The sequence below is a fragment of the Sparus aurata genome, chromosome 9 (genome assembly GCF_900880675.1).
Source record: "Sparus aurata chromosome 9, fSpaAur1.1, whole genome shotgun sequence".
Taxonomy (NCBI): Eukaryota; Metazoa; Chordata; class Actinopteri; order Spariformes; family Sparidae; genus Sparus; species Sparus aurata.
In genome coordinates, this window is record NC_044195.1 from 21265902 (window position 1) to 21410080 (window position 144179).

A 144179-nucleotide genomic window follows, 5' to 3' on the forward strand; every position below is an offset into this window, starting at 1 on the left:
ATAGGGATTATGTAATCAGGATAGAAAAAAAAGGTAAGTACGTCATTGTAGGGTTACAAAGAAAAGATATAATTAGATTACAGATCACTGAGTAAAAGAGAGATTTTTCTTATGGAATACACTTATTATTAACATTCAATATAAGTCATCTTATTGATGTTTACTTTCTCTTATCTTTATTCACATATTTTTGTTATTTAAGTAATGCAGAAGTTACTGACTACATTTTTAAAGAGGTAATTAGTAACTGTATCGGAATATATTTCAAACGTAATTCTCACAACCCTGTTTGTATATCATGTTGCAGAGATATCTATTGCAGTGAACGTGCTAACAAGCTAGCCTTGACTTGTCCTCCCAAAATACCACTTCGAGCTACCAGTACCGACCGTTAGCTGCACGGCTATCTGAGCTAACTAGCTTGTGGCAGTTACAGTTAGAGGCAGTCAGCGGTTACTCTGGTGATATTCTGTCCCTTTTAGACTTCATGCTAGCAACAGTCAAGTTTCTGCTGTGCTTTAAATTTTGTGTACTGTTCTGCTTTGTTAGCATCTTTAATACGTACACAACAGTAATCTTATGCTAGCTGATAGCTTTGGGTCACCCAAGCTGTCATTTTCTTGAACATGTAAATTAAGTCTCCAAACTATTGTTTGTGAAAATGTTGTTATTGATAAGATATGAAAGTATCAAACTTGCATTTAAGATGAATTCGATTATTTAAAAAAGAGTTACGTTAAAGACTAGCCTTAACTTGTCTCTTCTCAAAAAATGACCTTGAGCTCCCAGTCCTGGCATCTAGCTACACAGCTAACTAGCTAGCTTCAGCTACAGTTGGCACCAGTTAGTGGTTAATCTGGTGATATGAGTGGAATCATCGTGAGGTGGTGCTCGCAACAACAGTCACTTCCATCAGAGAACTGGTGATATGAGAAGTTATTACATTTGTTTGTTTCTGTTGTCATTTTAAGTTGTAACGTGTAACGTTAAACCCGTCTGTTCGGCCTTGTCTAACAATTCTGCAGCGCTTATGTCATGTTCACTGCTTTGTTAGCATCTTTAATACATGCTGAGCGGTGAAATCCTATGCTAACTGCTAGCTTTGGGTGACTTAAGCGGTCATTTTCTGTAACAGTGAGTTCATTAGTGAAAGTATTGATAAAAGAACATCAAACCTTCATTTTAGATTAATCAGATGAATGCACTTTGAAATAATATCATGGGAAAACACAGTTAAATTGCATGTGAGCTAATGTGTGATAGAGCGGTTCTCTACTTGTACCGTGAATTAAAGAGGTGGCCATTTTCTTTCATACTGCACCTTCAAACACATGAACGGCAAAATGTTTATTTCACAACACAAGGACAGAATGTGCAAGAATGGCTATTTCAAGGTTTCACTTTCTGTCTTGTTTTTTTTTCCAAACAATTGTACCCTTATAACCAAATACTACTAAATCCTGAATATTAACTGAAATGTTTGTACTACAGGATAATATTTGAGGGGGTTTTATCCCGGCTTGGTTCGGATCCCCCCCCCCCCCTCCTGCATTCACCGGCTCCATGAATCCATATTTCAGTGTCACTCATAAATAAATAAAAGGCAAACTGTGGGGATCAGTGACACTGTTTGGGTCGACAAGTACAGTGACAACGACTTGATTTTCCACACAGTAGCTCTTTTTCACTCCCCACCACCACCACCAGCACCACCACCCTCCCCACCCCCTCATGCAAGCCTGGAGGGACCCAAGGCACGGCCCTTATTATGATTTGATGAAATAACCCCCTCTGCCTCCTTTAAGCCCATCCCTTCGCTGAATGTACCCAGTGATCATCATGCCACTTCCATAGCCTGGTGCACTTTCCACGCTTGGGAGAAAAAAATAAAATAAATCAGGAGTTGAGCCCACATGCACCTCCAAACTGTTTTTTTTTTTTTTTTTTTTTTTTTCTTCTTGTGATTTTTAAGGGAGATTTTATTTAGAGGCGGTGCTTGTTGGCTCCGGAGTAGCGTCGTAACGACACTTTTTCTCCCCAGTCCCTGTTAAAAGAGTTAGACCAGGGCCAGAGTTGGTGCTGGGGGGTCGCTTTATATAGCTTAGTAATTTTCCTTGGGGGGTGTAATCGCTTGCGTTTCTTTTTTTTTTTTTTAATCCCATCTTTTCCTTTTCTGTTTTTCTATTTTATTTTTATTTCTAATTTTTTTCTTACTTTTTTCCTCCTTGAATATCGCCACTCTCTCAACGCACGCTCAAGACCTGAAAGCCCTTCTTCGGAGATTTTTTTTTTTCACCCCCTTCTTCTTTTCAGATCATGAACAAACTATATGTGGGGAATTTAAGTCCTTCGGTCACTGTCGAGGACTTGAAGCAGCTCTTTGGGGAGAGGAAGCTGCCAGTGGCCGACCAGGTCCTACTGAAATCCGGCTATGCTTTTGTGGACTTCCCCGATCAGAACTCGGCCATAAAGGCTATAGAGACTCTTTCTGGTAAGTGTGGATTATTATTCTGTTTTTGTGTGCGGATAAGTGATGCTGCTTGGTGACAGGAGGGGGGAAAAAATCCACAGTGCCGGGGGTCAAACTGCAAGATCAGGGTTTTTTTTTTTTTTTTTTAAAAAGAGAGAATAAAAAGCACAATAGCTCAGCGTGTTCCGAAATGTGACACACTGAAATCATTGCTTGGGTTTTTTTTTTTTTTTTTTTAATTCTATCTGCTTTTCGGGAGAAGTGTCTTGTGTGTGTTTTGTTTTTGTTTTGTTTTTTTGCGATCACATCCGTGTGTGTGCCATCAAGTAGTTTGGATGAAAAACGCTCGGGCGAAATGCACGCTCCGACAAAATCGGATAATTTATCGATCACAGGACACACTCAGGGCTTCAGTGCCCGCTCGCCCTAAAGAACAACACGAGCAAAACGCGATTTTACGCGCACTATAACCTGTATATTTTTGCGTGTGTGGAGGAGATTCCGATAGTGTGGGGCGCTTCTTTTACTTTGCAGATCACCCGCTGGAATGTATGGGATGGTCTGATGGTTCGGGTAGGCATAATTATTTTTCACTTATTTTTTATCTTGATTTTATTGAAGGGAGCAGAGCGACGCGAGCGCGGAAAACTTGTCAGATCCATGTTCCCCTGGTGTCTGGCTATGTTTTTACGAGGTGTCTTGGAGGTGGGTCACGGGGGTCCGGAGGAAAGAGCTAATAAACAGGTAGCTGAGGGGGGACGAGGTGAGACGCTAATTCCGTGCTGCGCCAGGCCACTCTATAATAGTAACGAAAACCCCGTGTTCGAGCCTCGCCGAAAGGAGCGCTGACTGAAACATTTTTTCAAAAAGCCCCACGGCTGGGTCTCAACACGGGAGAATTTAAGAAAACACCTACCTATGATAGAAAGAGTACAAGCCATTCTCCCTTTCAAACCATCTCTTCCTTTTGATGTTTCTTTACAGAGAGCAGGGAAGGAGAGAGAGAGAGAGAGAGAGAGAGAGAAAAAAAACACCCCTCATTGCACTGAGAGAGGGTTGTGGGAGTGGAAAGCATGGCTGCCCATTTCCCCCTTTTACTATAAAAGCTTATCATGCTTCATTTTTTTTTGGCGCCGATTGCCTCAATGTGTGACCCCCCCACTCCAGATTAAAATACAAATTAAAAAAATATGAGGGGAGAAGAAGAACAGTAATAATGCACGTTTTAATCTAAACGTAACACCGGGCTGTCCGCCGCCGTGCGCACAAACGCGTCCCGTGCTGTGGACTTTTTCTTCTTCTTCGTCTTCTTCTTCGTCGTCTTCTTCTTCTTCTTCTTCTCTCTTGTAGCCTGGCTCCGGCTTGTTTGAATGGGGGGGTTGGCTGGGCGCACCTACTTGGAGAAGTGATTCAAAGTGTGTCTCGTGAAGGCCTACCAGCTTGCATTGTTACTTTTTGTTTCTTTCTTTCCAATGGCACGCAGCTAATGTTACACTATCAACTTTCGTCCCTACAGGTAAAGTTGAATTACACGGAAAGGTGATAGAGGTAGACTACTCTGTTCCCAAAAAACTAAGGTAGGCCTACAATCTCTCCCTCACACACAAACACACACACACACACGTCTCTCTCTCTAACACACACACATCCACACACACTCATCCACATCCACACACACACACACACACACACACACATTGTGTCCTACGCCTATACTGTGCCCCATGACAGACTGTGTGACCTGTAGGCTTCCGCTGTGAAATATAGCAAGCACGTTTCCCCTTCTTTCTCTGGGCTTGTGCGTGTGATTTTTGTTGTTGTTGTTGTTGTTGAACCAGGCTGCTGTTGGGTTTGTCCCCCTCGCTGGTGGGACTGTATTTGCATGGCGATTAAAAACAAAAGAGAGAAAAGCGACAAAAGAAACAGTTTTTCAGTCCCAACACCACCCCGCACACACAACACACGGTGGCTGCTGCTGCTGCTGCTGCTGCTCATATCGCGTGATCTGCAGCTAGGGCCTATCCCACTGTGTAACATGGACACACACACACACACACACACCCCAAGTGCATACATGTTAACAACTGCGTAATTGTGCCTCACGTACAGGGCTGCGAGCAGACATGGCGGCATGCGCATGTATGAACTGCCCCCCCTGCCTATATGTAGGCGATATAAAGTTAGCTTTCATTATTGACTGTAACACTGCAATGCACGGCGCGTTGCATACCAATCAACTGCCCTCCTCCCCTGCTTACTATATATGTGTGTGTACGTGTGCGAGGAAAGTCATGAGTGTGTGAGTTGATCTGTAGGCCAAAACTCGAAACTCCACGATCACGAAACCACTGATATTTTGACATTTGTCTGAGTGTGTGTGTCAGTCGTCACCGTATACCCAAGAGCTTTTAATTGAATGGAAAACAACAATTATCAAAAAAGAAAAAGCTTATTTTTTTCTCCGCCGTGTGCGTAATGCGTAATACGCTGATTCGCCTGTGGAGAGTTACTATAGATCCACGCCTTCTCACTACAATGCCTTCAGCTGTAGGGAAAAGACTACCTTGCGTGACAAAAAGGTAAATATTCAAGCCCCTTGTGGAGGAACACGTGACCCATACTTTATGCGCTTCCAGCATACTCCTCCCCCCCCCCCCCCCCCCCCCCCCCCCCACCCTTCAGTGCAGCTACACTTCCCTGCATTACAGCCCCCCCCCTCGCCTCTTTCTTTCTCTTAACGCTGTGCCAACACTGTCAGAGAAAAAACAACATATATCCTGAAAATGTCTATAGATCGAGCTGCCGTGTCATTTCCGTGCTCCGCGACTCGATTTTTCGAGAAAGACTTATTCTGCGAGGCTGCAAGAAAAAGGGAAAAAAGCGCAACATGGTGTTCAAGCCTGCGCCACTCCCCACACTTCATGTGCACGTAGGCCATGGCAATGTTGGGAGAGCCTCATAATGGCTGCCATGATGGGGCCCAGCAGCCACACACTGCGCGGCTATAGGCGGAATCAGATGGAGCGAAGGGGGGAAAAAAAGAAAAAAAAAAGAAAGGAAAATTTCCATACATGTGCCTGCATGTGTCCAATCGGCTCGCGCGTGGAGGTGCAGGTCGTGTGTACGCGTCGACAGCAGCCACAATGTTCGCCATGTCAGTGAGGTCGACACAGGTGTTCATTTTGAAGCACGCGCAGAGTCAGTGGGCGAAATAAGCTCGCGTGGAGGTGTTTTTTATTCGGTTTTCAGAAAAACAAACAGTCCTCCTCGCAGTGGCGATTTAATCTATTGTGAAGCGTTTGTTGGTGAAAACATTTGCATTCATTTAAAAATTTTAATCTCAAAATGCGTATTTCCTTGTACTGAGGAGCACGAACGTATTAGTGGTAATTTATTTACGTCTACTTGATGCGAAAATGTTCAACCACCTTAATGTATAATTTTAATCTATTCGATTTTGATTGAAATTATGATTTATATTTAGTGACACACGTGCAGAGCATAATTTTATTAATTCTAAACATCGTATTTAGATCAAAGTGATAATAATCACAGGTGTTGTGTATTTAATTAATATTCATATATGTGCAGGGTTGGTGTGAGTGGAACATGTCTGAGAAGTGAACTAATCACCAGCTCTTGTCATGTAGGAAGTTGTGTGGCCTGCTGGCTTCACTGAGTTTTGTGAGGCTGCTGTAGTTTCAGCTGTGTGTTCTGTTTGTTGATGTGTTTTTGGTTGTGTGTTGTTGTGTAAGGTCTCCAGTGTGGGAAGAGGCACAGCAGGATGGACAATTAAATTATGTCTATTTTTATGGACGAAAAATAGGTTTGTTTATTATATTGTCTTGTCAGAACAATTTGTTTGCTAATGAGTTTGTTCTGGGCCTTTTTTTTATGATTATTATGATTCAACCAGAAAAGATAGAAGTAATGGATTGTTGTAGTTTTGAAGTCCTGTTTATTATTTAAATCTTCTTTCGCTTGTGTTCATTTTCTATTTTGATATTTTAAAGTTGGTTAAAAAGCTACAACTTTAATATTTTTAGCAGAAGTAAACTTGCATTTTGATTTTATTTGCTGAGCTTATTTGATTTTTAGAAGCTTGTGGAAACTACAGAATAATTTGCGGCACCGTATTTGTCCCATTTCTGTTAGGTTTTTACAAATTATGAGGCTTGTTTTCACTAAAATGATTGATTATATTAGTGTTATAATAATGTAGGTTACCCGATATGAATTCATCCTCCATTTCAGTCCTGACATGACTGTCATTCAAAATTAATCAACCATGTTTTCTTTTAGTGACTAAATCAATTTTCAGTTTTGTGTTATTTAATTATTATCACCACCTGAGCTTGTTATCTACTTGTGGGTTTAGAATATAATCTGTTAAATCATTTGATGATGAACTCATCAACACTTGAACAAAGCAAACAAACACAACTAAATGAAACATTAGAGAAAATAAATAGATTTATGTAGAATGATTATAAATGATTCATAAGGGCTAATTTATAACTAAATTTGATTAAAAGAATGGATTTTAGTTTGATGAGATAATTAAGTTATCGAATATCTTTCTTTCATATTTTTTAACAGCGTCTTATTTTGACACCACAATATTTCCCTCCTCCTTGTTAAGCCTCTTTGTCGAGCAGAGCCTGTGGCTGATTCTCTGAAACTCACGAGGAAACAGAGTGTGACTCGGTGTTAATTGATATTGGGCGCTACATAAATGATATGCAGTGTTGTTTGACTGTCAAATAGGTGGTGAAGGTGTGGACAGAGCGACTATCGTGATCTCTTCATACACATTTTAAAAGCTGTCTTCCTGGAAAAAAAAATAAATAAATGTGTACATGTTTGTTTGCTTTCCTCCATCTAATTATCTCTCTCCGCCGCTGACCTAACCCTGAGTGAAAATGTGCAGGTGATGAATGTGTGATTGAGCGCTCACCCTCCATTAGGCTGTTTCACTATAAACAACTGTTTTGTGCGCTTCATGTGAATCTGAGTTTGCAGTTTGGTAAATGGTTTTTTGAGACCCCCTTTTCCTCATGAAAGGACACAAACCCAAGACATGGGTGTAAACATCTGCATTGCACCACAGTGGTGCACATGCAGATGTGTGTGTTGGGCTGTCGGTGCACACTGAGTCACAACAGTGAAACACTATAGCCATCAGTTGATCCACTCCGAATCCATTAATACTCCCCAGTTGATCCTGGGTGGAGAGGGAAGCTCTCCAATTCAGGCTCTGGTTTTGTCTGGAGTGCCCCCCTGCTAAAGCCACATCCGCTGCACCCTCCTCTTGACTCCTCGTGTCTCTCCTCACCTGTCCGTGAGGAGGGATCGCTCGATGTGATGTGTCGTGGAGTGACTGGAGGAGACCCTCTAGTTTGCTCATTTTCTGTCTTAAAGAGCATTTTCTTGGTGGTCCTACGGTTGGTCTGTCTCAGGCTTTTTACCCATGAAGGGGGAAGAAGAGTTTCATCTCGTAGAACAATTCGGGTATGACTGTAAAAAGGCCGAATGACAGATCTTCATCAGCACCTCTAGAAACAATGACTATTTACGTCAGGCTTTTATTTTGAGTTCCAACGCTGCTAAATCTGTACAGCAACTATTAACTTTTTCATGATGTGCAGTTGTGTATTTTCCTCAGACTCACTAGTGCAACAGAGTCTATCACTTAAGGGAGCAGCAAGATTAAATGTGAGGGCATTGTTAATTCATCGTGTGTCCAACAGAGCTGTAACGTTGCTGTTAAAGCTCCACGAGAGTTGGGATCTCCAGCGCTTGCATGTAGCATCACAGCAGCAGCAACCGTAGAAATTCTCCACTCGGTATAAGCTGCTGTTCACATTCCTCTCCAACCTGTTGCATTACTAATGTGTTGCTGCAGCGTTACGCTCATTACAACCAGGAGTGATCAGCTCGGTGTCTCTCGTGAGCTGCAGTGAGGACGTGTGGAAAGGTGGGGCCGGGATGAGGAGGATTGCATTTCCTTGGTAAATGCTACATCACTGAAATGTACTGTAGATGAGAGAAGTTAAACAGGAGATGGTTTCAGCTGAAGGAAGAGGACCGGAGCGGCGACTCCTGATGTGTTTGGTTCAATAGGAGATGAATGGGGCGCTTCTTCTACCTGTGTTATTATTTATGACCTCAGCATTACACATTACCTCTCACGTATTCCTGCTATTGAATCTTGAGAGTAATGGAGAGACAGGCCGCAGCAGACGTAAAATAAGCCCTCATTGATAGGAGATGAGTGGCACAGAGCCTCCTTGAACTGAGCCACTGATGCCATTTTTCTTCTTCCTCTTCTTTTGCTTGTTGAAGGCAGCTTCTGTTCGTAGGAGATCAAAGTTATATTTCTGCGCACTCTTAAAATTGAATTTCAGAGAAATAAAAAGTCCTTAACAGATTTTAATTTATATCTTTCTAGAACGGCACCTCCGTCAAGGCCCAGCAGTCATGTTTTGAACTCACTCATCTAAACACGCCTGATTTTAAAAAAATTAAAATCTATGCATTATTCTGAAAAAAATGAAAGGAAATGTGAGAAAAGGCACTCAAATTGTTAGAAATAATAAGAAATAAGAACACATTCCTGGATCTGGTTCATTGGATCTATACTGAGACCCATCCTCCATCCAGAGGTAGCAAACCTACACAAACTTTACTCTAGTAGAGGTACAGGTACTTGTGTAAAAAAGACTTGTGTAAAAATAATAAAGTACAAGCTCCGAAATGTATTTAAAGTATAAAAGTAAAAAGTATTCCCCTGAAAGACATTTCTACCGGCCATTTCTGTGCAAAGCTAACTGAAGCTCATGTCATATTAATATAATTCAAAGACTGTTAAACTTAAAGGTAGAATCAGTTGATTTGTCTGAAAAAGGTGATTGTTGAGTTTCATTCTCAGGATGTCAAATAACATTTTGGGTTGGTAAAGCATCCCGAGCAGCAACAGAGAAAACAAGAAAATCTAGGCAGACGGCTGCCGGGCCTCTGCAGATACGAGACACTAACATGTCTTTTCTCCCCAATCCAGTCTGCCTCTCTTTCTTAGGCACTGGTAGGTTGAAACCAATCTTGTGAAGTTGGTAAAAATAATCCATTATGCCCCTGAGACGTATTAAAACTACAGCAACGAGCCTGTTTTGAAAATGTAAGGAGAAGAGAGTACAGAGAAGTAAAAAAAATGTTGAGATCAGAAGCCTGAAAATTCTAGTTAAGTACAGTAACGTAGTATTTTATACTTTGATTCTTCTCCACATCTGCCTTCATCTAAGTTTTGTGGAAGTCGGTTCAGTAGTTTTTGTGTAAACCCTGCTGACAAACCAACAAACACACAACTGGACAAGGGTGAAAACATAACCTCCGTGGCAGGGTAATAAATTCAGTGTGGACAGGGTGCGGGAATTCTACCTTTTCTTTTGCATGATTTAATTTTCCGTCTACCAGGAGTGCATCAGACAGGTCTTAGTTTGTTATTTGCCGCCATCACAGTCCTCTCCAGGATAGACCGACGCTGTTTTGAGCAGATGTTCGAGGATGCTGTTTTTGCTAAGCAGGGTTTGATGAATTGCTGGAATCTTAAATGTGCTGCGTGTGAATATTTAATGAATTATACAGCACGATTATGAGTTGTTGCAGTTTGTACCCGAGTTCTTTTTTAGGGGGAAGTAGTTTGAAGATGTAACAGCTGCTTCATCTCTCCTTCCTGTTCTGTGTCCTGCTGTTGCTCGGCCTGTCTCTTCATGTGTGTGTGTGCAGCGTGTTTGGAGTTGCGCAGCGTATATGCACATGTATGTATGTAAGGACGACGGCAGATGAACAGAAAGGGCTGTGGTTGAATCCCAGCTGAATGCTACGTGCCAGATGTAAACTTAAGTGTTTGTCACCCGTCAGTGTGCCAGCGCTCCCAGCGGGCACCCAAGGGTGTGGTCTCCATGGAAGGTCCGGCAGCTGAGGCGCACAGCAGGTGGCATTTCTCCCTGTCCTTGTCCCATTTCAACACCATATAACCCTGCCGCCCCTGCTGGAACTTTAAAGCTCTGATGGGTCTTGAACAGGTGAAATGAATACGGCGAAAACTCCAAACGGCCAATCAGAGCGTGCTGGGAGGGCTGTAATGCTTACAGGCAGCCAATCCTTCACAAGTGGGTTGAGTGGTAGGGATCGAAGCTCACGAAGAGGCTCTGTGACTAAGCCTCGAGCTGGGAATGCTGTTGGCCTGAAGAGTCAGCCAGGTCAAATGGTCGTGTTAATCTGTTGCATTGGACCTTCACCCCCTCGCACATTTTTCAGTCTCTTACCTTTTAATGTTGCTGGCAGAGGTGCATTGGCACAGGGGTGGCGTGGGCCCTGTACCTGGGTCAGAAGGTGATAGGGAGGTTGCCTATTAGTATAAAAGATGGATTACTGAAAGGGTCTACCGTGTATGGGCCCAGGTCGGTCAACTAGAACCTCTGTGTGACATGACTGTCAATATTTCTTGTTTGAAAGTCAATCAAATGATGGCAAAGAAGAACAACGTACATAAACAACCGCAAATTGACAAAAAAAAAAGGTCACTAAGATACAAAAAGCAACAAGGAAATGCAAAAGACCACAAGGAGCTAAATTGACTACCACAAAGAGACAAAAACAGCCGTATTTAGCTTTTATTTAGTGAGTCCCATTGAGATCACAGATCACAAGGGACACAGGCCAGCAGCATGGCAGCAAAAACACAATACCTTGCTCAGATAAAACATCTGCACACAGATAACATCGACCCAGTGGATTTTACCATAACTTTAAAATTGTTCATTGGTAGAATAATCTGAAGTCTGCACGTTGCTCCAAGCAGTGGGTACCAGAAACCTAGAAATTTGCTTTTCCCCATTTCAGTTCCAAATTTGGGACCAGCAAATCACATCAAGTTTTCACCCGCGTCAGTTTGTTGGTTGGTTTTTCAGCAACAAATTTCCACAAAACTAAGATGGATCTGTGGCCGTCACTGAGCTGCTGACCACATAGAGACAAAAAACAGGGAGAGATAACAAGAGAGCAAAACAACCATAAAGAGATTCAAAGTGACCACAAAGAGATGATAGATAAAAAGAATGACCGTAAAAAGACAAAGAGATGAAAAAACCCACAAGGAGATAAATAAACAACCACAAAGAGACAAACACACACACACAGTATACAAAGAGATGAAAAAAAGACAGAGACAACAGACGACTACAAAGAGACGCAAAGTGACGACAAAGAGACAAAAGCGACAGCAAAGAGACGCAAAATGACCTCAAGGAGACAAAAAAATACACAGAGATGCAGAATAACCATAAAGGGAAGACAGAATACACAAAGATGAAACTAATTGACCAGTGACAAAAAAAGACCACCGAGACAAATAAAAGAGACGGAAAATTACCACATAGAGACAAATAATGATTACGATGAGATGAAAAGAGATTACAAAGAGAAAAAACAAACCACAGAGACAACACTTACAAAAACAAAACAGAAACCAAAAACAACCACAAACAGAAAGAATCGATCAAATGACCTGTGTCTGTGTCAAGGGACACTTCTTTCCATGATCTGTCCATGGTTATGACTGTTGGGCGTTTCATATAGTACTACTAACTGACATTGTTTCATATTAGGGTATTGACTAAGCAGTGTTACCAAATATAATGTACACTTTGTCATGGCCAAGAAGCAGGGTGTCAGATGTGCAGACACAGTGTTCTCATGGCGGGACCCTACTTGTTTGTAACAAAAACTGGTTTTCAGTTCCTGTTTAACGTCAGTAACCCTGTCCAAAGTGAGCAGGGTCTCTACACCCTCTAATGTATATTTTAAAAAATGCAACAGAGAAAGAGCTGCAACTGTAGGAGGCCCACGTCATGTGTGACATGAAGGGTCAGGGGACGTGGAGGAGACTGACTGACAACTGCTCAGTGCAGCGTGGACAGCTGTGTGGAGCTGGAGCTAACCAGCCATGAGCAGCTACTGTCAGACTCTGTGGAAAGACAGTGAGTCTGGTGGAGAAGGAGCACATTTATGTCTCTTTGCGAGCGTCACTGTGGATACCTGTGTTGTCTCTGCAGACAGATTGCATGGATTGTTTTGTCTACATTTCTCTCATGTAGTGGGAATGTCTTCTGACATTTACAGCATCTTGATGTGGGAGCAAGACTCTGCCACTGGTGCTCGACAATACGTGTGTGTGTGTGTGTGTGTGTGTGTGTGTGTGTGTGTGTGTGTGTGTGTGTGTGTGTCCGTGTCCGTGTGTGTTTACAGGTTGTGCTGTATTCACTTCTTACTGTTCCAGGTTAGGTTCTCCAGGTTGCCATGGGAACCAGTTTTGAGTGTTTTGCTTAGTTATAGAAGGAGAGCTTCGAAACGACGGAGGCTTTCAGAAAAATGAAACGAAAGTCCTCCAGTGTGCAGAAACGCCGCGCGAGCTGCACAAAAACAAGAAAAGTTAACAGCATGCGATTCACCCTACAAGTCTTCATTATAATATCTTCTGACATCACTGTCAGGATCCTGTGATTATTGCTTGAATATGTTACGAACTGCTGTCAGTTTGGGGACCCTGTAATTTCCACCCATTTCCCAGGAGAGCGGAGGCTGCCTACTGGTTATAGCTGCGAGCGCTAGTCCGCAGTCCAGCCGTGTGCTGGTGGCTCACGCTATGGGGCGGTGCAGTGGTCAGAGTGCTGATTTTATATGACAGTGTATACATAGTCTAGTAAGGTGCCTCAATAAAAATGCCAGTGTAAAGCTATCACTTTATTGAAACCCTCAAGTGCTCATTTTCTTTCCACAAGAGCGGCAGGAGAATCTGCAGAGTGGGCTGTCCATCTCTGTCACAGCCACAGCCCTTTTGTGACCTTTCCTTATTCATAAACCCACTCAGAGCTGCCATTTCCATCCTTTTCCATATGTAAGCAACCAGCAACGGAAGCAGGGAAACCCCCCCCCCCCCCTTCATCTCCCGACACAGAACAAGTCATCTACAGTGAGGTCGGCTCACAGCTGAGCCTCGGACACAACCTGCAGCACAGTCTGATCATTGTGTTTCCTCTGTCTCACACTGTCTCTGACGGAAGAGGAAGTCGTGGAGAGGACTTCCGAGTCAGACACGTGCATGCCACACACATGATTATAACCGGTGTGTGCGTGTGTGTGGGCAGAAATGAGCACTGCTGATAGAGGGCAGCATTTCTTCCCCCTGAAGCTGGCTGTGTGTGTGTATGTGTGTGTGTGTGTGAGGCTGCTGCTGTCCTGAAGATTAACCCCCTCGCTCAGCAGACAAGTTAGTGACGGAGAGCAAGCATTTTCTCACAACTGCTAATGTCAACCTATCACCTGATTTTATTTCCTCATAGAATTTGTATGCTGCCTCCTGACCACTAGTCTCATGTTGACATAAAACTTACTAACACCTAGAACAGGTTTTGGGGCGCCTGACTCTCCTGTATTTATTTAGCTTTTCCTACCCTATTCTAATATCCAGCATGAAGTGACAAACATCGTTATGATCAAGAGAAACCAAATTTTCGTTCTGGCTCATTTTAAGTCCTGGTTTTAAATTTGTTTTGCACGAGAATGGATGAAATTTCCAGAATTTCTTTTACTGTGAATTCAGAAGTTTAGGTTTTTTTTTTTGTTATTATTAAAAAGTTTAATTGTTTTGTAATTCCATATGATGTTTTGTCTACATCTGACCTTACTTAAGCAAGATACATCCATTTATCCATTTATTAAGATATCCTCTGCATTTTTCTGAGAGGAGCTGGTTTGATCCTAGAGGTCATTTACTGACCATGTAGACGCGTCCAAAAAAAGTTGAGAAACTTGAAAGGTTATCAAAACCTCACAGAGGACAAAAGTGGACCTTTTTCGTATAAATATTTCACCCACTGAACATGAACAACCAAAGTAGAAGCCATTAAGGTAGAAACTGCGTGGGTTCCCTTTATGAATCAATGCTGCAGAACGTGATGACGTAATCATAAAGCCTACGGAGCCCCTGACTGCCAACACAAGACATGTGCGATATGAAAAGCTGGGAAATTCCACTTTACACAAGTTTATTTTACAGCGGTTCAAAAGTTATTGAACATTTTAACACAGTAGCTATTTTTAGCCGCTGGGGGCTGTGTAGGTATTTGAGAGTTTAAGGAAAATCCCAACGTCGAGCGGGAGGAATTTCTAGACTAATAGATAGCGGCTTCAATGTAAAAGACAAGTTTAAATCATCTAAAACAGGAGTCTCAAAGCTCAGTTTACTGTTCTGTCTCAGACATGTTCTGTCTTTGCCTCATACGGCTCTGTAGAATAAAGTGGATTGAGATGAGATGGCATGCAGTCACGTTAAACCCCATCCTGTGTTAAAACCGCCCACCTGGTCAACTTTTAGCTTCAGAGAGACTCATTTTGATGCGGTGTCACATGCACTGTGGTAACTCAGAGGTCCGTTGGTCAAAGTGTGTATGTGAGTGTGTCGTAGGGCTGCACAATTGTTTCTGTAACATCGCAGGACATGTGGGATATCAAGTAAGGCAATTGAATTAAATCAGTTAAGTAACGTTAAGACTTCCTTGTTGCTTGATCTAAAATGAAAACTTGAGTGGTTCTTCTTTTTAATCACTAACCTACAAGAGAAGTCTGTCTAATGGTACGTGATTTAGTCGGACTCAAGAGTTCTTGAGAGTTTGTAGCTTGTGAGCGACATGCACAGCAGCTCATCATTCTTGATTAATTTATCAAACAAATAGTACACAGTAGCAGTAGCAGGTTGTTTTATAAAATACACGCTCCAAGAAAATCACACCAATCATTTCACAATTATGGATTCTTTCAACAGCCTAAATTAATTATCACACAAAAAATAGGACTGAGACAAAACATCTGCATATGAAGAAATGAAAAATATATATATTTGGAGCTTGTATGTAATAAAGAAAAATATATAAAAACACGTGGTACAACCAACAGCTTGTTATCTTAGGTTAGCATAAAGTTAATCCAGAAATATGATTTCTATTCCTTTTTTAAACCTTTGGATACAGACTTGCTCCTTCCTCATGTTTGTAGTCTTTATGCTCAGCTGAAACCACCGGCTGCTGACCCCCGCTCATATTTAACTCAGAAACATGAACGCAGTATTGATCTCCTCAGTTAACTTTTGAACTACTCCTTTTAGTGATTTTGGTTCCTGTTGTCGAGTGGAAAAGAAAAAAACTGTGCTCTCGTCATTGCTTAAATTCTTCGAGCCGTGGCAGCGGTTGCAGGCTGTCCTCCACTTTCATCGGAAGTTTAGTATTTGTGATATGAAGCCTGTTGTTTTACGCAGCTGTGCTTGATCCCGACTATGATTTGCTGAGCTCAGAGATGAGTCGGGTAATGTGGGCCAGGCAGGTGCTGGAGAGAGTCGGACGGCTCCATCTGCCTCGCTGCCAAGTGACCCAGCACATGCCAATACAGCCAGTCAGTCGCAGTGTGAGCGACAGACAGAGCATGTACGTGTGAGAGTGAAAGGACGAAGAAAGAAAGAAAGAAAGAAAGAAAGAAAGAAAGAAAGAAAGAAAGAAAGAAAGGGGAGAGTTGCAGGAGACCCTCTGGGAGTCCCTTTTGATTTTATCGGAATGAACGTCAGGTTGTGGGGAGAGCCGCTGCAGAGAGCTGCGCACATAGACAGGACCCGTGAGCGAATGTGAAAAAAATAATGTAAATGTCTTGCTGACCCTTGTCTAATATTTTCCCAGAGGAGGAGAACATTTTATCTGGAAATGTTCAATCTGAGCATGTCTTACTAAACAGTCAGGGTTCCCCCCGCGGGTGCAGTAGCTTCTGCGGTAGCACGGCTCGACTGTACATGAGGAGCTCACGTGCACACAAAACGACATAACACACGTGCAAGATGCTAGAATACCATCCAGTTGATTGATTCACTGACTGATTGATTGATTGATTGATTGATTGACGGTACATACGTGTCGTGGATGTTTACAAGTCCTGGTCTTCCTCCAAAGCAGCACCCCTCCAAACAACGTGATGACACCGATTGATGAATTGCCCCGTCCATGTCAGGTTAAACGAAGCACGGGCTGACACAGATCCAATTAAAACTGATGCATGCCCCCATAGCAGTGAGAAAAACCTTAAAGGTGCATTATGTAGTTTTGGCAGGGGAATTTAAATCAGAGGAGAAAGATCTTCAAGGATCTGTCCTTTAAAGGAAAACACAAGTTCACACTGTTGGGGTTGATGTTTGCAGGACCCTTTTTAGTAGCCACCTCGCTAGCTTCAAACAGTATTCTGGGGAGATTATTACACTCTGAGGACCCCTCGTTTATTAATTTATGTAAATATTAAACTACATAGTGCCACTTTAAAGACCCCCCATCTTCAGCTTACCAGGATGGTAAATATTTGACGCTGAAGCAGCCATGCATGAGTCTTTGTTGGATGGTTTGCAAAAGTTGACGGGGGTCTTTTTGCCTTGTTAACACCAAAACAACTTATTTTCCCCCTTCATTCTGTGCACGTTCATGCAACGCTCGCTCTCATTAGAGGTGAACTCCTGTCGCCCGACAGCCACACACTCTTTCCTCCTCCCGCCTCGATCGCGTGCATTGTCTCTCCTCTGCTGCTCACAATGCCACTGCTCCCCTGGCACGGCGCAGCAGCGCAGCACGTTAGCATGAGCGGGTGTAAATAGCGTACGACTCCATGTTATGTACTGTAAGCTGAATGCGAGCCGCCCTATCAGATAGTGTAACAGAGACAGGCAGTTTATTCTTAGTAGAGTTGTGGTTACCGCAAGTGGAATTCTTCGACAACAGTAGACGTCTGTGTGTCCGTGTTCTTGCGTGTGTGTGTGTTTGTACAGCGCCTCTGTGTTCCTGCCATTCCCCAAGCGGGAGGCAACAGTTCATTTCAGAGATGGTTGCTAAGATGGTTTTGTTTTAAGTGGTGTGAGGAGTGACTCCAGGCGGCCCGGTTTCCGGTCGCCCGACGTTGCGGGAGGATAAATTAGAGAGATATAGGATGACAGGCTTCAAAGGACCAGTTTGATGTCATAGAGAGAGTGGTGGAGATGTGGAGCCGCCAAATACACTGGAAGAAAAGTCTAATTTAACAGGACGGGGGTGTTTGTTCTCCCATTTGTCAAGTATAACCGTCGCACCCTTTGATGGCCGGCTTGGGTGTGCTTGCGGATCATTTGGAGTTTTGCTGCTTCCTCCCTGTCACCGCACATCATCAAAGCTGGCCGATCCCTCATGATTCACGCAACCCAGGTCCACACACACACACACAGATGGGCTCTGATGTGATCAAACGTCAGCGTAAATAACAGAAATGCCACTGGACCAAACCCAGCTCTCATTTGCTTTTCAATGACGCTGATCATTTGGAGTGAACCGCTGCACACTTTACCCTTTTTCCCTGGATGTGGTCTGATTATGAGGAATCATTCTTGATGCTGTTCTGTGAATTGCTCACTCAGTGCTTCTCCCAGCAGATGTTGAGGCTGTGTTGAAGGTGCACTACGTAGTTTTGGGGGAAGTAGAGAAAGATAATCATTGACTGATTTTTTTGTTTTATCCCTAAACAAACTAAATCAACAAACTCTCTTTGACTCGACTGTTTAAACTGTATAAACAAACTGTCTGTAAAAGACATGCAGTTTCATAATGTCGTACTTTATTTATGTGTGGCGGACCCTGCCACCTCTCTAGCTTCAATCAGTGTTCTGGGGACCTTATTTTCCTCTGAGAACAGCTTGTTTATTCAGTTACAGAAAAGTTAATATTTCTGAGTTTGTGTTATTACCTCATTAATATTTTAAATATGAATTTATTCTCCAAAACTACGTAGTGCCCTTTTAAAGACAGAGCAGCCAGGTTTTTCAGGTCACTCTCTAATAGGCCGTTTAACTTAGACAGGGTGTTTGTTAAAGAGGGGCAACCAGCCTCGTGTGTTTCCTGCCGGGAACGATGAAAGCAGCCGGCCTGTAAACGCTTGCAGATTTGTTTTGGTGGGTTCTTTTATTTTTTTTTTTTGCGGAGGAGAGTCGTAAGCCCCGGGCACGGCTGGAAATAGTTGTTAAATTAGTGGACTGCACCCTGAAACATCCCGTCCAGCAAATCAGAGGTCGTCGTCTCGTTGTTATCGATCTTTTGATTTTGAGCCTCAGGAGGTCCCCAGCAGTGGGCACATGAGAGATCGAGCACTTATTGTTAGTTAGACCTATTATTAGTAATCAAGGAGACGGAAGACCTTTTGAAAAGATATACATTTGCTGTAAAAATAAAAATCTTTGACAGCCAGTGATCGAATGTAACTGATTATATTTTGAGGTACTTTTACTTTACTCACGTGTTTAATTAGTAACATGTCATTCTGCAAAGTAATCAGTAATTTAAGCCAGGAATACATGTAGTTGAGTAAAAGAAGTATGAAAAATAGTTCATTTAGTATGTTTACTCAAGTATATTTAGGTACATGTGCTTTACTTGAGAATTTCCATGTTCTGCTACTTGATGCTTCCACTCTGTTACATTTTGGAGGTAAATATGGCCCTTTTTACTCCACAACATGTATTTGATCAGCAATTGGATAAAAAAAAAAAAGCCAGATTAGTGGTTGAAATGTAAATATATTTGTAGTTTACTTTTACTTGTACTCTGAAATTGAAGTGCATTTAATATCAGATTTTTCAGGATTTTTACTCGAGTGCTATTCATATGGCTGACTTTCAGTTCCACCAAAGTTATATCTTTGCACAGTCTCTTTAATTTTATTCAAGTATAGCTTTTGAATACTTTATATGTTTAGACTGCATAAGTATATACCATGATATAATTTATACAACACTGAGAACTTACTTTGTTTATGTAAGTATTGTTTGGTAATTATACTGTAACATTTTGAGGAATTTGTACTTTTAATATGCATAGACAGGTTCTGCTACTTTATACCTCCACTACACTCCCATTACTTTTTATTCACTACATTTATTTGATAAATTTAGTTATCGAATAAAGTTATTTTGCTGATTGATGGCTTTTTTCTCGTAATGCATACAGGGCTGCAACTAATTATAATTTTTTTATCATTGATTAATGTGCAGATTATTTTCGAGATTAGTAATCTTCAATAATCTGATATAAAATTGTCTCTTGACTTTTGTCCAACTACCAGTCCAAAAACCAAAGACTGTTCATTTACTGTCATAAATGAAAAATGAGAGTAGCAAATTCTTACATTTAAGAAGCTGTAACCTGCAAATGTTTGACATTTTAAACGTGAATGATGAGTGATTATCATAATAGTTGGAAATGTATTTGCTTTCGATTGACTAATCGATTAATCGGCTAATCATTGCAGCTCTACACATGTAACCAATCAGCTAGCATTGTGGGTTGGACATTGAGAGGGACAACAGAGTGGTGACTATGAACAGAGAGGCTGCTGCATCAATTTACTTTATCTACAATCAGACAAAAAAAATCCCCCCACAGATTCCATTAATTGGAAAAATGCTGAATAGGTGATCAGTTGGTTGATTCGAACGTTCAAAGAGAGTAGTTTTTATTTTCTGTTTGTTCCTGAGGGTTTGGTGCTGACAAGGATTTGAGATTTGCTTTTTATTTTCGAACCTCACGCCTGTGTTTGTGTGCTGTTGCATTCACAGACTGTAGGATTCTGTCAGAAAATCAAACCTGGAAGACGAACAATAATCAAACTTAAACCTCTTCGGAGGCTGCAGCTTTAGCGAGTTGAAGAATTGCTCCGGCTTGGCAGACGCTTGGGCTCCACTCACTGCCTTATAGTCACATACATAAGAGGTACCGACAACAAACCTTTTCCCCTCAGGCTTTTCTTTTTTTTCACAATCACCAATAATTCTCTCTCGCCTTCTCTGTCTTGCTTTAAATGCTGCCCACACAGCCCCGCGTTTCCACCCGCTTCCCCTCTGCTGCGGAGCTCAGGCTTCCTAACTTGAGATATCGATGTCAGCTCAGGATATTTACTCAGGTATTTATCGCATATTGATCAGGGCTGACACCCCTGTGAGCGTCTCCGATAATTGAATTAGTCGACATGTTACATTCCCACATTGCGTGCCGGCCTCCTCCAAACCCTGTTCTCATTTTAAACAAAAAACACAAACACACAGCTCTGAATCCAAACCATCACTTCCCCTCAAGCCCCCTGCCTCATTTCAGAGAGTAGGTCAGGATTTGGAGCCATTTTAGCTGCAGGATTAAAGTCGGACAGGGATAATGCCACTTCAGCCACTTGTGAGTCACGTGACACGAGATGATCTAAGGTTTTGGGAGGAGCTGTATTTAATTCATGTATTGGAGGCCCCTTATCCGTTTGACTCCACCTGTTGTGGAGTCGGACGCCCATAAATGTTTAAAACACTGCTCTTTTACAGACGAAAAAAGAAAACAGTCACGGGGATGAGCTCCCATTGTTCATTTTTACACCCCTCTGCACACAGCGACTATAACACAGTCTCATGGTCCCATTGATGTGAACGTAACCTTAAATCTGTATATGATGTTCCCCTGGCCCACACAAGTGCGTCCTATATACAGCGTTGTTAATCTCTGGGTTGTTTATTGGGACGACTAAACTATATTTACTTTAATGTACTTAACTCACTTGTGTCAGATTGCTGTTAGTCTGCAGTTTGTTTTATCTCTATCTCATCATTTTTCCTTGGATTAGGTATTTCTGATGTTTAAGCCTCCAAGTCGGAATCAAAATGACATACTGATAAATAAATAATGTGGATAACAGTTGATCTGTGCTTTTATTCTGAAATGATTCACTTTAAAAAACTCTTATTCCAGTCCTCAGTGACTTTGTGCCACGTTTTTTTTGATTGTGACCAAAGCTGTAAAATATCTGTGGTTTAATATTTCAGTCGACCTTCGGTCTACTCCTATGCACCTGTCGACCCTAAGGTGTGCAAAAGCTCTGTGGTTTAATCTTTAAAACTTTATCAAACAGTTCTGCTCCATCTACGTCCATGGCAGTATCTGCAATAACCAAAGGCGTCAGTTTGTGTTGAAAAGTGTCTAAACAACAAATATAATCAGGATAAATAAGTCGTTTTTTAAATGGTCCTCAACATACGTGATTTTAGGCAATGTAACAACGGAAGGTCAAAGTAGATTTTCACCACTGTTTTGCATACACGATTGCATAAAGCGCATTAGTAGATAATTGTTTGTAAATGAAGCCCATGACAATAACTCCTCCGGATGTTGACTGAAGCAGAGCCTGAGCTGATATTGTTTCTTTTTGCTCACTTCTGGCCAGAAGGCTTATGATAGTGAAGGTTCTCTTCACTTGCAACATATGGACACAGGATTAGGGATGTTATGCACATTTTACAATTAGAGAAGATCTGTTGTTTCAGCAAAGGATCATGTATTTGTCTTTTAAGCTTTTGTGGCAGATATGGACGCTAAAGAATTGTAGTGAAGTACACTGTGCTCTCCTTCTCTGTTAATTCACTTTTATTTGCGACTAGTTTGGCTTTCCTTGTCTGCTCTTGAATGCTGAGCAGTGGATGGGGTTTAATTATTTCATCTGTGTTCGTTTTTTGTTTTTTTTGTGCGTAGTTATAAACATACCTTGTTTAAAAAATATTCGGAACTTGGCATTAAAGGCGCCCTATGTGGTTTTGTTTTTTGTATTTGCAATAATATTTAGGTAATAATGCAAAGAAAAGGAAGCCAGAAAGGGTCTCAACTGAGACAGATCCTATGAATATAAATAGTAAAGTAAAACTGAAACAAAAATGAAATTGCATTCAGCCGTGAAATTCACTTTAAGAATTTTGCTCCTTTGAATAAATATTTCAGGGCTGCAACTCACAATTATTTTCATCACCACTTTAACTACATTTTAAATTCCAGAGTACAAACTGACATCTTCGTGTTCTTTGTTTTGTTGGATCAGTCCAAACTTTAACCAGGGGAAAACAAACAAACAAACAAAATATTCAGTTAAGAGAGACAGAAGACAAAAATAAAATGGCAAATTTTCATATTTGAGAAGCTGGAACCAGCTGTTCTTTGCTTAAAAAATTATTCAAACAATTCAGTTATTAAAATTGTTGGGATTTAATTTTCTTGTCGATTAATTGACTTGGTTAAAATACTTTATAATTACTAAACACTAACTCTATTTAAAAAGATACGTAGATTAATGTTTGATTAAAATCCAGGCTTTGCAACCTCAATTTTAACTTTAAAATATACTTTTACTTTTTCCTTTATTTAACCAGGTAAAAGTGAACAGACTAAGACAATTTTCTAAAATATGATTTTTAAGTAAACATATAAGCCTGAGTGCTTCTTTTCAGCATCTTTTAAAGTGTTTTAGAAGGGGCAGCTTGAATTAAACTTCCTCATGTGGCCCCCAGCTCGGCTCTGGCTCTCGACCCTGTGTTTGAGAAACGCAGCGCGTGTTCTGCTCTTTCCAAAAAACACTTTGCCCTGCCGCTGTCTGGAGAGCGAGGGCTGCTCAGTGACAGCAGCTGTGACTGGCAGGGGTGTCATTTATTTTTTTCTTCTTCTTTTATTCCCCTCTTCTTTAAATACGCTGCTTATTGACTGGGCTCGCCAACAAGGATAAAACTTCACTCGCCTCCTGCTTGTTACTGTATGTGTTTTCACTCCCGGGTAGAAACTTCCCTTGCAGACAGGGGGAGGGGAAAGAGATGAGGTAGTGTGTGGTTCGTGTGTGTGTGTGTGTGTGTGTGTGTGTGTGTGTGTGTGTGTGTGAGCTCTCTCTCGAGGCAGCTGGAGGGAGTAGTGAGACGGGCCGAGGGAGAGAGAGAGAGAGGGTGACGATGAGAGACAGGCTACAGACGAGCCGTAGACAGACAGAGAGGGGAGCGAGGCAAACCGTTTGAGGGGGCTTGCGTAATGTTGAGTGGTGTGCGTGCGGTATTGATCCAGGTTAACCCTGCGGGGACCTCTACCTATGGCAGGCGGGCTCAGCCTTCCAGCTACAGTGTAATACCTTATGGTCGGCAGATTAAGGGATGAGACCTAAGGAACAGGCTGCACAACTCAACATAAAGCAGCAGCAACAGAGGCAGCCATGAGGAGCAGCTAGCAGCGGAGCCGCAGTATGAGCTGGTATCCACCTGTCAGTAGCTCTTAGCGCTGAGGTGTGTGTGAGAGAGAGGAAGACACAGAAAGTACATCAGTGTGTGCATGTGGAGGAGAGAGTATATAGACACACCAGTCGGCTATACATTAGTGTTTGAGCTGCGTGTGTGTGATTGCGTGTCAGCTGCGTCCCTGCAGGCTCGCTGTGTGCCTGTCAGTGACAGTGCTGCTGACTAGGTGCTTTGTGACGGGGGCTCAGAGGAGTCCTCAGTTGGCGGAGCAGCAGTGTGGAGGAGCAGGCGAGTGTTTGATGTGCGCAGGACAGGACAGGACAGGACGGAACAGCGTGGCACATGACTCCGCAAGTCTGCTTTGAATCATCTTTCTGTTTGTTTGTTTGTTTGTTTGTTTGTTTGTTTTTTTGGTTATGTAGTCAGGAGCTTGCGGCTCGGTGGCACTGGGGGGGGGAAGTGGTTTCCTCTGCTGAAAGTAGAAGTGTAAATGGTTGTAATTGCAGCTTGTTGAATGTTTTGCATGATTAGCAGGAACCGGTCTGCACAGGACTGCACATAATGTTTCATGTCCGTCACATTAAGTGGCCTGTTTGAGGTTTTCTGTTCAGTTGTATGTGTTTGAACGTTGCTGGAAGGTCTTATTGGTATGTACACTCACTGGCTGCTTTCTTAGGTGACCTTGTGATCCAGTACAACAGCTCTGCAATGAATTCTGCTTTCACAATGTTCAGTTTCATGAAAGAGGATCAGAGCTCCTGTAAAAAAAAAAAAGAAAGAAAAAGAAAATGGTTTTGACTTTTGCTTTTCACAATTCTGACTTTTTTCTATGACTTTATTTCTGAGTGTAAAGTCAGAACTCTATGTAGGTTTGATTGACACCGTCAGAGAAGTGTTAATTCCACCACATGCCTTATCACAAATCACACTTTATTGTCAGAGTGCATGCACAAGCATGTTTTCTGCTTGTTGTTGCCACGCTGTGCAGAGTTTGGCGATAGGAAGCTGGTTTCACTTTCGTCCGCTTCAGGGGAAAGTGTCTCTCTTCTCACCTTGACTGTGAATCGAACACGTGTAGCGGATTCATGAGAATAATTTTGCGACGTCGCACAATCAATCACGATCCAATGTGCGACTTTCAAGAGTTTTGATGTGGAAACTTGAAACGTCCTGCGCAACACTGACAAGGGGCTTCTGTGTACTCATGTGTCCAGTAGTTAAACTTTAAGATGAAGAAATATTTATTTATTTTCAGTAACTGTTACAAAAGTCGATTAATCTGTTTGAGTAATTTTAAAAGCTGCACTCTGTATGTTTGGGGAAGAAATTTAATCAGTTGAGAAAAATCTTCATTGATTGATTTTTGGGACTGAACAGGGCCTGAAGCTAAATAAACAAACTGTCTAAAGGATAACACTTTGTTTATATTTTGTGGACCCTGCCACCATTCTGGGGACCTTATTCTCCTTTGTGGACAGTCTTGTTTATTTGTAAAAATATATATTTCTGAGTTTGTATGATAACATTATGAATCTGGTAAATATCACATTTTAGAGTTTAAAATGAATGTTCCCAAACAAATGTTCCCTCAAACTTCCTCGAAGGAAGAAAAGTCAAAATTGTCTGACTCCAGCTTCTTAGATGTGAACGTTTTATGGTACTTTTGGAATGTGGGCAAAAGAAGACATTTGAAGACGTCATCTCAGACCAACAAACAACAAATTATTTAATGGAGGAAATAATCCAAAGATGAATCAAGGATGAACATAAATGTCAGTTGCAGCCCAAATTCACATAATCATAAATAAATCTACATTTTAAAATAATAAATGAAAGTTTTTAGTGGGAAATCTACATGAAAAGCAAATTGTTATTTAAAGCAATGTCTTTATATATCTTAAAATGTGTCTGAATGGGATTTTTAAGCTGTTTGAACTTGATGACGATCCGACTGTGATCAAAATGTTCCTTTTAAATGTTAAATAACTATGTGATCGAGTCAGTGTGCAGGTGTCTTTGGAGGCTTTTCCATTCAGAACTCCATTAAGATTTGATGACATTTAATCTTGAAAAGATTGTTTCCTCTGGTAAATAGTAAGGTTTACTGTCCAGGTAGAAGTATCAGACTATCACACTTTGTTCTCCCTCGAGAATATCTAATACAGCTCTGACTTGTTGCTCCATGCTGCAGACTAATACACTGCCTTCTGCCTCTGTAGTCAAACACTGTCTGGAAGAAGCACCAGTAAAACATTTTGGTAAAGAATGTGTTCTGCATCAAAATGTAAAGGCTTGATTTAAAATATGTGAATGCTTATAGCCATACTGAGAGCCTCAGTCGCCATGCTGGAGCAAAGTTTTCGTTTAAATAGAAATGCATTATGACACAGCGATAACAGCAGAACATTTCAAAACACTCATTTCATTGCCTTAGCAGGCATGACGGGAGAACATTTGTTTTGTACCAGCTGGGCACCCCGTGGCATTTTAGCACTGAGTGAAAATTAATTTTGCAGCGATTACACCTGAGAAACAATGAATCATTTTACATCTGCAACAGTATGCAAATAGCTATGGACAATCCCATAGCATGTCTCTATCTTAGTGTGAACTGATTGTTTTCGTACTATGTAACTGCATCTCTTTGAGCTTGAAGTGTAAAACGTAACAAGCTTTACAAATGCCTCTATGGATACACTTCATAACGGCCTTAGACGGTCTGAATCAGTCTCAACATTAACATATCTCAAGCTGCACGCGTGAAACATGAATTACTTTCTTAGCCTGACTCATTGAACATCTTTTGAGTCATTTCTAATTATTCCCGTCATGTGACGCTGAATCATTCCCTGATACAGCCAATAATATACTTCAAATTTCCAGCAGACCTCGACAATAAACTTTACTCCACATTTAATGGATGACGAGACACCGTGCAGTCTTCTCCTTATTTACATCTCGAGTGCGAGCAGCACACAAACGTCAACAGGAAGGCTGTGGCTTCCATTAGAGCTGCGTGCATGTGCCTACCTGCCTGCCTGCCTGCCTGCCTGCTTGCCTTCTCGGCCTGTGCCTCCCCGCCTCGGTGCCACAGTGAAAAACTAATGCACCAAAGAGATTCAGGCAGGCAGGTAAGCCTGCTGAATTCTGATGAGTCTCACCCGCCGAGGGCTGGGAGGGAGAAACAGAGGCAGGCACCTGAGCACGCTACACACTGAGATGAAATGGTTAGCAGCAGCGTGCAGCGGCGGCTTTGTTCACTCTGCAGTATAAGTATGAAAACTATGTGGTTAGGGAGCAATGAGGACGAGCAGGTACAATGCTTGTTTTCTCAGCGAGGATGAAGCGGGGACATATTTTTGATAAATGTAAATGAATGCCTGGAGGAAATAGAAAGGATTTAATGAAAGTGAACGTGAAGAAATCTGTCACCAGACACAGTTATTATCCCTTTGGTGATTTAAGTATAGTAGAGATGTTCTTTCAGATGAGCCATGCGCCTGCTTTTCCTTGTATCTCCACAGTGTAAGGAGACCAGAAACAGAAGGTTTTTCCTTCACCCTCAAAAATCAGCTAATATGACACAGTTTCTAGATTGTCAATTAGCCAATTAGGGTTGTACGAGATCTTTCATGTTATTATAACCATCTCATAAAATAACATTACAATAACAATAACATTTTCACAACGAATGGTATGCGGTCCTACTCACTTATCATGATTATTATTATCAGTCACAATGACTCTTAACAGAATGAAACCAGAATGGTTTCTTGGTTGAACAAACACATTATTATAACTTCAAAAAATATTGTCCCCTGACAGACATGAAACTCGATAGAAACTTGAAATATAATTTTATTTACGCTAATATGGTAGAAATCAATATGAATATACACAATTTGATTCCACAGCATACCTTTAAAACCATATATCACCAGCTGCAGCCTTACACCTAATGTTATAATGATAAGGCTGATTATTAATTCATAGATGAAGCTGCTGTTATCAATAGTTTCAAGGTGGATCAAATGACTGCACGTGTGTGAAAGGTTTCAGTTGTAGTGACGAGCCAGAAGAGAATTTATCATGCAGTTCCCTCTACAGAGCGTTCATTGTTTTACAACCCTGATTCTAAAAAAACACATGATAATAACTATCATTAATAACTGGTATATTTGATATGAACCAAACTGTAAGTAAAAGTTTGTTCACTGTTAAAGGTGCAATATGTAGGAATTGGCCACCTGTTTAATTCAGACTCAAAGCAAATATGAGCAGCAGAGTGACTCACCTGAGTGACTAGCTGTGAAGTGGATTGTTCCTTAATGGTACCTTGTTAGCTCAGTTAGCCTTGCAGCCAGCTGGACAACTGGAGGAGTGTTGGTGTTTATACTGCTAGCACAGGAGCTTTGTACTGATGGGAGAAAGAGGTTTTCAGGCCCATAGCTAACTGGTTAGCATGCTAACTTCAGGATATATTTCTACACCAGGTTTGACAAAACAAACACCACACCTGTTATTTCTTCAAATTCTGTTAGTAATTATAGGTATGTTTTGAATGTTTGAGACGAGAATTCATAAATTTTACACCTTTAACAAACTATGAAATGCTTACAAACCATTTATTAAAGTTTATAAACATCAGTTTTACATTAAATGGTTTATAAAGCATTTTAGTGTTTGTTCTCAAGTTTAATTAACTTTAAAAAGTTCCATTTATTAAGGATGATTATTATGAAGTGTTGGGACGCTGTATTAAATGCAAATACACACACAATGCAATCATTTGCAAACATTCACGTTTACCCACATGGTGGTTTTACAAAGTGCTGAACCTCGCCCCATCCTTGTCTGTGAACGACCAGGTAACCTCCTCACCTGTGGAACATTCCAAACGTGCTTATTGAGCATACAACAACTTTTCTGGTCGTTTGTTGCTCCTGTCCCAACTTGTTTGAAATGTGTTGCTGGCATCAGAATCAGGATATATTTACAAAACTCAAACTAATATATGTTAACGTAAATATGTTAATATGAACTGTTTTAGCACTGTTTCCAGTCGTCAAATAGGACCGGCAGATTATTATTATTATCTGTTTTATTTAAGTTTTACACAGCATCAGGATCTGTGTGTCACTCTTGCTGGTTTTATCATGTCCATCTGAAGTGGATGTTTTCTTCAGTATTTATAAGAAGGAGAAGAGGAATGTACTTGAAAGAAAAGCTTGGTTGAAACCCAATTAGATGTTCATTCATTATTCATTTATGATCAGAAATGTTGCTCTTTGTATACTGCATGTTGAAGTGTTTTAATGAATTCATCTTGAGTGGACAAACTGAACACAGCGTTTCCTACGTAGTTATTTTCAGGAAATTGCATGTGTATGTGAAATAAAACATTATCTATAACAAGTAGATAACTGTGTGTTGGCCTTGTCCAGTCTGCATCTATGGAAATTGTTGGTTGCTGTAAATAATATATATGAAATGCGCCTTTGCATGCAGCCTGAAGAGCTTCTTCAGGGTTTGTTTGTCCTTCTGGAGGACAAATAGCAACAAATCTGCGTGGCTGAAGGACAATAACGATGCATCGACACTTCTCTCATACCAATCCTGTTATCTCTGCTCCACAACAATTGGATGGGCCTTAGAGAAGCTCTTAGCAGCACTGCACTGCACACAAAAAAAAAACGGCCTGAGCTCGCTCTTAATCCAGCGACAGCGAGTGGGACACAGTGGGAGCGCGGCCAGAGTTTTTCAAAGAGGAGCCGAGGGACATCGTCCACACAGTAGGGTCCCCTGAATATTGTTGACTTGTTGCTTCCTCTCTGAGATTTCAGGCGATTAAGAGCTTAAGGGTCAAAGCTAGAAATTGGGTTAATTCAGATTAGGCGAGTCTGCGGTCGACATATAAGGACCACCAGACAATTCAAACCACACAAACTGACCCATATGATATAGTTTCACTTCTGCACTGGCTGTGAGTCAGTTGCAGGAAAAAGGCGAGCACTGACGTATTTGGCAGATTAGAGCTTTACAGTCTTTACAATACTGATGATGTGAGAGCCACGGGAGCTCACGTACATGCACATGTAGCTGTAAATGTAGCCGATTATCAGATGATCACATTATGCTGCACTCAGCACTGAAACGTCTCACTGCTACACATAAAAGAAGCGGACACATTAGTGTTGCCTCAGACAGTCCATATCACTGGATTTGTAATATGATCATGTAATAGGTGCATAATCACACACACGCCTCCAGTGTGATTAATGACCGCACAGGTTTTCATTTCCTATTTTATCCGCATGGTATGGCTGCGACGAAGCCCGGATCATCTTTCATTTTGAGAGTCATCAATTATCTTCGGTGCAATATGAAGTCTTTCACGAGACCGGTTCGGCACTGATGTGGACTTCCTGTGTCTATTGTGTCGTTATGTTTCTTCAGTGGGGACTAAGAGCTTTGTCAGGAGGGAGCGGTGAAGATTTCAGTTTTCCGTTCAGACCTGGACGTGGTCACCATTTTATCACAGGGAGAGAATCATCTCTTTAAGCACTGAAAGGGCACAATGTAGTTTTCGGAGAAGAAATTCAAACTCAGAATTGTAATATTTAGAATATTAATGATGCAATAATACAAACTCAGAAATATTTTTTCTTCCATTAATGAATAAACAAGATGTTCTCAGAGGAAAATAAGAAAGGCGGCAGGGTCAGCCATATATAAACAAACATTATGAATTTGTGTTTGTGAAGCGAAGAGAGTTTGTTTATGTAGTTGTTTAGGCACTAATTTGAACAGTCAATGAAGGTCTTTGTCGCCAAAACTACATTGTGCACCTTTAAACCTGTGCCCATATTGATGTAAAGTCATTCCAGAGCGGTTTATAATCTGAGACTTTTTCACTGAGAATCAGTGGAGGTGTTGACAGCTAAATGGATGCATGAAAAAAAAAAATTATCAGTCAGGAGAATTTTCCATTTAGAAACAATTAGGTGGGAGTGTTTTCAAGTAGAGGTGACTGTTTGTGTTTGTTGTGAGCTCTGTGAAGCAGACTGAAAGGCTATTTGTGATGCCTTTTTATTCGTCCAGAGAGAGAGAGAGAGAGAGAGAGAGAGAGAGCCTCCCCGCTGGGCACAGAGGCGGCCGTGCCCTGTGAGCTGTCGCTGACAGCACAGGCATCAGGGAGGGAAAGGTAAACAAGGCTTTTAAAGGCCTCATTAGACTGAATCCTTGAACGAAGGAGGAAATGTTTAATCATTCACTCCTGTGAGTTTCTGTTTTAGGGTCTGCCCACATTCAAGGAACTCTCAGAGATGTCTGAAAAAGACCCGGTGACTTTGATGTTGGTCAGTTTTTCTAATGGCGTGAGTGACTTTTTGATAACAGCACCGACATCATGACAAATTGAATAACCGTTCTGTCCTCTTCACGCTGACTGAGTGTGAAGAGATTTTTAAAATGTCAGAAATGTAATGCAAAAAGAGAAGTACTCTATTCTTCCTTAGACTTTATATTTTACAGGCTGTACACTTTATTAATCCGTGTGTATGCGTGAACCATATGTTTTGATATGTGTAAAATTATCCATTAACCAACCTTCAAGACCTTTTAATGGCATCTCACGGTCTTTTTCTGTGAATGGAGCTTCACTAGTCGTGGGAAATAGCTAAATGCTCTCACTCTCACCAGAATAATATTTTAATGCCATATCTTTACTTTTATTCAAGTATAACCTTCGGATACTTTATATGAGACTGAGTACAAGTTACTGATAATAACTGTGCTGAAGTATTTCTGTCAATAAGGTATAAAAGTAAAAGAGTAAATAATACATATATTTACATGTACGTATATACTGTTTACTTTGTGTAGTCTGATTATTGTATTAAATATTCATTTTTCTGATGATCAGAATCAGTGATTTTTTTTTTTATTATCCAGTACTTTGGCTCTGATTCAACAAAGTTACTAGTGTCAAAAGAGTAAAAAGTACAATATCTTACAGAGAAAATGTACTTAATTACTTTCCGTCACTGCTCGTGCTTTACTTAGGATTCTTCTGATTCCCTATACTTTCACTCCAGTACATTTACAGGTAGCGTTAGTTATCATAGAAATATGATACCTTGTTAGAGATCAAACTACTCAATACTCTCTAAAGTGATAATAATACTTAACTCCAACTTTACTACATTCAAATGCTGGTGACAACAACAATATTCCAAATATTTAAAATATATATATGATAATGACTGGAGCTGTTTTGCATTCTGAGTACTTCTACTTTAATACCTAAAGCACATTTTGCTCCTTATAATTGTTCCCATTTTGAATGCATGAGTATTTTTTACTAAAAAAGTGTCTAAGTGTCACAACGATAAGTCATATGTTTGCAGTCATATCTCTATATCTGATAGATGATATCTCCCTTTGACTCCCAGTGCTTTGCAACACATCCTGTAATCTAAGATTTAAGATTTTATTTTATTTTAATTTCATCTCTGTCATTTGTGGTGGAATTTTTACCAAGGCCGTCCTCAGCTGTTGATGTCTTGTCCCACCACGTTTCTTTGCCTCCACCAAGGAGGGTTTCATTTCAAAGACTTTTTCCGCTTTTTGTACTGACAGACACATGCTCTTTATTCAATCATCTCCTTCCACATGCCGCCCTGTGACTCATGTGTGGGGGAGCTGATGTGGAATCCATTCAAAAATCCTCTCCTTTATAAGATATAAGAAATGATTCAAAGAAAGTGTACATACATGAACAGGGCATTGCTCCTTACCAAGGCTACAACTAAGGATCATGTTTGCTGTTGATGAATAAGCTGTTAATCATCTCAATTAAGCGATGAATTGTAGAGCCTTAAGTAATGTCATTTGATATCTTGTTTTGTCTGACCAACAATTCAAACCCAAACACATTCATTTGCTCCAATGTAGGAACAAGAAAAACACCAAAATCACATTTGAAAGCCTTGAGCTATTACATTTTTGGCACTTTTGCCTGAAAAGTGACTGACAGTTTAATCATTTATCAGTAGTTTCTGATTAGTTTCTGTCAGTCAGCAACTCAACATTGCAGCTGTAATCCTTTCAGCTCTTTAAAGGATAAGTTCACCCACAAGTGAAAATTCAGCCATCATGTTATCACCCTCATGTGAACAAAACATTTCTGGAGCTTCACAGCAAAACAGCGATGGAGCGTTCTCCTCAACAGATGAAGTAGAAACAAGAAACAAAATAAAAAACATAAAATGGCTCCAGCGTAATCCAAGTTGAGCGTGTGCACCCATGTCAGACAGGGCGCGCTGACACCTTCAGCCTAGCAGCTACAGTAAAATGTTGTAAATAATGACTTTTAAAACCAATTTAGGCTCTGTGGGCTCTCTGGAGACTTGGATAACGCATCACAAGCTGAATGGGGCCATTTTGAGGTTGTTACGTTTTTAGGTTGTTTTTTTACATTTTAAAACAAGTCCTCATCTACTTCAGTTGTGTAGGAGAATAGCGAAATGCTGTTTTCCTGTGAAGAACTAGAAATCTTATGTGGAATTGTGGAATGACAATAAAACGAAGCAGAAAAAACAGCTTTTAAATGTGCAGTTCCTCCACGCAGCTTTTGATGTTCGTCTTTAGGATCACTGCAAAACTTCTTGCTTGGGGTGAATAAATACCCTCTTTCTCACCCCTCCGTACGCCCGCCCTCTCAGAGGTTAAAATTCCTCCGACCACTCCATATGCATGTGTGTATTAGTAAGCACGCGTGTGCGCAGACACGGCGTCTTACCTCGTGCAGGTGGGTGCAGTAAATATTAGCTTTTCAAATGAACATGGCCACCCTCAGATATTTAAAGGCCGAAATTGAGAGGCTTTCTTTTTTCTCTTGGCAGGCCGCTCTAAACCGACGGCAGACAGCGTGGTTACATTCAACAAACATTAAGTAACCGTTGACTTCAGTCTGCATCTTCTACTGCAGCTCAGTTTGGGAGAGGAGGGAGAGGGCGCCGGGTTCACCTCGAATGCAAACAAACAGATATTAGCAGATATACAACACCGCTGGGTTCTTCCCTGATTATAATACACATGACCAGAGGACAGCTGGTGTCTGTGGCTGGATGTAAACCCTGTAGATGGGGACAGTAGTGTATGCTGCAGGGTGGTGTGCATCGTCGGCCTCTCCCTGCTCTGGAGACAGACAGAAAGCAGTGATCATATGGTCAGCCAGCGGCCGCAGGCATGCTGAAAATGAGACCTTGAAGAACTGTCGGGAGGGCGCTGTCACTTTTTCCGAGAGATGTCCATTCGGGGAGCTTCCTCTGCATATTTCTGAATGACAGACATGCAAGTGGCCTTTAAAACAAGTGTGAGCTGCACAGAAGGACATAAAGAAGTGCTTGATAGTTGCTTTCACTTCTCTTGTAGCTAGACGCCTCATTTAGCTAAAAATGGAAGCAAGAATCACATATTGCCATCACGTATTCATTGGATTAAACATCTTTCTACAATGTCTCCACCTAGAAAGAATAAAATATGCTATTAAAGTCTTGACTGACTGGTACTGCAACATATCCCAACCATTTTCATGTTATGTAGACAGACTAAAACTGCGCTCTCCTGTAGCACAAGGGTCTAGTTCAGGGGCCCCAAACCCAAACAGGCCCCTCTTCAGGAAGCCCTGATCTAGATTCTCCTGCTCAATTAAGCCTTGAATTTTATATATTTTTTATTATGTATGTATTATGTACTTGTTTATATATTTATATATTTATTTATTTTGTGTCCATTCTCTGTATTTATCTTATTATGACAGTTATGATTTGAAATACTCTCTGAAAAGGCACATTTTCCTTTTCTGTCTGTCAGCTGAAACATCAGGGTTGATGCCATGTTTCTGTGCTCAATTTTGTATTACATGTAAAAGCAAAAAACACTTTTTTGAAAAGGAAAGATATCCACTTGTCAAAGTGATGAAATACAGTGAGACAATATTGATTAAAGGAGCCAACGGCTTACTCTAGGGCAATAAAAATCATTGCAATTATTTTGACAGAAATTGCACTCGATGACTATATGATTCACAATTAGTGGGAATGGTTATTATTGTGTCCAAATTGTCATTTTCACTTACAGAACTATAATCAAATCAGGATGGCTTGACATTTTATGGGTTCGGGACCAAACAAAGATTTTTTTTAGTACGCCAACAAGATTTAAAGGCCAGTGCATTGTTCAGTTCGATCCTGTTTTGTCACATATTTTATAAAAAACTTGCCACCTATTACCTCCTCTTACTATAGCACTTAGCCATTGCGAGTTGCCCAACTCCCACACACCTGACCCTCCACCGCTTAAAACAACAGAGCAGCAATTCTTATGCTGCTACTACGCATAAATAATGTAAATGTATGACATGGTGACGTACTGTGATGTCACAAAGTCCCTGAATTAAAGGCGGGACTACTGATGAGGAGTTTAAGTAGCAGTGTTTACCGTGGGAAAGAGGAGCTTCTGTTGGTACTCAAGAACCTACAGTGTATAAAACACTGAAGGAAAGGAAAAAAACAAAAAAAGCATGATAGGTCTCCTTTAATTTGCAGCCTAAACTCTGCTCACCTCACCTTTAAAACAGTACAGAGGACGCTGTTGCTGTGCTGCAGTTCAGCGTCATGCAGTCTAACATTACATCAAGGTTACAGTTGGCAAATGAATGGGCGACAACACAATAGAGAACTGGTCCTCCTGAATTCACAGGCTATTTACGCAGACGGCGCTGAATGAAAGGAGCTTTTACTTTCCATATTCGGCAGCTCAGGGATGCCAGCGTTGTGTGTTCTGAGGTCTGGAGTTGGCCTTAAACACTTTGCAGCTATTGGCTGCTCTCGGATGGCAGGAGGTTGTTTACTACGTTGAAAAAGGTGATGTGTTTTAGTGGTACAGTGTGATTTTTATCGGTTTACCCTTGTTTTGATACCGGTTGCCAAGAAAGATCTTTCATCGAGCCACTCGCTTTAAACCACCGACAGTGACAGAGAGCTTGCAGGCCGCCGTGTGGTAGGACGCGCTGGGGAAGCGTCAGTTTTTTTGTTTGTCTTTCTGGGCTTCTGTGTACGCACATGACAGAGGATGGACCAGACGTGAAGTCACTGATTTGCAGAACTACTTAAGTCTTTAATCCTTAATATAAGCAACAATGCATTACGTTCAAATGTATGAGGAGAGGAAAGGAAATGAAATGAAATGAAAGGAAAGGAAAGGAAAGGAACGGAGAGGGTTGTCCCAAATCTGTGTGACGCTGTATTTCTCCTTTTTTTTTTTTCCCAAGCAGCACAATCAGAAAGAGTCATTCATTCATGTCCAGCTGCCAGCTCCTGCCTCTCGTTCTCTGCTTGCTACTGACAGGAAAGTCTGACCCGCGGTCTTTTTGCGATCAGACATGTTCGGAGAAAAATTGCAAATACTGGGGGAAATGTGTACAGTCCTCTTTTCATTATCGCTTCTCATTCCTCCTACATTTTATGTCCTTGCCTCAGTCCTCCACTCTCCTCTTCCTCCTAATTGTGCTGTAATGCATCCTCCTCTCTGCTCTTTAGACCGCTGCGGAGCAGGACTCTCTCACGTTAATGTGGCTGTTAACAGCTTGTGGTCACCGAGCGGTTTGTGTGACTTCTGCACGCTCTCTGGAGAGTAGGAGGCTGTGTGAAAGCTCTGGACATTCTTTCAGTCAGCTCTGACTGACACATTTTGATTAAAAATCACCTTAAAGATGTGATTAAACCAAGAGCATATTCAAGTATAATTATATTCTTCTTCTTGCCATTTAAGGGTTTGATCATCTTTGTCATTAATCATGAATCAAACTCACAAAGGCTCAAACAGCTGCCAGGTTGACAAGACACGAAAAACAAGGATGGAAATCGAAATGATTGTGAATTGAAATCAAGAGGGCTGCATTGTCGAGGAATAACTGAATACATTTTCAAGGAATAAATGAAAATCTTGTTTGTTAGTTGGGTGGTGTGGGTAATTTTTTTTTCTTTTTTGGCTCCTTTTCTTTGTTTTCCTCTGCATATTTCCCGACTACATTCTACTGTTTCACCTTTATCACATTTGAATTTATCTGTGAATTGTTTGACTTCTACCATGGATGCGGGAACTATGGGTGCTGATGGGGCAACCCATAAACAATACATTATTAAAACCATCGAGAGAGAGAGAGAGAGAGAGAGAGAGAGAGAGAGAGAGAGAGAGAGAGAGAGAAAGAGAATGTATAACATATGCCAAATGTACAAAAACACCCAAATAATTAAGAATTTGTCATTGAAATCATTTCACAAAGTTGATAAAGTATCTTACAACTCAACAACTCACAAAATTGTGTGTTTTTTAAAGGGAGTCTGGGGAATTTCTCTCTCTCTTCATTTCCTTGCTGCTGTAGACTGTAGCTGATGTGGCTGCTCTGACCTGTAGTATGTAGATGTCCAAGATTGCTGTCTGCTGTAGTGCAAAACGTTCTCAAATTGTCATAAATTGTTATCAATAACTATTAAATATATATCCCAAATTAATTAACATTAAAAACATGAATGTCATGCACCACTGGCTGTGACTGACATCCCACATCCCTGATTTCCAACTGACTTCTTTCAGGACCCGATCTCAAATCTTTACATTCATCTTTTCTGAATGGGGTGGTGCATGATACAGAACGCAGTGTAATTCTTATTTTCAGTCAGTGTGTTGTTCTTCATGGCTTTTCGTGTCACCTACATGTCTCACAGCGAGTGTAGTAAGAATAGCACTCGTGGGAGGGTGTCAGTGAGAGAGACTCGCTGCTCTCTAATATACGTCTTCACCTACACACCTACATTTACTTTGGTGGCTCTGCGAGAGTCCTTTGATTCGCATAATGAGCTGTGGGAGTTACGCAAAGTAAGCGTGACACCGGCTGTTTAATTACACGCGGCACCACTCTGCTTCGTCATCCCAACGTCTCTCCCTCTCAGCTGTTGATACGGCCAGTGTGTATAAGTTTCTGTAAACAACAACAGATGACTGTAACTCTCAAGTGTGTGTGTGTGTTTATGTCTGTAAGTGTGTGGTTCAGGTCTGTTAAATCCACTCCGTCTGTGTCTCTCATCTCTGCAGGAGTCGGAAGATCCAGATCCGGAACATTCCCCCTCATCTACAGTGGGAGGTCAGTTGTTTGTCTCTTTGTGTGTATGTGTGTGTGTGTGTGTGTGTATGTGTGTGTGTGTGTGTGTGTGTGTGTGTGTGTGTGTGTGTGCAAGACAGTGATGCCCAGTTGAAGCACCAGGTAGCACATAAACTAGTGACTCACCGGCCTTTTATACTTCTCTGTAGTTTTAAAGTGCATGTGCGTGTGTCTCTGTGTGTATCCGTGCTTATATCAGTGTGAGTGTTTGTTACCGTGACGATGACACTGTGTCTTTGTGTCAACATCTGTGAGCTCGCCGGGGTCCGGATTGTTTCTCTCTGTATTAAGTGTCTCTGTCATCATCCCTGGGACTCTCTCACACTGCTCTGGGTTTCCACTGGTTGTCTACACACTCGTCAAAAACGTGTTAAAACTTTTCAGACCGGTTAGACATTAAAAAAAAAAAAAAACAATCGTTAAAGGATAATTTTGCCCTAAGGGCCTAAGTTATTATTTACTTAGCCCCAATGCCAGTGGAAGTCAGGAGAAGTTTCGTAGTCCACAAAACAGTTTTGGAGCTCTGCAACATTCCACTGAAAGAAAAGCATTAAAATAGCTGAATCTATCATCCGAGCGTAATTCAAGTATCTAGAAGCCCTGAGTCCCCAAAGTGACTTGAAGTACTCGTTCACACCCTTTTTTTAAATTGAGATCTACACTAGGACCTCTGCACACCATGTCTAAAGTGGATGGAAGAAAGTAAAGTCTTTCATAACTTCACTACTAGCTGGTTATGAATGGAATAACTAAACCAGGTTTCACCATGACAAACTTAGGCCATACAATGTCCTGGCCAGTTGAACCTAAATTTGTATAAATCAGTTACTAGGAGGCATCTGACATACGACACTCTGAGGTGAAAGAAGTACTTATATCCTCCACTTAAATGAAATAAAAAACAAAGTTTAAAAAGTAAAAGTCCTGACGTAACAGTGTTACTTAAGTAAAAAGAAAAAGAAGTATTATGAGCTATATTTACGTTTTGTATTATCATAATTCCCATTCTGCTCATACTTTCTCCAATTTACATTTTATTTCCCAGTAAGTAATAAGTGCTTTACAGACCACCCCTTCTTGAGTTTTTATGACAAAAGCATGTAGAATAAAAACAAAACACAGGTAATAACAGTACCCACATACAGTACACGCGACTCTAGTGTTGTACTAAAGGTTTACTTTAGTACAACTGTTGTTTTAGTTGTACTAAAACGTATAGCGCATTTCTGTCTGAAGCAATGATGTTAATGTTTTAGTTCCTCAATTTCAGATAGAGACATTTTTAGACACTTCGTTTACTACTGGGTAGATGAGTAATCCGGCTTGGGGATTAACGAAATACATGTAACAGAATTACATAATTATTAGATTTCAGATGAATAATAGGATTACATTTTTAAAATAAAGAATGATACTGTATGAAAACATGCACGTGAGCACGCGTGACAAAACTTCACAAACCTCACACAACATCAACAAAACCTTATTTCACCACTGTGTGTTATTATTGACTACAAATGTCAATGGGATTTTGAGTGAGGAGCATTAGGAGCACCAGACCTGTGTGTGTGTGTGTGTGTGTGTGTGTGTGTGTGTGTGTGTGTGTGTGTGTGTTTGAGTCAGTGTTTGTGTTTGTAACTGTGTGTGTTTTAGCATCGTAGTTTGTATTTATCACTCACGCTCTCATTTCTCCCTCAGGATTTGGACAGCCTTCTAGCTCAGTATGGTACTGTAGAAAACGTGGAACAAGGTACAGAACCCTTCTTCTTCCCTCCTCTGCTAACTCGTCATCGTCATCTGTCTCCAACTGTTCAATGCACATGTGTCTCTTTAGCAACACACGCACGCACACACGAGACCTCCCAGCGAGTCGAGTCTCTCTGTGTGACTTGACTTACCATCATCCCACACACACCCCATTATCTAAACATAACCCATCTCTGCGTATAAATCAGCCTTTATCATCTCGTCTGCGTGCGTACATGTGCGTCTTACGAGTCTGACTGGGGGAGAGTGGCGTTTAAATTACACGCAGCCTCTATAATAAGCACTGTGTATCGCCGTGGCTCCCCTTGGCTTCAGTATGGATTAAAGTGAGCAGACATGGCAGACGTCCAGTAGTAACGTGTTTGCGTGTGCATCTGTTTTGGGGAGGTGCATCGCGGTAATGGGGGAGGACACTGCAGGCGCCTGTGGTGAGGCGCTGATGGTGCGTTTGTGTGTTTATGTGTGCGAGTAGTCAGCTCCGGAGCCATCCCCAGGAACTTTTAGATTTCTACACACATGAATGCAAAAGTAGTGACGGTGGGATACACTCACACAGACACGGGCGCGCGTGCTCGCAAACGGCATCTCTCTGTGCATCAAAAGCAGCCAAGACAAACTGCCACCCACTGTAGTCATGACAGGTGTTAAAAGAGAATCCAGGGGAGGAATGACTCCGTACGCTGCCGTGAAACAGCCCCGCTTCATGTGCGATCTCTTCGTCTTTCTTTGTCTCCGAACATCAGAGCAGCACGGTAACAACGCCCGATAAAAGCTTTCCCCCTCCGTCCGAATCGCATCCCAACTTCCTGTCACTTTTCTCCGTGCGCTCTGGTTACGGGGTGAGGTTTTGGAGTACTCCCATGTTCTTGTGTGGCATGGTGATGGCTGCCGGTGGTGGGGCGGGGCAGAGCTGGCTGTGAGCGCCGGGGCCGGGCACCATGCCAGGCTCTGCCCACTCACCCTCTCTAAGCCAGCTGGGCGCTCTCACTGGTTTTTAACCCTTCCAGAGCTACTGCTGCTGCTGCTGCTGCTGCTACTGCTGCTGCTGCTGCTGTCCACCACGCTCTTGCAGATTTAGAAGTTATTGTGTTCACTGACAATGAGACTTTCTAAAGTCTCCTTTAAAAAAGACAATCCCTTTTTTTAACACCCCGCATGTCTTGGCTCATTTATTCTAGTCTATTATTCTTACTTGTCAAACACTGTAATGGAGTTAATAGCACTTTTTTATCAAAAGATATCTAAAGCTTCTGCAGCTTTTTTTCAGCATCAGTCCTCACAATGAAAGAGCTTCTTTGTTGGCTCATCATTTTGACAAGTAACGGCTACACAAACAGAGATCCATCATTGACAGAGTGAAGATGCTGTTGTCTCTTCTGACAGAGGCCTTCGTGGACCAGAAGGCATTTTTATCAATAAGACATGCTGTGTTTTTTTTCTCTTGTTATCACTTTCATTGTAGCTCTCTCCACCTACAAACACTTAAAGGTACACTCTCCATAGGATATAAAACGTTCCTCCATCTATTGAAACAAAATAGAATGAGAAGAACAGTATGTGTAGTGCACAACACTAACATACCACTTACATGACTAAAAAGATGAATATGATGAGCAGGTTAACCCGATTTTATGCTCATTGACAACATTTGCTATCCACTTTTTCTGCTGAAGGGCCATTATTGACTTTTTCCTGTTCTTTAAGGCTCCAAACCACAATTACTTTAATTTCCATTTATTCTGGCAGTTATTTTCTCAATAACCTGCTTGTTTGTTTGGTCTGAGAAAGTTCATTCAGTTGTTCACTTTGACCTAACAACAGTCAAAAACCTAGAGTTGTTCTGTTAGTATATCACATGACAATAATATTAAAAAGTAAAAAAACAAAAAAACATGTGTACAAAAGTACATTGTAAAATTGAAAAAAATAGTGCAAAGTGCATGTTCACCAACAATATAATCCTTTCTTATCCACCTTTTTCCTAGCTCCCTAAAATATGGGTCACTTAACCAGAACCAGCATTTTTCCATGGTAATAGGACACTAATCCTCATTCTTAGAGCAACTGGTACAGCGTATCTTTCATTCACATGCTTCTAAAACTATTATTATTGTGTAGCCTACTCAAATCTTATTTATGCTCCCTTTACGTAGAAAAATAGATCTCTAGGTTTCACAGAAAATAACCGTTACAGCCCACGTACTTTCAGGTGTCCTTGATGCTGCGTGGATGTTAAGCAGCAATGGTCAAATGGTTCTTGCAAGGACCTCCACTTTTCCTTCGCCACCGTCCGATCTCCCCACAGTTGTTCTGTAGTAACTGTTTGTCTCTGTGCCTGGGCAAAGTGACATCATGCAGATGTTTTAGAGATGGAGCCCCATTCATTGCTATGAAAGCTGCTCAGTGGTGCATGAAGCCAGAAAAGCTCAGGTTCCTGGCTATCAAATAAACCTGATCTTTAGTGTTGTAGGGCCCATAGAACGTGCGCACAAGAGACTTCCATCAACCGAACCCAGCTCACTTCCGGGTTAGCGCCTGGCTGACTTAGACGTGGTTTTACAGCCACTTCTTTCATAATGTAAGCTTATCAGAAAAAGTCGCATGACGCTGAAATTACATAGTTTGGCCACTTTGAAAGTCAGCTTCAAAGCTGAACGCTCTTTCCGGGAGCTTGTCACCAACTCACATAACCACTCCTTTAAACGTTCCACCATTTTAAAAAATTCTTCCTCTTGTCCTGCGGTTGAGTCTCGCTTGAACTATGTGCTACATTGCTCCCCACAACTACCAGAGATACTAGTCCGATGGTCCGTATCTATAAGCTATGGTCAAAATGAACGCGTGTTAAGTATGGACAAAAGGCTCCCCCGTATCCATATATAACACGGAGCATAAGTGAACCTTTAGCTAACGCTTCTAGAGGCTTAAAAGCACCGCAAGTGCATCAGTTACTATAAGGCTTTGTTACTTACCCTTGTTGAACCGAAGGACGAAGGTATCACCAATAATCATCACTCCATCAGCCTCCCATCATCTGCACGCTTGCCTTTCTCACTGTAGCCCAAGGAAAAATACCTGGAGAAGAGCGCAAAACCCACGCTTAAACAAAGAATGGCCAACAATGAATAACAAAGGCCTGCAAGACATCAGTGAGGCTTAAATGGGCACTAGTAAGGCCCATGAATTAAATAGCCTGAAGCTTGTTATAGAATCAGCAGCAGAATAAAACATGACAGAGCCTGACAACATGGACATGTATAAACAATAAAAACACTCCAGAGGCTGCGACCACAAACAGCAAAAAGAGAGATGCACACACACACGCAGACACAGAATTAGCCAGGAGGCTTGTTTTCCTCCGTTGTCCCTGGCCAGGTGCAAAGTTAGAAACCTAGAATCAAGAAATATTTTTAAAACAACAATCATGATGGAAGGTATGTCAATTACAGTTAAATCAGGACAAAGACATGGGCAGCAGGAAAAGCAGAATCAAGCAAATTACAGTGCATCAAAGCTAAAACAAACAACACAACAACAAGCAAACACAAGCAGGCACAGACATGATGGGCAGAAATAGACAACCATAGGTGGAGAGGGATATGAGAAACAGAACAACAGGGACAATAGAAATAGCAGCAAGGCTAATTGATTTGGACACTTTAACCCACGATGACATACCTCTTTATTATTTTACAGTTAACAAACTGCTTCATGGGTTTTTTACTTTGTAACGGATTTGACCTGATATGTAGTGATGCTCAATACTTGAGGTAAAACAGCACTTCAATAAAGGTAAAATGTGTCATAATAAAAACACTAAAGTACCGTATACCACAGGTCAACTGATTATTAACCTGGATCTAATGCTCAGTATTTTTACTGATCAGTGTTTTTAATGTGATTGATGTAAAATGTAAAATGTGCTACTTTGGCTCCAATGCAGCACGAACGCAACCGAAGTTATCAAATAAATGTAGTGGAGTTTAAAATATAATATTTGTCTCCAACATGTGCTTGAATAGGTTCTTGAGTTACTGTACTCAGTTACATTCCGTCACTGCAATTACCTGATTAAAGTCACCCCTAAGTTCAAGGTTGTGTTTTCTTACACACAACTGTAAGTTGTAAGTTCTCTCTGCTCCGAGCAGCAAAGGACCACAGGTCTTCCCCAGGTGTATCTCTGTTGTTCACTGCATCCCACTTTATTACAGATTACCTGCTTTGTTTAGACTGTCATGTCAAACTTAAATCTGTTATTGTGCAAGTGGCGGAGAGGCTATTGTGCTCAGCAGCTCCTGTGTGTAGAGGCAGCAGCAGGATCTGGAGGGAAGCCAGTGTAGTGGCGGCTGTAATGGATTCACACAGACGAGTGGCTCTTCTGGTCACCACGGGAACCTGTACGCGTGTCCGACTCACCTACGGCAACAACAAAGACCTGCTACGTGTGTCTGTGCCTTTGTTATCTGTACCTCATGGTTTTGCTTTTTTGTCTCTCTCTCTTGTTTCACAGTGAACACTGATACAGAAACAGCAGTGGTGAATGTTACGTACGCAACCAAGGAAGAAACTAAAGTGTAAGCAGCACAAATACTGATGCAAGTACCTGCGTGTACGCACAGACAAACAGTAGCAACACATGCATCATGTTCACATACTTTGTACATATCCACAAGGGTCAGAACAAGGTCAAAATTGGAATATCGACCGAAGCCCATTTCTGACAATTAAACAAGAAAAATAATATGAAAACTAAGCTTGATAAAAGAACAAAAAAACATTCCGGATGGTAGATCATCATTATGACATAAAAAGTCCAAATTATAAGAGAAAAATCAAAATTAGGATTAAAAAAAACTTTTAACACATAATTTTGACTTCTATGACAACTTTTATTAAAGTATACATCCACATTGAGCCGAGATGAGTGGTTAAACCTTCCATCCTAACTGGGCTTTTTATAAATGTCCCCCAGATTGACAATGACAGAGTTCTGCCTAGTGAATATCAGGAGGAGTGCAGCAGTAGAGTTAAAAAGACAACCTTGTATCTTTGCTGGCATTCTCTACGTTCACACAGTTTTTTTCTGTTGTTAAGATGTTTCAGTGTGGAGGAAAATCTTTTCGTAGATGACCTGAAATCTGTGATGGCTAGTGTTGTCAAAAATACACCGCTGCAGTGCTCAAAAACCTTTTACTGTTATGGCTCATACCTCCTCTTTCTGCTCCTCCATCTTGTGTTTCTCCCCACAGAGCCATTGAGAAGTTAACAGGACACCAGTTTGAGGACTACTCTTTCAAGGTGTCATATATTGTGGACATGGATGCTGCTCCGCCTGACCAGGCTCCCCGCACGCGGCGTGGAGGTCGGTCGTCCCGGGACCAGGGTGGCTCTCAGCCCGGCACCTCGGGGGACTTCGGCGCTCCACACCCAAGACAACTCGACTTACCCATGCGCATACTCGTGCCTAACCAGATGGTCGGGGCCATCATCGGCAAGGGCGGCCAGACCATCAAGGATGTCACCAAACAGACACACTCAAAGTGAGCTACTCTCTCATGTTAGATCTCGCCTGGCACTTTGTTTTTTGGTTTTCAGTGGAAGAAGATCACATGTTTACTGCTCTGTCTTTATGTCCACTACACCTTTAAAGTGAACTCTTGCCAAAATGCAACCTAGGGTAATTTTTTGTCAATGTACCCAAGTCAAAAGTTTGTTAAAAAGCATAATTATGATGAAAGCACCACTTTTAAGATTGACCCTATTTTTGTTTTTGGGTCAAAATCATTTTCAATGGAGTGCTAGGTGCAAATTCTACGTTAGCATCGAAATCGCTATTTTTAAAACACTAAGAATGCTCGACACAACATGAAACTTTGCTTGTAGTATCACCAGGGTCTCTACACATGAACTCGAGCATTGGGAACAATGTTTGTGTACACAGAGTTTACTAAAAAGAGAGTTTTTTCATTTGCCCCTAGCACTCCATTGAAAATTATTTTGACCCGAAACCGAAAATACGTTCAATCATAAAAGTGGCGCTTTACATGTAATTATGCTTTTAAACAAATTTTTGTCTCGGGTACATTCACAAAAAGACCCTATGTTGCATTTTGGTGAGAGTTTCACTTTAAGTCACAATATGACAGACTTTATCATTCATTTATACAGAAATAAGCACGTAGGTTTGACTTCCTGCTCTCTCCTCCCTCTCTGTCCCTCTCAATGTTGTCATCTCAGGGTGGACATTCATCGGAAGGAAAATGCCGGCGCAGCAGAAAAGCCCATCACCATCCACTCAACTCCAGAGGGCTGCTCCTCCGCCTGTCGCATGATCCTGGACATCATGCAGAAGGAAGCCTGCGAGACCAAGACGTGAGTCAGCACCCCGACAAACGTTCACGAATGTGCGCGTAAACACACTTAGCTGTGCTTCTGCAGGAACATGTATACACTCCCACAGGGAGATTAGCCATAATGTCGACCGGGCTATAATCTTATCCTTTAACCTGCCTGCAGACCTTTTAATCTGACTGTGCGGGCAGTGAGACCACTCACCACTGACACAGTAAACACAGTGCGCACGCCACACTCACATAGGCTAACACGTGATCGCAGCTTAGCATTTAAGAAACGAGGCCAACATGTCTAATAGGGCTTGACACTTTTAACAAGACACTGCACCTTTTAAACTCCTGGAGCTTCTGCACCAACCTTTAATACATTATGCCAGCGTTTGTCGCTACTCGTTTTTTAAGTATGTTGTTTGACAAGGGGGGCTGTGCCGCTGAACATCGCCCCTGGCCATGTGTGCACACACTCAGTGTTGGTGGTGACGGCTCAATCTTACAATGCTGGATTCAGAGCAAGACAAATGCTTACTTTTGAATAAACGCAGACATGCAAGATCAGTTCTAGAAGATATCATTCTGTGGTCGTTCACTGAACCAGAGAACATTTCAGGCTTTGATGATTGAGGCTGGTGAGCGTGTGTGTAAAGCATTCGGTCTAAACAACATTTTTCACCTTTTGCTGTGATTAAACTTTGCTCCCTGACATCCAAAGGAAATTAATGTTTTGTAGCCACATCTGTGTTTTCTTCTTGAGTTTGCCAGGAAGAAATTTAAGTCAGATTTCAAACTGTTAAAGGAATAACTTTAAGGAAATGTGTTTAAAGAAACTAGAGAATAACCTGTGGGGAAAGGGCGGTTGAAACTTTATTTTGGTACACAAAGTCACACAACTTTTAAACTTTTTTTGTAGTTTTTTACCAGATTTGACTGGTGATTCTATATATACAGTTTCTATGTCCACGTGACCATTGAAAGTAAAGCTCTGTCTCGCATCCCATTTATTTAGAAAGGAGCCTGGTCTTGTTAGCCATGGCAGCCAGTCTTTATGCTAAGCTAAGCTAACAAGCTGTATGGCTGTAGCTTCATATTTACCTTGCAGCCAAGGGAGAGATGGCACATCTAACTTTCGTCAGGTAAACCAATAAGCGTATTTCTGAACACTATCCATTCAAGGGTAACTCCACCAACTTTACATATTAAAGTGTTTTCACAGGTCTTGAGGAGTACTACAGCATATGTGAAAAAAGTAGCATAAAGCCGTTTGTGGCTCAAGAGGAAGCTGCATGTTATCTGATGAATTTGCTCCAGTGATGTCACTCAGTAAGTACAGTGCATTGTGGGTAATGGATGCAAAATGGAAGAAGAATACATTGACTACAATGGCAATAACGGTTTGTTTTGTTGTTTTCAAACTGTTCATAATGAGTCCAAAAGATTTACAGGACTGTTTTTCTAAATCTTGTGCCTAAATTACCAACAATGCACCTCAGCCGCTGAGTGACATCACTGGGTGCAATTTATCAGATTATATTCAGCTTCCACTGGACCCATAAAAGGATTTATACTTTTTTGTTCACATATGTAGTAGTACTCCCCAAGGCCTGTAAAAACACTCCAATGTGTTAATATAAGAGGAGTTATCCTTTAAGATTGATAAATAAAGAAAATGATGGGGAAAAGTAAAAATGTCTCAATTAAACCAGCATGTGTTCAATAACTGAGATGAATGTGACCCAGTTGTAAACAGTAGTAAGTGGGTTGTAGCTCTGAATGCCACCAATATTTCTTCTAATTGAAAAAAACGTTTGGCATAAAAGCAAAAAAAAAACACAAAAAAACCCCAGAAGATTCTCATTTCATCTGGCTCTTGTTTCAGTTAAGCTTGATTGTGGTTTTAGTCACAAGTGTCTGCTAAATAAACATGACGTCATCACACGGCAAGACCAACATCAATCTGTCAAAACATTAATCCTCCTCTCAAATGTCAACTCAAAACGCCACCCGGCCCTGCCGGTTATGAACCTGTCACCTCGGGCGCCCCACACCCAGTCGTTTCACTATGGAGGCGCCCAGTGAAACCTCACCCAGCTCAACCCACAACACTGTCATCTCTCCTCAGTTGCCCGACAGCTCACCTCTGCTGTTCACTTTACAGCAGAGATCAGCACACAGATCAGATTATAGCATACCCCACCCCTACAAACACACACACACACACACACACATACAGCACCCTGCCCGCATCTGGTTACCCTCCAAGCAACCACAGCCTTAATTCAGATTTACACTCGCCTCAAAGAGCAGAAATATGGATTATACAGAAATAATCCATCCCAATAACTTTTCAGTATATAAAACAAGGGAAAAATATATAACATATAAATATAAATACTAGAAAACTGAAAGAAATATACTACAAAATTAGTAAAAAAAAAAAACATTACAAAAAGGGGGATTATGTGAAGGGGAAAGGGAAATGGGCGGGGTCGAACCATCAGGTTACTGATGCTAACAAGAAAGGATCTCTTTGTCTTGTAAGAGGTTTTCTAGAATCTGTTTTTCTTGAGTTTGCCAAACTGTAAAACCTGTTTGACTGATTGATCGTGCCCAGGGAGTGAAGCACGTTTCCTCTTCAAAGGGATGAGGCGTCGAGCTCGTAAAGTCGTGAGAGCCAGCATGCTTTTGCAAAGTTATGGGAAAGTTTGCTTCGGGCTGAATGCCAAACATTGCTGCTCATGGTTTTGGATTGATGATGAAAGTTTCCATGAAAAAAACGTTGTAATTTAGCATTAATTATAGGCAGAATAAAGAATACTAAACCATTTATTAATTGCAGGAAAAAAAATATTTTATAATGTAAAACTGCAGAAACAAGAATAAATATTAGTTAAATAGTTCATCAACCCTACTGCTGCAGGCTTTTGACACATAGTTCAAGACTTAATCGTCGAAATTAAACAACCATTTTCATTTGTGCCCATCAGTCCACCAGAACATTTCAGGGTCCTGTCAAGCTATTTCTTGGAAAATGAACCCTCTTAAATCATTAAAATTTTACAGTACAGAAGAAAATGGGACTCACTTTTCCCTTTAGCCAAATTACACAGATTGGACTCTCTTTTTTTCCTGCTGAAGATTTTTAAATATACCAACTGCAGTGGCAAATGAAAGAATACCAGTTCTCAGCCATGGCTTTTTCTTCAGCTTCTATATCTATATGCTTTTATAGAGGGAAGTATGTTTTTGCAACCACCACCAATGTGCAACTGAGATAATGAGGTTTCAGAATGGTACTTAGAGTTTTCACATATCTATCATAGTTTTAGAGGAAGTATATCCGGTTGGATTTTGTTGTGGATCTGGATCTGCGGGGAGAGTAAACTAGACTAAGCTCAGCAGCTAAACGTTTTGCAAACATTTTTAAATCTTATGGCCCATGAGATCCGCTTACATTATGGTTAAGCAGCAGTGGGTGGTTTAAACATTTGGAGTGATTCAGGGGCGATCCAGTTTGATGTTGGATAAGGCTTGATCGAAGAAAATTCAATAAAAAAACTAAATAAATCATGCAGAAAATGCAGGAGAGAATCCAAAGTTTCATAGGCTGTAGAGGGAGATTATCAACAGATCTTCACCCGCAGTGACCAGAAGCCTTTCTCTGAGCTGTTGTAGCAGCAGCTTGTTTACTGTAAACTGCAATGAAAAAGTGTCTTCATGCTGCAGCAGCGTTTGTGTTCCAAAGGACAAACAGTCAGCTGCAACATTAAAGTGATCTTCTGTTTTTTCTGTCAATTTTGACAGAAGAAGAAGAAAAAAAAAAAAAAAGTAAGCATCTCACACAAATGTCTTAACACTGTGCCTTCATGCTTACAGCAGCACTTCCAGCTGGGCAGCGATCCACATTCCTGTTCATCCCATCACACCATGACATTCCTTACACCGCATCACTGACACTCAGCAGAACTTATCTGCTGTTATCTCCCTCAACCTGTGTGTGTGTGTTTGTGTGTGTAGGACGGAGGAAATCGCCCTGAAAATCCTCGCCCACAACAGCCTCGTGGGCCGGCTGATTGGTAAGGAGGGCCGCAACCTGAAGAAGATCGAGGAGGAGACAGGGACCAAGATTACCATCTCCTCGTAAGTCGCCACTCTCGCCCTCCTCTTTTTTCAAAACAAACGGTGATTTAATTGATTTGATGAAACGACGAAACAGCGGGCAATTTCTTTTTGTCCAAGGACAGTTCTGACTAACGCACGCAGATGCCAGGCGGTGATTTGTCGGTGCCACACCTGTCTCCGCCCGTGCTCATTAGCCTCCCAGCATGTGGTTTCACTTAACTGAGTTGTTAGAGAACAAATGAGAAGAGTTGATTACAGCTCCTTCACTCCAGAACATGATATTAGAGAGGTGGCAGTTACACCCCATTTAACGGACCGCGCTCACCAACCTTCGTTCATTTAGGGCTAATGAATTGCTCTGTCTCCGTGAGCTCTGAGGATGTAATGAGGCTTGAGAAAGAGACAGAGGAGAAGGAGGAGGGAGGTGAAGAGAGAGAAGGGAAGAAGAGGGTCCCTCTGAGGAGAAGCGAACAGTACGTTCGATATTGATGTTTAATGTGAAATCCCTTCAGAGTGTCCTCCACGTCCAGCAACAGTGATGGCAGAATAGATCAGTTCTGCCTCAGAGGCCCGAAGTGCTTTATGAAGCTATTGCTTATTTCATCCGCATATTAAGACTTACGCAGCTCACCTGTAGTTAAGGTGATGAAAACAAATATTTCATTCATGTTTCCAAATCAGAAGTGAGCATGATAGCTGCAAAATCAAACCACTTATGAGCGATAGCGGTGGCCTCAGGCGTTGTGTTTTCAGGTTGTCCTTCCCTCCGTCTGTCTCATTCTTGTGAATGCGATATCTCATGAACATCTGGGCCCAGATGTATAAACTGTCTGTTACGCACAAAAAAAAATCACACACGCATCTCTTCCCACACATAAATAAAGGAAGCATGTATGGTGAGAGTGTGTGCGCCTCACGCGTACTTCACACCTTTTCTAGAGATAACTCCAGGTGAAATGATGAATGGGTGTAAAATATAAGGTCAGAGATTGAAGCAATGATTGTGTTATTGTTTTACAGTCTACACATGTCCTGTGAAATGGCACCGAGCGCAACATCTATAAACTGAATTTTAAATTGTTGACGAGTGAAAATCTGTTTCAGTAGGAGCTCTGTAGATTAATCAATGATAATTTTTCTGATGTTAAAGAATGATGGTTGAGATTTTGCTGCGCTGGTGGCGCAGACGCTAAAAAAGCCACAGCTTGGAGTATCTGTTGCATGTAATGACAACTTTTTTCCCCCCTTTTTTATTGTACAGACTGAACATATGTCACATACAAACATGCATTATGTACACAGTAAATACCTATATAACATATACACAAAGAAAACAAAAGCAGCACTGAAAATTCACCAGCTACACGGTTACACTTAATCCACTGTGGACTTCAAATTGGACCTGATTGTGTCCCATGATGCTTCTAGTCCATGATCAAGGTGCCTCAGTTTGGCAGCAGCTCATTCCATCCCGATTACCTCTACAAACTCTCCGAACGACTGTTTAAGATGAAAGAGTTTGGAGTGCTTATCTTACAATTCAAAACAATCATCCATTTAGCAATACAGTTTTACAGATCTCATTATACTCACAGAAAACGCCTCTGTTTTGTCCCTTAGCATGCACACAGTAGGACATTTAGGAACAACAATGAGAAGGTTTTCTGTGAGGACATTTATTACAACTGACCAGAAGGAATTCACTGCAGGGCATTCCCACAGACTGCCTGCATCAGGGTACCACGCTGACCGCAGCCATGCCAGCATCTGTCTGAGATCGCCTCGTTCATTTTATTACATTTCACTGGGGTAGTAAATGCCCTGTGCAAGACTTTCATGTGAATGATTCCATATCAGACACAGTTTGATATTGTTGAAGTATTTCACATTTTTAGACACTTGGCTGCAGAAACAAGGCCTTGTACATCTTTCTAAAGCCATTTACTGATAAATGTGGGAGTGGAAAGGAAGCTTGTGCATGTGCGCCGAAGACAACAATGACTCAGATTTAAAAAACAGGATCACCAGGTTTATAAATCCAACCACAAGAAAGCATGTGAATGGCTTTTGTTTGCACATTCACACGGTTTTAGCCGTAAATTTGCAGAGTTTAATGCATCTGTCCCCTGGAGGAAATTTTTCTAAATATGACACAACATTGCAAGCTATTCACTGGAATCATACTTCTCCAAGATCAGTACTTAATTATGTTCATAAAGTTCCTTTATAAAGTTCCTTTAAATACTTCACTACATAGGCTGGTAAGACATGGATGCAAACTGCAGTACAGTAGCTTTAGCCTATGACCTGACCTTCTGTCACAAAGTGATCGCTAATCTTCCCCAGCAACAACCACAAATTATAATCACAATGTCAACCAAACAGAGAAATAAAAATGCAGAACAAGCCAGGCATAAAGGTTAGAAATCAAGTGAAACAGCTCCACAGACTAAACATCCACTAAACAGAACACAGTAGTTTGACTTCTCCACAAAATGATCAAGCTTAATATCTCTCTGCAGTGTTTTTTTCTACACTAATGCTTCTTGCACAGTTTTTCTCTTGAAGCAATAAAAAGAGAGAACGGATTAATCAATTCCATCTTCATGCACCTCGCTGTGCTGATATTTGCATCCTGACCTTGAGTTTACAACCCTGTCAGTAGCGTTAATTTCAACATCCAAGTTGTTAATCACGACGGGGAGATATTTCTGAATGCTCAACGGGGACAAAGAAAGATATCTCACGTCAGCCAACCTCAACGTACAATGCACTGTGTTTTTTTTAACTTGCACACAGCCGACGTGAACGCACGTCATTAACACGATAATCTTTTCCATCAGAATCAGGCTTTCTGCCGTGTTGGTTTTCACACACAAGGAGTTGAACTCGTTTTTTTGCTGTGGAACTGTAAACACAGTACAAGTGGATATAAAAGCAAGTACTATCAGTCAAGAAGCATAAATAGAAAATAGAAAAAATGGACAGTACCACACAAATAAGAATGTGATATAAACAATAAAAGCAATTTCAGGGGTTACATTTTTTTTTAAAGGCCTTAACTTTAACTCGGCTTGTTGTGTACCTTATGAATCAAATTATTCACTAAGAAGCTCTGATCAGACCCTCTTTATGTGCCTATGTGTGTTTAGAATTGGAGAATTGGAGAATTGCCTAAAAATCCTCCAGAGCCTTGAAAATTGGCGATTCTCCAGGCAGCAACTACAAGACAAAAGAAAAAATAATATGTATTTGTTAAATTTGGGGCATAGAACAGAACAGAGACATTACTCGACACAACAATTCATCTCATAAACACACTGTCACACGAGGTCAATCAGACAAGGTCACACACATTCATTCATGGAGTATACACACAAACACAATCCTGAACAGTTTGAGAACACACACACATGTGATATGACCCAAGACAAGAAAGAGAAAAAACACAGTTATATTTAAAGTATTGACTGATAGAAGAACGTCTGTAATGACAAATTTTAAAACATGTTTTGGCAATGAATAAATTGCATTGGAGCAAATTCTAAAGGATGTTGGCAAAACAAGCTTTATATGTTTCAGGGTCTCTCTGACGGGGATGAGATATCTTTCAATATCTGTTTTCACCATTTAGCTCATTTTAAAAAAAGTTTTATTTCCTCTTCTTTAAACAGATTGTCTGCATATCATTCTTCTTTTGTTCCTTTATTTATTTATATTGATCATTATTTCTTTTCTTTTGATTATGTCTAGTTTAAGGTTGCGACTCCTTTCAGTTGTTCCATCTTTGTTCTGTCTTCTTTGTTTGTTCTTTGTGTTGTAACTGTTGTGTTACATATTTATGTGTCTCTTGTGTTTTGTTTCCAATTTGCGAGCGTTTGTTTGGGCCCCTCTTAAAAGGAGACGATGCATCTCGAGTTCATCCTGACATAATGCATGTCTGACAATCTAGAACATGACCATTGTTTAAATGAGAGAGCTGTGCAGTTGTGTACAAGAATGGGCAAGATTTCTCAGTATATTAAGCCTAAAGAATATTCTACCATCCGTCCCGTACGACACGGGTTCTCAAACGTATTACTGAACAGTCTGCATCTTTAATTCAAGGTCAGGGGTTTTGAATAACTAGTGATAACAAAATAGGCTACCATTTAATCAATTCATTAACTCCACATCTCTCACATCTCCATTCTTTCATGATTAGTATTAAAAACGCAGTCTGCATAAAAACAAAATTTCAAAAGATGAAGGTGAAAAGGATCAAATTATGGTTCAATTTGCTCATAACAACTGATAAGATTTTCAAATCTATGTAGAAAAGAGGTGCAGTTATTATTTAGCATCTAGTTATTAAAAGTGTGTTACAGTTCATGTTTAATGTCACTAATAATTATTATTTATTGATCAATAGATGCATTAAAAATAGAAAATGTAACAGTTGTCGTCTGTACCCAGATTGACTTCACCTTCAGTCCGTATCGAGCTGCATCATGGGAAGTATAGTGAACCAGTGTTATTGGAGCTTGAGCTAAGGAACTGAAAGTCAGCCTCTGTTGCTAAATTTTTCACCATTCTCCTTTTTTTGAATCTCCTGTGTCCTCCATCTTTAGCTCATTTTAAATTGCATTTGAGGGTGTTGGCGCTACAACCTTCAGTTACACTTAAGTGAGATAAACACACACAGGACAGGAAATGCATTTAAAACCAGTTCACACACCTCCACCTTCTGCGAAAAACATGTGAGCAGAATATGAGTGTGCCTGCTGCGTATCATACGCTTACGTGTGTGTGTGTGTGTGTGTGTGTGTGTGTGTGTGTGTGTGTGTGTGTGTGTGTGTGTGCCATCTCCTTGGTCGCAGGTTACACGACTTAACCTACAACTTTGAGAGGACCATCACGGTGAAGGGCAGCTTGGAGGCGCTTGGCAAAGCCCAGGTCGAGATCATGGGGAAGCTGAGGGAAGCCTACGAGAATGACATTGCTGCTATAAACGTAAGCTGAGCTCAAAGGTTACCATCTGTGTGTGTGTGTGTGTGTGTGTGTGTGTGTGTGTATGTGCGTGTGTTTAGGTGTGTGTGTGTGTGTGGGTGTGTGGGTACATGATCTCAGGTTGACTCATAGACTGACAGGTGAACAACGGAGAGGGAGTGAAGATATACAGGAGGATAGCATGTTACCACCAGCATTAGTAATGTGTGTGTTAATGGATAACAGTAAACGATCGCAGAATAGCTCATCAGTGAGTCGCCCGTTTGAGCACAGCATGTCTGCGTACGTGTGTGTGTGAGTGTCTGTTCCGCGGAGCCTCTGACTCACACTCGCTTCCCCGCTGTGTGTGTCTGTGTTCCTGCTGTAACACACTGCGTTTCCCAGCATCCATCTGATATCTGTAGGCCGCCTGCTCTCCCTCCTCTCGCTCGCTCTGGCCCTGCTCCTCTTTCACACTGGCCCAATGACATCACCGGTGCTGCAGCGCAGGGAGGTCAACCTCAGAGGAAGAGAGATAGTGATGATATCACGGGGTGAAACCCTCCCCGCTGCGATGCAGTAAAGCAGAGACGGATGCTGATGAAGTGATTGCGTCTCCCTGTGATGATGAGCGGCAATCGCTTGTTGGGAAATTTCAGAATCTCTGTTTCTGCTTCTTCTTCTGTGCTACTTTCGCACAAGTTGACAATCTCCTCCCTCTATCTGACCGTCTAAATATTGGCTCCGGGAGCGATCATCAAGTGGCATCACGCAGCATGCGGTTAAATTGCACCGGCTGGTGAGAGCAGCTCTGGCACCTGTCGGGGCTGAGCGCAGGCTCCACAGCAAGCGGTGAGGGCCATCTAGCGTGACACTGTGGATATTACACAGAGTTCTCTGGGAACAAGGAAGTGAAAGGAGACCGCGTGTCTCCTCACGAACATGAAGCCAGAATAGCTGACTTGACTGTGAGGGAGACACGTTTTTGTCGTGCCAGCGTACCACCGAAAAACATCAACTTCTCATGAGCTAAAAATAAACCCAGCCCTGTGACAGTGGATTTTCCAGACAGTGCAGGGTTTTAACATGGCTTATTCATTGAAAGAAGCTGTAGAATTATTTCAATCTATACACGGAGTTAGTGGGAGTAAAGGAGCAGCTCACACCAAAGGGCTGCGACTCACTGTTGCTTTTATTATCAGTTTATTTGCGGATAATGTTGTCAATAAATCAGTTATTAATTTGGCATATTGAACAGTCATGCCCCAAATGATGTTTACTATTTTCCAGAGAGCGGGGTAATGTTGTAGTACTTGAAGGTCTTTGTATTGATATTAGCGAAATGTATCATGTCGTGAAAATATCCCACATTACCTACATTCACAAATAAATAAGATACAAAAAAGAAGGCAAAATCCCCCAAATTAGGCAGAATTTGGCTAATTATTCTGTCAATATTTTATTCAGATCAACTCACAAACATGAGAAGACTTTCTTTATTTCAAGACAAGTTTGGGCTACAACTGCAGGGGTATCAATGTAATGAGTAATTCTTCAACAGAAGAGGTGGCAAATGTACACACATTCATATATTAATAAAAGACAGATTCAGCCTCTTTACTCAAGTAAAAGTAATAACGTACAGGCTCTGAAATTTATAAAAGTATTCCACTGTAGGTAACTAAGCTAACTGAACCTCGTCCTATTAATAATATTCAAAGGCTATAAAACTTAAAGGTAGAATCAATCACAATTGGTGGGAGCTGTCTGTAACTACACCGGAAAGATAGTTGACTGTTGGATCTCATTTCGAAACAAACTGAGCAAATAAGATAATACAGACAGAAGGCTGCAGGGTCTCTACTGACATGAGACAGTAACACGACACCTCTCCCAAAAAAAAACCTGATGCTTGCACAAAAATAGTAATGTGTTTTTGTCGAATGGTAAAACACGGATAAGCAGTGTTGAATGAGGGAATGGTTTTAGGTACATGTGCAAGACTGTGAAGAGAAGAGGGTAACGCCTGCACAAGTACTCCACGTCAAGTGAATAAAAAAACACACCCATATTTATTCTGACACGCTCTGTGGATGATGGTGTAGTTAGTCATACAAACTGAGCTGAGTAATAAACATCTCAGAACAACTTGGTAATCACTAGAGTACACAGGAATGAATACATGAGGAGCAACAGTAATACAACACCATATATCAACACATCAAACATGCATCTGATACATAATGTTATATCAAATTCATCGTCTCCTGAATCAAGATCCACAGTTACCTTCATTCACAGATATATTGTGTATAAGTAAGATGAAAGAGAGTGAGAGAAGGCAAAATATTTAAATGTCTTTCAGGTCAAATCACAAACAGGGAAAAAAAAAAAATCATCTGTTGGATTTATGCAGTGTCAATAATTTACACTCACGTGTGTCGGAGGTTTCAGAGGAACAGTGAGAGTCGTCGTAATTACAGAGTGATTTTAACACCTGGAGGGGTGAAAACATTCTCTATGGAGTAGGACAGTATTAACATATAGAGGAATGTTGAAAAATGGTGGTAGAAAAATAGCGAAGTCTGTGTTTGTTTGTATTTGTTTGCTCATAAAAAGTAAAATTCCACTATATAAATTTCACACCTGCAATAAAAGAGGTGAAAGAAGAGGAATCTTGTTTTCATGAGAGTGTGTGTCCGTCATCAGTCTGAGGAGTCGTTCCACTTTTTATCATAAATGTGTCGTGTGAGTGGAGACTTGCACTGATCTGGTCTTTTTGACTACAGAACCCCACAACACAACACATCTAAATGACACCATTTATCAGAGCAAGAAACAGTAAAAATCTGAATTATTTTCAGATATTTACATATCTGACGGCCTTGAATGAAACATGTGCAAGGAACATTTCTGTCAGGAGGCTTAGAATAGGGAAATCATGTAACATCATTAAAAAAGCCACTAAAGACAAACCTTTTGCACGAACCGGATCCTGGAAAAAACATTCACCCTGTTAAATTAGATTTAAGATATTATATTAAATGTTTCAGTATTGGTAACGTGTTGGGGCATGATATCTTATGACAGAAATTATCAAAGAAATTCAGATGTATTATATTCAACAAACGACAATCTCGACTTCTCCCTCCTGATTGTCTGTCATTTCCAGAAATGTGCAGGACTTATTGTGAATAAATGCCCACAGTGAATAAAAACATTACAAAAGCCAATGAAAAGACACAGAAACAGCTTGTGGTGCGGAGGCTTAACGATATAAAGATTATTCAATTATCAGAATTCTTGCTGACTCAGTGTCTCAGACCCAACTTGTGTTTTGCACGACAAGTCTACTTTTCTTACTCTTTGAGTCAAAGACATTGTCATTTAAAGCAAATCTGGAAATTACTGGTGCAGATTTGTCATTGAACAACCAGGTTTAAATGTACTTACTTAGACGGAGTCACTTGAATTTGCATCATTCTTCTCTTTACCTTTTATAAGCTGTAGATGTTCTTGCTCACTGTGGTTGTAGTCAGCTTCCTCTTGCAGTCAGAAGTGTCACAGCTTCTGGATTAAAACTTTGAAAATTGCATATTTTCAGTGAAAGCTTGTGAAAAAATAAAAAATGAATGAACAAGCCTTAAATCCTTTTCAACTGGTGACTAAACCTGCCTCTCCTCTTCTGCTCAGCAACAGGCTAACCTGATCCCAGGCTTGAACCTGAACGCTTTGGGCATCTTCTCCTCGGGTTTGCCGGTGCTGCCCCCTGCTGCTGGACCACGCGGTGCAGTGCCCCATGTTGCACCAGCAGGATACAACCCATTCTTAGTGAGTATGCTCTTCTTACCACCCTCTCCGCACCACCATAAAAGGTGGGAAAAAAGATTTTAAAAATGTCCTTTTTCATACCGATTTGGTTGGTTTTACACGCCCAGCGCAGCCACGCACAGCGCCAGCAGGGATCAGTTTTGACTTGATGAAGCAATTTGTCTCGAACACATGGTAAACCAGGTTCCCCCTGAAGTGCTTTTAGAAAAAACAATACGGTGTTGACTCAGGTCTTCCTGCATGATGTTGCACACAGTTTGAAGCGGCCCAAAAATTCCCCCATCTTCTCCACAGATGAGTCAGTTTGTCTGTAAAACAAAGTCTCCACTCATCGCCTGACGAGGTCGGGCCAGAGTGGTGTGAGACAGTGTGCGAGAATGTGTTCGCGTGTTTGGTAGTCAAGAAAGTTAGTGTGTGATTCACTGCGAGTTTATGCCCTGAAATTCCCCTTTGATATGTGTACGTGCATGTGCCTGTGGATGTGTGTGTGTCGGTGTGCCATCTGATCAGTCTGCTTGTCACTTTTCACTTTCAGAGTCACTCTTCACATCTCAGTGGCCTGTACGGGGTTCCTCCAGCAAGTGCCATCAGCCACCAGCACTCAGTATGTTCCCCCTTGAATCTGCACTGCAGAGAACATGACCGCTAATTTATTGTGTTTGTGTGGCGATAGATAATTATTGAAATAGCTGAGGGCATTCGGAACCATGTTTTTGACGCTCAAGAAGCTCAGGAAAAGCTGTTTTGTACTCAAAAGTCTGTCTTTGCGAGCGACTTATGGTATTAAATGCCACATTATAAAGAAAAAGAGGGAGATTTAAGACTAATGGAGAGGGAGACATAAATATAACAAACCATGACAACCTCTCAGCCAGTGTCTGTGTAGAACTGAGAGTCTGGCATTCCTGCGTACCATCAACGAGTCACCAGAACACCACAAATATTTCTGGAAGGGGACTTTTCAGCCCACAGTTGTCCTGTGGCCCGTAAAAATTCACTTTATAAACCTCGAGTACGCGAGTGTTAGAGAGAGAAGGCAGAAAATAGGGCAACCATCGGCCTTAATAGGAAATACTCGGCTTGGGAGATGTTTACCCAAAGAGAAAACCCTTGTAGAGGGCTCAATTTAACATTTCAGCTGCTCTTAATCAGAACTTTTGCAGCTATTTAAAAGCAGTTCTGAATGTTTTTTTAATTGCACTCTCTCTATTAGAGTTTAGTGACAGTGTAGTAATAATATGGCAACTTTTCATACACAAAATGCAACTTGAAGAGCTTCACAGTGTGACATTCAAAAAATAAGTTAATAAAAAAAGTTTTTATGAAGTCTGTTGTCCTCTGTGTTTTTCTCCCTCAGCAACAGGCTCAAGAGCAGGAGGTTGTCTACCTCTTTATTCCAACTCAGGCAGTCGGGGCCCTGATCGGCAAGAAGGGCCAGCACATCAAACAACTTGCCCACTTCGCTGGAGCTTCAATCAAGGTGGGTTTGTCAGCACCAACAGAGTTCTGACTTCAGTAAGGAGGGCGGAAAAGACGCGATCGAACCGTCCCTGAGTTCACAAACATGAGCTAGAGGAAAGACACTGCAACCAATTTTGAGATTTTGGACTAATTTTTCTTTTATAGCGTGTATGCTTTCAGACTCATCTTAAAAATACGCAAAATGTCTAATGTAGTTCAGAATGTCTCGGTCCTGGGTGTAGATGCAAACTAGAACATATTTAGTTAGATAGCCTCATTTTCATACTTAAAGATAAAATGTCAGAAAAACGGTGGAACAAAAAATGGTTGTCCTAACTTTTAATGTTTTTTTATCTTTAGATCAGTCACACATATTCCAGTCTATCTTCTGAAAGTTTTTACAGAATAGTTAATAGTTCATTTATAGCCTGATTTATATAACATTTTATATCAAAAACATTACACACATTATTATGTTTTTGACAGTAATATCTGATTAATGATGTGATACAAAGAGAAATCCACAATTGACATTTAACTCTAAATTTTTTTGTGTACAAATGTGTTGTTGTTTTTTTTTTCTACAAAACACACCTTTATAGGCTGGTTTCTCAGAATTGATGTCTTTTTTTAAGACAAATGTTTTTTTAATCTCAACTTCAATAGCACCTACATTCATCAAACTTTACAGTTTTATTTCTGTTTATATTCTGAAGGTTTTTAAGTATGTTCTCCCGCTGTAAAAACCTTCAGCTGCAATATGTCGACAAAACTGAACAAGAATGAGAATTGAATTGAACCTGGCATTATCCAATATTCAGATTTCTGTTCTGGAAATGAACATTTGTGCATTTTTGTGTTCGCCTAAAGAAGATTTGTTTTTATTACCAGATGCTCACATTACACTGCAGTTCATGAAGGAAAAGTGAAAATACACATACAAGAGAAAAAAAACTAGGGGAAAAAAACAATGAAGTATCAGTATATCTCAACTAAACCATGTACGTGACCATGCACACACATATGCATCACATCTTTTTCAAACTTCTCCAGCGAGTTGGCATCAGGCTGGCAGCCGTCTCCGGCTGACTCAGCAGCACTTCACGGACCACTGCTGAGGTTGTTAGTTATTTATGGTGGAAAACAAAACAAAAAAAGGAGATGACTAGTGAGCCGAGCATGTCAGAAAGCCCCTCGAGCCCCGTCCGCAGAGGTCGGACAGCTGGTCAGTGGATTCTCACGACGTAATCAAAGGGGTTTCTTTTATTTGGAGGAATGTGCAGATGATTCACTGGTTACATGCGCTGAGATAGCACAGAGATCCACCAGCTTATGGACACGTTTTCTCCTTATTTGTATCCATAACCTGCCTGTCTGTGTGTGTGTGTGTGTGTGTGTGTGTGTGTGTGTGTGTGTGTGCGCGCGCATGCTTCAGATTGCCCCAGCTGAGAGCCCAGAGTGTCCTATGAGGATGGTTATCATTACTGGACCCCCAGAGGCTCAGTTTAAGGTAAAAACCAAACACTATGAATGTGAATGAATTTGTATTCATGTGCAGTAAGATGCAATTATGTCATTTGAGTGTTGTTAGAAGGTTTTTAGGATAAAATTATCAAATTAAAAGTTAAAAATCATGATCATTTAACTTGTGGTGAATGGTAGTAAACAGCAGCGGATCACTGTGTGTCCCCGTTCTCCCCAGTCTCTCCTCGCCTCATTCCCTCCTCTTTATTCCAGGCTCAAGGTCGGATATTTGGGAAGCTGAAAGAGGAGAACTTCTTCACGGCAAAGGAGGAGGTCAAACTGGAGACACACATCAAGGTTCCCTCAACCGCAGCCGGCAGAGTCATCGGTAAAGGCGGCAAGACGGTGAGTCAAATGTGACAGTGACAGCTGTTTTCTTTGTTTTGGCTTTTTCATTTTCCATTTCTGCTTCACACACAGAAGACTTCACACTGCTTTGAACTATTTTTAACAACAATGTCTTTCTAAAAGAGGAAGTAACTCTGTATTAACATAATCGTTTTTTTTTTTTTGGTATATTATCAGTAAGGTTGCTCCACACACCAGTGATTACTGTACATCAAGGAGCAGCTCTCATCAGCGTTTCAGTCGACCATAATGTGATACTCTGTCTGTCAGAGTGTTTTGTAATTTAGGCTGGAGGTGAAACTCAAAGCCACATGATGATCTCTGGAGTCTTTTCTTTTTTTTTATCTCTAGGTTAACGAGCTGCAGAACCTGACGAGTGCTGAGGTCATCGTACCGCGGGACCAAACTCCAGACGAGAACGACGAGGTCTTTGTGAAAATCAGTGGACATTTCTTTGCCAGCCAGGTACGCAAGAAACAAATTATTATTATAATTATTATGATTATTATGATTATTATTATTATTATTACTATTATTATTATCAAGTGGTGAAGGCACCTGGTGACGTTGGCTGTAATCTGCAATCTACTCATTGAAGTGAGTTAGAAGTTAGCTGCGGTTTAACCGCAAGACATGCGGGTGTATTCTTCTCATCTGTTATTGTGTCGTCATGTGTCTGTGCTCGTCTTCATCTTCAAGGCTTAATCTGCACACTCAGGCAGAAAATCTCGACAGGATAAGTATCAACTAACGCAGTGTTTTATAATCCTGGTCCTTTGTTTTACCTGATTCAAATGATCAGCTCGACATCAGACTTTCATGAAGACTAATAGCGTTACAGTTATTTGAATCAGGTATGCTGGAGCAGGGAAACATCTAAAAGGGTAGGCCCCAAGGATAAGGATGGAAAAACACTAAGCTCCTATGTGCATTGTCTGCACACGCCCACAGAGTTAACACCTGAGAGGAGAAAACTCCACCTGTGTATTTGTAAACTAAAACCATATCTAACTTTTTGTATTTAACTATGTTTGTGCAACAACTATCAACTGGAATAGAAATTAAAATAAGTAGAGAAGGAGAAGAAAATGATTGCATACCTGCTGTGTGGTCTTATGCCCTGCAGAAGCCACAAAGTGTTGTTGAACGTGTCTAATTAGACCTCAGCTCAGGCTGAAGGTGAGTGGATCTATGTTGGGAATGACACAATGTCACCAAATTCACTGTTGAGATTGATTACAGTGTAACAAAGCTAACAGGAGGTTGAGGGAGATGTCAATCAGGCCCAGAGAAAGGGTCTTACCAGGAGAAGATAAGTCCTAACACCTGTGTGAGTGTCATATGGGCGTAATGATTTTATATAATTATACATCAAACACCGTTGACTTCACCCTCACATTTGGTGATATGATTATGTTTGCTAATTGTGTAATCATGTTATTATGTCTGCTTGCTAGACTTTTATCATACATTTCCTGATGCGGAAAATACTCAATTCTGATTGGTTGGCACTTATCTGTTTAAAACAAAATTGTATTTCCAAGATGACGAACCACAAACTTTTGATGGTGTTATTATACCTACATTTTATTTACACATTACGGCACAACAAGGAATTTAAATTGTTGCTGATTCTGGCAGCATCTTAGGAAGGCAAACTTTACTAGTGCTGTACCACTGGACTACAGAGCACCTTTTTTCTTCAGGCTGTGAGACCCCTGAATTCATCCTCAGCACGCCACTATAAAAAGTATTGAATTTATTGGAAGTTCTCGTGAATGCCCTCAGGTCAGAGCAACAACTCAGAAAGTTGATGTCATATGATGCTGAAACATGGCAGATGAAAGTAAACATTGAGTTGATGATATGGTAATACTTTTACCAAATGTATTGTGTAGTCATTGTGTCGTTTCCTTTGCTCTTCCTTGTCACTCAAATACTGGAAACAGCTGTCCATGTGTTGTTTAAAGGCTCTAAGAAATAAAAATTTTATAAAACGTAATTTTGGCTCCCATGTTGTTGACACAATGCACATGAACACACCAAAGTAGGAGGAACGACTTTAAGGCTTGTGAAATCGGACCATCTTAGCATTTGTCTGAATCTTAACCTGGTGACAGGCAGACAACAAATGAAAAAAAGAACAGAAAAAAGAAAAAACAAACAGTTTTACAGTCCATCTACCCAAACAGTCATGTATCAATTAACACCTTGTCCTGCGTGTGTTGCCTCTCCAACAGACTGCACAGAGGAAGATCCGGGAGATCATTCAGCAGGTCAAACAGCAGGAACAGAAGCACCAGCAGGGCGCCGCCGTGTCACCGCACCACTCCAAGTGACCAGTGGGGTGGCTCCAGCGGGCGCCAGCCAATGAATGTAGCCCTCCCAAACGGACAGAGACCTACCCAGACAAAGGCCAAGGCCAAGGGGGACATGCAGGGCAGACCAGCAGCACCGAACAAAACCAAAGAACTTCACTAGGGGGGAAACAAGTGAGAGCCAAAGGCTGAGGGCATTGTGTGCACTGCCAGCCCTGTGAGAGCAGATAGAGTGGGAGAAACCGTACTGATATAACATAACAAAAAAGACCAAAAAAAAAATCTAAAAGAAAGGTGGAAACTGTTGTCTACACAGTTAAAAACAGGAAATAGTATGTCGCCCTGCATAATGTTATCTCTTAAGTTGGACTAACATAGGCCTAACAGACGGATAAAGCAACTGTATTAACACGAGAGTATACGATTGATATTTTGGGTTAGAGCGAGAGCGAGTTGACAATGGACTCCTTCTCTCACGAGAGTTTGCGATGATATCAGATTGCAAGATTAAATATCCTTAGCAGTATTAATACAGAGTAGAATCGACACACACTGAGAGTACGCGCTGTTGTTTTTCTATCACAAACGACAGTCGGACTTGGTGCGTTTTTTTAATGTCTTGCTTGTTCCAGAGATTGATCGGGCTGTGACAGCCACATCTGGCAGTTTCCTTTTGTTTATTCACATTATAGGCCACTGAAATCAAGAAAAAAGAAGAAAACCCCTATAACTACAGTAAATATGGTGAATGAGTCTTTGTAACAAGCCTGTGTGTGTGCCAACGCAAAAGATAACTTCCCTTTGAAATGTCTCTCACCATTCACATCTGATGCTTCACTTTCCGCTTCCCTTTTTTCTGCTTTTTTCTGCTTCACTGTCTCATCACACTCTCTCATCCGGCATCATGGGCTTTTTTTTCCTTTTTCTATTAGGATGAAAAAAAACAGTAGTTTTATTTTCTGTAGCCTTTTGAAAACATTGAACTGACTGCCACTTTCGCTCAACAGAGGTTAAAAGCAACAGAGGGATTTATTTCATTTCTACATTCTTTTTTGTACCAGTAAGCTGGTATCACCCTCCCAGACTATCAACATTCATGCAAATAAGAAAAAAAAAAAAGAAATCAAAAGGATGTCTGTACAGGTGCTCTCCTCGACGATCAGAAGCAAAAATTGACGTCTTAAAACAAAAAAAAGAAATTGGTGCACCTTTGCTTATTAAGTCATTTTGAATGTGCACGCTCTACCTTCACGAGGGGACAGGGTGTGGGCTGTGGGGTGGGTGCAGACCGATGGTGTGTGGAGTGGCAGTAAAAGGTAAAGTTTTGGGGTTAAAGGGGGTGGGGGCACTGTATGACCTGTGGTACACACACAACCCCAAACGTGACCGCAGCCGCGTTTGGCTTTAACCCTCTCTTGTCAGGGAGCTTTCTAAAACGGCGTGACAGCTGTGAATGTACAATATGCAGCCTTTTTTGAAGTTATCACCCCTGCCGTGTCCAGCGGGGCCAGGCCAGAGGCACAGACACACAGATTGTCATTGTCACTTGCGCTCTCTCTCTTTCTCTTTCTTTCAACCTTTTTTTTTTCCTTTCTTCTTTTTCTTTGCTTTTTTCTCGGCAAGCTGGCCGACCGACCGCTCCGCTGTGCGAGCGCGCTGGACACGCAGGTCCTGGTGTCCCCTCTGTGCTTTACTTTGGAGGCCGTGGGAAGCTTGTTGCCTTAATTTTGTCACCTTTTCATGACATCACCCATCAGCTCCATCTTCCAGACGCGCAAGGTTATTGCCAATACGCACAGCTTCCTCCGTGTGTGTGTATGTGTGTGTGCATGTGTGTGTGTGTATATATATATAAAAAGAGAGAGTAATATTTATGAATCTATTTTTTTCCTATTTTGTGATGAGAGCTATTGATAAGAAACTAAAAGAAAACTAAGTCCTTTTCTTTTTTCCTCAGTGGGACACTGCCATATTGTTTTGAAGGGAAGTGTTTATTTTCTTGAAAAACTAGACTATGAATAATAATATAAATGAAAAAAAAAACCTGAAAAAATAGGAGAACAGTAAAGTGAACCACCGCGTTAACTTTGGTCAGGATGTGAACAGTGCGCATGTCAGTATTGTGATCTACCTCAGGCTTCAGGGTACCTCAGTCCAATCTTTCATTTCCCCTTTTTTCCACATTTTGTATGCCTTGTTAACTGATCATTTTGAGCGTTTTTAATTTTTTCTTTTATAATGAAAAAAAAAAAAGAACAAGAGAAAAGATCTACAGTAATCTCTAAACTCTTCAGGTCCAGCCGACTAGTGAAACTTTGTAAACCGTAGTCAACTCTGTTGGACTGTCTTTGCCTGGACGCCATATATGACCTCTTAATGATACACGTCAAAACAAAAAAAAAAGGATTTCCAAGTTTTTCTGCTAGAAAGGAATGAAGAGCAGGATCTAGGGGGTACATACCTGCCCGAAGTGGTTCTGAATGTGGATGTTGTGTACTGATTTCACCATCAAAGACAGAAAAAGATACAAGTCAGTTGATAGAAACTAACCAACTGTACCTCCTGTTTTTCCCAACTGTACCTCCAGGTTTTTTTTTTTTTTTTAACTTTTGAAATAACAATGAAGTTTATTCACTTGTGAAAAAAAAAGAATTTTATAACAACAGCAACGACAACAACAACAACAACAACAACCCAATTCAATCTTACCAGCTCTGTTCGATAACAGCATACTCTGGGGTTGATTTGAAGAAAAAGAGAAAAACAAAAAAACACGACGAAGCTGCAAAAATACACTGACAGGACTCTTGAACAGGGTGAAAAACCCTAGTCTTCTGTGTAGAATGTAGAACAACTCTAGTCTAGTCGTTGAAATGTCAGTGTACGACAAAGAGAACTGTATATCTGTAAACATGTACAATAGAGTCACACATAAATGCATCGTTTCTCTGTCTCTCTATAACACTTACCAGTCTGCACCTGCGTTGTGAGAGCTGGTGGGAGGCGTTTAGAGGCGTCACAGCTTCCCTCATAACTGACCTCTAAATAGTTCTCTCACCAGATTTGATTTGAATTTTGATTTTTTTTTTTTTTTTTTTTTTTGTGCTGTACATTTCAGAATTACCTCTCAGAATCCAAGGCTGACTTTAGTTACTAAAACCGATGTAGAGCAAAATAATTAAAATAAAATGAATGATATAGTGAAAGTTAGTATTTGTCTTTGGACTTCTTTTAACTGTTGAGAGCTTTTTTTTTTTTTTTTTTTTTTACTTTCTTTTTTTGGAGGGCAGACTTTTGTCATCAGATGAGGCGGATTTTTTTTGTTGTCCCAGTGAACACAGACTAGCAGTGCTTAAAAAAAAAAATAGGTCTTTTTAAAACTCACACAATGCCTGAGGCTGTTTCAGCAAAACAGCCTCCCCACAGCCGGTACAGTACCTCATACTGATGATGATAGCTCACCAGACCTGATTTTTAATACCCTGACCCTTACCCAACGCAAATGCAGTACGGTGCTTCTACACAAGCGCATGACTCCTGTGGCGGTCTTCTTCACTGTAGTCAGGGGTACGTCGTGGAGAAAAACGGCTTTTCACAGTAGCACTGGAAAAATCGTAGTTTTCGTCACTCATGGTTTGTTTTGACTGTCAGGAGTAGCTTTTTTTTTTTTTTTTTTTTAGAGCAGTTTTTAAAGTCGAGGCTCCTTTCTTGCATCGCAGAGGACTCCATCGGGCCTCCGTCTCTCTTTGTGTTTTTTGGCTCTTTATACAGTTAAGTGCAGGTTTCCCTCTACATGTGGCGTCGTCGGCAGAGACATCTGTAAGCCAACCGCAGTCTGAGGCCGAAACTTGTCGAGATGATAGTAACCTCTTAATTTTACTTCCAAGGATTGGTGTTTCTAGGTTTTGTGGGGTGTTGCTAGACATTAATATTCAGTACAAGAAGAAAAACCACAATCACACACATCACTGAGGGTGTACTGTGTTGTTAGTCATATCACATGGTGGTTGGATAGTTTTAGGCTTTTTATTTTTGTTTTGTTTTCTGTTGATCTGGTTTTCTCGTCATTTACACTGATTTAATAACGTAGTCTGGAGCATTAGCTGGGATTCTTTGCTTTAATATTCATTCCTTTTAGATCACTACCAATAATACTAGCTGTTAAAAAAAAATGTGGTTGAATAAAAATATATATATATATCCTAGCTAGGATTTTCTGAACAGATTTGGGAATCAGAATGGCATAAAAAAATCTGTGACATGCAAAGATGTTGGGGGGTTTGACGGAGTATCCAGGTCTGATTTAACAAAAGCTGATCAAAACTTGTTCTGCCTTTTGGGACTGAACAGAAAGAAAAAAAAGGGCATTCAACATCCAAAAACAAAATTATGGATTAGCTAAGGAAGGATTTAACAAAGTCTGGTCGAATGTATGCAGAACTACAGCAGTGTTTTTTGTCCTGTCTTGTTGTTAAATGAGAAAACACAAAGCATTGCATGAGACTGTTGTAGGCGATCCAGTATGTATTACACTTCATATAGCACTAGCCTATCAGTAATGGTTTTACATGGATCCTTTTCTTAACTGCATTTCACCATTTGGGAGATTCCTTTTGTTTCCTCAGTACGTCACAACCCTCAAGTCCTACATTTCCCATGGGCCAAAAGGTCCCCAACACCTCAAGGTAATCGGTGACTGTGCGGACAGACATACGGTCCATTTTTAGTACATCTCGTGGATCCATGCCTTTCTGGTAACAGCCATGCTGTTGTTTTGAGTTGTGAGTGAACTGTATTGCTGAGCAACCTGGATCTGAGCAATAAAGAATATTTGAAAATTATTTTTTGCTTGTGTTTTTTTATTTAAATGTTTTTGTCACCTCTGAAATCAAAGTTGCCACATCGTTTGTGATCTGACATACCACAAATACACCAGCCAAACTAAATTACATGAAACCTTAAATCATTTACATCTTTCAAGAAACTTAAAGCTGACATTTAGTTTACATCTTAAAGGAACGGTTCACTCAAAATTAGAAATCCAGACATTATTTACTTGCCCTAATGGATGATGGAAAGGCGGAGGAAGTTTTGTAGTCCACAAAACATTTCTGGAGTTTCACAGCAAAACAGCGTTGCAGCAAAAACGACATAACTTAAGTCTTCTAAAACCCTGAGATCCCAAATTGACGCTAACGGATCGCAGGGCTTCTGGAGACTTGGATTGCTGCAACACTGTTTTGCTTTGAAGCTCCAGAAATGTTTTTGCGGACTAAAAAACTTCCCTCGACTTTGCATCAACATGAATCCGAGTAGACAGTGACTGAATTTTCCCTTTTGGGTGAACTTATCCTTTAACCCACATGAAGAAAAAAAACACTTAGAGGCTGTTGGACCAGGACTGTACAAAAGACATAAGGACCGTGAAAAGAGGCAGCAAAGAGGATTTTACAGCAACATTAAGGCTCGATTTGAATTCACTGCACATTCACTTTCAGATAAGAATCCAGCCGATTAGAAGGACAGAAGAGAGAGATAATGGCTAAATGCAATATCCGAATCAAAGGGACTGCAATTTTATTGATCAAGATAAAGTGTTTCACAACATACCATTTTAAAATGAAGAACCGTCATGCTACAGCGATGCCCTGGCCTACAAATCATATTCTCCAGATGAGAGGGAATGTGCTTGTTTGGCACAGTGCCCGTTGAAAATCTTTATCACTTTCATATTTTTTTTTCAGTGAACACTACATAAAAGAAAAAATCCCTTTCCCACTCGATAATGACTCATATTGTAATCGGAACATCTTTTAAAATAATCATTAATAATTGAGGGTTTTGCATATCATTCAGCCGAACTGATAAAACGGAGATGCACATTTATTCACTGAAGTCCTGATTCAACTGGTTTCTTATAACAACGCCTGAACTGAACCTGGGGCCAATTATACAATTTAAAAGACTTTCAGGGTTGAAAATTTTACAAATTGTCCTCAGACAGGATAAGGTTTTATACAGAAACTGCAAAATGCAACTGTCAAACAAGAACAAATACAAATTCAAGTTGTATAATATACTGTATGCTGCAAACACGATTGGTATTCAAGTTAATAAAACCATTGTATATAATTCACACCATCCAGGCATTACAAAGGTGTAGGCTGTTCCATTTCTATTAACCTTTCCACATGTTGGAGGTAGACTGCATGACAGGCACTTCAAAAACCAGCTGTTTACATTGAAGCAATTATGTCACTGTTATACAAGAGTGCAAGAGCAACATCTCCTTAAAATCCCTCCCTCTCTCCCTATATTTGCTGTACATTCATACATCTATATACATAAACTGTGTATGTTGTGCCCACACAAGTTGTGGCACAGAAACATCAACATTTGGTAAAACAAAAAAGTCGGATTCACATCCCACCGGACCAGTCTTCTCCATCTCCTGGTGGCTCCAGAGAAGTATAACCCTCCACAAAAATAAACATTTTCACGTGTGTACATAAAGTTTTTTTTTCTGAGAGTCGCCACACAAAGGGCGTCAAAGGAGGGAAACAAACTCATTACGAGGACAAATCACTGGACCTTCTTATCTGCGACGAGCCCGTTCGGCGATGGGGCATCCAGTTTGAGACGCCTCTGACTGAAGTGGCGGATGAGGGCGCCGGGCAGCAGAGCCATGCAGGCGATGGCCAGCAGCTGCAGCAGCCGCTCCCAGGAGAACAGGTCATCCAGCGACGACACCTCGGACAGCATGACGCCCGTCTGGACACAGATGAAGTTGTACGGCAGGAGACCTGTGGAAGAAGATCGACCACACACACAACTGTAGCTGTAGCATTATAGGAGGGTTAATTTTACAAGTTGGGTGAAATGCTCTAGTAAAAAGGACAACACAATAATTTAAATCTGACGGCACACAATAAAACACTGCTACAAAGAGGTGCTGCATTAGGTTGAATGTTCGATAACTTTGGCAGTTATGCAACAGGTCTGGCAAACTGCACTTTGAAGCTTTTAAACTGCCACTTGTTGCTTTGAAACTCATTTACCTATGGTTTGACAGAGGGACAAATATGGCTGTCATATTAACTGACATGCAACGTAACATGACCAACCATTAAATCAGCCTTTTCATGATTTCATGATTTAACTGAATGTGAATCACCTACTGACAGCTTTAATGGCTATCAATCAGCTGATCCCTATGTACATACCAATGAAGACGGAGCAGAAGAAGAAAGTGATGGGGATGTTGACAATCGGCGCTGACATGTTCAGGAACCAGTTGGGAGTCATGGGAAAGAATCTCAAGAAGAGCAGAAAGAAGAACAAACAGTCCTGGTTCTCCTCAACCTGGAGGATAAGGGTGAGATGTTAAACGACATGTACCAATCTACCAAGGGACAGTAGATGTGACTTTCTTTTTTGTACTTTGGTGGTTGTCATGGTCCCTTTTTCACTTCTTCACAATGAAGACAGAGCAGCAGCATGCGTCCGCCTAGAGAAAAGGCACCCAGCATCTTTTTTTCAGAGCACTCCGTCTGTTTTGTCCGGCTGCCCCGAGTGCTTCTAGTTGAAAACCTCTGAACTTTTCAGAAAGCTGCTGGTGTCCTCGCTGTAGCTCTTTTTTTCAGGCAGCCAATCATAGATTTACATGAGATGGGACTTGTCACTTTGTCACCCTGGTAACCAAGAAAATGAGGGAAGCGCTTGTTCTGGCCTCATCTGTCTATCCGGAGCTTTATCAGACAAATGATGTCATAACAGGAGACAGAAAAGCTCATTTGTGGAGCCGGCATTGAATGTTGATAGTGAGTGTTGTGCTTTTATCACCCTAAGCATTGTATGCTTGTTCTTAGCCTTGCAGTCAGCCTTCTGTTACCATAGCATTAACTTATGTCAATCAAAAAGTGCAGCTTTTACACCAACCGAGCTTCAACCGAGCGCTCCCACGTGCACTGCCAGAGCCTTTTAAGTAGGAGGAAATATAGTGTGGACACAGTGTTGGCACACTGTTAGCATCATGTGTAAGTAATGTGAAGACATTCAGACCTTTGCAGTGCACTGTCAGCACTGTGCAGATCCTTTTCTCACTATGTAAAAGATCTACACACACTGAAGAGCAGTTCATTTTATACCAACAGTTTTAATATTTGTTGCAGTGAGTTGTGGACGGTGTTAAAAATTTACCTTCCTCTGTAGCGTGGAGACTTTATCAGGGAAGAGGTTAACGATGTAGTGTTTTCCGAAGGCCTGGGAGAGGAGGTAGCACATGGTGGAGCCCACAGTGGTGAGCACACAGGCGAGCAGCAGTCCTTCATATGGTCCAAATATAGCTCCCGCTAGAATGTTCTGCACAATGACAAGTGGAGAAGGCCCGGGTTACAAGACTTCATCAATGCGTGTGTAATGATAACATGCAGATCTACTGCATCAGGGAAACTCTGTGATCTAACAGCGGTTTTAAGTGTCAGAAGTTGGGTGACAGTCATTTTAACCAGCGTGTGGTGTGTGGTTTAGGCCTCTTCTCTGTGCTGCACACTCTGTTATGCAGATTAAACACAAGTTGGGAAGAAAACTGTCACAAAAGTCTAGCATGGCTGACACTCAAAGGAGAGTCTGACATGCCTTTGTTGTTTGAGATGGCTGAGTGTATTTTTATCTGCTGTAGTGACACTTTAAAGAAAGACCAGAGCTGCACGCCACATGCAGGTCAAATGCGAGCTAAATTTCTTATTTATTTGTTATTTTGGGTAATCAGCACAGCACAGAGAAACATTTTAAACAATTTTTTTTTTTTACATTACCAGGAACGAGGATCCGGGAATAGCAAAGGACTGCTTGTAAAGATATGCGCTACAGAAGAGGAGCAGGACATATCCAGTGTGCTCCGTCTTGTAGAACTGCAGGAGCTCAGCCAGTTCCCGCAGCTCATCCAGATCTGAAGGGAACTTCAACCTGCGAGAACGTGCACACTGAAAGTTAGTCACATCAACAATTCTTCTTTCATGAAGAGAGAAGGCTGCTAAACATGGACAAAAGATACAACTGCAATCAAAAATATTTCAGTACTGACATAGTGCTGCTAAAAAATACAAATCATATTATTCAGTCATTTCTGAAGGTTCCTTGCAAGTTGACTGGTATTATTGGCCGATACGGTCAATGATAGACATATTGAAATTGATGTATAAATTGTCTAATATGCACCGATATGAAAACTGTTTTTGAGATTATAGGACAGAAAGAAATTGAGTAAATTCCCAGTGAAGTTTATTGTTTCAATCCACTATGTTTTGATGTGATTTCTGACAATACAGTTTATGTTTAAACAACTAAATATCCTGCCTCTGTTCAGAGATCTCTACAAAGAATGTGTGTATATGTGCTGCTGTATCGATATCTGATTTTTTAAATTCCCTAGTATCAGTATCGGCATCTGCCCAAAAATTAAGTACTGGTCAGCTCTGGTGTCTACTGGCGATAAAACTAGTTAATTAGTTGATTAATCAATGAGTAGATTGAGGGAAAGTATGGCAGATTAAGTGATAATGGAATAATTAGGTGGAGCCCTGTGTCATTCAACGCATCACAATTTTCTTGACCACTGACACAATTAGTACTTTCACTAATAAAATTAAGACTGATTACAGTTTTGTTGACCATTGACATTTATCATGAGTATAAGGACAACGATGATAGCAGCTGGTGGTTGTTTATCCTCATTTTAAAATCATCAGCACCTGACAACAACTTGGCCACTTGGATGTTTGGCTACTGATAAGGAAGAGAAGTGGCGTTTTAACTTTTCGTGGATTGACAGTCACTTTTTAGCAGTTTTTTCATTCTAAGTAGAAACCAGATTAATCCATTAATCTGTTACTGTATGACATAATTGTGTAACGAATCTGATATGAAGAATTCATGTAAATAAGTGGCTATATAATGAATGCGCTTCATCTATGGGTGACATGATGCTAGTATTAGCTAGCATTAGTGACAGTACCGCCACAGTACCCTACATTTTAAAAGGGCCTTTGATAATTGTAGAGAAAATTATAGACTTTATCTTGTCTGACTGAAGGCTCGAGGCTGCTGTCAGTCACCTGCTGGGTTCCTCGGAGCTGTCAGCGGGCTGCTGCTCGGACTCCGCTTGCTCCACATGTTGTCTGTCGGCAGTTTGGTGAGGACGAAGTCGAGGTCCGGCAGGAAGGTACAGAGACAAAGAGTACAGGTAACAACTGGCTGCGACAATAACACAGATTAGTCCGACAAGTGAGCGCATATTCCTCACTTTAGCCAGGACCCGGCTCTTCCTCCTTACAGTCAGGGAGCCACAGAGAGAAACAATGGCCAACCGCTGGTTCGCCTTCGTCTTCTTCTTCGTGTAGCTCAACGGCAGTTGGGATTCTGTCAGCCCCCATGGGCGACATCTTGTGGATTTATGCTAGCTAACCTAGCAACGGTTCTGTTCAGTGTTCGGTCTAAATGTGTTCACAGTTTGTCCACCAGGTGCCACTGTGTTGGTTAAACTGCTCATCTCTATGAAAAAATAAACGAATTAACCTCTATTTAAATGTAACAAAAATATCTCAATATAAGTAACATGCAAGAAGCTAGTTAGCAGTTAGCCGAGCAACATTATTAGGCTGGATACAAACAAGGAATTTGCCTTAAGTTGCTTTTAATGTATGTTAACTTACTAACACATAGGACGGGAACATAAACATGTGCATAAAGTACAGCTAAAAATAAAAAAATGAATTTGTATATTATTAGTAGTAGAATATTGACTAACAACATACAATGTCACATACATTTACACATTTCTACAGACATGTTAATTGATACAAATGCATAAAAGAATCATAAAAGACAGTTTTAGTTTTGATTAGCTCCCGGCCAGGTGGGGGCGGTAGTGATCCGAGCGGTTACCGTCAACTGCCAGATGCGCACAGAAATCCACTCTACGAAGAAGACCATTTGAGAGTACGCTAGAAGTGTGTAAAAGGTGATGTGGTCCTGCCAGCAGTGAGTGAAGTTACAAAGTTCAGTCTGCACACTCAAAAGAAGTGCGACAGCTCGCAGTGTTTGATAGACTGACTCGATGGCTCAGCTCAGTATTGTCTCGGGGTCCGTCGGCCTGATCACTCTCCAGAACCCGCCTGTAAACGCACTGAGGTGAGAGAGCTGATGTTGTTTTTATGTGTGATCTTGTAGGGAGACTTACTTTGTGTCGTATGTTGGGAGCCTTTTACAGATGCATTAGAGCTGAAGTAGCTTTTTGCAAACTTGCACAAGAAAAGGTGCAAACTTCGTGCACGAATAAGAATAACATGATTTGTCAGACAAAACAGTAAAGGCAAAACAAAGTTATATATATTTTTTGACAGAGGGTGGCGCTACAGGGCAAGCTTGAGTTAAATCAGTGCTGCAGTTTAAACAAGCCCAGTTAATCAGGTACTGTACGTTAGTTTAATTTGAGGTACTTTTTTGAGGCGAGTTTTTCCATTATTTTCTACTTAAATGCTACTCCTGCAATATATTTCACAGTTCATTATTGTACTTTATACTCCACTTCCTTTATCTGACAGCAGTTACTTATTAAGTGTTTACACAACAAATGTGTGATGGCCTTGTGAAATATGAGCAGTTTGTAAAAAGTTAATAGCTTCTTCTTTAGCTGTTACAACTTAATGTTGCTGATTACATGGAAATAAGACTGTAATAATGATAATAATAATAATATTAATAATAATGACAATGATAATAGTAAAGTTTCATATTGCTGTGACTGTATTGCATAATCAATACTTTGGATTAAAGCTGCAATTATTGGTTGATTAATCGATTAGTCTAGAGTTAATTGCCAACTATATATTGATCACTCCTTTTTGGAAGCAACAATGTCAAACATTTGCTGGTTCCAGCTTCTTAAATGTGAAGATTTGCTGCTTAATTTTGTCATTTGTGATGAAATGAAATAAAGAATCTTTGGGTTTCAGACTGTTGGTTGGGCAAAAGAGGCAATTTGAAGACTTGACCCCATACTCGTAATTGTTTTAGGCTAAACAATGAATCAATTAATTGTGAAAATATCTGCAGATCGATAGATAATTAAAATAATCGTTGTTTATAATTATAATTCATTTTGCTGACAATACTTCTGTACCTTGAACGAAAGTGAAATTTTACTGCATGTTGACTTTTTATACGGTGTTATGGCACATTTAAACAAATCCTGATGTCAACATGCAGCTCTACTGGAGCAGTGAAGGACTAAATGCCTTGCTCAAAGGCACCTGAGTGGTGGTGAAGGAGGGGAACTTATCACATAAGGATTTATCCTGCCCATTTCGCTTTTTTAGGCCACTGCTGCCCCATTTTTACAGAAACATGTTCCATATATAATATATATATATTTTTGTCTGATAACAAAATATTACTTTTAAATTGTAGAAAATGGCTGTAGCAGAATGGTGTATACTGTCTAATAAGTCTAACTACTAAGATTAAAAGGTTACACTTTAGCAAACCTGTTAATCCCTCACCATGTAAAAACATGTCATTTTTTAATATAGTGCAGCGGTGAGGCAGGGCATCGTTGACACAGTCGAGAAAGCACTCAGTGATCCAAAGGTGAAGTCTGTGGTTATCCGTGGCCAGAATGGAGTTTTCTGTGGAGGTACAGACATGTTCTTAGTTTTTTCTATTTCCTTAACATCACATTGTTGACATGACTTTCTCATTTTTACTTCAGATGTAAACTGTTGAAGAATATTTATGAGTCTCCTGCTGTGTGTATATTACTTCAAAGATGGACCTTATGGTACAGCATGTCGTTTCATGTTGTCTTTCTTTTTGCGCCCAGTGATAACATCATCAGTTTAATTTTTTATAACAGGGGCAGATATCAAGGAGTTTGGGACAAAGATGACAGGGCCTCATCTGATACCGATGATCCACGCCATCGAGGCTGGGAACAAGCCAATGGTGGCGGCCATAGAGGGGAGCGCTTTAGGTGGAGGCCTCGAGTTGGCGCTTGGCTGTCATTATCGAGTCGCACACTCTAAAGTCAGTTCATGTCTATGATCTCACTCTGTCTCTCTAAAGTCGAGCTGCATCAGTGTCGGACTGACAGGGTTGTCTTAAATGGTAGTGTGAACCTTCAGTAGTAGTAGTTTAACCACCACATATTTTTGAGTTTTTCACACTTCTATACAATGTACCCACAGTTCAGAGAAAGGTGTCCTGCTGTGTTCAGCACCTTCCATTCATCAGACTTTATGCCTTTGTGTCCTTCCAGGCCAGACTGGGGCTTCCAGAGGTGACTCTGGGTCTTCTGCCAGCGGCAGCAGGAAGCCAACGTCTGCCAAGGCTTATCGGGGTCCCAGCTGCCTTGAACCTTATCACCACAGGTAGCATAGATAGGATAACCTTGCCCAACTATCACAAAGTTTATAGTTAATTAGTGTGAATGCTGCAAGCATTCACACTATTGTTCTTCTGGAATTTATTATTAGTGTGAATGCTGCAAGCATTCACACTATTGTTCTTCTGGAATTTATTATTATTATTATTCTTCTTCCGTACGTTTTTTGGCACCTATCTCCTCCTACAAATCTTGACCGATTCAAACCATTCAAATATCAAAATGTTCAGCCTTTTTAGGACATGATCGGGTCTATTTTTCTCGTTTCAATCTTTTATACTTTTGGAAATATTAAGCTTTTGATGCAAAATTTTCCCCATTCATTCTTATGGGGATTTTTTCAAATTTCATTCTGCTATAACTTCAGCATACGTTCAGCTATTCAAACCATTCAAACATTCAAATGTTCAGCTTTTTCAACCCTTTCAACCCTATGCTTTTCAACTTTTCAACTTTTCAACTTTTTCAGCTATTCAGCTTTTTCCAAAAAAAATTTAACATTGCAGCAGATGGGAAAAGCTTCAAATCCTCTTCAAAACTCATCGACTTTCAACCTCTTCTTGTTACTCATACGTTGAGCGAGAGACACCATTCGAACGTTAAATGAATCACAAAACCTTGAACTATTGACCTTGTATTCAGTTTTTAAAAATCTTGTACGGTTTTGAAATGGTCGCAGTTTTAGTTTTAAGGATTTTAAGCCCGTCTTCTGAGTTTATAATGGGTGTGTATTGCGTGAGCTAGAGTGCGTGACATCATCAACTGCCGCACCCCAGAGTGAGGAGCAGCTCCGAAAACAGGATTTTTTTTTGCTTCAGCTTGATTTGGATCCCACATCTTGTACTTGACATAGACAATATAGGCATATAAATGTAGGAAATCTTGTTGGGTTTCAGCTGATGGTCTCATTTCAGCTGTAGGACTTACGGTTTTGGATTTAGAAGCCCGAGAGCGACAAGCACTCCTGAATGTTCCCCATAAGCCGCAATGTTAATTTTGAGCCAAAATTTCTGGAGGATCGCAGGCGGTACATGTTTTGTCTCTCGCTCCTGTACCCTCATTATGCACTCTACAGAAATAAAAATAACATGGGTGCGTTCAGCAATGTCTCCTGTTACTCAACATGTAACATGTTTTGCCGATAACTATAACAGTTTTCTCAAGAATCGCAGGAGTTTGGGAGGCATTCTCCCATTCATTCCTTATGGGGACATTTTCGTCTGTGTTTCTGCTCCTGCTGCAGCATGTCTGCAGCCATTTTAACCTCTTTATGCCTTTAACTTCTCACCTGTCAGCCTTTTTTCACCTGTTTAACCTCTTTCTGCCCTCTCACTCTACAACTTTTTGGCCTTTTCAGTCTTTTTTTCACCTTTTTAAGCTCATTCCGCCCTCTTACTCTACAGCTGTTCATATGTTTTCACCTTTTAACCTCTTCCAGGCCTCTTACTCTACAGATTTTCATATTCTTTTCAACTTTTTAACATCTTCCAACTCTCTTACTCTGCATCTTTTTACCTTTTCATCCTTTTCTCACCTATTTGAGCTCATGCACCCTTAAACTTCTTTACCTTTTCATCCTTCTTTCACCTTTTTAACCTCTTCCAGCCCTCTTACTCTACATATTTTCATATTCTTTTCACCTTTTTAACCTCTTCCAACCCTCTTACTATACATCTCTTTACCTGTTCATCCTTTTCTCACCTATTTGAGCTCTTACACCCTTGAACTTTTTCACCTTTTCATCCTTTTTTCACCTTTTTAACCTCTTCCAGCCCTCTTAATCTACAGATTTTAATATTCTTGTCACCTTTTTAACCTCTTCCAACCCTCTTACTCTACATCTTTTTACCTGTTCATCCTTTTCTCACCTATTTGAGCTCTTACACCCTTAAACCTTTTCACCTTTTCATTCTTTTTTCACCTGTTTAACCTCTTCAAGCCCTCTTACTCTACATCTTTTTACCTTACATCCTTTTCTCACCTATTTGAGCTCTTTCACCCTTAAACTTTTTTTACCTTTTCATCCTTTTCTCACCTTTTTGACCTCTTCCAGCCCTCTTAATCTACAGATTTTCATATTCTTTTTACCTTTTTAACCTCTTCCATCCCTTTTACTCTACATCTTTTTACCTTTTCATCCTTTTTTCACCTTTTTAACCTCTTCCAGCCCTCTTACTCTACAGCTTTTCATCCTTTATTCACCTTTTTGACCTCTTCCAGCCCTCTTACTTTACAGCTTTTCACATGTTTTCACCTTTTTAACGTCTTCCAGCCCTCTTACTCTACAGCTTTTCATCCTATTTCACATTTTTAAACTTTTTTGGTCCTCATCAGCCTTTAACTTTTCACCTTTTTGCCTTCTATCACCTTTTTAAGCTCTTTCAGCCCTGTTACTCTACAGCTTTTTAGCCTTTTTAGATATTCACGTTTCTGCCTTTTCAACTCCTTCAAACATACAACTTCATGTTCAGCTAGAGAAACTGTTCAGCTATCAAAATGTTCAACTTTGTTAGCCCATTCAACCTATTACTTTTAAGCCTTTCTGCCTTTTCAGCTTCTGAAAAATTCTGCTTTTTCTGCAAATTCCCGACCATTCAACCTTATAGTTTTATGCATTTTTGGCAGTAAGTTCAGCAGATTTCGCTTCAGTCTTCAGCATTCACACTGTATTTTCGTAGGAAATGCAAATGTTTCTAGTTATTATTATTCTTCTTCCGTACGTTTTTTGGCACCTATCTCCTCCTACAAATCTTGACCGATTCAAACCATTCAAATATCAAAATGTTCAGCCTTTTTAGGACATGATCGGGTCTATTTTTCTCGTTTCAATCTTTTATACTTTTGGAAATATTAAGCTTTTAATGCAAAATTTTCCCCATTCATTCTTATGGGGATTTTTTCAAATTTCATTCTGCTATAACTTCAGCATACGTTCAGCTATTCAAACCATTCAAACATTCAAATGTTCAGCTTTTTCAACCCTTTCAACCCTATGCTTTTCAACTTTTCAACTTTTCAACTTTTTCAGCTATTCAGCTTTTTCCAAAAAAAATTTAACATTGCAGCAGATGGGAAAAGCTTCAAATCCTCTTCAAAACTCATCGACTTTCAACCTCTTCTTGTTACTCATACGTTGAGCGAGAGACACCATTCAAACTTTAAATGAATCACAAAACCTTGAACTATTGACCTTGTATTCAGTTTTTAAAAATCTTGTACGGTTTTGAAATGGTCGCAGTTTTAGTTTTAAGGATTTTAAGCCCGTCTTCTGAGTTTATAATGGGTGTGTATTGCGTGAGCTAGAGTGCGTGACATCATCAACTGCCGCACCCCAGAGTGAGGAGCAGCTCCGAAAACGGGATTTTTTTTTGCTTCAGCTTGATTTGGATCCCACATCTTGTACTTGACATAGACAATATAGGCATATAAATGTAGGAAATCTTGTTGGGTTTCAGCTGATGGTCTCATTTCAGCTGTAGGACTTACGGTTTTGGATTTAGAAGCCCGAGAGCGACAAGCACTCCTGAATGTTCCCCATAAGCCGCAATGTTAATTTTGAGCCAAAATTTCTGGAGGATCGCAGGCGGTACATGTTTTGTCTCTCGCTCCTGTGCCCTCATTATGCACTCTACAGAAATAAAAATAACATGGGTGCGTTCAGCAATGTCTCCTGTTACTCAACATGTAACATGTTTTGCCGATAACTATAACAGTTTTCTCAAGAATCGCAGGAGTTTGGGAGGCATTCTCCCATTCATTCCTTATGGGGACATTTTCGTCTGTGTTTCTGCTCCTGCTGCAGCATGTCTGCAGCCATTGTAACCTCTTTCTGCCTTTACCTTCTCACCTGTCAGCCTTTTTTCACCTGTTTAACCTCTTTCTGCCCTCTTAGTCTACAACTTTTTGGCCTTTTCAGGCTTTTTTTCACCTTTTTAAGCTCATTCCGCCCTCTTACTCTACAGCTGTTCATATGTTTTCACCTTTTAACCTCTTCCACGCCTCTTACTCTACAGATTTTCATATTCTTTTCAACTTTTTAACATCTTACAACCCTCTTACTCTGCATCTTTTTACCTTTTCATCCTTTTCTCACCTATTTGAGCTCATGCACCCTTAAACTTCTTTACCTTTTCATCCTTCTTTCACCTTTTTAACCTCTTCCAGCCCTCTAACTCTACATATTTTCATATTCTTTTCACCTTTTTAACCTCTTCCAACCCTCTTACTCTACATCTCTTTACCTGTTCATCCTTTTCTCACCTATTTGAGCTCTTACACCCTTGAACTTTTTCACCTTTTCATCCTTTTTTCACCTTTTTAACCTCTTCCAGCCCTCTTAATCTACAGATTTTAATATTCTTGTCACCTTTTTAACCTCTTCCAACCCTCTTACTCTACATCTTTTTACCTGTTCATCCTTTTCTCACCTATTAGAGCTCTTACACCCTTAAACCTTTTCACTTTTTCATTCTTTTTTCACCTGTTTAACCTCTTCAAGCCCTCTTACTCTACATCTTTTTACCTTACATACTTTTCTCACCTATTTGAGCTCTTTTACCCTTAAACTTTTTTATCTTTACATCCTTTTCTCACCTTTTTGACCTCTTCCAGCCCTCTTAATCTACAGATTTTCATATTCTTTTTACCTTTTTAACCTCTTCCAACCCTCCTACTCTACATCTTTTTACCTGTTCATCCTTTTCTCACCTATTTGAGCTCTTACACCCTTAAACCTTTTCACCTTTTCATTCTATTTTCACCTGTTTAACCTCTTCAAGCCCTCTTACTCTACATCTTTTTACCTTACATACTTTTCTCACCTATTTGAGCTCTTTTACCCTTAAACTTTTTTATCTTTACATCCTTTTCTCACCTTTTTGACCTCTTCCAGCCCTCTTAATCTACAGATTTTCATATTCTTTTACCTTTTTAACCTCTTCCAACCCTCCTACTCTACATCTTTTTACCTGTTCATCCTTTTCTCACCTATTTGAGCTCTTACACCCTTAAACCTTTTCACCTTTTCATTCTTTTTTCACCTGTTTAACCTCTTCAAGCCCTCTTACTCTACATCTTTTTACCTTTTCATCCTTTTTTCACCTTTTTTATCTCTTCCAGCCATCTTAATCTACAGATTTTCATATTCTTTTCACCTTTTTAACCTCTTCCAACCCTCTTACTCTACATCTTTTTACCTTTTCATCCTTTTTTCACCTTTTTAACCTCTCCCAGCCCTCTTAATCTACAGATTTTCATATTCTTTTCACCTTTTTAACCTCTTCCAACCCTCTTACTCTACATCTTTTTACCTTTTCATCCTTTTTTCACCTTTTTTATCTCTTCCAGCCATCTTAATCTACAGCTTTTCATGTTTTCACCTTTTGAACCTCTTCCAGCCCTCTTAATCTACAGCTTTTCACGTTTTCATCTTTTTAACCTCTTCCAGCCCTCTTACTCTTCAGCTTTTCATCCTCTATTCACCTTTTTAACCTCTTGCAGTGCTCTTACTTTACAGCTTTATATATGTTTTCACCTTTTTAACCTCTTCCAGCCCTCTTACTCTACAGCTTTTCATCCTTTTTCACCTTTTTAAACTTTTTTGGTCCTCGTCAGGCTTTAACTTTTCACCTTTATTGCCTTCTTTCTCCTTTTTAAGCTATTTCAGCCCTGTTACTCTACAGCTTTTTAGCCTTTTTAGATATTCATGTTTCTGCCTTTTCAACTCCTTCAAACATACAACTTCATGTCCAGCTAGAGAAACTGTTCAGCTATCAAAATGTGCAAATTTGTTAGCCCATTAAACCTATTGCTTTTAATCCTTTCTGCCTTTCCAGCTATCGGAAAATTCTGCTTTTTCTGCAAAATCCCGACCATTCAGTCTATAGTGTATGCATTTCCGTCAGTACGTTCAGCAGATTTTGCTTCAGTCTTCAGCATTCACACTGTATTTTCGTAGGAAATGCAAATGTTTCTAGTTATATTATATTCTTTTAAGAAGGGGTAGACTGATTATTAGGGATGACATAGAATTAACTAATTACAGTATTTGCATCTTTGGCTCTGATGCAACATCGTCTCACACACTGTCCCGCCCACACCTTCATCTGATTGGTTACACATCACAATTGATAGCCTATAAACAATAAAATAATTTGAATCTGCAAAGTAACTGATAACTCAATGTATAAAATAAATGTAGTGGAGAGGAAGTAGAAAGTACCATGAAATACTCTGGGCTGTATCAAATTGATATTATTCTGTTAATCGGTATTGTATCGGCTTTAAATAAAAAAGCCATTGCTTGTCGACCCCTGCTTTTTAAGTCCAACAAATATGCAGATGCAGATGTCCCTGCACATTATAACCATGAAAACCAGTTATTCATATTTGCTTGACATTGCACACAACCCCTCTACAGAAGAGAGCAGCTGCTGTCACCCAAAGATTGCTAGTTCACTCTGATGGCCAGCAGAGGTCAGCATGTGTTTAGTTTGATCATGCGCACTGTTGTAGGAGCCTTCTCTGTGATTCACTGCTCTGTTTAAATTGTCCAAATTAGAATTTAAAAATTCAGATAGGCTGTTATTATTCATTTGTTTTTTTAATTTGATTAAAAGACAGACAGCATAATCAAACAAGAGGTTTTGCAGTGACGCTATCACCAGTTTAGCTCATTGTTAATTCCTCCTCATCTAGTAATTGATGAACGTCTGACTCCACCCATATTGACCTTTTACGCCCTTCATGTCTCCCACAGGCCGCCATGTGACTGCTGCTGAGGCACTTCAACTTGGAATAGTGGATCAGGTTACTGATCACGACACTGTGGACACAGCTGTGAAGTTTGCCCTGAATGTTGCAGGTGAGACACAAAAGAAAAACGGATGGCACACATACGGTGCCCGCTGGTATAAAATCAACTCGCTCTTCACAGGTTTAAAAATGTACTCAGTTGAAGGAAGAGAGATCCCTCCCAGGGCAGTTATTTTGGGCAAGTCCAACTTGGAGACGTGTCGGCGTGCAGGTTGTGAAAGTCAAAGGAAGCAGAAAACACAGCAGGCAGATCCTCCACTGCTGAAGCCATGAATGTTTCATGGCTCTGTCAGATGTGCTCTGATGTCTTCACTGCTTTTGCTGTATTATTTAGAAGGGTGAAAAGGGACAAACTTTCCTAGAATATTAATAATGGGCCTTCACCAGTCATTTAGGAGGATGAGGATTTCCCTGTGCATGTGGATCAGACTTATTTACTCTAAGAAAGGAGGGTGAAAGTGTGCCACGTCCCTGCAGTTTGCAAGGAATAATTACTCTGTCTGTTCGAAGGGTAACCCATTCAGCTTAGGTACTGTACGTAATGATGATGCTGACAAACACAAGTAGGCTCCACCGGAAACATTGAGATTATTTATCATGCATTTCTCTGACATGCTTTAATTTTTCCACTGCTACTCTTATGAAGTTGATTATTCTTCCTCGTGCATTGTACTTCTATTTTAAAGGAATACTTCGACATTTGGAGAATTATCTTTGTTTCTTGTTGGGCGTTAGATTAGAATATCGCAATCACTGTCATGCTAGAATTTACATATAGCACTTGCAGTTGATTAGCTTAGCTTGGCATACAGACAGTTAAAAAGAGCTAGCCTGGCCCTGCCTAGCACTTAAAAAAATTATAATCTGCCCACTGGCTCCTCTAAAACTAACTGATTAATTACATCATATTATCGTTTGTTTAAAATTGTACAAAAAGCCAAGTGTAAAAAAGGTTTGCTGAGGTTTTGCTGGGATATTATTTGTTGGACGGACAGATCCAGGCTGGCCGTTTCTCCCTACTGCCAATCTTTATGCTGAGCTAAGCTAACCATTGCCTTCATTTAGCTTTAAAGGGGCTCTATGTAACACTTTGTAGCATTAGATATGTATTAATCACATTATTGTCCAAATGTGAGTGGGTTGTAATGTGACCTCCCCTGTCTCTTTCGGTTGCCTATATGAGCCTGTGGATGATCTGTTTAAGTTGTTTAATGCTGCTGGACTGTTGATTTCTTTGTGAAGGACTTCGCTAACAGAGAGAGACACTAGCTAAAGTTAGCTTAGAAATTATATCTGATAAGATAAACCTCCAGCACAACACAGACACAAAAGCAACTTTAACATACAGATATGAGAGTGGTATCAAACTTCTCATCAAACTCTCCGCAACAAAGTGATAAGTACATTTACCAAAATGTAAAACTATTCCTTTAAGCTTTAAAGACTTTTTTTAGCCCCTCTGGCATCGTAAACTAAAACACACACCACCCACTCTGCTGTGTGTTTTTGTACACGGGGGGAAGGTGCCTCGTCTGAGCAGAGCTCTGGTTGTAAAAGAGCCTTTGATTCCTTTGCATGAAATGTACTTGTGAGGATGTTTTCACGAGTATAGTGTGGGTCGCAGGTTACTTGCTACAGAGATGTGATCTTCAACTGAATGTTCTGAGCTTACTTGGCATAAACAGCTATTTTCTAAGACTTTAAAGTTGCTGTGAAACATGTTAGCTAGCCTAATATTGCACCTTTAGATAACAATGTCGGCACAGTGCAAAATGTCAACAGAAAGTCTGCAGGATTGCATGTGAAACAACCTTATATCATCAAAAAGATGATTGCAGTCTTATGCTTTTCACTAATGTTTTTTTTCTTCCGCACAACACTGCCAAGATGACTGTGAGTGGGTGAGAAAGTGAGTGTTGTTCGTAAAGCCGAGGCTTAGAGTGAGTCAGACGGAGGAGCCAACAGCACACAAGATGGGAGATTTGAGGAGATGGGACTAAAATCTGCCGAGGTTTCAACGGATACTCCAGCGTTGAGTTGATTAGCAGGGGCGTTAAACGGAGACGCTGAATGTGTGTCTAAATTTACAAAGCGAGTGTGAATGTTGTGTGACATTGAGACGCACGGCTGGTGAGTCACCCAGCAGTGAATAGATGGAATCTGTCACATGCATAGATGCAAACATAAAACACCAAACAGGGCGTAAAACTGGCACATGAGTGTGTACTGTATTCGGGAAAAAAGCAGTTTAAACTGATGTAGTCTCATGCACACACACACACACGCACAGATTCAAGGCTCTGCTGGTGACGAGATTAACTTTTTTTTTTTTTTTTTACCCCAGTAGTTGCAACATCTGCCCGCTACATCTGTCAGGACGACCAGGCCTTCCACACGCCGCACAACAAATCCATCGTTTCAGCTCAACCATTTACAGATTAACCGCTGCAATAATGCTCTCCCAAAGTACACTGGACTCACATTGCAGTGTCACACAGCATCTCATTGACATTTCAGTCTAGGCAGAATGTACATTTACTGCACCTGACACCAGTAATTCTTCCTCTGTGGTGTATTAATGCAGACTTAATTGCATTAGATGAAATTGTTAGTCATCGAACTAAGTGGAGATAACCCATCAGATGCGGCTGCTGTCCCTTTAAGCTGTGCCATGATGACCCACTTTCTGGCCCAGACCCACGGCTGAGTGTAATTTAGCAGAGCTGTGAAGGATTCTGACTACTGTCTCGTGTAATCATGTCAGCGGAGACGCGAATGAAGAATTAAGATTTTTCTTTTAACAAGGTTGTAGAGTGGCCCTCTCCTTCTACGCTCTCATTGTCCCCAGTTTTAACTCCCTGCAGACATGTCGTAGAAAAAGTTTTGAGGCTCTAATAATAAATCTTCACATGAAGTTACACCTGGAAAATTGCTCTGGTATTGTGCTCACAGGCTTGAGAATCACAAAAATTCAATTTTCCCCCCCCCCTTTGCTCTCAGAGTTGGAAATTTACCAACTTATTTTGCCCGGAACTAAATTGTTGCTTTTTTCCATTTCATTTTCAGATCAGTGTTATTCAAGGTGAACTGTAACAGTGCACCGGCAGAGTCCCTCCAATTATCTTGAAAATGGTCCGTCAAATCACTTCGCTCTTAGAAGCTTCTGGGCTATCAAGTAATCGAGTGGCCAATTACACCCGGACTGAGGGCTGGCTGAAAAATTGGGAAAAGTGGGAAAAAAAGTGCTGCTAATAGAATCTAGGAAGCACTTTCCGATTAGAAAATAAACGTATGCAGGCGGAAATGTCACTGCAGAGTACATTTTCTGATTTATCTTAATTTTTAAGTGGAAGCAAAGAGCCATTTTTCTTCTGTGTGTCTGTTTCAGGTCAGTCTTTGGATGCCCGTCGTATCAGCACTTTCCCGTGCCCGCGCCCGGCTGAACTGGATGCTCTGTTCGAGGATGCGATGCAGAAGGTGCGTAAGAGCGCCCGTGGAGCTATAGCACCAGTTGCATGTGTCCAGGCAGTGCGGGCGGCTGCCACCCTGCCTTATGCTGAAGGGCTGGAGCGGGAGAGAGAGCTGATGGCCACTCTCTTCAACTCAGGCCAGGCCCGAGCGCTGCAGTACTGTTTCTTTGCACAGAGAGCCGTCGGCAGGTGGAGCACACCCAGCGGCGCCCGCTGGGACACAAGCAAGCCTGTGCCTGTGCCTAAGGCAGCTGTCATTGGTAAGAGCTTCAGGCTTTTAATTTCTCTTTGTCTGTGTTTTCATAAGGCACAAACACGTTGACTCCTAATTCACATTGCCTGTGGAAACTTAGCCCTCGTTTACAGTTCAGCTGAGTGTAAATGGATGAACTCTCTTCCCTGCAGGGAGGATTGGATGTATGACAGTCTGGATATGTGACGCTCAGCAGCTTGTGCATTAAAACTACGAGCTTTGGAGAAACTTTTAGCTTCCGGGCTAAAACTATTTTTCAGTTTGTAGAGCACAGAAAGTAATTTATGCCCTTTTTCATTTGTCCTCACAGGTCTCGGCACCATGGGGAGAGGCATTGCAGTGGCCCTGGCTCAGACGGGGTTGTCTGTGGTTGCCGTAGAGACCCAGGAAAAACAGATGATGGAGGCAAAGCAGGCGGTGTCCGGCATGTTGGAGCGAGGGGCTAAGAGACGTGGTGTGGCTCCTGTGTCTGATAAGATCAGTTACAGCGGGAACATTCGGGCTGTGGCAGACGTCGACCTGGTCATCGAGGCTGTTTTTGAGGACATGGCCGTGAAGGAGAAACTCTTCCAGCAGCTGTCTGCCATCTGTAAACCAGGCGCTCTCCTTTGCACCAATACCTCTGCACTCGATGTAGACCACCTGGCCTCACAAACCCGCAACCCAGAGCTGGTGGTCGGGATGCACTTCTTTGCCCCCGCCCATGTCATGAAGCTGCTGGAGGTGGTGTATGGGCGGCGCTCCTCTACTCAGGCCGTGGCCACCGCCATGCAGCTGGGGAAGAAAATGGGCAAGGTGAGCGTGGCTGTTGGGAACTGTCGCGGCTTTGTCGGGAACCGCATGCTGAAGCCGTACATTGAGCAAGCTTTCTACCTGTTGGAGGAGGGAGCTACACCCGAGCTGGTAGATCGAGCACTGGAGGAGTTTGGTTTCAGCATGGGTGTGTTCAGGATGTCTGACCTCTCTGGGCTTGACGTGGGCTGGAGAGTTAGGAAGGGAGATGGGCTGGTGGAGCCCGGCTTGGCATCAGGGCCATCAGCTAGAGTCCGACAAGGCCGCAGGTACAGCCCGCTGGGAGACCTGCTGTGTGAGCAGGGGCGGTTTGGCCAGAAAACAGGCCGGGGATGGTACCAGTATGAGAAACCTGGCGGTCGAGTTGCCAGGTCTGATCCATGGCTGCACAGCTTTCTTGAGGGATACCGAGCCCGGCACGGCCTGGTGGCCCGACGTATAGACCACGAGGAGGTGCTGGAGCGCTGCCTTTACGCCCTGATCAACGAGGGCTTCCACATCCTGGAGGACGGAATAGCTGCCGGACCCGAAGACATCGATGTCATCTATGTGTTTGGCTACGGATGGCCCAGGCACCGTGGAGGTCCCATGTTCTACGCTGGCATGGTGGGGCTGGCGAAGGTCCTGGAGAGGCTGGAGCACTACCACCAGGCTCACCCTGACGTGCCCCACCTGCAGCCCTGCAGCCTCCTCAGGAGGCTGGTGGCCAGCGGCAGCCCGCCCATCCACAAGTGGAGAGAAGTCATCAGGAAACTCCACAGCCATCTTTAAATCTCAAACAGTCCAACTCTAATCTCTTTCTTTACTTCAATAATAAGGATCTTACATTGTGATTAACAGCCAATGAACTGCACTTATACTGCGCTTTATTATGATAATGATCTTTTATGGAAACTGTGATTATGGATGATATTATAGGAGCCTGTTTCTGTGATTAATATTCATAACATATCTGAGCCAACTGTGAGTTGCCAGTTTATGAGGTACACCTGTACAATATAATGTTATTCAATACAACAACCCAACAATAAGTTCTGTCTTTGTGATGATTTGTGTTGATGCTGTATGAGAGATGATGATTGAACTTTCTCAATATTGATTTCATCTTTGCTTCTAATATTTTGTCTGGGGCTGCGACTAATAATAATTTGATTGTCTAATAATCTATTGTTTTAATTAATTGTTTGGTGTATAAAAGTGTCTTCCTGTGTTTTCCCAAAGCCCAACATGACGTCCTTAATTATCTTGTTTTGTTCACAACCTAAAGATATTCTGTTTACTGTCAGAAAAATCACAATTAAGAAGCTGGAATCAGAAAATTATTACTTTACAATTAAATCAAATGAATAGCTTACAGAAAGTAGATTTTTGTGTGCTAATCCTAACCTAGATGTCTTTCTCCTGTTAATATTCGACAAAATATACAATATATAACACTGTTCTGTGGAAAACGGGCAGTTAGTTCCAGGGGGATGTCAAGGGTCTTATTTTAAAAAGTGCACTAGGTAGTTTCAAACTTTTTACTTATTTACACTCTGACATGGTTGTCTGATATATTTCTATGTAGATGAGCCGTCCTCGAGGGGAGTAAGGTCCCCAAAACATTGTTGAAAGCTAATAAGGTCGTTACTCCGAACGGTCCTTCAGGTACGAACACAGTAAATCAGTTTTTAAAATTGTGTTGTTTACTCAGTCAGTAAAGATTTTTCTCTACTCTCAACATTTCTCACAACTCCACAGTGCACCTTTAATGACTCAGGTTATACAGATGAATCTTATAAACTGGTGATTCACTGCTTTGTAGAATTTTTAACAACCAGAACACAAACGTCTGAAAAATGTTTTTTTTTTTTAAATACTCAGAATCACAATACCTGCCTGCAAAATACATGACTTTACTGTTATTTTAAATGAAACTATATCAGGCTTCTTTGGCTCTTGATTAATCGTGTATGACATTTTTCTACGGTGTATATACAATTTATAAAGATCTAATCTACATGTATCGTCTGCTGCCTCAATAAAGACCTGTCACACACATGTATTGATCTATTTAAGTATTAACTGTAGCTATTGCCTCATTATTCTGATATATTCAGGCATTTTATTTTCATCCGTTCCATCAGACTTCTCCTCCAGACAACACTGAAAACTGCTCTCCGATGTGATGTGTGTCATGTTTCTGCTGACCCAGCATGGTGGAGACACAGGAGAGCCCAGAGACAGAGAGAGAGAGAGAGAGAGAGCTAAACTGCTTTTATATAAATCAATCGCTCGCTCTCTGAAGAGATCTCACGCCCTGCCGTGGCCAGATGTTTGGGTCGCCACCTAGCGGCTGCGGGCTGAGCAGCTGGATTTACTGCTCATCCATTTTGTGTGCAGCTACACTATCTGTCCACCTTTTTTTATTATTCGTGAACAGCAGGTTTATGCCTGAAAGCAAATCCAGATTTACTAATATACGTGGCTTTGGAAAGCCTGTATAAATGAGCAGACGTCCAGAAAATGTCGCCAATTTGTGAATATCTTTGGATGAGATAATTGGTTAATGGGAGAAGCAGACCCAGGTGTTTTGAAGTATTATTTTTTAATTTTATTTATTTATTTATTTATAAAGGGGTCGATGAAAGCCTGCGTGTGTGTGTTTGAAGTGCGCAGAGCAGCTGGCTTTGTGTTTGGTGGACTCCTCCCGTTTTGTGTGATGAAGTTCAGATGCGCGCCGTTGTTCCGTACGCGCGTCACCGGCGCAGAGGAGCTTCCCGACGCGAGGGGAGAGGATGGAGCCGGAGAGACGTGTGGTTCACGACCACGGGAGGCTCTCAATGTGGCGTTAACGCCTCGCCAAAAAAAAACCCAAAAACTGACGCTCTCTCCTACTTTCGCAGGATATGTCCGACTCGAGCTGCTCCGGATTCACACATCGACCTCTCTCTCGTCCGTCTTCCAGCGCAGAAGCTTCCAGCAGGGCGACGTGGACCGTAAAACCTCCGCTCGGTGCGTCGTACGTTATGTTGTAGTTTACTCAAAAGGGAAGTTGGGTGTGTTTTCTTTCTTTTCTTCTTCTTCTTCTTCTTCTTCCTCTTATTTCGGGATCCGGGAAATGTTGGCATGGCTGCCTCGGGAGCACATAAGGGTCCGAAGAGTGAGAAGTTGGACGAGGCGCAGGCTTTGGCCAAGAGCTGCGCGGGGAGACCAGACTTCCTGCCTTGCGATGGACTCTCCATCTGCGCGACGCACAGCCACGGGAAGTGCTTCAAGCTGCACTGGTGCTGCCACTTGGGCTGGTGTCACTGTAAGTTTCTTTTTTCTTTTTTTAAAAGCGCTCTGCATGAACCATCTAATCTGAAATCTGATTTAAAAAAAAAAAAAAAAAGATGCTCCTGTCACGTCTGTGTTGTGGACTGAGGGGGGGAAAAAAGCACAAACATGTAGTCAGATGTCACCAAGATGTTCTCATGTCACACATCCTGAGAGGTTATGTAAAGGTTGGCTGTCAATCTGACTCATTCTGAACATTTGCAGACCCACTGGTGCCATTTCAATTTCTGATTTAAAAAAACAACTTCCAAATGGGATTAAAAGTGTGGTTTGTGGTGTGTCACACTCATCCCTGATCAGAGACAAACCTGCAAACAGGCGCCCTTGTATGAATAGTTAAGTCTAAACAATGGAGGCTGCAAAAAAAAATAAAATAAAATCAAGAAGCAGGGATGTTTCAGGGTCACGGATTCACTGCTTCTTATATTCCTCTGCTGCTCTGTGTTTACTGGGGTTTATTTTGGGGGGGGCTGTTAAATTTTAATATCCAGAATACTGCAGGACACCTAAGGCCGTTAAAATGTTGTGACCAAAACAGATTGCTTCAGTACACATGTTGTTGGAAGCTACAGCCGTCACTTTTTAACTTAAAAATCACAGAGTATTTAAATGATGGTGATGTTGAATCACGTTTCCTCTGAAATAAAGATATTTCAAGTTTAAAAAGGCATTTATGAGCAGAAAACACTAAAAGAACTAAAATAAATCAAACATTTCTAATCAATAATACATTTTTAATACATTCCCGTGTCTTCCCGTTTACTTTGTATTGAACTCCAATGGTCCATATGGCTTATAGCATATGCTTGGATGTATTATGGATGTAAGTGATTAATTATGAATGTGTCAAGATTTTGTCCTTCAAAAGAGTCCATGGAGCGCGTTCTTGTACATCACGTTAAAGAACCAAAAGAAGTGCGCAGGAAATATTTAAAAATAACCTTTGACTGTAAAGAGATGCTCTATGATGTCACACGCTTGAGTCATCACTTTCATTTCTGCTTTATGTATTAAGTCTTGTGACATTCTGGATTTTTCTTACAGTCGTCAAAAGACTGAAACTACCAAAGAAGTGATCTTTTTACAGACAAGGTTTTTAATGTTTTGCCGAAAGCCTGATATAGTACTGACGCTCATCCCTCTGTGTTTAAACACATCAATTCTTCATTATGATGAACATGGGCACTGTAGTTTATTTTTAGTCAATCCCACAGACGCAATCCAAGTGCAGTTAATACCCTCTAGTGCACCAAATGTGTATTAATCCACAGCTGAAAATAGTCCCCGAGAAAAAGCACCATTCATCTGGTTTTGAGTCACGTTTTGCTAAACACAACAGTACCCAGCTGGTTTAGCAAATTATTTAGCTTTTGTTTTCACTATACATTTGTTACCAAACTGTAAAGAGTGATTGAGCTTATAGATTAGTTCTGCAGACTGCGGAAGGATGTCGTGTTTGTTTTTGTCCTTCAGGGGATTTGTTGACAACAAGAAACATTTGAGGCTGCAACTCTTCAAACTCTTCTGGTCGGCAGGTCGGGTCAGATGCAAACCCAAAGCATCGGTATTATTTGACGACGAGGAGATGAGACTCAACAGTCAGCTGTCTCTCTCCAGGAGGTTGCATTGAGTTGCTTTATTTGAATAGTTGTTTGCTCTATAAAATGGTGGATAATGTCCAAGAGACGTCCTCAGATGTCTTGTTTTTGTCCACAGCCCAAAGATATTCAGTTAATGTCAGAGAGCAAGAAACGATACTCACATTTAGGAGCTGGTATTAGGGAATTTTGACTTATTTTTTTCCTCAAACAGTTACTCAAACAGTGGCGATGGTCAATAGTCTCATATTTTGGATATTGTGATGTGTTAGAGGTGTTTCCTGGTTTTAAAAGCTGCGGCACAGTGAGGTGATGTCATTTTCTGAACCTACCAGACTCATATTACAAATACTTGCTTATTGAATATATCATAATAAAATACCCACACAAACTGATATTATAACATTTTGTCCATGTTGAAGCCTCGATATTAGTTTTATACTGTTGAGCCTCTTAAGTAGAAAAAAATGGAAGCTCTGCATTTAAAATTAAGTTATTATTTTGAGTTACTTGGTTTATCGTTTAGTTAAACTGGTGTTTATTTTATCTGTTCTTCTCACTCCTTATGTAGCTGACACTGAGTTTGAATTGAATATAGATCAAGTCAAGAAAAATTAACAACATATTTAATGTCTTACTAACGATCAATCAATTATCAAGACAGCCGACTACAATTAAGTATATTGTGTAAAATCAGCGTTCCTGTGATGAGCACGTACCGCCAGCTCTGCAATATCCATAAAGGACTTTGGTCAAAAACATTGTGACATTTGATTTTGTCTCCCAGTCCTGGCGTGTACGAAGAGCTTCTGAAGAGATTTCAAAATATCAAGCTATATATTGTAAAAAAATATTGCAGCATGTTTCTAAGATCGTGTCGCTCAGCCCTCAGTGACAACGTCTAAATGAACCTTTGCAGCTCTCACTTCATTAAACGTCAGACCTTTGGTTACGTCATCACATTTTCAGATGGAGTCAACGCAGTCAGTCACGCTCAGCAGCTTCTATTCTTCAGTACACTACAGCTCAAACATGTGATAACATCACCTGAACTCAACTGTATTACCTCAACATAATCACTCAGCAACGTTTATCTTGGCTGCTGAACTGACTGTACCGGTGATAAAGCTCAGGGCGGCAGCTCCTCTCAAACACGAGCAAATTTTCTGTTCACTTTGAAAAGTGTCAGGTGGCGTTTTTACCCACCAATGTACCTCAGACACTTTTCTCTCTGTTTGAACCTCTCCCGACCTGACACCCAGAACACCGCCACAGAATCACGATAGCCGTGCGTGGACCTGACAGGATGTCTGTCTCTTTGTGCTGCCTTAATTTATCCCATCTCTGGCTCCCCCTGGAAATCCTCAGATCAGTGTAAAACACAATCAGCCAACCGCTCTGCAGCGGGCAGTCGGGGCTTATAGTGTGCAACTGCACAAGTCACATTATAATCTTTGCCATGTAATCATTGGATTTAGATGCCCGCTCCGCTCCAGAATGAGCCGAGCGATTTGAAATATCTGATGTGGCAGACAAAGTCCGAGCTCTTTCCAAAGTGTTTATTATGTCACATCCGGGATTTTTTTTTTGTTTCTCTGCAAAGCCTTTCTTCTCCTTCCAAATCATCATCACTCTTGCTGAAATTGGTTTAATACGGGCTCTCAGTGCTCCAAAAGAAAGAGACCGGCCACGTCATGATGGAGCTTCTCACCTTCACATCTCCTTCCACTGTAATTCACAGGTTCCCATCACACCACAGTGAGAATAGACCAGCTGAGACTGCTGAATCAGGCAGATCCAGGGCACCCAGTGAGAAAAGTATAGCAGCAGCATGCTCCTGAATGCGACGCCCGCCCGCTTAGCTCGGCTCACACACACACCTTCTTTCTTGCGGTGCATAATAACACCTGATGCAAAAAGAGTGAAATTGCAGATTGGCACGGCCTTATCTCGCCACGTTTTCATTTGGAACGTGCCTGTGACCGTCGCCTGGAGTACAAACTTGTTCTGAAGCTGATAATTGTGCATTCACCGCAGGGAGCTTTGCCAGACTGCCTTTTTAATTACATCTTTTAATAGGTTTCCAGGCAAACAAATACAAAAGGTCAACGCGAAGTAAGACGAGGCTCGGCATTCAGATTCACAAACACAAATTGTTTCCTTTCCCTTACCTGTGGAGGAGTACGGCAGGATTAACTGCGACTAAATTCCTGGCTTCTTCCTATTTTCGTATGCAAACATCTTTCCGATTCCGCTCGACCAAGAAAAATGGATGCTGCCGCTTTGACGACCTTCCAGCATCTTCCATTAGTCGTGGCGTCGTTAAAACCTTTGGCAGAGGAAAATGGGGGGGAAAAAAACTGGGATTGGATGTAGGTGGAGGCAGCGTTTCCCAGCTGGTGACAACATCATTCCAAGCCTCTCATTAGTTGTAATTAGCTGTGTTTAGTGTTGTCGCCAATATGTCATGTCTGATGAGAGCTTTTGCTCACAGCAACACTAGAACCACCTGGTCTGAATATCATTTTTTTTTTTTAACTCTCTCTTTATCCTCTGCTAACTGATTACAATTACCAGGCACAGCGATGAATTACTCATTAAGAATGTCTCAGAGAGCCTAATGAGTTGTGAACCGTCTCGTCTCTGCTCCGGTTCTCTACATGAGAACTTGTGTAGATACAAGAAAGTGTGAACTTTCTGTCAGGCGTGCTCGTCTCCACGCAGTTGCGGCTCGTGACTAATTCTGAAGAGGGGGAACACGGAGGCTTGTTGGACGCAGCTCTGCTCCGTATTGATTCATTTGGTGACCAATTCAAAATGTGCCGCAGTGCTGAATCAGAAAAAGCTTCACCTATTATTAAAGGATCAATACGTTGTCAGCGCAGGCCTGCCCGAGGGGATGTTTTCCGATCGATTGTTCACGTTTGGGAACTACAGCGCTTCGACCGCTCTTAACTGCTGTTCTCTCAGTGACAGAAAAAGGGAAACACTGAACAGGAGTTCAACAAGTTTTTCCGAAAGTGTTCAGAAGGATCCTTGTACATTCAAGTCTGTCTCAATAAAACACCACGTTCCTTGTTTTTTGGGGCTCAGCGAGGAAACAAAAAAGAGCTAGTTCAGTAGAAAAGACTACAACTTTGTAAGACAAGTGCTCAATTTGACAAAGTTAGATGGCTGTTTTATCTGTAAGCTGAATTTTAGAATGGGGATCATTTTCATGCAACAGAGTCACTCTTTGAGCTCAGTTTGAGCGAATGACAGCTACAGTGGAGTTCAGACTGAGCCTGTATCGGTATTCAATGCAAATACTCCTGACGTAATTCACTTACCAGATACTGGACTGATGTCGCTGATCTAGATTCCATGCTCCAATTGATTCATTTTTAATTAGCACTTACACTCTTTGATATTTTTGTTCACTTCATATCATGGTCACGTTGTCTTTTTTTAAAAACACTGAAGATTGCAATCTGCTTTCCTTTACCTTTCATATGTGAAGCTTTCCTTACCTACATTTTTTAAATAAATTGCTTTTGATTCATTTAATGTATTTTTAAGTTTTGCTCCTTGCACAAGAATTGCTGTGTGGTTTTACTACGGACGCACACACGATAACTTTCTTATTTTTTCGATCCTCATCTCGGAAGCCCCCAAGTGTATCTCCTGCCTTTGATGTCTCTGCTCCAACGCACCTGACTCAGATGAACGGGTCGTTATCAGGATACAGCAGAGCTCGACGATGAGCTGATCATTTGAATCAGGTGTGTTTGAGTGGGGAAACGTCCGAAAAGCACAGGGCAGGAGGTCCCCAGGAACGGGACGGAAAAGCAGTGACTCCCTCATAATATCAACAAGAAAAACAACAATTATGATGATATTATTCAAGAAAAAAGGACTCTGGTGTCACTATCGGTAAGCACCGAGCTATCAGTTCGTCAACGCGCTCATGTGGTGATGCCTTTTAAAACACGGCCTCGCCTTTGAAGCAACACCAGAAGTCGGCATTTTGTGCGATTGTTCCTGCTTATACAAGTCAAAATGTCCGCCTCATAATCACTGTGGAGGTTCGTTTCACAAACACCCCTCAGCTGGAGTGCACGACACGCCCTGTTGAGCTCACACTGTGAATTTTAAATTCGGTTTTGAGAGTTACAGATTGAATATTTCATCTTTTTTTTCCACAGTCGAATGGCTAGAATGAGGGGCTGTGGAGCTTTTCGTCTCCTGAACCGTAGTTACATTTGAAGGAGACCACTTCACAGCCATTACTCATCCTCTTTAAAAGTACACTTGGGAATGTGAGTATTTTGTTAGGATAGACTTTAAGAACAGCTCTGAACCTATCCATGAAGGCCTGCGCGAGAATCGAAGCTTGATGTCCACCGTGCATACGAGAGCAGCCCGGAGGGTTGCATTTCTTCTCTGTGGTGACGGACTGAACGATGGATTTCAAACTGGCTGTAAGTCAAGAACAGCCTGTCTGGTGCCGTGAAACAGGAAACAGGAAAGGAGTTTCACATGATGCCGGGTCAGACCGTCCCCTCCGCTGAAACCTGAGACTTATGCTGTCCACCCCGGCTGCAGCCCCCTTTGTTGGACAGATTTAAACACAAAGAGCAGCGGATGTGTGAGCGGATCCTGTCCACCGGGCCAAATGGATGCAGCGGCTGTCGATAGATGACCGCAATCTGCTAAAACAATTGTTTTTGTTCACCTGGCTTTTGCCGACACGCTGCTCCCAACTAGTGTGTCGCATTTTTTACGGCGGGAGAATCTGTTTGGTCTGCACATAAAGACTGCTGGCTCCGGCTCAAACATTCACAAAAAAAAAAAAATTCAAAACTGAGGGGGTTGTTAATGACTCAGTCTCTGCTGAGGCTTTGATATAAGCTGATATTAAAACGACATAATCTGTGCGAGACGGTTGTGCCCATTCATCTCGACTTCATGTGGAGTTTGTCGACATTAAACCGCGAGTGTTTTCCTCCCAGCTACAGTCTGTGGAGTGAAAAGGAGGGCTGGAATTTGAAAGGCCGGTGTAGGAGCTCTGGGAGAGAGAGAGAGTGATTGAGAGGCCGAGGTGCGACATGAGGCATTATTCACAGAGTTTTTCTTCTATATTAAACCAGCCGTCGGCGAGCCACAGGCCCAGGAGGGAGCAGAGAAGGCACGCGAGATGGAGACGGGTGTGAGGAAACGGGTTGGAGCTCCTCACAGCTCCTCCAATCTACTCCTTCCTCGAGAGAGCAATCCGTCACTGCCTGTTCCATCACAGTCTCATTAACCTATTGAACTCGTGTTTTTTTCCATAAAATGTCTTTTTGGCAGTTTATAACCATCTCTGTCTCCATATGTCAACACCTAAATTAAGTGAAGGTCTTTCTTTATTGGCTAAATGATTAATCCCAGTTTTTTTTTATGTATAATGTAGCTATTTCTGTGATATTTTGCTTTCTTTGGACAAGTTCCCTCCCCAAGGTGTGCAGATCGGGGAAAAGTCCCCTCCACTGCTTTCTAACTGTAGATATCCTGGACTCTTGATTTAATTTTTGTAATTAGGAGCTGTTACTTCCCCTTCCGATGTACCAAACAGCCTCATCTACGTCTCCTACATCCCCCAGAATGCCTCTCATCCGTCCCCGGTGAACTTGTTGGTTTCAGCGGCCTTTAATGTTAACGCGACAAAAGGAAAAAAAAAGTGAGGAGTCTGGTGGCTGAATATTATTCTGGTCCATTGAGGGCTGCTGCCAGTGGGAAACGCTGCGCCTATGTTTCCTCTGCGGTTGATTTTCTCAGCGTGATTGTAGGTGTAAAGTGGTGGGTCTGCAGAGAAGCTCCTATTTTTGATTCTGAAGCAGTGACTCAAAACCCTTCACATCTACTGTTGATGCCTCTCTTTATTCCATCAATCTTCGTTACAGCCAGGCTTGAATGTCTCGTGACATCGTGTCATTGATCGTGTTCGGCCAGAAGAAGAAAAATACGCCGCAAAGCAGCAGAAAGGAAAGTGAGAAATCAAAGATACATCATCTAGTATTTTCTGTGCATCCACAGCCTGATGCAGTGTATCCCTCTGAGCCTTAGACCTCAATTGCAGTCCCTAAACAATTAAACACTGTGTCACATTTTCCTCTGTTGCCATAAACATGGGCACTGGTTCAATCCAACATTAAACCTTCCTGCAGCTGTGAATACTAAAACCTAACCACCAGAATATATGTACATTTCTGCAAACCACAAATATGCTGAAACATTCCATGTCTTTATGTTGCTAATTTATGTTTCTTCAGGTTAAATTTACATTGTGACAATGGTGTGATTATGGTCGGGTCTTGATTGGGGTTAGGAAAAGATCACCTTTGGCTTAAAATACCTGCATTGGTTTCCTTAAACTTGCCAGAGATGTCCTGACTTCTCATCAAAAATATCAGTTTTTGTGGCCACAACACTGCTGGAAATTGTCGTCAGCTCTCCTTAAAGCTAACCAGAGGTGTCATGCTTACAAATGTCAAAACACAGTAGTCCCTCATCAAACCTACCCACTCAAATCACACTTGTTAGAACTGGGGTCACTGGCTTGGCAGACTTCTCAACTATCTTAACTCTGCCACCGTCTCCTCTGTCTCCTGATATGAAAGTCAGGTCATAAATGAGTAACGTGGACATGATATGAAATGTATTCTGGAAAATGTCAATATGGTACGTAGCCTACGACGCGTACGAACAAACGAACAAATGGTGGATCGCAAATAAGTTAACTGCCAAGTTTTAACTCTGGCAACTGGGCTGGTACAAACTCCCTCATTGTGTATTAATCCACAGAAAATGGTCCCTGACAAATGGACCATTTCCTCTTCTTTAACTGAGCTAATACTAAAAATAGCAACTGTGACCTATTTTTAATTATTTACATCTTCAGTTGAAGCCCATGGCTGAGGGCCACAGACAGGGTAGGCAGTTCAGAGAGTATTAGGAAATAAATAATGAACTTGTGTTGGTTTTAAATGGCATTCGTTGGCAGTAAGATTAAACAACACCTGGTTAATGCCTCTAAGAAACAGCTTAGAAGTCAGGGGTGGCTAGATGTCCTGGAGTAGTTGGTTATTTTTCTCTCTTCCCGAGGACAGCTGGTGTTTGTTAGCATGGAAATACAAACACACGCACACAGGGCAGCGAGAAACTGTGCAGAGGCCGCCTAACAACTGACAGTGTCGTGCGAGTGCTCCAACACTGGGCATCACAGAAGGGTAGAGCACCACTGAATATCAATAAAGCTGCATGGACAGTGTTCACTGGCTGTCAGTCACTGTTTGTATATTTCTTAGTGAACAGTCTGAACAGTTAAAGCTCGTCCGTCTGGTTGATACGTGTGAAGGATAAGACACTTCTGGCAACCAACTTCTTTACAGGAATTTCAAATTAAAGGTGCCCTGTTGAGTTTTACCTAAAAAAAAAAAAAAGTGTGTTAACATTTATCGTTACTCTCTTGAAAGCAATGCGTTTATTCTCACGGCCTGCAATGCCTAGTAGCTTTTCCGAGACTTTAGAGACTGCGGATCATTTGCTCCACACATTTGTTTGCTCAGCAGGAACAGGAAGCCACTTGTACGAACATCGCACCACAGCGCTACTAGTGGTCAAACGCTCACAAGATACCTTTAAATTGTCACAGTTTAAGTATGTGAAATAAAGTCAACCAGCTGCATCTGAGAAGTGTTTTGATCACTGATTCGTCTGCTGATTATTTTCTCAATTAATCTGTTAGTAATTTGTCTATGAAATGTCGGAAAGCTGTTTAAAATGCCTTTCTTCCAGCCCAAAACGACGTCAGGTGTCTTTGTACCATATGGCTGACGCTAAGGGACTAATAAGAGACGAAGAGTCTATGAATAAGAGTGCTTTATGTTTTAGTAACACGTCCTCGACTGAACTTTTTGATTCGTATGTGTGCGTTGAATTCGGATTTAACCAGTAAAGACCCCCAAAAAAACGTAGTTCCTTCCTCAGGTGTTTTGATGAATAACAAACAGGCCGCATACACAACAGTGTTGTTCGATCAACAGTCTGAACTTCAAAGACGTTCACTTCACTTTCATGTTTAACACAGAAAAAGCTTCAGATCCTCATTTCTGAGAAGGTAAAACCTGCAAACATTTGGCTTTTTTGCTTGATGTATAACTTTTACCAGAATAACAGATGATTAATTTTTATCAATCAACGTATCTATGAGGTTCTAGATGCCAAAAATATACTGAAAACAAATCTGTTATTAACTACTGCCCCACCCGTAGTTTCTTCAATAATCTGACTCTGAAAACAGCTGAGCTGAAAACAGAAGGTTGTGTTTTGCTTGACATGTGAGGATTCTCCTCTCGTCCTTTGTGCCAGACTAAGTCAGATTATCTCACACATGACGCACTGTCCTCTGGGGCCGACGGTAACAGGGGATATAGCGCAAACTAATTCCGCATTCGGCAGACACCTTGTAAACCGACAGACAGCCTGCGTGAACTCCTTCTGCAGGGCTGCTGAAGACATCCAGTGTTGGTACCATATGTCTGTCTGCACATCTGTCTGTCCCCCACTATTGCTCTTGGTATTTGAAAACTCCAGATGGATGAATGCAATTAGATGTAATACGCTAAAAACCAAATGTCAACACGTTACTTTCGCTGGCTTTAGCTCTCATTTGTTGCTGTTGTCTTGTCTGCCTGAATGGGCTCATCTCAGTACTCAACATGGCCCATTGAGTTTCTCTCATTAAACAGAGGACAGCTACTGTTCCCCCTTTTGTCTGTATCGACATTAGCTCCTCTGTTTTGTGTTAATAATGTTTACAGAATAGATGGACACACAGCTTCAGTCACAGCCCCTGTAAATTGCTCCACATGGTTGAATGATGCAGTTTGTTGCCAGGCCTCATTACAGGAACTTCCAAAGTAATCCTATTTTATCTAAGTGTCAGATGACATTTAGGACTTTTGGTATCCTCTTACAGAAATGTGTTTCCACAGTGCATCTAGGAAAAAAAATTTCTAATCTAAGATCTAAGAATCTAGTTATTTACAAAGTCACCCTAACAGAAGTTAGGCATCCAAGTTAGGATGGCGGAGATACTGTTGTGAATTAGAAATAACAGCCAAAAATGGCAGCATCACTTTTGTTTGGTCTGTATGATAGTGAAGAGAGAACAACATGAACACTGAAATGAGTACTGAAAGGCAACTCAAACCGCATCTCATGGAGAAACTAAGATTCTAACCTGTTGGTGAAGCTAACACCGGTGTTAGCCTGTTGGAGGAGCTAACACTGCCGTTAGCCTGTTGGAGAAGCTAGCACCACCGTTAGCCTGTTGACAAAGTAAACACTGATGTTGGCCTGTTTGATAAGCTAACATCCATGTTAGCCGGTCTGAGAAACTAGCATGTTCGTTAGCCTGCGTGGAGAAGCTAACACAGATTTTAGCCTGTTGGAGGAGCTAACACTGATGTAAGTTTGTTGGAGAAGCAAAACATTTGGTTAGCTCTATTGGAGAAGTTAACATCAATGTTAGCCTGTTGGAGAAGTTATTGCTGATGTTAGCCTGTTGGAGAAGCTAACACAGATTTTAGCCTGTTTGAGAGGTGAATACTGATGTTAATCTGTTGGAGAAGCTAACATTGATGTTAGTCTGTAAGCTTGTTAGTTATTCTCTTAGCTCTAAGTCTTCCAGACCACATATTAATGGGTATACATCTTCTTCACCCGACCAGTGAAGTGAGGACAGACTGCTGTTGTCATGGATACAGGCAGTAGTGTTTACATTTTAACACAGAGGTGATAAGAGGAGTGCAGACTGAAGAATATCAAATTTACAGATATAAGTGGGATACAAAGATAGAAGCTGGCCATGAGCTTGGGGAATGCCTCTGTCAGAGGTAGATAAGATTTTTCCTAGTTAGGAAACGTTTCGGTTATAGGGCCCCTGGTCACATATATTTAGTTCTTCTTGTGGAACACGAATGTTCAGCTGATGTGCTCAAACTACACAGTCTCAACAGCATCACACTTTCTCTTCATCCATTCAGCAAATGCAAAACAGCCTCCTCGCGTCTCTGAAGTAGTTTGATGTTTTTAATGTAACCTGGGAGAAGATTTTGATTGAATGGATGCCCCAGCCAGCGAAACAAAAGACAAGGACACGGTGAGAGGAAGTGATGCGTAGGCCTGTCATCTTCTGTGGTTTCTGCCTCTCCGGGGAGCCAGTTAAACACACATCTGAGCATCACTGTTCAGGCAGCGTGGCTCAGAGTTGGAGGCAGTGGGCTGCAAACAATGAGTAACATTTGGAAGCAGTCATTTTGCACAATCACCACCAGCACACGGGCTGCCAGAAAGGGAGGAATAATTCACATCGAAAGGCGTTTGGTAAATTTGTGTATGATTATGGCCACTTTCCAGAACAAATTCATGCCCTTTATCTAAGGGGGGGATTTATGTGACACCATACAGTGTAACACACTATTCACTCAAACGTTACGATTTACATCTTCATGATTTCTGACCTGCAAAAGCTGGTGTGTGGCGTAAATTTTATATGTTATTTCAACATTTTTGAAAGCCTTGCATCAGATTCTAAGGGTCAGAAATGATTGCTGCGCCGGTCTGGAAGTCTTGAAATTTAAACTATGTTACACTCTGGCTGCAGCTCTTACAACTCAGACGGCGGTGGCAAGGCAAGTACTTTTGCCCTCAGCAGCACAAAATGCTTTGTGATGTGTAAATTGCTGCAGCCTCCAAGAAATGACAGATGATAAGTTACCAAAGAAAAGTTATTGATTCCTGCCTTCCATCCCACTTTTGGGCATCTCCAGAAAACTGCGTTCTTGGTCGAGACCGACCAGAAACACGCGGTCATGCATAGCAAACTTGATTAGATAGACGTGTGTATAGTGAGTGTCATCAGATATACGTTTGTCAGGAAGAGACAAAGAAGGATGTAAATGCTTAAAAATGCATTGTGACATATATTTGGTATATACCAAGAGAGATAACAGAAGAATTGGCACAAAGATACATGAAAACAAGTTGTGAAATGTAATTTTTTTTTCCACGGCAAAGCTTGTTTACATGAATAACAATTTTCGGAGAGCATATAAATGCTGCTGCTGGGATCCCTGCCAAATATTTCCACATGCTGTCATAATGTTTTTGCTATTTTTAATTATTTAAACTGTAGTCAGTGTTGTTGTCTTTGGCTACTCTGGGGCAGAGGAAACAAACTATACAATCAATTATTTAATATTTTCACCTTTTAACCAGCAGTTCTCTGAAACATCAGTCCAGCATGGTGCCACGTTGTCTTTCACTGGGAGTTGCGTGTCCTTAAGAATGTGAAGTCTAATCTCAGTCTCCTTTTTCCTTCTGCTTTTGGTCTCTTCTGACTCCGGAGGGAAATATCTCACTCTTTATAGCTGCTAAATGATGCACTATGTTCACCACCTACCTGTGTCTGTCTGCTGTTTGGTGCCGAGCAGGTAGTATACAGTGGGCTAATCAGAGCTTTTTGCTGAAAACAGCTGCCTGCTGTGGCCCAAAATGACACTCGTGAGAGCAGTGAGAGCCAAACAGTGGAGACAGGGTCCTGAAAACTAAAACTAATGAGCTCGAAGATGTTACAACCCTCTTTATAGCTGAGGGGATCTGCACAGAGACACCTTTCACATGCACATTTGATCCATTGTTAATATTAGGCGATGTAATAGTCTGAAGACTCCAATCCTCTTTTATTTGAATTCTAAATCAACATTTAAATGCCATGCGTCGTCTTTGCATGTTTGAACCCTGTATTTCACGCAGTTGCAGTTAAAGATTAGGCTACGCTGAGCGTCCAGTCACACTGAGATGTATCGCTAGAAAAGAGTTGAAAAAACAACAGGCAAAGTAGGTTTTTAACAGTGAAGACATCAACTCCCATGATCCCACGCTACCTCTGTCTTCTGCTTTGGTTTGATTGGGCGACCATTAATGGCAGAATTGACATCTATAAAAAAGAGAAACTCATTTAATTTGATGAAAGACTCTATTCAAACTGAAAGGATTGTTCAAGTATTTTTTTAGGGTGATGATTCACATTTGAAGCCTCTTCTTAAACCTCAAAAGAAGCTTCAGATGTAAAAAAAGAAAGACATTACATTAATATTACAATAGTGGTGAAAGCAGCTTTAAATCAAACATTTTGTTATTCTCCCCAGCCCTCTATTTTGTGATTAAGAAACATCTATATACCGGTAGTTAAAAATTATTTTATGTTTTTTTCTTTCTTTTTTTCTCCGCTTTAGGCAAGTATGTGTACCAGCCCATGACCAATGTGTGCCAGCTGCCCAGCACAGCTGTGCCGCCTGCTGGGACCGAGTACAGTAACACCATGGACCTGTCCCTCTCTCTGGCTGAGCGCTTCCTGAAGCTCGCCCCCTGCTTCCAGTCCCCGCCTCACCTGGAGTCACCCAAGTACTGCGTCATCGCAGACCTGTTCGTGGATGACTACATTGTCAAGCGCATTAACGGGAAGATGTGCTACGTGCAGCGCCCCCCGCCTCCCTTACCAGAGCCGCCTCATCCTCCAACCCCTCCCCCGCCGGCTCTCTCTTCGCCTCGGAAGCCCGCAAATCCCGCTCAGCGTTGGCAGCCGCAGAAGCCTATGCCGGCGACCCAGCACGCACCTGCACCCGCGCCTGTGCAGCCGGTCCAGCAGGTGTACAGTGAACACAAGCACCCCTCCCCTGTGGATAAGATAAAGGGCCCCAAAATGGACCACTGCTCCTCTCCATCCAGCTCCGAGGACTCCGGCATCAATGCGCTGGGTCTGCACTATCTGGAGTCCTGCGAGGAGGAGAGCGAGGAGGAGGAGGACGACGAGTTGAGCACAGACGGCAACTCCAGCCCTGGCAGCCTCTGGGATCAGGACGACTGTTCCCTGCTGTCCCCCTCCAAGTCTATGATAGAGATCATTGAAAAGATCGAAACAACTGTGTAACCGACACGACATCGACTCCAAAGGACAGCATCATATAACAGAGAACACCACCCAACAAACAAAGGATTTATTCCACATGGACCAAGAGGACACGAACGCCTCGTCCGCAGGGCTTGTTTGGAGCTTGTTTTCCTGCAGGTGGTCGAGGACTGCACTCACATACAGCCTCCTCCGCTGTCCACACCCCCTGCATGGAGTGAATTTCTAGAACTTGTTACTATACAGGAAAAAAAGAAAGCACAGAAATATCAAGCACATGCACAGTGGACCAAAAGGACCCGTTACCTTTACATGGTAATTATACAGCGAAAACTACAAAAGGAATCTATAGTAGGTGCGCATCCATGAGAGGGACGACTTCCTCTGAGACTTCTCTGTAGCTGTATATTACTGGAGCTAAATTATGTACGAAACAAAGGTGGTAGGACTAGGTCTCATTGTGATAATGAGCAGTTAGGTAATTCTTAGTGTTCTCCGGTCGTCAATCTGGCAGCAATTCCAAATTTAAATGGCAGATAAGCCTTCAATATCTTGTTCTCCGGTCAGTGGCGCCACCCACACGTTTTAATAATTCTGACACTCCTGCATTACAAGTACAAGGCCAGCTACCTCTCACAGGGCCTGAAGCACATCACAGCCTTTTTACCCGTTAATTACTCAGCTCCGAGCTGTAGGGACACACACCTGCTTTTGTCACGTTAATAACACAGTCTGTCTGCACTTTACTGACACCAACACGAGCAGTAGGCAGTAGGTAGGTCAGTGTTCGACAATCAAGAATTACACAGAAGCACATTCCTATACGGTACCTGCCAGCGAGAACCAATGATAAATAATTAATCAGGCATTAACATGTAGTTCCGACCACCCTTTTCTGGTCCGAACTGAAGTGCTGCTCAAGGTTAAATGAGATGTGAAGCAAAACATGACTTGTATTGACCTCTATTAGCAGCCAAGAAATTAAATAGCATGGAGGTGTCCCTGGCAGAGCTACAGCGACAGGAGTAGGAGTCACGTTGTCACAGCAGAAACTATAAAACACCTAGTGAAGGGGGAATATATCTAATATATACATATATATATATATAAAACTTATAATAAAACTGCATTGTTATTTGCTTTTTGGGTTTGGCGGTGAAATGTTTTGTGATGCCAGCTGAAAGAGAAAGGTGCGCAGGTAAGGATAGACTAATGAATATGTCATGGTATGCTAGAGGGCATAAAAATGTCACCTAATGCTCCTTTAAAAGGGAGAATACAGTATGGGATAGATTGCTGAATAGGTATTTGTGATGTTGTGATGGACATGATGTTATAGGAAATACACGCAAATATAAAATTAGTGAGACGGCCCCTTATTAGTCAGTTAGTCAAATGAAGATGGGCTGGGTCTGTTTGATTTTTTCTTCCTATGTTTAGACTTATTTCCTGGAGCGTTATCTGCAAAAATCCACAAAAAATATTCACAACTATGTATCGCTACAATGCTACACTAGATGTTAAAAGAAGTAATCTTGCATGACTGCATTCCTTTTGCAGAAGTCCCGTCATGTCAACAACCAATTTAACAGAAATTGTGATTCAGAAATGGGTAGACAAATCCTGTATCTGTTATTCAAAAAAACATTTTTTTTTATTCAGGGACAGCCCTTGACATTACACTGAACACAGTCCCTCTTAATGCAGTCAAAAACATGTCTTTTGTTCTTATTATTGTTATATTATTTTCATATGAATAAATCTTAATGAAACTCACTTTTCGTCCCTCACCATTGTCTTGTGTAGCTGGGAGATTGCTTCACAAAAAGAAAGAAATCTTTCAAAAGAGAAAATGTCTGTTGGTTGGCTGAGTGCTACTGTACAAATGCAGGTATGAAAGAACAAAAAAAAAAAAACACGGTGTTCTCTGCTTATGAAAGAACAAAAAAGAGTAAAGGTTTAATTTATACATTCTGATCAATAAGGCAAATAAAAAACTACCAAAGCAGATAACTCATTAGCTGACTTTAGCATTCAATCACTTCCTAGTGGTAACCAGAACGGCTCTTATTACAGGAGACGTTGGGCCTGTCTATCAACACTTACATCGCCTTGCAGTCCTACGCCCTCGCAAACTTGACGTGGCGACAGTGAACACGTCTCAGTATGGCTGAAGTCCTGGACATTTGTTGTCAGCCTATAATTATCCAGCTTTAGTATATATGCAGAGCCACCACTTGTTTTCACATAGCCTGATGAAGATGAAGTGAGTCTAAATGTAAAGTATCAGTACTAGTATTTTTAGGTTACAACTTCTTGATCACGAAGCCAAGTAGAAGTCGAACCTTTCCCTTTTCTTTTTCTGGTCTAAAAGTTCAAATCTAATCTGAAAAGCACTCAGACTTCCTCCAACTGTCACACAGATGACTAATGCTCTCCAGAGATTGGGCGGAAGAGCAAAGTCAAGTGAGAGATGCACTAAAACTGAGTCATTTCTTTAGCTGTGGCTGTTTGTCTCCTCTGAAATGTCTGGAGGAATGTTCTTTGCTTTTGTTTTCTCACTTTCCCTTCTTTGTATAGTCTCTTTGCATGGCACAGAAAAAAAATTACATTGCAGCTGGAGGAAAAATCAAAGTGAAGTGAGTCAGGACTGGAGATGACCTCAGTTTAAGCATTTCATAGATTTGTGGTATAAGAAAAACACAATGCAGGTTGGAATCAAGCCCCTCCACCTTTGACCCTCGTGCTTCATTTGATTGATCCGCACCCGCCACGTCCTCGGGGTCCCAGGCAGTCTTCTTTCTCCACACTTCGTCTAGCAGTTGATTTTATGAGAGACCGTGGTGAGCGCCTCCCTTACCTTGACTCAGCTCAGATTGATTTCTCCGTGCTTTTCTTTCCCCCCTGCATTGTGTCTATCGATTATTTGTACTCCGCTGCAAGCGCGCAAGAGAAAATAAAGGTCGAGCTGAGATGCTAATCAGTTTATATAAATGTACATTCATTCTAGTGCTCGTTGTGGAGGACTGACTGCGTGACGATGCAGAGTGGGAGAAGAGATGGAGAAGCGAGGGGAGGAAATTAGAGACGAGAAGTAGAGAGGGAGGATGAGAGGAGGAGATAGCCGAAGAGGAGAGGAGAGAAAAGATTATAGAGGAGGAGGAGAGAGGATAAAGGCAGCAAAGGAGAGGAAAGAAGAAGAGAAGAGAAGGGAAGAGAGAAAATGTGATAGAGAAAGAGAGGAAAGAAAAGGAGAGTGAGAAAAGAAGAAGAGTCGTGAAAAAAGACAGGAAAAGAATAGAGGAGGAGGAGGAAACAAGAGAAGACAACGGAAGAGAAGAGATAAAAGTAGAAAATAGAAAAAGAGGGAAGAAAAAGACAGTAGTGGAGGAGAGAAGAAGTGGAGAGGAGAGGAATACTAGACTATAGAGGACGAGTAAGGAGAGAAGAAGAGCGGGGAAATCAAGAGAAGGAGAGGAGAGAAGGAAGAAGAGAGGACAAAAAAGACAACAGAGGATGAGTGGAGACAAAAAAGAAAATAGACGAGAGAAGAGTGGAGTAGGAAAAAGAGGGGAAGAAATGAGAAGAAGAGTAGAGAAGAGAAGAAGAGAGAAAAGAGGGAAAGGGAAAAGAAGAAAAGGGGAGAAGAGGAGAATAGAAAAGGGTGAAGAAGAGAGATGAAAAAAGACAACTGAGGAGGGATGGAGACAAAAGAAGAAAATTAAATATAGGAGATAAAAGTAGAAAAGAGAGGAAGAGAAGACAATAACAGAGAGAAGACAGACGAGAGGAGAGGAGATGAAGAGAAGAGAAAGTGCACAGAGGGAGCGCAGCAGCAGGCGGAGGAGAGGAAGCTCAATTAAAAGGATGATGATGCAAGCACATGTAAAGTCTCTGGACGCACTGCGTGTGTGCGCGTGCCGGCACACACGGCTGCGTGTAAGTTCAACATTTTGAAATAATTTCAAAAAGCTGCAGACAGATTTCATGAAGAGATAGATTTCTGTCACCACTAATCCCTCGCAGCAAAGTCACTCAGTTGGCAGGCACCTTGAGCGTTGGCGAGTTCACACACACACACACACGCACACACACACACACACACACACACACACACACACACACACACACACACACAGGGTGAGAGGAAGACACACACCAAATCAAAAAATGCCCTTGTTCAAGGACTGCTTCACAAGCACGACTGGCACAGCACGAGTCACACAAGCGGAAAAGAGATGTTGTCAGTTTCGCTTCTTTTTTTCCCCCACTTGATGTGCACTCAAACACATTACCTTCCTACAGAGGGTTCCTTTTTCATTTCACAACAATTACATACTCTCTCAAGAGGCCAGTTATTAGACGAGAGGAAGCCAAAGACTCAGAGGAGATTTTAAGTGACACAAAGAAAACGTGTAACTGGAATCAGCGGAATACATTTTACCCTGGTGGACAGCCGTTATTAATTTATTCTACATTTAATGCAGGAGGATGGAATAGAAGCAGACAGTCCACTACTCCCAAAATAACTCATTACAAATGCTAACCATGTTACGTTTGCATGATTGCAGCATCATTCACGGTCTCGTCTCTCAGTATATCTCAAACCCTTTAAATGAACGCCTGAGGTTAGATTTGGTTTCCCTATTTAAAATAATTTATTTTGCTTTTTTCTAAAAGGGTTTATTGGGTTTAAAAAAAACAGTGTCACACTAGATTGAAAGTATTATATAGAAACATTTTTCTGATCATAAGAATCAGTCTTTTTTTAATTATTTTTTTTATATGATTGCGTTTTGACAAAATTTGAGCCCATGTACAGAAGCCACATTAAGCGTAAACATTACATTTTCCGCGAACATCATCACCATCTTTCCATAACTTTAACCAAAATTAAGACTGTAGATTATATTTTCTGACTGTTTGATGAAAATATCCTTTACAAAACTTTAGCTAGGCATTTTGGGCTCCGAGTCACGAAAAATTATATTTCATGAAAGTTTCACAAACTGCTATGATACGTTGGGTCGGTATGGTATGGTATGTTGGGTTATGTGGAAGAGTGTGGTTTTGTATACAGGCAGCAGGTCTTGTCGTGTTTTCCCATTTTTCCTCTCTGTACAGACAGCCACGAGACAATTACTGTGAGACAGATGCCTACATTACCCACAATGCAACTTGGCTGCTGAGTGACATCAATGGAGGCAATCCATCAGATTATAGCAGCTTCTTCTGGAGCCACCAAAGACCTGTAAACACACTTTAATTTGTACAATTGGTGGAGTGTCGAGTTATGTTCATAAACCATACACAACATCTCCTTAAACATCTTTTATGTCTTAAAAGAAAATCTATAATAAGCTGAATATACATGATATCTGTCGTGATATCTGTCGTGGATAATCGTCCGAAAAAAACACTCAGAACAGTCAAACACAAAACAATAAAAGCAATAAAGTATGACTAGACGATATTATCATTACAATACAAAGATAAACGCAACTTATCTCAATAAGTTAGAACAAGAGTCTCAAAAGAAAGAACACGGACTCACTTCCAGCAATCAACAACCAAAATAACCTGACCTGTTTGGTCCTCTGCTCCTCATACCACAAAGTAAGCCGATAGGAAAACTTGCAGATATTAGCAAGAGCTAAAAATAACATCAATACAACCTTAACAGTAAACACACGAGCCCAGGAGTTCATGGCGAGGACAGGACTTCTGTATGCTGTACATTACAGCCTTACACCATGTGACCGTCGTGTGATGTTTGGATTCACACGAAAGGGCAAAATCAATGCAGCAGAAATACAAATGAATAAATAATAAATCTGAGGCTTTGCTTTTACATGAGTAAAAAAAAAAAAAGATTATTCATCCAACTTCAAAGCGACTTAAAGGGAACATAAAGGGTTAATATATTTCATAATTTGATGTCGTGGAAATCCATATCAGCCTCCTACAGGGAACCAGCACCATATTGCAGACATACAGCTTCTACATATGGCCCGTTTCTAATCTGAGTCATTCAGAGCTAAACTCCAACAGCAGCACTCCATTTCAAAAGGGCCATTTATATGTTCAATTTACAGCATAATGTCACTGTCAGTGGCCTGATGCAGGCAGCGTGCAGGTAAGGGAGGGGACCCACCGGCAGGCTGCTGATAAACAATCAGACACATGGCTTCGCCCTGGCCGTGCTTGATGGGCGATGGGTTTCTGATAAGCTGTATAAACGCGAGTGTCACCTGGAGTGCAGCTCTGCACTCCCTGCCTGTAAAATATTCATTACTTTTTTTCTTCCGTCACTGTCTGCCCTCGTCTTTGAAATGGATTTAGAGCACTTCTTCCTTTTAGACAGAGCGTGACTTTCTCCCTGCAAACTCCAGACAACGGCTTCAAGCTCTGCCGTCGATAGACAGAGCTGTTTGAAAGTCTTCCCTTTTTTTGTTGCTCAAAGCTACTTGGTGATTCATCCTTTCACTACTTGTGGTGAAAAGCTGGAGCGCTTTTTTTTTTTTTTTTCTGCAGTGGCAGAATGACTCACATTGGACTACCTTAATGTGATTAGTTGGCTTTGTTGCTGTGGATTAGTCCGTATTAGATGATGATTCTGTAGTTGGAGGGAGTACTTGCACGGATGATCACATTTGCACATAAGATTTGCAACACCTTATGCATGTTTAAAATATTGGATTTTCCATTTCTGACTCAAGCACTGATGAAAAAGACCATTCACAACGATCCTGAGTTAAAGGGGCTCTGTGGAGCTTCTGTGTTGAGCTGGAAGCCGGTTGTCAGGTTATGTTCATCCTAGTTTGCCAGAATAAATGTTAGCTCAGTGCATTCCTGCATAACCACAGATACGTTCAAACTAAAAGTTTCTTTATGTTGAAATTTTATGTTTATTTAGGTTCAAATTGTGTCATAATGCTGTGCTTATGCTCTGCTTGGGTTATGGCACAAAAAAACACTTGGTTAGGGTTAGGGAGAGGGAAAAAAAATCATGGTTTGGCTTAAAATACCTGTTTTGGTCACCAGCTGGAGATTCTCTGACTTCCCGTGAAAAACATTGAGTTTTGGTCGCCAATAAAATGCCTGAAGATGGTCCGACTTCCTGTGAAAAGTAGCTGCTAGAGGTTGGCACCAAAATGGATGCAGATGGTCCACCTTTCCCGTGAAAGACACCTGTTTTGGGTTTCCACAAAGACATCTGGAGATAGTCTGTGTTCCTGTGAAAAAAAGCTGGTGTTGGTCACCACTAACGCGGCTGTAGATGGCTCGACTTCCTGTGTAAACTTTGACAAAAAAACAACAACGATGTAAGTTACTTTGACGAGGGACTTGAAAACAAGCATAGAGTCACATCCTTTGGACTGTCATGGAAAAACCTAAAGAAAGAAATCCACAGTCCAGCAGCATTAAACACCTGTCATCCACAGGTTTAGTCAACCATAGGGATGGAGAAGGTCTCATTTTTCACTTCACAATACTGTACACTCACATATGTCCAATAATAAAGTGATTATTAAATGACATTTTACGACAAATTGTTACACACAGCCCGTTTAAATGAGTTCACATTCATAATGAAAAAATGCTATTGTCTTCTTACTTTTCTGCAGCTCTCATGTTTTCAATAGTGGCCATTAGCAGAGTGATTGAGAGGTTTTTGTACTGAGGGATAGTTCGAATCCATCTTAATCACATCAAAGAGGCGCAGGATGTCGGGGATGCCCACTCTGGCTTTCAACTTGAAAGCCAGCGAAGTCAGTATGGCTGCCTTCGCTCGTGCGTCTGCTGTTTATAAGTTTGTTAAATCATCCCTCCCTCAACTTTTATTCTCTTTGGCCCTTTTGATTTCTTGAAACAGGACAAGGGCAGATGTGTCTACTTTCAAAGGTTTGTGGGAAAACAAGATTAACTAGCGGAATCGTTTTACTTTCTCTTATCTGAATCTTTTCAGGAGCTGCACATGAGAAGACATCACGTATTTGAGTGAGTCGGCGATAAAGGGACGTGTTCTTGTGGGTGTTTTTGTAGAATATAAGAAGATGGTGAAAAGAGTAATTGTGTCCGGTCATCCTCACAAAGCACCGGTGAAAAAAAACACGTGTCCCCAATTCAAAGGTCAGTGCAACTAAGACCAATTGAGGAGTTCATCAGAAACAGGTGGTCTGAGGGTCCGGTGTGCGGTTTACAATCACTCAACTCTTTAAGTCATGTCAAGTCAAGTGCTGTGCCCAGCGCTCAGGCATGCAGAAAACTACATCCAGGAAATGATGGAATTACAGCGGAATTACAGACGTGACATTAAGAGGCTGTAACATCATAAAACTCTATTTCCTCTCTGTCTGCACCAGTCGATGTCTGATTATTATCACGGTCTACACTCACATGATTGATGCCGCTCCAGTCCTCTCCCACAACAATTTAGACAGATGTGGCCCTCATCTGCGAGAGTATTTCATAATGCTGCCACTCAAAACATTGCATTGTTCTCGTCTGTTTAATACTTTCTAAAGGGTTGCCCAAAATAAAGGGAGAGAAGTAGGCCAGTGCTGGACCCAGTTTGCTTCTAGCAGATATGACTGAAAAAATATGGGACGTAAGCTTTCTAAATCTAAATGCCTGCTGCCTGTCAACCATGAAAAACACTGGTTTCAGGGGAATTATTGCATTATGTGATCTTAGCCATTACAGCACCCCAGGACGAGCTTTGTGGATCCATTAATTCGGGTACAGATCTTGAGGGAAAAAATGTCCTCAGAAGCACTTTAGCTCGAGAATGAAAAGCAATAATAAACTTTTATAAACTTGTAAAGGCGATCTGGTTTTCCCCTTTTGGAGTTTTCAAAATGTCGGAGTAACTTTCCCTCTAATCACACACAATAATTGGGAGTTTCACAGGTGATTTGTGCTGTGACTATTACACTTAAATTAAAGCTCTGTAGTCCTGTTCGCACTGGACGAGTACCACATTTCCAGGGGACCTCATGTTATTTATAAATCACCCTTTGACATTACTGTTTCGTGCAGAAGCTATGTCTGGTTTTTACTCAAAGTTACTGACTAAATACTCATTCACTGCTCTTTAAGATTAAGTAACATCTTCTTTGTGGCTGTACCAACCTTGTGTTGCTGCTAACCTTCTCTGTCATCACTTTTAAATGTTAGCATCAGCACAGCTGCTGACTGCTGTTCAACATATTATGAGGCACGACTAAATATCGTACCTGCCGACAGAACCCGAGATGCTGAGTCACACATGTCACACGCGTATTATGTCATGACTTCAGTGTTTCGCTCATATATGGGAGGTAATTTGCAATGGCATCTTTATTTGATAAATTATGGATGTGCCAGCTTCGCACGCAATACGCCCAGTCCAAATCTGGCACCACCCACACGCAGCTCTCCTTGACAATATATAATGCATGCACGTGAAGAAGAAGAACAAGAAGTGAGATCACGACTGAGACAATTGACATGCACCTCCCAGTGAGTCAGAACACATCATGGAAGGTCACAGAAAAGTTGGTGCTCAAGCCAAAATGCAGAGACATGGCAGAGGAAAGTAAATGTAATGTATGTTATATGTAATATGTAAATGGTTTTAGGTTGCAACTGATAGTCGCTGTCCACATCCTGACCAAGATGAGTCCAAAATAAACAAAACTCTGGCACTTACAGAACAGATCTTATTTTCTTGTAGGTAAACAACGAACATGCGGATGATGGCTTCTAGCTAAAATGCGTTATTGCGAGCTATTTTCTCATTAACTTAGCTTAGTTTGAAAGTTATGTACAAACATTAATCCTGATAAATACACGGACCCTGCTTTGTAGTGTTTACGTTGCTTCCACATTACGACTTAAAAGCTCATAAACAGATCGAAGTCGGAAGAGCGATATTCCAACTTGTGAAATCAGTAATGAAGCCACTCAAGAAAGGTCACTTAGAGAAACTGTTTGACAAGAGTAAGACGAGAAAATTGATACAATGCTCAAATCCTTACACTATGTTTAGCTGGAGCCAATAGCCAGTTAGCTTTGTTAGCACAGGGACTGGAAACAAGGGTAAACAGGTAGCCTGCATCTGTTGAAAGTAACTAAATCTGCCTAAAACTCACAAATCACAAGTTAAAATCTTGCTTGTTGACTCTATTCACAAGCAGCATTGTGATTAGCTGTTTTCTAGCGGACCACGTCTTGCTGAAATAAGCTAACAAAGCAGTAGCTTCACATTGAGCATACAGACATGAGAGGAAGACAATCTGTGTGGTTCCACAGTAAATTCCAATCATGACTCTGTGTGGCTATTCTTGGGCTTTTTCTTATTTTTCTGTAGATGGCTGAAGTTACAAACACCCACACCAACCTTTGGAATTGCATCTACTAAATAGAGGACATTACACCTACAACACACAGCGAGTGTGGGTGAAAAAATAAAGGTTTCTTATGCTCCAGCCTTGAATTGTGCACACGGCAGCAAAACATGTCAATAATGACCTCGGTGTACAGAACATCCGAATGTTTCGCACATAGACGTCAACAAACGCTCAGTCTAATGCTCCCAGTGAAAAGCAGATGAGCAGAAGGCGACGAGACATTTAATCAAGACCAGAACCAGGTGCACAACACCAGCAGCTCAGGAAATAAGACCGACTGATTTGTTTTTGAAAGGAGGCCTGGCAGTGTTTGTGTGCCAGAGAAGAAGAGGAGGAGGAGGAGGAGGACGAGGAGGCGGAGGAGCGTCCAACAGACACGTCTGATTAAGCAGTGTGTAAATGGACTTGCTGGCTGGACCAGATGAGGACCAGCAGATGGTTTTTCCACTCCGAGCATTTGTATGTGCTGCGCCATGGCCCCCTCAAAAATCCTCCTCACTTGCACCGCGGCCGTGGCCCCCTGTCCCGGCCCTGTTCTCCTCGCCTCCTAACACCATTAGCATGTAAATGACAGCTGAGCCCCCTCGCCTGTGGGTGCTGATAGGCTGCAGCAGACCTCCAGCTTCCACGGTGCATTAATATCAGTTTCTTCATTGTTGTGGGATTATGTGGGGGTGGGTGCTGCTTTTGGAGAGGTCAGGTTTGCTCGATTCTTGGTGTGAATATCAAAGGTTGTTGTGCTGTAGATATTCACACCACTTCTGATGGATAAAGGAGGCGATGGTAAAGGAGGAGCTGCTCCCTCAAGGTCAAGTTTTCTGCGCTGTGACACGAGGAGACACTGTGTACTGAATGGTTACGATCAAGAAAAACAAATAATACCACCTTTGAATGTCACTGGGAGACAAAGAGTTAACAGAGAGCTTCTGTCCCTTTCTCTCTAACATTTCTTTTTTTTCTTCCTTCAAGGTCATGCAGGAGCCAATACAGCGAAACGTTGAACTAAATCTACAGAAAGTTCTGAAATAAATAATCACTGTACACTAAAAAACACCACCAAGGAAAAGTGGTACACATGTATGTATCCTCCATCTCAATAAACCTGCATATAGTCAGACAAGCAGTCATGTAATTGCACAAATGGGCAGAAAAATTGTCCATATGCAGACAGTTTATGTAGGTATTAGGTATTTTAAGCCAAAACATGATCTTTTCCTTACAGTAACAGAGAGGTTTTTGTGCCTAAACCTTACCAGATCATAAGCACAGTGCTTTAAAAAGGAAAACTGAACGTAAAGAAATGTATCATTTCGACATATGAAAGGGTGGTTTGCAGACATGTACATTGCAAACAGTTATTCTGGTGATTGGGGTGGCTGCATTACACAATTAACTGAAGAAATATAATATAAACAGGGTATGCTGTCAGGTGTGTTTACCGTAGTAACCTGTCAGTCCGGATTCGAATGTGTACACTGTGGTACTTTGTACATTTAAACAGAGGTGAACTCATTTTTGGATGTTGTTCCTGTTTGTCTGGAACTTTTACCCTTTCGAAGAGTGTTTTTCGTTCATAAAAAGTGAATTGTAACATTTTTGGCACCTAAATGTCTTGCTCAGCTTTGGGTTGTAAAAGGAACAAGTTAATATCGAGGTTAACATGAATAATTGATGCATCTTGCTAACCTAGCTTTAGCTGTTCTGCCCTCTCGTACAAACATGGTTACCTCTGGCTCCAAAAAAACTACCAAAGGCAACAGCCAATTTGTCAAACAGGAGTCTTTAAATAGGTAGTCAACAACTCAGGTTCTGTTTAGATGGTAAGCCCCGACCAGAAGATCTTACGAGAGGGATAATTTTTACCCAAACCATTATCTTTCTCAAATTCTAACCAAATGTTATTGGGCCTAAACCTCACTAGATCTTCACCTCAGTCCTGTTAAAGGCTCAAAAAAGAAACAATGCTTACATTTCCCAAAAGTTTCTCAATTATGCGGTTACTTATAATTGGCCATGGGTGAAGTCACAGTGTCTACACCCTCTTATTTTACAGTCCACTGTGTGTTCCTCCACCTTTGACGCTGCCTGTACTTCACTTCCCGCTCTGTTTCCTGGCTCTGTTTCTCAACGTTCCCTCCACATTTTTTTCACCCAGCACATTGAGCCTTTTGAGCGCAATTACAATAAATGCGATTAATTGCTGACTGCTGGCTGGCATTTTTAGCCAAAGGCTGCAATGCTCTCTTAACCTAAAATAACAGGCGCGGGCCTGCTGAGGCACATCCAAATGCAAATAAGAGGCGCGCAGAAAAAAAACTTCATGAATATCACATCCTGCACCAACCCGACCCTATCCAAGACAAACACTCACAAAAAGTATGTAAAGCTGGAGAGTCGTGAGATTGTGTAAGCTGAGCTACTTTCTATGTAACACCCAGAATCCGTTTTTAAATCTCATCTCACATATTGATTCATCTTCCTTTGATCACCCTCCTCTTTTACTTTGCTGCAGGAGTCCAGTTGATGCACCCTGACTGTGTCCACCCGGTTGCCTGCCTGCAATACTCCGTGTTTAATCGTTGAGGCTTGAACAAGTTAGATGATGAGTGAATCTTTAATTTCACCGATTTTACATCGAGCAAAATGTTGAAAGTCCCAGTTTTTTCTGCATTATTTGGTTTTGGTTTTTACACTCAAACCCAAACATGTTGTGTATTTGCATCCTGGTCAGAGTGTAAAAGTAGGTATTGATGTGGAGTCACTTTTTTAACTGATGTTTTCAACTTTCAAGGTAGTTTCTTTAGCCTTGTGTGCACACAGATATAAAACACCTCTTCCATGCAATAACCACACAGAGCTGTGAAGGTAAACCGAGGGTCACTGGGTTTATATTGCTGCTGGTTACAGTAGCTCAGAAGTTTTGCCTCTGTCCTTCACTGCTCTGGGCTTTCTGTGGCTGCGCTAAATTATTTAACAGACAGCAGTCATCTCTGAGGAAACCCAGCAGACTCTCCTCCGCGTCCCACGAGTGCAGGCAGAGGCAGACGGGTAGCTGGGGCACCGCTACCGGAAATAACATGGCAGAGGAATTTGGCTGCCCGGCTGGTATCTGGTTCAAAGATTCCTGCTGCAAACACAGCCGAGCAGCGTCAAGGTTTCCAAGCAGATGTGCTGATGTCAGGCAGAAACAAAGGCCTCTTCTCTCAGATGGTGCAGGATCACAGCGAAGAGCATTTCAGAGTGGTGGGCGCAGCCAGGTCCTAAACAAAAGAGACTCTGTCCTCATCTCGACCTCTGCTGCCTTCTGGCTTGCTGCCAGCGCTCAGACACCCCCGCACAGAGATGCCTCTCCTCTGTGGAAAGTGACAGTCCATCTTTTCTCATCCTTAGGCATGACCAATCAACCCTGAGCAGAGTGATGGATGTTCGCCGAGTCCTCTCACTCCGGCTCCCAGCGCCTCGCCAGCTCAGTCTTTTGTTATTCACCTATAACGGCGCAGCCTTGTTTGTTCCCCCTGCACTCACCTGAGGAAATACCTCAGCACATAAAGTTGCACTTTAAATTGTTAAAGACTCACCCACACACACAAGCAAGCACACAGCAAAGTTGTGCTCCTGCAGGATGATCAATAGATTCAGAGAATTTCAAACAACTTCTAGTTCCAGTGCAAAAAGGTCTAGAGAGGAAGCTCTTGACGCTTCTTTTTCTTCTAGCCCACAGCCAAAACCCTCCAGGGCAAAAAAAAAAAAAAAAACTGCATGGTGCTCTGTATTTATCAGCACGTCTGACTGACTCTGTTTCACAGACTATCAAAGTTAAAAAAAAACTTCCACCTTCAGAGGTGCTCAGCTGTGTCTGCGACGAAGGCAAACATGCACGCAGATCACTTGAATTAATATGGTGTAATTAGATTTAAATTCAAAATGACGGGACACATAGCTTTACTCATAGCAACACTTCCACGTGCACAGGCACACACATAGGCACGAGGTGTTGGCAGCGTGTCCTTTTGAACTGACAAAACGCCCAGTCAGGAGCTGTCTAGTGACTGTCTGGGGCCTGCTGTCATCCTTCTCACTCCAGATAATCATCACCCATCATCTCCCTCTTGGTTTGCATCCATCCTGTCAAACCATCCGTCTGTAATTCCAACTCGCTCAGCGTCTTCTGCTGCATTAATACATGTTGGAAGGCTGCTCCAAAGCAATACTGTTAAATCAGCAGATATTGACTCAGAATTGCCTCCGGCCTATAAAAAGACACAATAAGTGAGGGACGGAAACCTGTCAGACAAGGAAAAAAAAAAACTCCCTCCTGTTCTTATGTCTCTTTAATTAGTCTCCTTTAATTAAAACCACTGTATTATGTAAATTCTTGAATTAAGGCTGGGAGATTTGCTCCAAGTGATGTGTTCTTACGCTCGCAAATCTCATCACATCTCCCGGGGACGGCAGCGAGGCTATTGTTTCTTCTGAGATGTCAGACTCATTTTGTTCTGTGGATGGCATCGCGCTCGTTGTGGAGAACAGACTCATGGGACCATTGTTAGCGGCTGTCTCATTTTGTCTCTGAAATCATTAAAGGCAGGCTCGAGCTGCAAATGTGCTAGTAAATAAAAAACAGCCAGGACTGGGATGCCATACAGAAATGTTGAGTGTGTAAAAGCTGGAACTCTTCACACGAAGGAGAAACAGGAGCTGAATACATCAGATTTCATATTTCAAGCTTCTGAGAGGCTAAACTATAAATGACTCGGAGCTATATTTAGCATGTTACGGAAAAGCCCAACAGAATTCTTTCTGTTAGGGGTGGAAACACAAAACTTGCTGCAGAAACTGTTACGACTGGCCCGTCTTCATCACAAAAACGACATTAAAGGCCAACTGTGAAAGCAGCTTATTACCATCCAAATTTACTGTTATTTGTTGTAAGTGACAATCTCTAGCAGAAGTCTGCTGTCACAAACACTGCAGCAGTACCATGGCAACTGCTAACAGCTTGGCTTAAGTCGAAAGCAAAAAACAACCATATGAATCCCAATTTGACCCAGAAACCCTGATCTCAGTGCAAGATAAAGGCAGAGTAAAACACAATTTTATTACTAAGTAGGCAGTTTTTGTTACTTACTGTGCAGTATAAAGAACACTGGTTTGAACTGTCTCATGTCCCAGAGGAAAAAGGGTAAACACATATCAGCAAGGGACTAGACTGTGACACAACACCAGTGCTCCCCATCAAGGGAGTGCTCCATCAGCCTTCTCGTTAGCAGGGTCGAGTTTCCACAGTCATTCCACTTGTTCCAGCATTACATAGGGACAGAAAAAACAGGGAAGCTAATGCCTCCTCCCTGTATTGGTGAAGTGACTGGCAAACTTGTTTCCTTTTTGCCCTAATTCGACATTGGATTTGGCAGGAAAAATCGAGCCTTGTGGCGGACCGGATAGCAAAGTTAAATCGAGGTTTATAGGGAACCAATCTACGCTGATGGTGACATTTTTCTACAGCCATGTGTGCTATCAGTAGCTGCTTCCAGCAGAAGTAGAAGCAAAAAAGTTGTCCATTGGCACGTTAAGTGACGTACGTAACATGTGTTCGAACTTTCTTTTGTCAACCCATAGCGCAATGTTTTCCTAAACCTAACCAACAAGCAACAGGAAGACAAAGGTCCAGTACATGCTTCAGTGGTCATTTGGTTTGGGGGATGGTGATATAGGCCGTTTTGCGAGTGGCTGGATATCGGCCTAAAATCAACATTGGCAAAGCTGAAAACAGAAAGCTGAGATGCAAATGTAAATGGATACGTTTTTTACATGCTTAAAAGAGATTTACACATTAAATTGAAATCGAAGTTGTCCTGAATCCAAAGGTACCAATCATTTGATGAAGCTCCTTCTGTATGGCACTATATTTAGTTGTTAAAGTTTACTCATTTTATGATTTTTCTGAGAAGTCCTTGTAGAAATACAGGCTCCTAGGATGCCTGGTAACTAAAGACTACAAGAAGAATGTTAATAAAATGTGTACTGTAGCCTCATATTGGACTTGATTACATTTTATTGTGCTAGTACTATAAGTGCTCTACAGGAAATTATTAAACTCCTCTGTGGACATGAGAAAATAAGAACCAATGTCTGAAACCGTGATCTAAAACCAGACCAGACTGCTCCACAATGTGTCCTGAAACACGATGCCCTTCCTGTTTAATCAAAAAGACAAGCAGGAGACTCAGAGAGAAACGTTTCAGCCTCTCAGCAGGACTTCTGCTGTTATTGTCAATAGTTCTGCTGCATGGTGAAATTCGATGCAAGCTTTTTCCCAGTTTATTCCCACACTCCATTACCCAATTTAATTTCCCATTGTCTTTAGCTGGATGTCTCTTTGATTTATGCTCCATCCTTCTCCACCATGGATCATTACAGATGTTGCAATAAACTTCCCAGCATCTAGCTGGCTTTCATCGGCTCCCTCACTCATGGCTTATATGAATAGGGGTGTGTTTTTTTTGTGTTGTGCTTCTGACATTTTGGGCAATACTATGTGCTTTAGCTCTCTAGGTGGTAATTCTCGTGTATTCCTCTGACAACTACAGCTGTTTTAAAGGCTCACTAATGACAGAGGAATAGTCAGATAGTCCGTAAATGAGGAGAGATTTTCAGAGTCCCTGGGCTCACATATCCTACATTTCAGCCTGTTATCTTGACATCTGCAGAGGGTGTGTGTCTGAGTGTGTGTGTGTGTGTGTGAGCGTGTGTGTGTGTGTGTCACTGTATACTGAATCTGTATACATTAAGGTCTGCAGCAGCACAGGTCACAGCTTTTACTGTACTGCATTTCATGCGTCAACGTTTGCATTCCTTATTTTTCCTTTGATTATATAGTCTTAGCCAAGTTAATTGCTGAGATCTGCATCTGCATCACATCCACAAAGTTTGACACATGGGCAGTAAGATGATCAAGCCGCTTGTAAACAAGCCAAAACTTTAGCTAGATTATCAGATTATCTATTGAGAAGTAAAACTGAGAGTGAGCAGACACATATAGTCGATAATAATCCCCCATTGCACGGGAAAACTGTGTCAGTGCACGAGTACCGTAAATACAGTAGGTCAAGGTTGAACCAGGAGGTCAGTCTCTAAACAGAGGCAGGTTTTGACGAGCAGTTTGGGTAATAATTTCCCTGTTCGCCTTCGCTTCTTCCTCTCCAACAGCCCTGTCTCCTAGGAATTACTTCTAATTTGCAACAGCAAATATGTTTTCTAATAAACGTAATGCCTCCCGGATTGAGTTTTTATATCAGCATAATGAGGAAATATATCTGCAGAGTTGCAGAATGATGATATTGATAATAGCTGCAAAACCTATATCTGCACTGACAGCATATTTAATTCCTTTTTCCCCACAACAGCTGCCTGTAGCAAAACAATGTATTATCTATAACAACTAAATCTTGTTTTAATCATGTGATTTGTCTGTTGCTTAAGGTGAAGGGGAAACATTGTGGTCTTGGTTAAATAATAATTTTTAAAAATCATCATAATGTTTAAGATTTAATTGCAGCCACAATCTTTCCCCATTTTATCTGAACTATGGCAAGTCACTGCTGTGAAAGGCTTTTACTTACATATCCTATCAAAACATAGCACCATAACACAATCCAGATGTTTCTTTTAAAATCTATTAACAAATTAGCTAGATACAATTGTGATTTTACATTTTCAGTTAGTTGCTTTCATTAAATTGTGCACAAGATAATGGTCAGTTTCTTGAGTCGCTTATCACTATAATTTCCAAGAGAGAGTGGGAAAGGAAAAACAGAAACGTAAGGTGAATACAACTAAAATATTAACTTGGTGTCAATATTTGTGCCCAAGTCACTCATGTCAGACAGATTTTCATCAGCAATGGAGGTTGTTTAATGGTGTGCCGATCACAAGCAAAGGAAATGTTTGCCTCCTGTTACATGTACGAGTTTGACCACAGGGTGATTTGTATTTTATTTGTGTTACTTGCAGAACGTTTCCTTTGCACTAATGGCCAGATGACTCCAGTTCTCTTGTGTTTTTCCCCTCTTTCTCTGTTACATTACGATCATAATGTAAAATTTCCCCTACAGTCAACATTACAGTACATGACACCTGACAATGGAGGTCACCTCCGCGGATCACAGCTGCAGTCATGTCAATAAACAGGAGTGAGGATAAATTCACATTCAGCTCTGCTCTTGTCAGTATACAGCCCCAGATAATATCAGAATCCGACATGATTCTGTGTGTTTGGCAAGGATCTTTTGTTTTGTAGTGAGAGAAACAGCAGAAGTACATATTACATATTACATATTGTGCGTTTAAAATGCATATGATTGTGTGTACATATTTCATGCACTATTTGGATTCCTTTTTCTTGCAAAGTTGACATGAACTTGCGAGTATAATGTTATAGTTGATATATAAATGATTGCAAAAGATTATGAAGACAAGATGCAAACTTTTATAAAATTCATAGTGTACAAACAATAATGTAATCAAAAACGAACACTGAATGACTAAAGACAGGTTTCATTTGCCACAACTTTAAAAGTTAAAACATAACTCCACAATTCATTTTGTTTTTGGGATCTTCTTGAAAAAATGATACCGATATACCCATTTTGCTAGTTTAAACACACTGAGCACTGTCACCGCCACAGTTTGCATGCTGCAGACTGTCTAATTCATGTCTTGGGGAGTTGTAAATTGGCATGTCATTACAGCTGAGTTGTCAGAACAGGAGCTCCCCTCTCTTGCTATAGGGGATCCAGGTCTTAAAGGCTACATAGAAGGCAAACTGAGCTCTCCTTGGGCAGAGGAATGACATGTTACAATTCTTTTTCACAGAAGCTCTGCACCCCGACTCTTTTTAAGTTGCAGGTGACTAATCTTCACTTGACAAGCAGTCAGGCTTTATTTTTTATTTATTTTTTTCCAAAACTGACACTTTGAAGGCCTCGGCTCATTCCCTTGACTTTTTTTCCCTGCAGTGTTCAGATGTTGCTGATTCATCCTGTCTCCTGCAGAGAAAATAACTGCACGATGCTTGTACTTTTAAAATCAGGGCTCTTCCCTGAAGGAACATAGACTCTGAGTCATGGCTTAGTCAAAGTCTTTGAAGGATATCATTAGCTGCTGCTGAAAATGTCAGGTGAATATTGACATGGTGAGAAAAAAGACAGGGGAAGTAATTGCACCAATGTTGTTGATAAGGCTGTGTAAATACCAATGAGGAGTATGCAGTGCTGCGTGTTGTTGCAAAATAATCAGATTACAAGTGACACATTTAGTTTTCCGTAATTCATCAGGAGTCATTTGAGATGCACAAAAGTCATGCACTCAAGCTTTACCCCACTAACCTCTTCACCTCACACCTTCGCGTCATTATATAACCAAACAGTGCACACGCGGGGCGAAACACTTTCAGGCCAAAAGAGGAAGGGTTGTGTGGAAGATCAGAAGAATTTAGATTAACTGGCATCAGAACTGAAGGCACAGAGGAACAGCAGGTCCCACACGCCCCAGCCCCCTCAGCTGGCTTTGTTCCTGCATCTTCTTTGCAACAATTCAAAAGCAGCTTGCACAAATTAGACCCATGGGAAGAGAGAACAGACCAACACAAGGCAAACTACTGTCACTCAGGAAGCCTTCTGCTGAGGAGAGAGAGGAAGGGGACACTGGATACGCAATGTGCCCAAGTTGACGAATTGGCCACGAGGGACCAGATGTTCCTCTACAATGTAGCCTCTTCTCATTAATAGATGCTCTTGGCATTGCACTGCAGCATACACTGTATTTATACCTACACCCCCATTCTTTGCTCTTTCAACTTTATTAATGTCGAGGCACAGTGGCTTATCTAATGTGAAGCGTTTATTGGTGTGTAGAATACTGCCCCACAAAGCCAAAGCGCAGCAACTACAGTATTGGTTAAAATTGAGTTACTATGACTGAATTGAAACTTTTAAATGTCTGTTCTGTCTTCTGACAACATTTTCCAAGTTCAATCTTGAACTATCTTAGAATGAAAGCGATGTAAAACAGCAGTAACTCCAGAAGCCAACCAAAGCAAGTGTAGTTGCACCATTGCCTTGTTTTTGCTGAGCTTACACTGCAGTTTAAGCAGTCTATGACACCTCACATAAAGTGGACATATTACGCTCATTTTTAGGTTTGTAATTTCATTCTGGGTTACTACCAGAACAGGTTTACATGCTTTAGTGCTCAAAAAACACATTGGTTTTCTGATACTGTCCAATGCTGCAGCTCTGTATTCCCCCTCTGTCTAAATCTCTCTGTTTTAGCTCCTGTCTCTTTAAGGCCCCCCTCCTGAATACTCAGTCTGCTCTGATTAGTCAGCTCACACACGCCTGACTCAAGACCACTAACAACAGCAAAGCAGCCGTGCTGAATCAAATCTTACATTCAAAACTAGCCACTAAGCATAAATCATTTAAATGTGTGACACTATGAAGTAGCGTGATGTCAAAAAGTCACGCAATTAAATGTGGGACTACTGAAGATGTGTTTCAGGATCAGTGTTTTTTTGTGGGAGAGAGGAGCCTCTGTTGGTGCCGACTTCCACCTTTTTAACTTTCAAGAACTTTTACATGCACAAGAACCTTTAAAACACTGAAAGAAAAGAAAAACAGAGTATATTGTATGAGAGCAAATACATCTAAAAACAGGTTTATGAATGTTTCTTCATTACTCATCTATTTCAACTTTTTAGACAACAAAACAAATACAGATATGATGCAATGAGAAATACGTTTACATTTAGATTTTCTCTTGCTAACATTATCATTGATTACATTAGCAAGCTAACATGAGGGCAGCACAGTATAATGGACACATACTTCAGCCATATTTATGTTTTTTTCGCAAAAAACAGCCAAAAACTGCCAATCACTGACGAATGATACCAATGGCGTTATACTGTTGGCTGATAAAGCCTTGATCAGAGATTGGACCAACTGTCACAAACTTAAAACAATAACTTTGGACCTCACAAATGATTTTAAAATGATAGATTCACAATTATGATAATGTTTTTAATCAATATAGATGAGAGCTCTGTAGTATTTTTAAAAATCAATCATAAAAATCAATATCAGTATACATTATATAAGGCCATGACTGCTTTGCTACCCATAATAGATTTGGTTGGCCAGCCATTTGATCTGTTTCCTAGTTTCCGTAGTAACTGCTGTAAGCCTTTGTACGGCACAATAGAATCAGTTTTCTGCTCCTTGCATCCCTTAAAAAAAAAACATCTTTCTCAGTGTCACACTTTGCACACACACACACCTGCGTACAGATGGTGAAAAGAGGCGACAAAAAAAAAGAGACAGGAAGAAAGAGAGACAGACAGACAGACAGACAGAGAAACATGTCTCACCATGGGAGGAAGTTGGCAGCTTCCTCTATTTTCTGTAGATTGCAGGTGTTGTGTTTCACGATCGTGATCGAGTTAGGAATGCCACACATCAGTGCGGGCTGGCAGGGAGAGCTGGCAGGTGTCGTCTATGGAGAGATGAGCTGGCAAGCACGAGGTGTCACATGTGGAGTGAATTGGAAAAACAGAACAAACCCTTTATTCTGTTAAAGCCAGCGTTGTGATATTCATCATGGTTGGATGTACTGAACTTCTGCACCGAAAATTTACTGCACAGAGCACACAGAGGACTGTGTGTCTAAGTGTGTACTTCTGTATGTGCAGTGTAGCGCGTCAGCATGTCACTGCTTAAATTGGATTTTCCACACTTATTAGTTACACATTGTATTTTATCCAATAGAGGGAATTAAACATGCTTGATACTTGAGCAATAGTGCTTAACATCACAGACCTGAATCACAACCTGAATCACGAACATTAAAAACGGGACAAAAAGGGCTTTAAACGATTCGGTAGACGACATTTTTCTGAACAATAAGGTGCAAATGAAAACCGGTTTGTGGGACAGCAGACGCAGATCAAAGTAATTAGAGTCTAGCAGATATTTTGCCTTTCAACAATACAGAAGACAAATTAAACACCACATAGGAAACATACATTTACACAGCAATGAACTTATTATTTTGTTTTTTTTGACAGAAGCAGCATTTCAAAAGCTGTTAAGGGGGAACATGTGTCTTTTCTGTCTTTACACTGCCACTGTCAAGGTTGACGTGGGGTTTGTAATGGCAGCTAATTACAGCGGCTTTTCATCCAGGAGGGAGCATCAAACGGTTCGACTGTCAGCTTTTGTTGCTGGAGGCAGACAGGCAGACCAGCCTGGGGAGAGACTGATGCACACTGCAGCACTTTCTTCATCTCCGAATGCCCGTCTCTATGTGATAGACGGCCTTCAGAGTCATTGGTAAACTCAGCAGCAATAGCGAGCACTTAGAAGTGAAAAGAAGTTAGGGCATATTATTTTCAACGTGGCAAACCAGCTCCAGCCTCAACATGAGAGCAAAAGTGAGCATGTGCTGCTTTAAACCTGAGTGTGTGTTGATGCTGAACGTGTGTCTCGTCTCTATGACAACAATATCTTGAAAACCACTGCTGTATGATCGACACTGCCCATTCATGGTTTACTATCTGTTTATTTTTCTATTTTACATCGAGACATCAGAGCAAGGATGATGTTGGCGCATGACGTTATCGCCTTGCAGTGTTGCCAGATTGGGCAACAGTACAAATAGGGTCTCAGCACATAGTCTGGGTCATCTAACCTCTGCTAGCTTAGCTGGATTTCTATTGTGAAGCTAAAAACAGATTTCAACTCTCCTCCATCAGCTTCCGGGTCGGGGAAGTCCTGACGCAACGATTACAGAGTGCGGTTAGAAATGCTCAATTCCGTTCTTTTCCCTGTCCACTCTCGATAATAACTGTTATAAACTGGCAGGTAAGACACATATGAACTTTGATTGCTTTTCTATGGAGTCATAAACATACATTTTCATCCATGAGCTGCGGAACTCTACTACACTCGGTAATCGACTCGTCGGGACTTCCCGTCAACAGGAAGCTGCTGCAGAAGAGTGGGAAATTTTGTCAGCTTTTCAGTAGAAATCCAGCTAAGCTAGTGGAGTTTTAATGCCCTGGACTGTGTGTTGAGACCCTATTTGTACTATTGCTGAAGTTTGGTGCTGTTCTGAGCATTATTTGTGGCTTTTTGGTGGCGGTTTATAGTTGGATCGATTTACTGCAGTGTATTGTTGTCGTGCGGTCACGGTGTGTTAGACCGGATTAAATTTACACCGGAATATCCCTTTAATGACTGAATACAAAAAACACGCAATTTCATACTGTTTCACTCTGTTTATATGTGGCGGACCCTGCCACCTTTCTAGCTTCAAACAGTGTTCTGGGGACCTTATTGTCCTCTGAGAACAGCTTGTTTATTCAGTTACGGGAATAACAAATATTTCTGAATTTGTATTATTACCTCATTAATATTGTAAATATCAAAATTCTGTGGTTGAATTTCTTCTCTAAAACTACTTAGTGCCCCTTCAAAGGTTGTTTTGATAGTGTGTATATAGACATATGTCTTTCAAATAATAATAAATCTACATAGCTTCTAGAAAGGTGCAGAATGACAAAATTGAACAGGCTCTAGTGTTTGTTGGTTCGAGAGGTCCTTACTTTACCCTACCTGTTTGTCAGTCTGCTGTATAACCCTGTTGCCACTCGAGGGACTTTACTGAACACTGTCGCTGGCCTCCTCCTGGGATCTCACAGATATAACAGATGCAGCATCGGAGCAATGAAAAAAGCCCTCACCTCGCACACACACACACACACACACACACACACACACACATACACATACACACACATACATACACAATGCATGCATGTACGCAGACAGAGCACAGGCGTAAAGGCAGCGAGGGACAAACGACTCCTGCCTGGGAGGGGGAGTATATTTAGAGTCTTGCGTAATGTGCTTTTAACACAACACAGAATGGATGAATTTTTAATGCCAGGCATGGGGGGGGGGATAAATAAAGTTAAGTATTTAATCTGTGCTGCTGCTTGGAGGGGGGGCAGATCTGAGAGCAGCCCATAAACGTCAGGCATGGTGCATGGCATAGCCACCGATGTACCAGCTATGGATGAATGGGTCTGCAAGAGAGGAAATGGAAAGCAGGGAGGGGAGCGCAAGTGAGGGAGGAATAGTGGAAGATGTGTAAGGCAAGGGAGTGAGGAGGAGAGAGTTTGCATGAATGAGCGAGCAGGAATAACTATGTCAACGCTGTGCTGGGTAACCCGGGGGAAACACAGAAGTGCACAGTACCACGGCTTTCTCTGGCAAGCCTTACACTCTGATACCAATGTTTACAATGCAAAGATATGTGCAGACACGTCTACCACACTGTTTGGCTGGGAGGAATACGTCTCAGAGTAATTAAATTTAAGAATTCAGCAGCTGATAAATCTCTATTTCCTCAGCTATTTTGTTCTTGGACATAAACCCATTTAAACTGTAGAGAAAACAGTGGCGAAAAAGAGCAATCTGCATCAGATATTTCACAGCAGTGCATAAGAAATGCCTGCAGATAGTGGTGTTGGTTACCTTCTCCAAGATTACACAATAGGCAACAGAATGAGATACTGAAGATGACATTCTCGTGACTGTTAGTCATACGCTAAAGGGCAACAATAAGATGGTGTGCAAATGCAGTTCACGCCTCCGCTGGGAGAAGGTCTCACATATGCCGCGCAAAATAATTAAAATTAGATGTATTGCCTTTTGGATTTTATGTTCATATTTAGTTGTTTTCACTCCCAAGAGAGTTTCCAAAGCCACCATTTTATTAAAAGCACACATGATATTCAGAAAACATGAGCCCAGGGGCGCGCAACCGTTCGATTAGCCACTAACATTTACAGAATGTGACACGCAAGTGCAGTCCTGCTCGCTTGTTTATATGGAATACAGAATTTTGTTCGATGTGGAACCTTTTGATGTCTCCCGTTGTTGAAGATTTTCTCAAAGAAGATTGGAAATACTGATGGAATAAACATCAGCCTTAAAAGGTCACAGTTACAACATTTTATGTAGGCAAACCATCTTTCAGATACATCTACAGAGCTTGTATAAAGGTGCAGAATAAAATCTCTGTCCTTTAAAAGTTGTCAGGTCCAAAGTTATTATTTTGTCTTTCTCTTATTGTTTTCTCCTAACCCTCATCTTGACAGTTGGTTCCAGCTTCTGACAAGGTTTTTTTCTCTGTTGGTATCACGTGGTATCTGTGTTTCGTCAGCGATCAACAATCTTGGTACTGTAGCTGCCAGTTTGTGGGAAAAAAAAACACAAACGATAGCTGAGTTTTACACTCTGCGCCCATCAGACTGTACTGGACTTAAGTTAGCTAGCTGGTGACAGCGACATTAACGTTAGCTAGCATTAGCAATGTTAGGTAGTGCAACAAACTGGCAACCTTTTGAGGGGGTAGATGATTCGAACAACAGCTGTGTTTTGACATGAAAGCAATGGTAGGGGCAGGATGGAGCGGCTGAACTATACCAATAACACCTTTAATGTCCTGACCTGCTCTTTACCTGCAAATAACCTTTTAAAGATACACAAAGCTCAAGCTATGACACATGCAGGCACTTCATCAGGGTTAGCTACATGAATGGATGACCCACTGACATACAGCCCATATCCCCAAACTTCTACCAGGATAAACCAAAATAAACCAACATTTTGTGTGCAAGTTATGAAAAAACTGTTTCCCCTGCCGTTGGCAAGAAAGCGAAAGAGGAAGTTAAGCATACATGAAATGTCTTGAGATGTTTTGGAAACACCTGCCTTAAAAACCAGCTGAATAGGCAAATCGCAGTGGGAGCTTCGTTGCCTAAGGTGTGACTCACTACACTGTTTTCCTCTCAGGCTTTGCTGCTATCCTCACCAGAATAACAGTTGAACAAGACGACAGAAAACATACCACAAAGGAAGTTTGACCTTTCTGATGTTTGCCTAAAAGCGTTATGACAGCCACTGAAATTCATGTGAAGCAGCTTCTATAGTTGCTTTGAGCCCAGTGTGCAGTGCTGGTGGCAGCCGGAAGTGACAGATGGGCGATCAGGAGCTGGCTATCTATCTTCTCGCATGGCTCTACTGTACGTGGGAATCTTGCGGGGCAGAGGATAGAAAAACAATCAGGATCACTGATCAGCAGATGTATGGACTCAATCCTGCCCGTATGTTTAAATCCCCCACAAGAGGAATTGCAGTGAAAAGACAGTGAGTGAGAGTCAGATTGCATCACTTGTGGGTGACAAGGAAATAACCTCAGCACAGGCACCTGCAATGAAAGGGGAGAGGTCAAATGAGATGCTACTCATTGAATAGCAGGCATCCAGATGGCTCAGACAGAAGTAGTTAACCTTCTTTCCACCTCTTTTTTCAATCTCTGTCAGTAAAGCAGAAATTCCCCTATTAATAAGAGTATTTATCTGCAATTCTGCAACTAAAAACATTCCTTTAAAATGTTTTCCTGTGGAAAATAGCGGTGTTCATCCATTGATCATATCTTCATATTAAATCACACAGATGTCTTGATCAGCATTTCATTCAACACTGAATTATGTGAACAACAAGCTGATATAAATCTCTGTTCTCGAGTTCACCCCCAAATCAAACAAACATATTTTCCTCTCACCTGAAGTGCTGTTTATCTATCAAGTTTGTTTTGGATGTTTGTTTTGGACTGTTTGTTACTCAAGTTAATCCACAGACCTTGTTGTGAGAAGTTTCATGTAGGAACTATTTTCTATAACTACACCGAAGCTTGCATCTAATCATGGACAAGGGGCTCGCCCTTGTGACGGAGTGGAGTGTAAACACTAATCGCTTCCTCCTCCAGCTGCAACTTTTTTACTATGACTGATTGAAATACTATAATCGCGCAGGAGTCAGATGGAGGAGGTCGCTGTGGAGCTTCAGAACTGCTGTACCAGAATCCAGGGTTTCAGTTCTGTTGTTAGGTTTCAGGCAACAGAAGCATTTTGGCCACGATTACTAAAAGATACTTTTCAAAATGTTTGTCATGTTCCTATCATTTTAGTTTAACTTTATATTTGTGTTTTTCCAGTGTCCTCCTGATTTCTCCACCGGCCTGATCTTCCCTGCACACCTGTCTTGTATCTGTTTAATAAGCCCAGCCATGTTACCTGTGTTCTTCCCCTATCTGCTTTCCCTTCACACCTGCTCATTAGTACTTCCTTGTTTCCAGTGTTTTTTCCGTTCAGTTCCCTCACCTGTGTTTCTCCACCTGTCCATCATCCCCTTCTTTATTTAGTTTGTGTATAAGTCCAGGCTTTTGTTCAGCCAAGTTTCTGTTAGCCTGCTGCTGCCTAGTTACCGTTCTCCTACTTTGTTTCTGTTATATTGTTGTTCCTGTTTCCCTGATGTTCGTACATGTTTGCCTGTTGTATTGCTTTTAAAAACCTCATCCATTGCACTTCCTGCCTGCTGTCTCCTCCTCTTGGGTCCACCTTCCCTGCTGCAGCGTGACAATGTGACTTCATGATTCATACATACATTTGTGTTGAATGTCAAGAAAGAATCGACAATTCATGTACAGATTACCAATTATCATTTTCTTTATCAATCAATCTGTTGATAATTGTTTGGCATAACTGCTTTATTGTGTAGACAATGAAATTACAAAAGAAACTGATATTGAGCACATGATGCCTTTTCAAGTTTTTGTTTTTTTGGGGAACCGGTTAAAATATTAAAGGATCAATATGTTAAATAAAGAATTTTAAAAAATACTCAAAACAAATAATGGATAGCATAGCGCTATAGTAACTGCTAACTGCTGCTAACAGTAGCTGTGACTAGCAAGTTAGCTCGCTTAGCTGTGCAGCCAGTGGTCCGAACTGAAAGTTGAGTAAACCAGGGAAGTATTGTTGTTGTTTTTTTTTTTATCACATTCTGTTGATCATTGAAGGTAATTTGACTTATTGATTAATATAGTACTTCTCCGTAAGTGAATGTAAAAAATAAAAAAAAAAGCTTGATATATACTTTAAACATTTACTACTATATAGTTCAGTTTATTTCAAAAAGTTTCACCATCCACCCTTGCCTTTTCTATTCAGCAGCGGCAGCGATATCCTGGAGCATCAAACATGTTTGTGTACACACTCAGGGGGCATCTCTTCATGCTGACTTTGCTGATAGCAGAAATAAATTCAGAGGCCTGTCAGTCAGGGAGGTAGGAGAGATCTTTCTTCCTCCACAGTTTCACACTGAGGCTATAAACTGATCTCTGTCACAGAAGGAACAAAGCAGGCTTAGCAGACAGTACACATGCAGCTGCAGCATACAGGAGCAGGATTATTGCCACAGTAGAGCTTTCTATTCGGGTATTATTCTGTCTGTACTTGAAGCTGAAGCACCAGACGTGTTGGTGTGATTTTCTGTTGGGTTTCCAATCCATGTGATGCTTCATAAGACAGAGAAGACAGCACCTGCAATGAGGGGTTTGATATGTGAGGGGATCCTGTAACACATATGGTATACAGCATGTTGGGTACTAAATGTGTCTGTCACATGATACAATTGACCTCCCACAGAAGAGAAATCCCTCAAATCATCCACAAGCAGCTCTTTAACTTTGTCTCTCTTTTTACAGAGAAGTCGTGTCTGATGGAGCCCAGAGGTGTGAGCTGCCATCTAGGGCTCATCTGGCCCATGACAGGCCCCGAGGGGAAGGGAGGCTGTCACCAGCAGAGCAGACCTCCTGCTTCCAGCTGTGGTTTCCGTTAGGCCGTGGCCAGCTAATGAGGACGTTATCAGATCAGTGTCTTCCGCCTGACACAAGCTTAGCCGCCAGCACAACCGACTCGACCTTTTCCCACCTGCGCTCAAGATGAACGACCAGGAGCTTCACACAATATAGTCACAGGAGAAAGGGGGTCATATTGTATATTATTTCCAGAGAGTGAATAACTTCAGAGATTAATAAGAGAAGACAATCTGATTTATGTGTCACAATTCAATTTCAAAAGTATGTGGGTTATAGTGTTCATTTTAAATGACTTATTGCTGAATATTGGATGGTCACGATCACTAAATCAGCAGATTGATCATTAAAATGAACTTTGCTTTTGTTTTTATACCTATCATATTTTTTATATTACACGTATATTTCATTTTTCACAGTAATTCACATTGAGGGCACACTTTAGGTCTATGTTGGCCTGAAAATAACGGACAGAGGGTTGAGTGAGTGTGCGGTTACAGATTTATGAGCATCATCTGAGCAAAATGTGCCGATATCTGTACTCATGATGAAGTAAGAATCCGCTTTGGATGGCTCACTAAAGTATTAATTCAAAGTTTATGAAAGACTCGTTCTGCAAAGTCTGTAATTAGTGTAAAATCATTGATCTGAGGCTCAATCCTAAGGCTCCTAAGCCCTTCTTGGCCGGTGTGATTCTGATTGGAGCAGCACTTAGAACAGCACACCAATCTGGACAGAGCAATTGGCGGAAGTGGCTACAAATCTCTGGCCAGCATGGCAGTTGGGGCGGCTGTGATCTCCATTGAGCAGCACGCCACCGTGTCTCTCAAAAGTGTACAGACTTTGATTTGATTGTGAACCAGACACTTGTAAATTGTCTGCAGACTGGGCCAGGAATAGTTAAATATAGTACTGATGACACACAATAGCAGTTTTTTCTTTGTTAGATCCACTAGGTGGAGGGGTGCTGTTTTTGGTTTGGAGTAAGTAGGGAAGTAGACAGGGAGGTTTTTATTTTCATTTTGTTTTCTGTTAGGTAACAGTAGCTCGGTTTTACGAGTCCTCTTTTGGTTGTATTTGTTTGTTGATTTAAACAGCACTCGCAGGCCCTCTGTCCTTTTCCACTATTGTTTTATGTTGCTTCCCTTTCCCCTAACAAGCTGGGTCGTAACAGTCATCACATAGACATTTCCATGCTGTGATGTTATAGAAAGTTCCAGCACAGATCCTACTGAATTAGCCTTAGAGGTGAGCTGGTTTAGTCAGCTGCTAATCGAGTTGAAGAATGAAGCTAAAAGTTCATCTAGTAAACATGACTGTATTAAGTGGTGCTTTGAGCTAATGCTAACATTATCACACTCAAAATGACAATTATAGAACGAAAGAAAGGAAATGGAAATTACTCTAGTTATTTTTGTTCACTGTCAAAGTTAGAAGCGTCTACTAAGCTAGTCAACAAAGAAAACAGCTGTAGGCTTCTCCTCTCATTAGGCACAGTCATCAATGAACCTGCTGTAAATCACCTCCTTACTGTGACCTCTGACCAAAACTAATAAAACTAACCTCTGTCTCTGAGGCTGTGGTCAGTCCCACTTTGTTGTCCAGCAGTGTTTACTTGGAGGCAGGCAGACTCCAGTTAGCAAATAGTGCTACTAGTTCCAGTGCTAACTGAGCTAATTTGCTGATGGTAGCTAGCTACAACCAAAGATAGACAGTCAAGGTAACCAGTCAAGGTTGCTAGCTCAACTAGCACTTAGCACAAAGCAGAGGCTGGTTTGAACGCCTTTGGTTTTGTTGGTATTTAATCAAAAAACAAAATCCAGTTACTCAAAAATTGACTCGATTGTGGGTTGTGCTGTAGAGGATTACCAAAGCTACAATAATTGATCCTTGCTGGGCCTAATGTATATCTGCATAAAATGGCAACAGATCTGATAGCATTGTTGCTGAAAACCTTTTTGGGCTTAAGTGGTGGACAGAATAGGTGACATTGCCATCCTCAAAACCGCGCCAGTCATTTCAAAGACTTTTGCTTGTGACGAAAACCTTTGTCAGATTTTACCCCTTTATGTAATCTTTCCCTAAAATAAAGGTATTTATGTGACAGAGTCTGAAGTGATTACATAAGTGCTGCTGTTATTTTAGAAAATGCTCTCAATCAGCGCTAGAGTCACTCAGGCACTGCCCTCAATACGCCTTCTGGGTGATGGCTAATTGGCGTGTTTATATATGCGTGGCTCCATAACTCCACTGAATGGAAAAACCATGCACCAGCGGCAGAAAAAACAGCAGCCCGCTATCATGCTGTCATACACCTATTTTCCCACAACACTTTAAAGCTGGAGAGAGTGTTGTTGCTTTTAGAAGTCTGTGAACTTCAAGAGGGCACAAACCAAGTGTAAAAACTAGTTGTGATTGCTGTGTATGCACTACTGAACATTTGCTTGACAGGACAGATTTTCAACAGATGAGAACTGAGCAACAGCAGAGAGCCATCTGTTTTACCTTCAGTCCTGAGACAATGGTAAACATCTCAGCATGGGTTGGATCATGAGGAATGAAATACAAGCCTTTTTTAAAGCTGTTTCAGAGCAGAAACCTTTGCAGTAAAACTTAAACATCCATCCTCAGCTCTGCTCTGAGACCACACCACCAGGGACCAGAGAGCAAATTAGCTTTGTTTACTGTTTTGCACTAATACATCAACATAATTATCACCACTATGATGGAGGAGAGGTGTCTATAAGCTAAAACCAATTTTAACTTTCAATTGTCATCTCCAAAACAGAGCCATTCTATCATTCTGAAAGCCTTACGTGGGCCATTAGTATGCACAATGAGGTGCACTTCATCTTCGCACACAGGGAGCAAATTAACTTCAAGCACTGGCGCTGTAGTGCTGTTGTGTAATGTTGTTTTTCTGCAGTCTGATGCACAGACAGCTAGGGACAGTAGGGCTGTGAGCGTCGTGACATCTTGTTTATGTATTTATCCATCTATTCGGTCACATTTTTGTACGGAGAGACAACATACAATCTTTTATATGGTACATTTATTTCCAAAATGGCATCTCGGGCAGCGACAGTCACAGAGCATCTATATGCTGGAAACATGTTCAAGAGCAACCTCAGAAGATGACAGCTTAATGTCCTCTGTGACAGCTAATTTGGTTGTGTGGGAGTGAGAGGGAGCTGCCAGAGTGTTTATTTCCCTCAAAAAAAATCAACATATCTGATCTCGGGTGGGAGGGAGAGTCATTTTCCAGAGTGAATTTTCTTCCTCACCGAGAGTAACGTCTGTTAGAGGCTGCACGAGATCCCTGCCTCCTATTTTCACAGGATGCCTCGCTAAATTGAGATTAGTCACAGAGGTCATGCTGTTACTAAACGCATGCATTTCACAGCTTCACGCAAGCAACTTAATGAAGCTCGGATGAGTATATGCAAGAAACAAAGACACAGTTAGAAAAACAGAGAGTTGGTCCAACAACATTAAAGCCCTGACAATGTTTTCTGTTCTTCTCTGCTTTGATACCGGTAATTGTTAGCTGCCGTTTGTTTTTCCTGTTGCCATATGTTGCTAAGAAAATTAGGGTTTTTGTATGAAAGTGCTTACACATTGCTAAAGGACTTGTATTTGCATGATCAGCTTTAGTTGTGTTGAAAAAAAAGCAGAAATCAAAATCTTTTTGTCAAAGGTGCACTGTGTAAGAATTTCAGTTGAAAACATAAAAAAAAAATTATCTAAAAATTATCATCAGAATGTGAAGAAATTATACTTTTGGCGTTATGACGTCTGTGTATTGTGTTGCAGAGGTAGCTACTGAAGTTAGCATGCTAACCAGCAAGCCCTGATCCAAAGCTCCTGTGCTAGCGTTGTTAACATGAACAGTCCCCGAGTCCGTGGGTTCCCAGTCTGGACTGCTAACCAAGCTAACTGTGCTAACTGTGCTAACTAGCTTACAGCAGCTACAGCTAGCAGCAGTTTGAAGCTTATCAAGCGATATGCCACCCCGTTTGTCTAGAGTGTGAATTCGACATTAATTTTCTCATATATTCAGTACAAATATTTTGTCAAAATAAATTATGTATAAAATGATATACTGTGAAGGATTGTTCTTTAACATGTTGACATATTGTAAGATTTTACAGATTGGTCAAGCTATTCTTATTGTCTTTGCACCATTAAGAGGAAAGTAATTAAAAGATAAAATAAAAAGTAAAGCTTATTATGTGTGCAACTGTGAGCTGGACACTCACCATAAACGATTCTCTGTGAAATTTGGTGAGCATCTTTGTGTGAGACACCCTGACATGCTCAACATTTTTTAATTATAATTCAGTATCATCAGTGTAATATCATGGCAGCAGCATTCAACATGAGCCTGTCCCTGTACCCAGAGGTAATAAAAAGGTGAACGGCCAGATTATTGTACTTGTTTGAATCACGATGCGTCCCCTCGACATTATGAGCGGCTGTCACATTTATCAGCACCTCACTTAAAGCATCGCCGCTGCCTCAGGTGGAAGTAACTGGACATATGAAACAGAGTGAAAGCCTCAGGGACAGACAGGAGCAAGAACAGCAGACCTGAGAAAAAACAAATTTCTTTGACTCATTTTAATTCACAGTGTGTCATTTAGAGTGGTCTGCGAAATCAGTAGGGAACTCTTTTTCTGTTCTAAAACACTAAATTCAAGGACACGATTGATCGATTTTTGGCCTTTGGATTGGCCACCCGTTGAATTCTTACTCGAAACAAACAGACGAGGTGCAGCATATCAACAGAGCAACTATCCTGCCGTTAGCATTATCAGCGCCATTTGCAGCAGCAGGACGCAGCTACAACCTACGATATGCTACCTCTCACATCAGACAGTGGTGATACAAAGTTAGCAACTGACTGTTAAATAGAGCGTAGCATCTAGCATGCTTAACAGCCAGATATTTCCCTCAGGAGGTGGTGGAGAACTTACTTAACTCTAATACTGTGTCAGCTGTGAAAAAAGACAACTCTTTGCTTACACCATATTGACTTTTTGATGCAATGACATACCGATGTTTACAGCTTGTTGTGCCGCCTGCAATTAGTGAAAAATAAATTAAAGCAGGTTTACAGAACAAGTAGAGAGCATGTTTTCAAACCCTGTTGCACCAGAAGATAAATAATAGATTTCGTCCTGTCGCCTCCAGCACCTTCTATCTCATAATCACCGGCCAAATCTGATGAAAGTCAAAGATAATCACCTGTACGGTCGCTCTGACTGTCACAGTTGTCAGGCCACTGGTCCAAACCTCTTCACCTCCAGACTGGAAGAGGATAAGGACATTGTGAAGGTGACGAGAGGATAGCATCTGATCCACCATGCAGCCTTTCCCTCTGTCTCCGTGAACAGATGGTGAGTTGGATCAGTGCCTTTAGATTTGCTGCTATCTTCTCATCGGTGGCCTGTCTCTGCCCATCAACAGCTGCCTCTCGGGCAGTAAACGTATTGATTACAGGTGGCACTGATCTCCAAACAGCCAGGCTGAGGCATCTGGGGCTCAGTGGTAGAAAGAAATAACACACGGAGGAGCATACTGCTGTTCTCCCAAACGTTACAACAATAATATCGAGATTTATCGCACTTGTCAAGTGATCTTTGAACAGCACTGAGGATGATAATGATAATGAAAGCAAAGCCTCCAGCATCTACTTTTGCCCTTTAATGTGGAAAAGGTGAGAAGATGTTGTCAATACTGCGAAACTTGCTACATATGGAGCACCAATTGCCTGGAAACCAGGTAACAAGTTTAATTAATGTCAGCATTCATGACAAACACACACACACCCACGAGCAAACACACACACCAATTAGTCACAGTACTTCCTGACGGATTAATGATGGTGAAGTGACTGAATGTACAGGTGTTCTGTTTCCTACTGTCGTCAGCTGTGTGGGAGGCTTTCTTCTGTAACCCTCATCAAAACCCTGATTACACTTTGTGGCCTCATTACTCAGCCTCCAGAATGTCTACCAGGATTTAACATAATTAAAAGGCATGTGGTCCAGTCTTTTTTATTTATAAATTTTTTTTTACATATGTATATATGATTTTCAATCTTAATTTGATCTATAAAATGCATGTGACTGCGTGTGAAAAGAGAATGTCAAATCAAAAAGTCAAAGCATCTGTGGTGATCAACACCATGTTTTTCCAAAGTGATAACGTAGTATGATAAAATCTGTAGGTATATCTGGCTGACAAAATTATCTATATATTTTTACAGTAAGAGGGCAATTTTAACAGCAATGCAAAAAATGTGAATGTTTGTGTCTGCTGTCAGATTTAATTATTCAAAACACAGCAGTTGGAGACTATTGGTGATATTGTTCCAACACCAGAAGAGTGTCTGCCAACACTGCCCACAGATCTGTTACCTGGCATAGAAACCGCGGCATTAAATGTTGAGTTTTACGTCCACAGTTGCTGGATGTAAATATTAAACTGGGGAATTGATGTTAATAATGACATTGATGAGGAAATTGTATAATTATCATATAACTAAGTTTATGAAAATGTAGGTAACTCCCCACCCCACACCTGGGCAGCTCCCAGTCAACAACGTTGGACCAGGACGGCAAAAAGTTTTGATGAAGGGGACACAGTGGTTTTCTTGCCAGGTTAACCTGGCAACCCAACACAGCTAATGGCAGCTACTGTAACTACATGTAGCAGCAATGTAGCACTCTACTAGTCTTCTAGGAAACTCTATAAATCACCTTGGTACACCAACTGGCCTTCATCGTCATTCCCAGCTGCTGGTTATCAGTTTGTTCACAGTTAACATAAAAAAATTAACATATGCGGAGTATTATCCTGCTTTTTAAATTATTATTGCAGGATAAGTCATTAACATTTTGAATGATTTTCCAGGAAATATACCAAACTCTAACATTCCTTCACCTCTTTTTTTTGACACGGTTGGGTCTCATATTGCTGTATAGGTGAGATATGGAATGAGACATTTGTGATAAAAAAACAAACAAAAAAACAAACAAAAAACAGCAACAGCAATTTTAACCTCACAGAAACTTTTAGGCTTAAGTTTAGTCGGTACAATCAAAGTAGAATCGTTTGGAAAGACTGGTCCTAATAAAGCAGTTAGAACCAGGCTCAGTAAAGACAGTTCGGTGCTACCAGCCCTCGGACTCTTCACTGGTTGCCTAGCAACATCCAGCAATAGTTTATATAGTAATTTTTACATTTTTGTTTTTCTATGGCTTAAACACTCAATATATTATTTGTTAATTTGAGATATTTAGCCATGATAGTAGAGGATTGTTTGGGGCCTTTCCCCCCATTTTCCAGTCTTTATGCTAAGCTAAGCAAACCGGCTGCTGGCTGTATTGAACTGACAGATATGAGAGTGGAAGCTCGCAAATCACAACAAGAAAGCACTACTACTTCTTTCAGAAATTGAAAATGTTAAGCCACTAGAGTGTTAAATGTGTTAAGAGACAACATTACTGCTGCCTGAAAAAAAAAAAAAAAACGCCTACACTTCCCTCATTGAGAAATGTGGGCATGTGCTGGTATACTAATGATGAAACCCAGGAAAAGAGAACATGGAAAACAACAGCAGGCTTTCCCTGGACAACACTGCCAACATGCCTTGAATAGTAACTTCGTCAGCATCATGTGAGGTTCACTGAGTGCATGTCAGCGTGAAAACACGCTGCACCCTGGAGCTAAACAGAACAAAGCTGCTACAGAG

At 41.3% G+C, this 144179-nt stretch overlaps 4 protein-coding genes and 2 long non-coding RNA genes across 9 annotated transcripts in view; 4 read left to right on the forward strand and 2 right to left on the reverse strand.

The window, feature by feature from the left end:
• Positions 1-784: 784 nt before the first annotated feature.
• On the forward strand, positions 785-69402 carry igf2bp2a (insulin-like growth factor 2 mRNA binding protein 2a). Of its 3 annotated transcripts, XM_030427587.1 has the most exons (17): positions 785-923; positions 2314-2491; positions 3987-4047; positions 37809-37857; positions 39574-39625; positions 44153-44216; positions 44892-45182; positions 45880-46014; positions 50007-50129; positions 54971-55103; positions 58773-58910; positions 59446-59514; positions 60268-60390; positions 61807-61881; positions 62109-62240; positions 62595-62708; positions 64484-69402. In XM_030427587.1, exons 2-17 carry the CDS (start codon positions 2317-2319, stop codon positions 64580-64582), a joined length of 1833 nt encoding a protein of 610 aa, XP_030283447.1. In that variant the 5' UTR covers positions 785-923; positions 2314-2316; the 3' UTR covers positions 64583-69402. The 3 variants fall into 3 exon arrangements, with proteins under 3 accessions (XP_030283447.1, XP_030283448.1, XP_030283449.1); XM_030427588.1 differs by lacking the exons at positions 785-923; positions 2314-2491 and adding an exon at positions 2771-3043; XM_030427589.1 differs by lacking the exons at positions 785-923; positions 2314-2491; positions 3987-4047 and adding an exon at positions 31005-31024.
• A 706-nt stretch (positions 69403-70108) lies between these two features.
• Positions 70109-75637, reverse strand: tmem41aa (transmembrane protein 41aa). The gene is made up of 6 exons (XM_030427590.1): positions 75506-75637; positions 74677-75112; positions 73378-73528; positions 72761-72922; positions 71785-71923; positions 70109-71364 (listed from the first exon to the last, which is right to left on the reverse strand). The coding sequence occupies exons 2-6, from the start codon at positions 74853-74855 to the stop codon at positions 71144-71146; spliced, it is 852 nt and encodes a 283-aa protein (XP_030283450.1). The 5' UTR covers positions 74856-75112; positions 75506-75637; the 3' UTR covers positions 70109-71143.
• On the forward strand, positions 75614-91370 carry ehhadh (enoyl-CoA, hydratase/3-hydroxyacyl CoA dehydrogenase). Of its 2 annotated transcripts, XM_030427585.1 has the most exons (7): positions 75614-75751; positions 77152-77255; positions 77475-77644; positions 77877-77988; positions 84760-84864; positions 88204-88545; positions 88849-91370. In XM_030427585.1, the coding sequence occupies exons 1-7, from the start codon at positions 75678-75680 to the stop codon at positions 90099-90101; spliced, it is 2160 nt and encodes a 719-aa protein (XP_030283445.1). In that variant the 5' UTR covers positions 75614-75677; the 3' UTR covers positions 90102-91370. The 2 variants fall into 2 exon arrangements, with proteins under 2 accessions (XP_030283445.1, XP_030283446.1); XM_030427586.1 differs by lacking the exons at positions 75614-75751; positions 77152-77255 and having other exon boundaries at positions 77525-77725.
• Positions 91371-92023: 653 nt separating this feature from the next.
• zgc:162707 (UPF0524 protein C3orf70 homolog B) lies at positions 92024-109016 on the forward strand. The gene is made up of 2 exons (XM_030429007.1): positions 92024-92622; positions 106567-109016. The coding sequence occupies exons 1-2, from the start codon at positions 92439-92441 to the stop codon at positions 107259-107261; spliced, it is 879 nt and encodes a 292-aa protein (XP_030284867.1). The 5' UTR covers positions 92024-92438; the 3' UTR covers positions 107262-109016.
• Positions 92622-97921, reverse strand: LOC115588395 (uncharacterized). The gene is made up of 3 exons (XR_003985329.1): positions 97576-97921; positions 96418-96575; positions 92622-92731 (listed from the first exon to the last, which is right to left on the reverse strand). It is a non-coding gene; the product is annotated as an uncharacterized LOC115588395 (long non-coding RNA).
• Positions 109017-144039: 35023 nt separating the features above from the next.
• LOC115588621 (uncharacterized) overlaps positions 144040-144179 on the forward strand; it is a 4751-nt gene continuing 4611 nt past the window's right edge. Inside the window, exon 1 of the long non-coding RNA XR_003985395.1 lies at positions 144040-144179. This exon is cut by the window's right edge and continues 169 nt beyond it. This is a non-coding gene — a long non-coding RNA (uncharacterized LOC115588621).

Coding starts and splice junctions, on each gene's coding strand:
- ehhadh (XM_030427585.1), top strand. CDS start 75,678: ATGGCTCAGCTCAGTATTGTCTCGGGGTCCGTCGGCCTGATCACTCTC. Junction 77,645..77,876: donor ATCGAGTCGCACACTCTAAA/GTCAGTTCATGT, acceptor GTGTCCTTCCAG/GCCAGACTGGGGCTTCCAGA. Junction 84,865..88,203: donor GTTTGCCCTGAATGTTGCAG/GTGAGACACAAA, acceptor TGTCTGTTTCAG/GTCAGTCTTTGGATGCCCGT.
- zgc:162707 (XM_030429007.1), top strand. CDS start 92,439: ATGGCTGCCTCGGGAGCACATAAGGGTCCGAAGAGTGAGAAGTTGGAC. Junction 92,623..106,566: donor CCACTTGGGCTGGTGTCACT/GTAAGTTTCTTT, acceptor TCTCCGCTTTAG/GCAAGTATGTGTACCAGCCC.
- igf2bp2a (XM_030427587.1), top strand. CDS start 2,317: ATGAACAAACTATATGTGGGGAATTTAAGTCCTTCGGTCACTGTCGAG. Junction 37,858..39,573: donor CCCCTCATCTACAGTGGGAG/GTCAGTTGTTTG, acceptor TTTCTCCCTCAG/GATTTGGACAGCCTTCTAGC. Junction 45,183..45,879: donor ACCAAACAGACACACTCAAA/GTGAGCTACTCT, acceptor TTGTCATCTCAG/GGTGGACATTCATCGGAAGG.
- tmem41aa (XM_030427590.1), bottom strand. CDS start 74,855: ATGCGCTCACTTGTCGGACTAATCTGTGTTATTGTCGCAGCCAGTTGT. Junction 71,924..72,760: donor TCTCCACGCTACAGAGGAAG/GTAAATTTTTAA, acceptor CTTATCCTCCAG/GTTGAGGAGAACCAGGACTG. Junction 71,365..71,784: donor CTTCTGCTCCGTCTTCATTG/GTATGTACATAG, acceptor CTTCTTCCACAG/GTCTCCTGCCGTACAACTTC.